We start from the raw sequence: 144,179 nt of genomic DNA on the forward strand, positions 1-144,179 counted from the left end.
TGTTTCTTTAGAAGTTTCTTTACAGTGACTGTATACCATGGACCGTCCCTCCCATTATGAACAGTTTTACTGGGTATATACTAATGAGTGCATAGTCAACTATTCTCTTAAACTTGAGCCATAGTTCCTCTACATGTTCCTATACTGTACTGAAAGTTCCAAGTTCCTGATTGAGATATGACTCTATTACTTTTTTTATCTAGTGTAATGAACATATATATCTTTCAACTGTTTTACTTGTCCTTTATACTTTGGTAATCATTGTTGCCAAAACCGCCACATGGTCACTGATACCAGTTTCAGTATGGACATCATCAGGGAGGTCAGGTCTATTTGTTACCATTACATCTAATATATTTCCATAATGAGTGGGGTTCTGGACTATCTGTGCTAGTAGTTTTCACAGAAGACCTTTTGTAATATTTCACAGGATGTCTTGTCACACCTGCCACTAACAGAACAGCAATTTTACCAACTGATTGCTGGATGGCTGACATCTCCGTCGATGATCATAGTGTATTTAAAAACAAAGATGATGTGACTTACCATACGAAAGCGCTGGTGTCTGTGTATGTGTGGATGGATGTGTGTGTGTGTGTGTGTGTGTGTGTGTGTGTGTGTGTGTGTGTGTGTGTGTGTGTGTGTGTGTGCAAGCGTATACCTGTCCTTTTTTCCCCCTAAGGTAAGTCTTTCCGCTCCCGGGATTGGAATGACTCCTTACCCTCTCCCTTAAAACCCACATCCTTCCGTCTTTCCCTCTCCTTCCCTCTTTCCTGATGAGGCAACAGTTTGTTGCGAAAGCTTGAATTTTGTGTGTATGTATGTGTCTGTTTGTGTTTCTATCGACCTGCCAGCGCTTTCGTATGGTAAGTCACATCATCTTTGTTTTTAAATATATTTTTCCCGCGTGGAATGTTTCCCTATTATATTCAGATGATCATAGTGTGACGTATGCACAAGTGAACTGAGGTTTTCTCTAAGGTTCTCAATTGCTTCAGGAGATGAGTCTGATGGGAAATAAAAGGATCCAATTATGCCTACCCCTGATACTGAACCTTGCCCAAAAAAACATGCACATTCAATTTCTGAGTGGATTTGAGTTTCTTGTCTACTGTGACAAATACACAACACCACCTCCATTTCCCATTATACTATCCTTTCAATTTACATTTAAAGTTTTCCCAAAAAATCACACTGCTATCAATGTCAGGTTTCAACCAGCTTCTGTACCTAGGATTCTGTAAGTTTCACCACTTTCCAGTAGTGCTTCAGACTCCAGCACTTTTTTGTGAATGCTTCAGCAGTTAACTATAAGGAGTTTCACCACTTTCCAGTAGTGCTTCAGACTCCAGCACTTTTTTGTGAATGCTTCAGCAGTTAACTATAAGGGACATTCAAATGAAACCCTGTCACTAGTGTAAAGTTGCGGCAATGATTTTATTAACTCAAAAATGTAGTTATACACAGTACATATACTCAAAAATAGTCGCCAAAACTGTTGACACATTTATCCCATTGCGACTCGAGCCAGTCAATTCAAGCTTTCAAGAGGCTAGTACACTGCTGTCGGCTCCGGGCCTGGACTCAGTCACACCCTTTGTCATCTGTTGTGAATCGATGTCTGCGAATAGCTTGTTTTAGAGGTCCAAACACATGGAAGTCACATGGTGAAAGGTCGGGACTGTACGGCGGATGTTCCAGCGTTTCCCATCAAAACTACTTTAATGTCGTCTTCACCGCATTGGCGTGTGTGGGCAGGCGTTATCATGCAGGAGGATAACGCCGCTGGACAACATGCCTCAACATTTTGACTCAATGGCTCACCTAAGGTTCTGTACAGTGGCTCGATAATGCTAGGCATGAATTCGAATCACTCCTCATTTTTCCTGCTTAATCGCCTGCATGTTCAATAGTGGACGATAACTTGTGTGACCACCTTCTCTTCAGCGGGAAATCACACTGGCACTATGCAACATCAAACGGTGTGTGTGCATCCGTCTCTCTACCAATAGTGGTGCCACCATTCCCCCAGTTATGTAGTGCCACCTTAAATGTAAGGCAAAGGTAGACAGACTGATCAGGTTTCATTTGAATGAACCTCATACTATGATTTTAATACTCTTGCCTGTATGGGGCATTCTTTTGGATCTTACACTTATACTTTTGGGTCTCCTACAGCTGTCATTATCTGGACTCGACTGGATGGAAAGTCGACTAATCTAAAATACCCTTGTGTGCACCCCACATACAGTCAGCTGCAGGGGTAGCAGCCTCTAATGTGTAATGCACACCTGACCCACTTTGGGAAAACCTACAGTGCTCAACACTAAGGCACATGTCCACTATGTCACTGCCTACCTTGTCACAGAATCTTTGAAGTATATGATTCAGTCCTTCCACGGGGGTATGATCAGTTCCAGGGACAATGTTGCAAATTGTGAGCTTCGTTAAAGCTCTGTGTGAAAGACTGGTCTTCTCAACCTTCTCTGCCACTCACTGGAATGATCCAAATCCACATATGACCTCGGACACAACAGGCATTGTTTGTTCCAATGTGCACCACAATCTGCAGTTGTTTGCACCCTGTTCCCTCAATGGCTGCCAGAATAGCCTCTTTTAACATGTTGAATGACGCCTCCAGGCATACGCATTGAGTGCATCTGGTGTTCCTTCCTGTCCTTGCTACTGTTTGCCTAAGGGATACCATTGTTCGCCATACATTTGGGCTGCCAATGATTACTAGAACCCTACCCTTTTACATTCCCTCCTCTTGACACAGGACAAAACAGGTTTTCCAACACGTTAAGTGAGTCCCACTGGCTATGTTTCACTTTTAGTGGAAGACAACACCACAAACTTGTTGGTTAGGGGTACTGGTATAAAGCCCGATTCCTCCCTTGTCCCTGTCTAACCTGGACAGGACATCTTGATATACCATTGATACGCCACTCACAGTCAAGTGGACGAGTAATGACAGATCCTGTACTTCTTGCAGAAGAGACAGGATTCACAGGAGAGAGGTAACTTTGCTACCTAAGGTACCAGAACATGACTTTTGGTATTTCTTCTAACACATCAATACACAGCAGATTCCAATCATTTGACAGTAGAGTGGGTGATTTACAGCTGCTTATGAATCTCAACTAACTGATTCCATGTTCAAGAACAGCACTGACCTACCACCATCTTACTGTGGGCAGTGTGCAGTAAAGTTTACTCAAAATGTGAGTTTGCAATCCACTTCAGATGTTCTAATTTTCATTCTTGCTCTTGTTTTTCCTTCAGAAATTATACAATAGTGGATCTTACATTGAAAAATTGTTTCAGGCATACCCTTTGATGTAACCAACATACTCCACAGTAACATATAATGTCTCACTCCACAGTAACGTATAATGTCTCCATACTCTTCATTCAATTCCATCAAAAACTGCTGCAACTGATGGTATAGTGCATACAACTTCAGAAAATTTACTATTTCTGCCACTAATTTTATTAAATGCTCCATGCCTGCAAATTTAGCACTAACTACTTCTGGATGTACAAAACAATGAATCCCATACAAATCATCTGTTGATCATTGTAATTTTTTGCTCTTTCATCATCAACTAAATGTTTAATTTATTTCTGTATGGTGTTATAGTGCCGACCAATAGCAAAATTGTGGCACCCATCAACTATGCAAGAGCATAATAGATATAGAGAAGTGTCATCATTATATGTTACTGTGGAGTATGTTGGTTAAGTCAAAGGGTATGCCCGAAACAATTTTTCAAAGTAAGATCCACTATTGTATAATTTCTGAAGGAAAAACAAGAGCAAGAATGAAAATTAGAGCATCTGAAATTTGCCATAAGAGTGAGATATTGTCTGAACTATTGAGACATAATATGACTTCAACATTTATTTTACTTGCCTTGAGTTGATATAAATGTTGTTGATTGAAGCGTTCCTGTTTGGCAATTTCCAGCTGTATTTCCATAAGATGGTCCATTCCAACATCCTTTCTTGATCGTCTGAGTGTGTCTGTTAAAAGCATATGTGATCTTAATCAAAATGTTATAGAATAAAAAATATATTATATGTGTTTTCACTGTAATGTTATCACTTCCATTTCTCCTCATATTCAGAAACACAACTTGAAATTTAAAAGTATGAAATATGCTGTATGAGATAGTGATGATAAACAAAAGTTGTGAGAGGTTATGAGGAGTATACATTGTAAATGAGAACATGGTGAAAAGTTCTTAGTCTGGCATAGACATTTATTTTATTTCAATTTTTGTAATGACTTTTCAAGCTATTTGTGCTGATTTCTTTCAGTCCTGAAGTCCTATAAAAATTGATTACAAGTAAATAACTGAACCACTGAATCTTGAGTAATAACAAGACTTCTGTTATAAGTATTTTTAAGTGTAGAAAACCAAGAAAGACTATTTCATGTTAAGAAAGAAATTAGGCAGTACTGCTGATTATTGTCACTGCTATCTGACTATTATGCTAAATAATCTACGGGGAAAAAAAGAAAAAGGTTCATCACAAAAGGAACAGATGCTAATAGTACTGCTTTCAAATGACACCTATTCCAACTACAAAATAAGGAGGACTTGAAAGAAGTACTGCATAGATAGGCATAGATTAGATTAGATTAATACTTGTTCCATAGATCATGAATACGACACTTCGTAATGATGTGAAATGTGTCAGGTTAATAAAAGATGTCTGTACAAGATATTACATTACACAAAATATTGCATGACACTAATGTTTAAGTTGGTTTTTTTTCCCCTCCCTTAATTTATATCTAAAAATTCAGCCAATGAGTAGAAGGAGTTGTCATCTAGAAATTCTTTTAATTTATTTTTAAATGTTGGTTGGCTATGTCAGGCTTTTGATGCTGTTTGGTATTACTTATTAAAAAAACATGACAAAGATAAAGAACAGTACAAAGGAAGTTCAGTTTTGTTGTTGCCTATATATGATAATACGATATTTTTTTTCAATTGAATATACATTTTTTAAACAAAAAGAACATCATGGTCATCTTCTCAGTTGTGACAATGCTCTGGTTTACAAGACAGTAGCATAAAATGTAACAGCTACTTGCTAAATATCTAACTTGAGGAAGAAACAGTAGAATAAGAGAAAAATAAACAGTCTTATATGGAAGTGAAATATGAACCATGGAAAAAATGTTGAATAAACTGGAAGCCTGTGGAAAAAGTTGTTCCTTGCCATATAGCGGAGATGCTCGCCATATAGCGGAGATGCTGAGTCGCACACAGGCACAACAAAAAGACTGTCACAGTATAAGCTTTTGTTCAACAAGGCCTTTTTTGAAAACACACACACACACACACACACACACACACACACACACACAGAAATGCAACTCACATGCGTGACTGCAGCCTCAGGCTATTGAAGCCACACTCATGTGGCATATGTGTGGCTTCAGCTACGAGAGGCTGCAGTCATGTGTGTGTCTGTTGTCTACTTTTGACAAAGGCTGTGTTGGCCAAAAGCTTATACTGTGACAGTCTTTTTGATGTTCCTATCTGCGACTCAGTATCTCCGCATGATGAGTAGCAACTTTCCTTTTCATAATAGTGGAGTTACAAAAGATGTACAAACTTATGTTTGCAGGCAAAATAGAAAATGAAGAGATATTGGAAAGGAAAGGTCAGGAAAGAAGTGTGTTTGGAAATGCCTCACTGTATTAACGGAAAAGTTAGGAGAATGGGGAACATACGCAAAGAGCATTCAAAATTAGTGAATTTGGCAGTAAGAGGGCCACTAATGAAACAGAATTATAAGGTATAAAATTATGAGACAGATTTGTGGCCAGGAGGTGAAATTTTTTGTACTGCCCATAGAGACCCATAACAGTATGTAAAACTATCCTAGAAATATTTTTTTATTATTTAAAACTTATTGTTCAGAACAGCACATACATGAACATCAATGGATTAGCACAAGACAGGAGGAACTGGAATAGGGGATCAAACAAGCTGAAGAACTAACGAATAAAACAAAACCACACTGCAGTATATTACCCACCACTTCAAAGACATACCTTGGGTCTCATCTGGTTCAGGAATCTTATGGCAACCATCTTCATCAGATCCATCAACACAGTCAACATTGCCATCACAGACCCATTCCTTAGGCAGGCAATGGCCAGAACCACAACGAAATGCATCACCACAATCTTTCTGCAAGGCAAGTCACAAGCAAAAATGTTTAGACTTTTGTTATTGTAGCCTTACCTTAACTGTAACTGCAGTTGTGATTCAACAGACTGACAATGTTACTTATCTAAGATTTGATGTGAAGATTACTACAGAAATTGAGGAAGCGTTTCTGATCAAATGTCTCTTCAGAAACTATGAGAAACATTCAATTATACTGTTAACATTTTTAAATTCCATATGCTTACTTATAGATATGATAGTGGAAAGTCCTTGATGAACTATGGATAATGGAGAGAGCTAAGGTAATTCATAGAATAGTTGAGACACTGAGTTGTTGGCAGTCACTTTACAAATACAGACATATAACCATGCACATGGCGATATTGTCCCAGCTGCCAGGAACTGCCTACACTCTTTCCAATGTTAAGTTACATAATATTCACAGTGTTACTCAAGAAAAAATTAACTGATCACTTGATAGTGTAGAATGCTGATAATTAATGTCAACAATAAGCTTTACACTAAAAACTGGTTATTTTATTTTGGGTTAAATATTCTTCAACTGTTGGGAAAGAAACGTATCTCAGAACCAAATTTTAATGTGAAGTCTAGCAATAGTTATTCCATAAAATTATTAATTATTCAATACTCAAGAGAGATACAATGTTGATTACCCTCAAGAGGCAGCCTTCAACTTCATCACTGCCATCTGGGCAATGGGCTTCCATGTCACAGAGAAGGTTCCAGTCAACACAGGAACCATCATGACAATGAAATTCATCGTCTTTGCAGTCATACAGTTCTCTAGTTTTGTTTGCACCTACTGTGCTGTTTACTTCTGGTGGTATGTGGATGCCATTTCCAGTGTTATCTTGTGTATCCACTGGTTTCACATCTGTGGTTGAAACCTCTGTCTCTGATGATGCAGTACTTTCCTGTGAACAGAAATGAACAAGTTGTTAAAAGTCTCCATAAAGTTCATCAGATGCATAGGTTCAATCCAAAGTATGACACTATCATGCCTACATCACTAACAACTTATGTAAGTGCAGTGACATACACATGCTAGTGGAATATTCTAAACTATGAACCCACGACCCTGCTTCTATTGCATTGTTACCACTATTCTGATAGCTTGAAATAACTGCAAGTCTTCTTCCATTCATCACTGCTTTGTCAAGTGTTCCCTCAGGTTGCTGTAATCTGGTCCCAGATTCTCTTCTTCAATAATAAAAAGTAGTTGTTCTGGAAAGACCTTTCTCATCCCTTGTTGTTCTCATGATGCTTGGAGTACAAATGATTACTTCTTGTATACGATTATCTCTTTGATAATGTCACTTTGGATTAAACCTATCCCCTCATCAAGTTCTACAAGTGGAGTGCCAAATATTTCGTATACAAAGTCATATATAGGCCAGGTAGCTGGGAATATTGCACTTTCAACCTGACAAACAGGTCACTTTATGTGAGCAGCCAACTATATCACATTCACAGAAGAAAGCATAGGAGCAATTACCTTTTTGATCTGCAATTGTAATGTAATACAACAAGATTCAGAGGAAAACATGGCCCTTCCCATATTATTTCTTACCATAGCTCATTCAGAAGAAGTCCACAAATAAAGTAATTCACTTATAATGTCTCTACTTCTTATTTTAGTGATTTAGAAGGGAAACTTAATGCGCAGACCCTATTTCTTGCCATAATGTTGCAACAAATACTACAGCTATCAAATCTTTGTAATTACCATAGCTTATGTGAGCTATACAAGGTGCATCAGAACAGTTTGATGCATGGTCTCAGAAAATAAATGAAACAAGATTTACAAGCAAAATACCTTTACGGGCCTTCAAAGTAATAACAATTAGCTACAACACCCTCTTAACACTAGTTGTGCAGTTGTTGGAAACTGTCAGCATGGCACTGCTTGAAGCAAGGTGGTCACATGTTTTGGATATCTGCATCATTACAGTTGAGACTTGGTGCCATCAATATTATCTGGAGACCAAGTGACAGTCAATGGTTTGGTGTTCCTCACCTCCTAAAAGAAAAAAAGAAACCTGCTGACAAAATTTAAGATTAAGATGATGTTGATTGCCTTTTTTTGACAGCAATTGCTTGACTCATCACAAATTTCTACCCGAGGAAGACGATGAACAACATGTCACTGACTGTCACTTGATCTCCTGATCGGATTGGTAACACCAGGTCTCATCCCCTGTAATGACACATATATCCAACAGTGCATGACCATGGTGCTTTGAGAGAGTTCATAAAAAGCACTTGCTGACAGTTTCCAACAGATTTACAACCAATGTCAGAAGTGTGTTGTAGATAATGGTGATTACTTTGAAGGTCAGTAAAGGTATTCTGTTTGTTAACTCATGAACTTTTCAGATCATCTTGTACAATAGACATTAACATGTTGTTGAGTATTTACCGCTTGTTTCAAACATTGGGTTTGCAGTTCTAGGCACATGGGCTTCGCTTACCTATTCTTTGTACATAATTAACATCATTTGCAGACAAGCAATAATGATGGTAATTTCCCAATGCTTTCATCGTGAGTTAATTTACATCCTTATGGGAAATATTACAATCGAAAATGTGTACTGCCATTCACATACAAAATGTTCAATGAGATAAAAGATGGGAAATTAGTACAGCATAATCAAATTTTCTGTCAGATTTACAAAGACTAAACTGATGTGATACAGAATATTTTCAATCTATTTACTGCTATAAATCACACTCTCCCCAAAAAAGTTAGGAAACAGTATTAAAATTTTATGAGACGGCGGAACCAGTTTCAATGTATGGGTCAGAGAATTGGACTACAATTGCCAGCCAACTGAAGAGGACTGACGCAATAGAGGTGAAGCTCCAGCAACCTTTTGCCAGTTACAAACTCATGGACCGGAAAAAGGAATAGTGAAAATGGAAATGAACTGAAAAAGCATACTCCAGAAAATATACCTCACGGGAAAATGTTGAGTGTCCTAAGAAGAGAGGGAAAGATTAGTTGTAGCCTACTTAAAACTGGAGCAAGTAATGATACCTAAACCAAACCTCACTATTTTGTGGATGATGACGAAGACAATGATATTTATTACAGAAATTAATAAGGGCAAGGCTTCTGGTCCAGATTGTATACCAGTCCAGTTCGTCTCAGAGTATGCTGATATAGTAACTCCATATTTAGCAATTATATACAACTGCTCAATCACAGAAAGATACATACCTAAAGACTGGAAAATTGCTCAAGTCACACCAATACCCAAAAAGGAAGTAGGAGTAATCCGTTGAAGCACAGACCCATATCACTAATGTCGACTAGCAGTCTGGTTTTGGAAAATATACTGTATTCGAACATTATGAAGTACCTCAAAAAAAAATGATTTATTGACACATAATCAGCATGGATTCAGAAAATATCGTTCTTGCAAAACACAACTAGCTCTTTATACTCGTGAAGTATTAACAGTATAGGAGACAGTCTTCGTAGCCATCTTAGAAAGTTTGCAGATGATACTGTCATTCACTGTCTTGTAAAGTCATCAGATGACTAAAACAAATTGCAAAATGATTTAGATAAGATATCTGTATGGTGCAAAAAGTGGCAATTGATGCTGAATAAAGAAAAGTGTGAAGTTATTCACATGAGTACTAAAAGAAACCCACTAAATTTCGATTATGCGTTAAGTCATAAAATCTGAAGGTTGTAAATTCAACTGAATACTTAGGCATTACAATTACAAATAACCTAAATTGGAATGATCACATAGATAATGTTGTGGGTAGAGCAAACCAAAGACTGTGATTCATTGGCAGAACACTTAGAAGGTGCAACAGGTCTGCTAAAGAGACCGCTTACACCACACTTGTCCACACTATTCTGGAGTACTGCTGTGTGGTGTGGGATCCGCATCTGGTGGGACTGACAGATGACACTGAAAAAGTACGAAGAAGGGCGGCTCGTTTTGTATTATTGTGAAATAGGGGAGATAGTGCCACAGACATGATACGTGAATTGGAGTGGCAATCATTAAAACAAAGGTGTTTCTCGTTGCGACGGAATCTTCTCATGAAATATCAATCACCAGTTTTCTCCTCCAATTGTGAAAACATTCTGTTGACACCCACCTACATAAGGAGAAATGATCATGATGATAAAATATGAGAAATCAGGGCTCACACAGGAAACTTTAAGTGTTCGTTTTTCCCGTGCGCCATTCGAGAGTGGAACGGTAGAGAGACAGCTTGAAGGTGGTTCATTGAACCCTCTGCCAGGCACTTTATTTTAAATAGCAGAGTAATCATGTAGATGTAGATGCAGATGTAGAATTCCAGTCTTTACTGAGGAATCAGAAACTGAATGAAATGAAGAAAAGCAGAAGGACTGAGATTTAATGTGGTATTGATCATGATATCATTAAAGATAAATGTATGGTATTACTTATATTTCTCTTTTAGAATATCGCTTTTACAGTTGCAGGACTACACTTTCCTGAAAGCTGGCAAACAAATAACAAAGCTTTAAAATGGAATTAGAAATAAATTTCACGTTACTTAATATCAACACAAATAATGTGGATATAACTTAATTTGCACTAGAAAGACATAAGACCTCTCCCCAGTTCAGTAAATAAGGATTCAGCAGAGCGGACAGAGTGCACTTACCGCCGAAGAATCATAGGAAGGGCAAGGCCCCTTCTCATCGCTGCCCCCAAGACAGTTGACGACACCATCACAGACACGGCTACGTGACAGGCAGGTTCCATCAGGACACACAAACTCCTCTGCTGTGCAGTTCATCTGTACAACACATGCACCCTCCACCACATGCAACTACCAATGCCTTCACACACATAACTAGTCAAGCGCATGAATTCCCAACTTGATTGTATCACAAATATAAAGAAATCTATTTTAATTTTTGAAATAATGTCAATATTCTTGGCCAAAATTATTGTACTACTCAGCACTTTTGACATGTAAACAACATATAAAGTTGTATCATGTTGATTGTTCTATGAGCTGCTTGAATTTTATTGCTGTCTACAGTGACTCATTCTACATCTTCAAAGTTCTGCTTGATGGATGTCTATAAAGCACAATGAATACGTTAATGAACCTTTACAGGTAGTGTGATTCTCGTAATTATTAGTCTTTCTTTCTGTACATACATACTGTTATCCTTTGTAGATTAAGAGTTTTGTCTTTAGTGAACTATTCAGTTGAGATAATTGTAATGAATGTGTGTAAAGTGTGGTGCTGTCTTGTGCTTGTGTTGCTGAGGACAGTGAGACAGAAGCAAGAGGGAGAAAACTGGTGCTGGAACAAAGCTTACACCTCTCAAACTACATCAGGGAAGCTGCTGAACTTAATGTCTTGATCCAAAGGAAGGATAGTCACCAATATTGTCACAATTTCTCGTTTATGAGAGACTAGAAAGATGATTTAACACAGAAACTAAGTGTGCATTCTGGCCATCAGGAACCTCACACTACACACTCTTCTCCCTTGGCCATCAAAATTCTTGGAACAACAGGTTTTTTTCCAACTATGATTTGAATTAACTAACCCAGTCTAAGTGGTACTCTGCCAATATTCATTAGTTACCTTGAGTATATGGCCTGCCGTCATCCTGTTACCTGTTGATTGCACATTCGTATAAAAAACTTCTAAGAATCTGATATATGGAACATTTACAGCATCCTGTTGATGCTCCTTAAGAAATGAAGAAGATGTGCTTACTACTCACAAACTCTAAACATTGATACTATGATTGAAACAGAATATCTGAATGGAATCAGAAGTAATGATGGCTCAGAGACAACCAGAGACCATTTCAACACATACCGAAACTCATTTCTTTAGGTAAACAAACTCCAGTGAGCTTCAATTGATCCTCAAATAAATATGCTCAAGTTGTTCATATACTGAACATCAATTGTTACAAAGGTGTGCACATCTACTGCCTCTAATCAAATGGTCTGCATCTCTACTGTCTCTATGGGGTAGGCTTACATTAGAGTTTAATGAAAATTACTCCGGGTCCATCTCATCAGAGGATTTCTTTCGAAAGCAAGCAAAATTTTCATTCTCTTTTGTGGGTATGTCTCTATGACTCAATTCTGCTGCTATTTTGTGAGTGGGTTCCTTTACATGCAAATTATTTGTATCCAGCTAGAAATTTCCTTACTATAATTTTCATACATCACATACATTTTCCATATATGATGCTATGGACTAGCTGCACCATAATCCCAGTACATATTCAATAAGAGGTCAAGTGTGCTGCCTGTTTTCAGCAGTGTAACTACATAAATCAGTGTAACTTACTAACACCTTACTATAATTAAATATATGTGAAATTTATTAAAAGGGCATTATAGCTCAGATGTAAGATCTGGAATCTTAAAATAGCACACACAGCCTAATACTGTTATTCATCCAATTATGTTTGTACTTCTGAGAATATTATTCAAATATGTCTTGGAAATCTAGTGTTGGCTAAAACATAACATTCTTTTTATTCATTTACAGAGTTTAAACATCTTCTAATGTACTGTATATTGCAGGCTCCATGAAAGGCTATAAGAAAATTCATTGAATCCAAATGAATTTTAATGAAAGGGGGTTGTGAAGGGGAGGGGGGAATAATTCTTTGATTATTAAAAAAAAATCCTATGCAAGTAGTAACTGCTTAATTTTCACTGCAAATATTAGCATATGAAGTTGAAAAATTTCACAAGTTCTATTAAACTGAACCCCAACAGGCTTTGCAATGAGATGTCATACGAGGTGCCTCATGAAAGACACCCTCGATGGGTCCGTGGGTCACGCAGCACAGCCACCGGCTGCTGCCACCGCATCCACCGGCCACCACCGTGCCTGACTCTTGGACACTTATCTGCTGGTAGTCAGCTGTGCACGTGCTTCCCTTTGTTAAGCATAAATAACATTGCCATCTTATTAACTTAAGTTTACCTTTATTTACAGTAGATGTTCAAAATGATGCCCCTCTGTGCTAAGAGCAGCCTGACATCTCCTGAACACATTAGCAAATAAGCAACGAATTTTGGCTGCCAAAATCTGGGAAATGACAAGCCAAACCCCTTGATGAAGGGGCATTGAAATCTCATGACGTTTCGGGAAGTGTCATACTACCCATCTTCTGGCGAAGTATATAGTTCACTTTGGCAGAAGATGGGTAGTACAACACTTCCCAAAACATTGCGAGATATCAACACTACCACCTGGCTGGAGACCTGAGAAACCTTCAATAGTTTATGCTTGGAAAGCCTACAGTCACATATAAGCCAAACCCCATCTTCCATCTCTTAAGAGTGTGTGGGGATTGGTTGCATACACCTTGTCTTTTAACATTCCCCAAGGACAAAAATCACACGGATTTAGATCTGGAGAACGAGGAGGCAAGTCAACTATCCTATCATCAAAAACACTTCGTATTGCTGTCATAAAAGCATTGGCGATGTGTGGTCTTGCATTATCCTGCATGAAATAACCGTATATCTTTTTGTTAGGTGTTAGCTCTAAAATGAAAAGGATGCAGTATATTGTTCACATACATGTCAGAATTTGTTACTTTGTGGAAAAAGATTGGTCCAGTATAACTGCACACCACACTCCTGTTTTCACATCGTGCAGAGGTTGTTGAGGTAATTCATGAGGATTTTCAGAGCTCTAACATTAATTTTTCTGAGAATTTGCAGACCCTGACAAATGCAGCCATGCTTCATTTAAAAAAAATTATCTAAATCAACCCCCCTCCCGTGCATGGACTGTAACAGCCAACAGCCTGTTGCAATAATGACGTCAAGCAACAGTATCTGAGTTTTTCAGTTGATGCACTACTGTTATTTTGTATGGTTTTAATTTCAGTCTGTGCACAGCTCTGTGAGCAGCTGCTCTTGGCACACCAGGCTGAAGTGCCAAATGGTGCAGAGATTTTCTCGAACTTTTTTCTGAGGCCTCCCCTATCCCGTCTAATTTATTTCTCGTTAAAACACTAGGTTCTGTAGGCCTTTCTTTGTGTAATACAGATCCAGTTTCTCAAAATTTCTTCACTAATCTGTGTATCAGCAAATCACTGGGACCACGTACGCTGGGAAATTTTCGTATGAATTCAAGCCGACATTCAACATACGATTCTGTTTTTGCATAGTTCGACACAAGAAACACTCACTGATCATTCTGTAAACCATACAACATACCAATGGAAACCTGACAGGAAGCTTAAAACAAAACACCTGAACACCCAGTCACATAGTATGGAAGACACATGCACAGTGTTTCTGTCTGAGGATTGAGCACAGTGACATACAGGCAGGGAAAGCCACAGACTGGGCAAAGTTGCAATAATGATGTCTAGCAATAATATTTGAAATGATTAAACTTGACAAAAAAACTCTAAAGAAAACTCCAGTGCACTTAGTTGCACAGTGTAGGGGGCACGTGCAAAGTATTGGTGTCCGAGAACTACGCACTGACAACTGGCAGACACAGCAGCAACAGCAGCAAACATGTCGCATGACTCACAGACCCCTCCCAGGCCTCTTTCTGAGACATCCTGTATTAACAATATTATCTTGACACACTTACAACCTAGGCAGTGGGGTACACAATTTTGTGTGTAAGTTAGTTGAGCTAAGGCCTTTTATTCATTTCTTTGTAGGAATTTTTCAAGCAGTGAATCAAATGATGAAAAAAGCAAATCTGAAGAATGTTGTAACATGGAGAAGTTGAGCTCCTTCAACGAGAGTTTTGATGAACAACTATACTTTGCTAGTTCAACAACACCAATAATAAAAAATACAAGGGTAATCCCAAAAGTAAGGTCTCCTATTTTTTTATAACTACATAGACCTGTTTATTTCTACAATGGTTTACATCAGTTTACAGCTTGAACATTTAGCTAGTTTTCGTAATCACCATTCTTGTCGATGCATTTTTGTAGATGCTGTGGCAGTCTTTGTATGCCCATGTCATACCAGCTTGGTGCCATGCTGTCCAGAAAGTTATGAACCTCTTCTTTCACCTCGTCGTCAGAGCTGAATCGCTTTCTGGCCAAATGTTCTTTTAACCTAGGGAACAGGTGATAGTCAATGAGCGCCAAGTCAGGACTATAGGATGGATGGGTGATTATGTTGCACTGAAACAGTTGCAGGAGAGCAACGGTTTGCCGAGCGATGTGTGGTCAAACGCTGTCATGGAGAATGTGTATGCCCTTGCTTGACATTCCTCTTCTCCAGTTCTGAATCGCCCGTTTGAGTTTTTTCAGAGGCTCACAGTACCTGTCAGCGTTAATTGTGGTCCCAGCTATTCAGCTCCAATGACGAAGTGAAAGAAGAGGTTAATAACTTTCTGAACAGCATGGCAGTGAGCTGGTATGACATGGGCACACAAAAACTGCAACAGTGTCTACGAAAATGCATCGACAGAAACGGTGATTATGTTGAAAAATAGCTAAATGTTCAAGCTGTAAACTGATGTAAACCATTGTAGAAATAAACAGATCTATGTACAGACCTTACTTTTGGGATTACCCTCATATAATCTAAACTTTAAGACCTTTGCCTACAAAAAATTTAGTTCCAGATTCAGATCTTTCTGTTGCCCACAATTTTCATATGCCAAAAATTTCCATCACAGAAAATGTCTACATCCACCAGCTCCAGATTCAGGTCTTTCTGTTGCCCACAATTTTCATATCCCAAAAATTTCCATCACAGAAGATGTCTACATCCACATCATACTCCACAAGCCATGTAATGGTCAGGGCAGGTGGTACTTTTGGTACCACTAACTGATCCCCCTTCTCTATTCTGCTCACAAATGGTATATGGGAAGAATAATTGTCAGTAAGCCTCTGTATTAGCTCTAATTTCTTGAATTTTCTCATTGTGATCATTACACTACATGTTATGTAGGAGGAAGTAATATGATGTCTGATTCTTTCTGCGAAGTGCTCTCTCGAAATTTCAATAGTAAACTGCTCTGTGATGCACAACACCTCTCTTGTAGCATCTGCCAATGGAGTTAGTTGAACATCGCTGTAATGCTCTTGAACAGACTACATGATCTTGTGATGAAATTAGTGACTTTTAGTTGGATCTACTCTATCTCTTCTGTCAGTCCTATTTGGTAAGGATCCCTAATTGATGAACAGTACTCAAGAGCTTGTAAAACACTTCTTTTGTGAGTGAGTTACATTTCCTTAAGATTCTTTCTACAATTCTTAGCCTGGCATCTGCTTTTCCTACAATTTGTTTAATATGATCATTCCACTTAAGGTCACTCTGGATACCTGGATAGTTACTCCTAGATTTCTTATGGTATGTACTGTTTCTGCCCACCCCCTCCCCCAACCCCCCTCCATGAACCATGGACCTTTCCATTGGTGGGGTGGCTTGTGTGCCTCAGCAATACAGATAGCTGTACCCTAGGTACAACCACAGCGTAGGGGTATCTGTTGAAAGGTCAGACAAACATGTGGTTACTGAAGAGGGGCAGCAGCTTTATCATTAGTTGCAGGGCAACTGTCTAGATGATTGACTGATCTGGCTTTTTAACATCAACCAAAACGGCCATGCTTTGCTGGTACTGCGAATGGCAGAAAGCAAGGGGAAACTACAGCCACAATTTTTCCCGAGGACATGCAGTGCTACTGTATGGTTAAATGATGATGGCGTCCTCTTGCGTTAAACATTTCAGAGGTAAAATAGTCCCCCATTCCAATCTTCAGGCAGGGACTACTCAGGAGGATGTTGTCATCAGGAGAGATAAGACTGGCATTCTACAGATCGGATCGTAGAATGTTAAGATCCCTTCATTGGGGCGGGAAGGTTAGAAAATTTAAAAAGGGAAATGGATAGGTTGAAGTTAGATATAATGAGAATTAGTGAAGTTTGGTGGCAGTAGGAACAGAACTTCTGGTCAGGTGAATACAGGGTTATAAATACAAGATTACAATTATTGGACTGTATGAAATAAAATCATCGTAGCTTCTCAATGGTTTGCGTTAGGACGTTCAACCTGCATGGTTGGGCACGGGGCATAATGGGAATTAGTATGGTCATGCATACGGGCCTTGTAGTTGTTGGCCATTTGCTCATGAAAATGTCACGGTACAGGTGCCTGAGCATATAGCACTTGTGAAGGCCTATTACTCAAGCAATAGCAGCCCAACTACGGCTCAAAGGAAGTTTCAACCGAGATCAAGCTGAAGACAACTGGTCCAAGTGTGCTAACAACCAAGAATTTGATTTGCAAGTTTGAGAGAGTGGGTAGTGTTCATGCTGACAGTGTTGGCGATGTCAGTCATCAAAAAAGGGTGAAAACACCTGAAAACATTGAGAAGACAAAGCACTGTGTTTCAAACCAGCCCCACGAAGTCGATCACATGAGCTGCACAACAGGTGGGGATCAACCAGGAGACATTGTGACAAATTGTTGTTGAAGACCTGTATCTCTTCCTATACAAAAGACAGACCTATCAGCCATCAAGCCTCAGGGCCATGGAACAGTAGCTGTATTTCACCAACACTATCGTCCACAGAATTGGCAAAAAGAACTTTGATGGCAATATGGTTTGGTTAAGCAATGAAGCCTACTTTCATTTGGATGGGTTTGTCAATAAGTAAAACTGGCGCATCTGGGGTACTGAGAAGCCACATTTTGTGATCAAAAAGTCTCTTCAATCCTATCAGAGGACTGTGTAGCATGCAATGTCCAGTCACGGAATAATCTGTGTGATATTCCTTGATGCCACGGTGGCTACCAAATGGTACATTAAAGTTTTGGAAGATGATTTCATCCCCCTTATCGAAAGAGACACTGATTTTGACAAGATGTGGTTCATGCAAGACAGAGCTCAAGCCCATCAAAGCAGGAGAGCATTTGATGTCCTGGAGGAGTGCTTTGGGGACCGCATTCTGGCTCTGGAGTATCCAGAGTCCACTGGCATGGGCTCTGATTGACCACCATATTCTCTGGATCTGAAAACATGTGACTCCTTTTTGTAGGGCTATATTAAAGACAAGGTGTACAGCAATAACTCCAAAACTCAGCTGATAACAACCATTGAAGAGGTCATTGACAGCATCGATTTTCTGACACTGCAGTGGGTCATGCAGAATTTCACTATTTGTCTGCACCACGTCATCACCAATGATGGCAGGCGTATCAAACATGTCATAGCCTAAAACTGATTATCTGTAGTGATGTTAACATGTTGAATAAAGCATGTGCATGCCATAGTTTATAACTAATTTACGTTTTTTTTATATATAGTCATCCTGTAGGCTTACTGCAGGAGTAGGTTTAATAATGAGGAAGAAGCTACTATGAATAGTTTAGTGAATGTACTATTGTAGCCAAGATAAACATGAAGCTTTTGCTTACCACAGCAGTACAAGTTTACAGGCCAACTAGCTCTGCAGATGATGAAGAGATTGAAGAAATGTGTGATGAGATAAAAGAGATTATTCAGATAGATAAAGGAGATGAAAATTAAATTGTTATGGGGTCTGGAATTCGACAATAGGAAAAGGAAGAGGAGGAAAAATAGAAGGTGAATATGGCCTGGGGGAAAGGAATGAAAGTGGAAGCTGCCTGGTAGAATTTTGCACAGAGCATAATTTAATCATCATTAACACTTGGTTTAAGAATCATAAAATAAAGTTGTACATGCGGAAGAGACCTGGAGACACCAGAAGGTTTCAGATTGATTACATAATGGTTAGACAGAGATTTAGGAACCAGATTTTAAATTGTAAGACATTTCCAAGTGTTGATGTGGACTCTGACCACAATTTATTGGTTATGAATTGTTAATTAAAACTGAATAAACTGGAAAAAGGTAGGACGTTGAGGAGATGGGACTTGGATACGCTGAAAGAACCAGAGGTTCTTGAGAGTTTCAGAGGGAGTGTTAGTCAACGGTTGACTAGAACAGGGGAGAGGAATACAGTAGAAGACATATGGGTAGCTTTAAGAGATGAAATAGTGAAGGGGATCAAATAGGTACAAAGACCATGCCTAGTGGAAATCTCTGGATAATACAGGTGATACTGAATTTAATTTACGAAAGGAGGAAATTTAAAAATGCAGCAAATGAAGCAGGCAAAAAGGAATACAAATGTTTAAGAAATGAGAGGTGCAAAATTGTTAAGCACGAATGGTTAGAGGACAAATGTAACAATTCAGAAGCATATTTCACTAGGGGAAAAGACAGATACCACCTACAGGAAAATTAGAGAGGCTTTTGGGGAAAGGAGAGGCAGCTGTATGAATATCAGCAGCTAAGACGGTCAACCAGCCCTAAGCAAAGAAGGGAAAGCTGAAAGGTGGAAGGAATATACAGAGTACCTATACAAGGGAGATGAAATTGAAGGCAATATTATAGAAAGGGAAGTTGATGTAGGGAAGATGAGACGGGAGATACGATACTGCGAGTAGAATTTGACAAAGCCCTGAAAGCTCTTAAGTTGAACTACTGATAGCCTTGGGAAAGCCTACTACAACAAAACTCTTTCATCTGGTGTGCAAGATGTATGAGACAGGTGAAATACCCTCAGACTTCACGGAGGATGTAGTAATTCCAACTACAAAGAAAGTTGTTACTGACAAGTGTGAAAATTACTGCTATCAGTTTAATATGTCATTGTTGCAAAATACTAAAACAAATTCTTTACAGAAGAATGGAAAAACTGATAGAATCCAGCCTCGGGGAAGATAAGTTTGGATTCCAGAGAAATGTAGAAACACATGAGGCAATACTGATGCTACAACTTATGATAGAAGATAGTTTAAGGAAAACCAACTTATGAGGGCTATTCAGAAAGTAGGGAACGTTTCCATCTGACGCCGCTAGGCGCACTCCGATCGCATATATTTTGGTATGTACGTGGTCAGCAGCTCAGTTGGCATCCATCCGTAACAGCGGGGACATCTCTATGCCTCTGGCTGTTTCGATATTCGAATTTGAAATGTGCGCTGCAATCGAAAATCCCGCCAGTTGTGAGATGCAGTCTGTGATATGGTTTTTGTTGGCAAAAAACCTAAAACCCATAGAAATTTATCGTGAACTGTGCGAAGTGTACAGGAACAATGCAATGAGTGAATTTTCTGTCTGGAAATGGTGCATTCGGTTTAAAAATGGCCAAACCAACGTTCATGATGAAGAGAAGAGTGGACGCCCGACCACGGTCACTGACAATCTTGTCACTAAAGTTGATGAAACGATTCGCGAAAACCATCGCTTCACAATAATGTTGATTTTGCTTTCTTTTCCACAAGTTTCATTGATTTCTTTGTTTGGAATAGTCACTCAAAACTTGGGCTACCACAAATTTTGTGCACAATGAGTGCCCAAAATGCTTACAGAGCTCCATAAAGAACAGCGAGTGGGAGCAAAGTTGACATGTGATTCATTACTGGATTGAATCATAACCAGTGACGAGACTTGGGTGAAACACGTCAATTGTGGGACAAAATTACAGTGCATGGAGTGGGGGCACACCATGTCCCCCCCAAAAACCAAGAAAATGTTTGCAAACCTTGTCAGCAAGGAAGTTGATGGCAACAGTATTTTGGGATAGGTAAGGTGTGTTTCATATTGATTTTCTCGCTCGTGGAGCAACCATAAATTCTGCCCGATAATGTCAAACTTTGCACAGCCTTAGAAGAGCAGTTCAAAACAAACACCGAGGAAATCTGACATCCAAAATTTTGTTTTTGCACAATGCCTGACCTCACACTGGAAATGGCACTTAAGAACTCCTTAATTCATTCAAATGGGAAATTTTCCCTCATCTGCCCTACAGCCCCAATCTTGCACCAAATGACTTCCACCTGTTTCCCAAGATGAAAAACTGGCTTGCAACGCAGCGCTTTGATGACGATGCAGAACTCCAGGCGGGCGTGACTCACAGGCTGAAGTCTCAGGCAGCAGAATTTTACGATGAATGTCTTTCAAAGCTTGTCCACCGTTATGCCTCAGTGTGATTGGTGACTATGTAGGAAAGTACTTTTTTGTACTTAGTTTTTTTTAAATGCCAAAACGGCCCCTATGCCAAAACGTTCCCTATGCCAAAACATTCCCTATGCCAAAACGTTCCCTACTTTCTGAATAGCCCTCGTATATTTACAGCATTTGCAGACTTATGAGAAATCTTTTGACAATGCTGGCTGACTCTTGAAAAATCAGGGGTATAATACAGGGAATGTCAGGGAATACAGAAACCAGACAGCAGTTATAAGACTTGAGGGCGCATAAAAGGGAGGCAGAGGTTGAAAAAGGGAGTGAGGCAGGGTTATAGCCTATCCCTGATGTTATTCAGTATGTACACTGAACAACAGTAAAAGAAAGCAAAGAAAAATTTGGAATAGGAATATAAGTTCAGGGAGAAGAAATAAAAACGTTAGGTTTGCCAGTGACATTGAAATTCTGTCAGAGACAGCAAAGGACTTTGAAGAACAGTTGAATCGATTGGGCAGTGTCTTGAAAGGAGCATACAAAATGAACATCAACAAGGATGATGGAATGTAGTGGAATTAAATTATGTGCTGCTAAGGGAATCATATTAGGAAATGAGACACTTAAAGCAGTTGCAGAGTTTCACTATGTGGGCAGCAAAATAACTGATGATGGGCAAAGTAGAGAGGATATAAAATGTAGACTGGTAATGGCAAGAAAGGCTTTTCTGAAGAAGAGAAACTTGTTAACATAAAATATAGATTTACATGTTAGGCAGTTTATTCTGATGGTATTTGGAGTGTAACCATGTATGGAAGTGAAACATGGACTATAAACGGTTTAAATAAAAATATAATAGAAGCTTTTGAAATGTGATGCTACAGAAGAATGCTGAAGATTAAATGTGTCAATCACATAACTAATGAGAAAGTACTAAATAGAACTGGTGAGACAAGAAATTAAGTGGCACAACTTAACCAAAAGAAGGGATTCGTTGACAGGACACATTATGAGACATCAAGAGATCACCAATTTGGTACTGGAGGGAAGTGTCGGGGGTAAAAATCATAGAGCAAGACCAAGAGATGAATACAGTAAACAGATTCAGAAAGATGTAGGTTGCAGTAGTTATTTTGAGTTGAAGAGGCTCACACAGGATAGAGCAGCACGGAAAGCTGCAGCAAAAGAATCTTCGGACTGAAGGCTACAACAACAGCAACAGTGTCTAGCAATTTGTCATCAATAGTGTAGTTGTGCAATAGTGGATTTGTTTTCCAAATTATGCACAGTGTTACATTTATTTACGTTGAGGGTCAACTGCCAGAGCCTGCAGTTATCTGAAAGTCATTCCGCAAATCAGTACTGTCTTCTGGTGTTGCTACTTTCTTATAGAGAACCATATCATCTGTAAACAGTCTTAAAGAGCTTCCAACACTTTCTACTAGATTATTTATATACATTGTAAACAGAAATAATCCCATCGTGCTTCTGTGGGGTACTCCAGACAGTACCTTTACAGCTGTTGATTTGGTTTCATTAACAGCAATGTGTTGAGTACTGTGAATAAGAAAATCTCAGTGAGCCCGTACTTTCTTTCCCTAAATGCCAGTATGGTATGGTGTTAAATATCATCCTGAAGTCAAGAACATTGATGACATCAAACTGAGCACCACTCTCTACAATGCTATGGATCTCAAGGACAAACAGAGCAAGCTGAGTATTGCAAGATGTCTGTTTGTGGAAACCATGTAGATTTTTATACGGGAGATTTATTACTCTCCAAAAACACCACAATACATGAGCACAAAATGTGTTCCATAATTCTACAACAGATTGGCACCAATGATGTAGGGCTATAATTATGTGCATCTGTCCTATGACCCTTCTTGAAAATGGCAATGACATGCACTTTGCTCCAGCAATCTACGATATACTGTTGATAGTAGGGGAGCAAGTTCTTTTGCATGATCTGTGTAGAATCTTATAGGTATCTCATGTGGTTCTAATGCCTTTCCAATATTAAGCAGTTGTAGTTGCTTTTCTAATCTGTGATCAGTTACCTTAGTATTTACCATTTCAACGTTCATACAATGATAGAAAGAAGGGATCATGTTACAATCTTCCGTGGCGAAACAATTTCAGAAGACTGAATTCAATATTTCAGCCTTCTCTCTGTCATCTTCCATTACAGTGCCATTATGGTCACTGAGTGAATGAACAGAGAATTTTTAACTCTTTACTAATTTTATGTAAGACCAAAACCTCTATATTTTACTAATTGTTCTCTCTATGAAGAGTTACGGCATGGTGGCTGACAGGAGTAGCTGTTTTTATTTATTTATTTATTGATGAAAGTCAATGGAAGGCGCATGGCTTCAGGCAAATATTCATGTGCCTATGGTCACTAACAACCCTAGGTTTCAATACCGTGTGTAAAGAGTATTTTCACAGAACATATCAACAAATTTAAACAATTTCAAATTAAATTACATATGAGGTTTCTGTGACCTCTAACTGTGTCTTACGGCTGCAACTGTTTATGAGTATATAGCTACTTGAAACACACTGCCATCTGCTATGCATGGTTGGCTAGGTTGGCTGTGCTGCAAAAGCTGTCATTACCGATTGAGGCTATTCGACTTCTAACAAGACAGCCACTCCCGTCACCCACATAACTCTTCTTAAGAGTGAACAGTTGGTAGAATATTTTCTGTAATAGACATTTTTGGCCTATGAACATTGTGAACAAGAGAAAGAATTTAATCTGAATTTAAAGCACTTGTAGGCAAAGGCCTTCCAGTTTAGCTAATATGTTTTATTACTTATTAGTATTGTTTAACTAGCAAAGTGTAGCTGTTCATGAAAACTCACACTGAAGGAGCAACAATTAACACTATATATAGAATATTTCATTGCAGTAACAATCCCCAGACTCCTTAATACATTATCTCTACCATCTTTCCTTCTGGAGTGCTGTTCCTCTATGGTTGCAAGGGAACCTCTGTGTGGTATGGAGAAGGAGGAGATAGATACATACAACATCCTTAAAAAAATATTCCCTACATCCTCTGAACACAGAATAGCTGATGATAATACGCCAGACCTCATTCTGATTTATTTTAAAAAGTAAATTTTGGTCTTGCTGTGGTAGCTATTCTATGCATATTAAGGATATATATTCTTATTCTTGAATGAATTCTTATTCAGTTAAATGTAATTCACCTCTATCAGCTTTACAAGTAATTTTGAGTACAATAGTACGTATTCTGAGCAGTATTTCATTCATAGTGTTTAAGTAGTATGTATTTCTCACAATAAGGCTTCAAGTGTTCAAATTATTGTTGTATATATAAGACATGGGTCTATTTGGAATCATTTGGTCAAGTTCCATCATCTGACATCCAAAACAGATTAACAGTATTGATTAGATGACCTGCTATGAATTTCACTCATGATGGGAGGAAAACGAAATCAATGCACATTCACTATATTCAAAGGCAAACCCACAGTCACTAGAGTTGAAGAGTTTGTTACTACTGAGTGTCTAATGACAGTAAAACTCCTGCACACATCTCAATTCCATGCTTCATGCACAAAAATATTTATGACAATACAAAAATTGTTAAGAATTCCTCCAAAATACTGAAAACAATATACACAATAAATCTGAGGACAAACAATAAATTGCCATGCAACATGCACTCAGTTGTAAATCAGCTTTTAGTAAAACAATATCCATAAATTCTTAAAATCAGTCATGTTTAGACTTTTCATCATCATATATTTTCATATTCTATAAAGCCCATGCAAAGCAAGGAAGATGTAGATGGCATAACTTATAACCTGCTGCAGAAAGAAAAATATGCCTAAATGACAGATTCAGCTAAATTACAGCCATATCAAATCTTCACATCCGTTTTGCATTGCATTTGTATGGCATCATATGAATTTCTAAGGCATCAACACCAGTGACAGTAAGCATGTACTAAGGCAGTTCCAACTGACTTAATTCTTGCTAATTTTCAATAACATCTGAAACTACTACTACTACTACTACTACTACTACTATTACTGCTATAATTACATCACAGTAAGTGGTACTCACATCAACTGGTGGTCCACATCCCATTTCATCTGAATGGTCACCACAGTTATCTTCTCCATTGCACTTCAAATCAGTACTAATACAGTTTCCATTTCCACATGGAAATAAATGTTCCCCTTCACACACAACAGCTGAAAGGTAAGTTCAGAAATATAACAATCACATTATTACTTGTATTACAAAATAGTTTATTTCAGTGTATATGCATGCACCTTTTTAGGGTTTTCTCTGGATGTTCCTAATTAATATCATTGAATGTTCCTTTAAGTATGTATAACTATTTAATTACATTTATCAGTAAACTGGGTTGCAGAATAAAATATATAGAAATTGTAGTCTGAATATCAGATAATGCATACAAATAAGTATGCCAGAAATGCACACGATTTTGGCTCAATGGCTAGGATAGACTGAAATCACCTGTACTGTAACAAGGAAGAAATGTTGGGGACAAGGAATTACTTAGAAAATATCTGATCACTTACATCAGCATCTTCATCTAAAAAGTTGAACAGAATATAATTCTGAAGCATTTTTATAAAATCTGTCCAACTTTTTAGCCTTTTATCAGGAAAAATGACACTTCATAATGAAAGAATTGCCTCAAAAATATAGAGAAATCTCATTATGAGATTTTTTATTATTTTTGTAACTGGTCACACACTTACCCAGTTTCAGAGTGCAAATTATTTGATTTCAGTGAAGGAAGAAGTGCAAAAACAGCCTGTTGTCATGATGAATAAATATGATGGACATACAGCAAAAGAAGGAAACCATATTCATGTGTTTATTATATTAAAATCAATTTTTAGTGCACTCACCAAAATCATTGCTATGTAAAGCTTTAGCTTTTACAGAAATCTGTTATTCCACGCACGATATGCCCTTTCTTTTTTTATATATATATTCATACGAATGCCATAGCAATACTCACGACAATTGTACTCATCACTGCCATCTGCACAGTCCTCTATCTTGTCACATCTTTGGTGTGTCTCAATGCACTGATCCCCACTTTTACATGGGATTGAATTCTCAGGACATGTTATATTTCTTTCACCAAAATGCTCAACTCCTTCTGTAAAAGAATTAGTATGAGATGATAAAAATAAGAAGGTAGTAAATTTGATCAGGACATCAATTTACATTGAAACTTTACTTCCAAAGACATTCATGTATTTTTTAACTGCACCACAATAAAGGAATTATCATAATTGTACAAGACTTATTATAAATACAGTATAAATTAGCATGCCTTTTATGAGCAGTGCCCTCTGAGCAGCTGTGTGATGAATGTAGTGAGCTAGCAAGGAAACAAGTAGTGACCATTCTGACTTAGTCCTAATCAGTTCAAACTGTAACATTTGTCACTTTTCAGCATTAAAAAACTGTATATAACAAGCAGCACTGACCTGCACCAGGGTGTATATCTTCAGTGAGACATTAGCTGTTCTTATGGAACATAGTTTTATGCATACAAAGTGTGCAATGAATGAACAGAGAAAACTACATTACTAAAAATTGGACTATGGATAACACATGGTACTACAGGGTGGCAAATGTCTCTTGTGCATGACAGTGTCACACTGTGTAACTTCTGCTGCAGTGTTGCTGAGGTTATGGCATTGTCTGCATAAGTGGATGCCAAGTTCTGAAAATAGCTGGACACATCTAATGTTCAGCCATGTATTAATGACTAAGATTATTAGCTCAAATCAAACAATGGAAAAATCCACAATGGAATGTAACAATAATATGAGAAGGAAAGTTGCTACTCACCACATAGTGGAGATTCTGAGTGTCAGATAGGCACAACAAAAAGATCTCACAATGAAAGCTTTTGGCCATTGAGGCCTTCGTCAACAATAGACTCTCTCTCTCTCTCTCTCTCTCACACACACACACACACACACACACACACACACACACAAATGCAACCAGTCGTGTGAGTGAGTTGCGTTTGCATGAGTGTGTCCGTATGTGAGTCTATTCTTAATGAACGGCTTAACGGCTGAAAGCTTTAATTGTGAGTCTTTCTGTTGTGCCTATCTGTGACTCAGAATCTCTACTACATGGTGAGTAGCAACTTTCCTTCTCATAATAAGCTTATTAGCTGAAATTCATTACAATAAATAAAAACAGCTCAACAATGGCCTGTTTTCATTGTATGTTCAGTAACGTGTCAACTGAAACATCAAATTACTGAAACCATGCCATGTGACATTTATCAGTAAACTGGGTTGCAGAATAAAATATATAGAAATTGTAGTCTGAATATCAGATATTTTGCATGTGATATTTTGGCGGAGTATACGTCTACCATTAGGTGGATTTAAGTAAATTAAGAAGGCACAGCTATGCTGTATGTACGACTTTTTGGTTAATCTGTGGCTCTGCCTTTCAGTGGGCACAGGCTGCTTTTCCAGTTGTATTTGTATTGTATTATCACAGGCACTTCCTACAAACTAAACTATGTAAAGGTGTCAAAAAAGTCATGTATACAATACATCTGTTTCTCTTAACTAAGATAAATTTACCTAACTATGGCAATGTAATCCTTCAAGATACACCATGGAAAATATGATGCAAGTGACTGGTAACAGTGATTTGTTGTTTTAACTCATATTCACAACAGTCACAGTCAAGCCTAACTTAATCTGTTCAAATTTAAAATTATGGAAGATAGATAATACTATGCAGAAAGTGAGAGAGTAGCATGTAATGTCAAGATTTATGACTGGTATACATCAGGATGTCAAATCAAACATCGTTCAGCCATCTAATTTCCGAACTTATTTTATTTGGCTACCAGTTTCAGCAATTTACTATGGCCATTTTCAGGCCCCTGACTGAAGTGTAGGAAGATTCCACCTTGGTTCTGGTCAAAATAGGGACCAGCATTCAAATACTGGTAACTGTATGGTTCTGCTTGTTATAGCGATCACTTCAACCATCACATCAGGTTTATTGGTGCCATACAAACTGCAAAAATTGTTTTGCACCAGCCCTATGACTTACATAGTAATTTTTTTTTTTTTTTCTTTTTGATCGGTGACTTCTTTTTCAATATGCTTTTGACCACAGGAAGTCAGCTGTGTAATGGAGGTGACACTGAACCTGCATTTTCAGCCCAGTTCAGTAGAGTGCACTGTGTCTCGAATCACAAACAGGACAGTTTGGCTTCTGTTCATTGTTCAATCAAAATGTTTCAGAGGGACATTTAAAACTTTAAGACTTTGTGCACATTATCACATGGGAGGTTGCTAGCCGAATTGGTTTTTATCACAGCAACATCATTTGAACGTGCAACTGCCACTGTGAGGTACAAAATATTGAAGATCTGCCTTCTACAACACAGTTGATGACTGCCATCTACAAATTATGACTCACAGATACTCTGAGAAAAATGTAACAGAACTGTGAGCTGCCTCTCTGGAGGCAACTAGGAGGGCTGCATCAACCAGATAATACACATCACTGAGGATTTCAAGGTGGGACAAAGGAACACCTGGAATGAAACCTTGATCAATGGCATTGAGTTCTCTTCACCAACGGATGCAGGATTTGTCTGACACATGTAAGTGCCAGGTGTCAATGCTTGTTTGAGGCACACAGTCCCATGGGTTCAGCAAAGATATGTGTCAGTCACCTTTTTTGATAAAATCATGGACTTATGTTGGAAACCTCTCATCACTATTGTGGATAATTTGATGACTGTGCAGTACCAGTATCAGGACATGACTCACAGCCATGTAACATGGTGTAAGAACATTTGTTATAAAAAGATCCCAACCAACTGGGACCGGAAACACATATCAAACCTTGGCAAAAACAGTTGGTGTCAAATCGGGTTGGAATCACTACTGTCAGTGAATGCAGGTCCACCTCAACCAGTTTAAAAGTTAACGTTGTGAACTGAAATGCTTGCAATAGATAATTAGAGTTGGGTCCTTCATAGGGTTGCCATGTGTCTGGCTTAGCCAGACACATTCAGCTTTTTATGCTCATGTCTGGCTAAATATATATCAGGCCAGACTGTCTCACTTTTGATAGGGTTTTTGTTGATGCAGTAGAGAATGCACAACTAAGGCCCATTCCAAGCTAATGACATTAGTGTGAGAAGTATAAGGAGGAATTACAAGATTCAAGGATGTATAGATATTCCAACCAATGCTGTTCTTATGTCTGTGTCCCATGTTTTTCTTCATAGGCTGAACAAATCCAATACAACATTTTACAACAACACTATGCACAGAGCAAGTGACGCAACATAAAATGAGCCAGTTAGCTGATGCCAACCCACCCAAACTTCTTTATAAATCAAATTAGAATGATCAAATCACTTTGTTTTCCATACTATAAGAACTAACAATAGTTTATTTTGATCAATGAAGAACTTTTAGTTTCTTTTGACACAAGATTATCTTATGAAGAAGACTGAATGGTTAATAAGACTGAGCACTTACTTGCTATCATAACTGCCAAATTATAATGCTGCTTGTTGACATTTTTTTCTTTCTTCCAGTTTAAGCATGTTGGGTTGGTCTCACAAAGAACTTACTATACTTGATTTAAAAAGACTGAAAATATCCATCTGACTCGATTCCTATTTAAAATAAGAAGTTTGGCTTTTAGGGCAAAATGTCCGGCTAAATATCACACCATTTCTAAATTTGGACTTGCAACACTAGTCTCTCATGAAAGCCAATTGCCCACAGAACCACATAAAGCTGCACGACTTCAACTGGCCAAACAACACAGACACTGTATAGTAACTGACTAATACATTTTCATCTTTTTTCAAATGATGCAAAAGATCAAGCCCACCGACAGCCCAATGAAAGGTTCAACATGCATAGTTTAGGCAGGAGGTGATTCTATGAATGTTTTGGGGGCATTTCTGCACTACGATTTGGACAAACTCATTCAGATTACCGCAATCTTGAACCATGAGTTTATTTATACATTCTTGATGACCAAGTGTTGACCTTCCTTCTGCATCTTCATGATGAGTAAGCAGTGCACACTGTCATCTTCCAAGCTGGGAGTAGCCATGTTTCCAGGGCAGAATGCATACCTTCCTAGTTTAACACTCTGACATCCTGTCAAACCTCAACTGGCCGACTAAATCATCCAGTCTCAATCTCACAGAAAATTTCTATGTCTGTTTGAAACAGCAAGTGAAATGTAGCACTTACCATCACAAGGATTGGTAGCTCTATTGGATCTAACCATCAATAAGTGGCTTCACCTGGGTAAGGCATACCCAAAGAAATGTACAGATTCTCTTCCTCGCCAAACTGAGGCCATTATCAAGGTCAGAGGCAGTGTTACATGATATTAGGGCGATGTTTCCTAGGGGGTGGGGGTGGAGGGATGTTTGATTAACTTTTTGTTTGCTTACAAGAAATGACATCTTACCCTGTTAAGTTGTCAGGAGTAAATAAAGATTATTATTATTATTATTAAAACCAATGTATGTTACCAAAACTGGGTTGGACAGACTGTTATTGAGAAGAAATTTGAGAAGTGAGTGGGCACATACTGTGGGGCTATAGAAAGAGTGTTGAATGTGTCATATGGACATAAAAAAGAAGGACAGTACAGTGCACTGGAGCTTTACAATGATAGCTCACTGTGTACCACCAAGAAGTCAGGAGTAACTATAAAGATGCTTTCATCCTTTAACAGGATGTACACATGGAAAAGAAAAAAAATTCCCAGATTTTCTGGTTAAAAATATACTTCTTCCCAGGTGAAAGTACATTTTATATGTGTTAAGTGACAATATACTTTCCCTCAGAGCTTTAAAACTTATCAATCCTTTGAATGGTAAAGGTTTCATACATATTGGCACTTTAGGAAATGAAAACCTGCAAAAATCAATGCAGTTTGAAAAGATCTTTGATGCTCAGCAGCATGTACACTGCACATTTTTTTATTATGAAAGTATAAATATGAATTCCACCAAAAGCTTACAAAGCACTGAAATTGAGATTTCACTGTGTGATGCCCTTTTCTGAGTCAATCATTGCTCATGTCACATAATCTTGCCAGCCAATGACAACAAATATTCAGAGCATAGGACACAAGATGTGCCCAGCCAATAGCAACATCACTGTTAAGTAGCACGAACACACAAATAGGAAAAGTTAATGGTTTAAATCAATATACATACAGTATAGCTACAAAAAAAGCTAAGCTTTCACATATAATTTTTTTTTTATATACATACTACCCTTTAAGATCTATCAAACACAAACATACACACAAAATTCTAGCTCTCGCAACCAATGGCTGCTTCGTCAGGAAAGAGGGAAGGAGAGGGAAAAATGAAAGGATGTGGGTTTTAAGGGAGAGGGTAAGGAGTCATTCCAATCCCGGGAGTGGAAAGACTTACCTTAGGGGGAAAAAAGGACGGGTATACACTCGCACACACACACATATCCATCCACACATATACAGACACAAGCAGACATATTCAAAGGCTGCTTGTGTCTGTATATGTGTGGATGGATATGTGTGTGTGTGTGTGCGAGTGTATACCCGTCCTTTTTTCCCCCTAAGGTAAGTCTTTCCGCTCCCAGGATTGGAATGACTCCTTACCCTCTCCCTTAAAACCGACATCCTTTCGTCTTTCCCTCTCCTTCCCTCTTTCCTGACGAAGCAGCCGTTGGTTGTGAGAGCTAGAATTTTGTGTGTATGTTTGTGTGTCTATCGACCTGCCAGCACTTTCGTTTGGTAAGTCACATCATCTTTGTTTTTAGATATATTTTTCCCTGTTTCCATCTATTACATTCACAACATTAGACTAATTGAGACTTATTGGTTTTGTCACTCTAAATTTAAATCATGCTATTCCTATAACTTACCACAGGCATATTCATCTGTTGTGTCATCACAGTCTGCATTTCCATCACAGCGTAAACTGGCACTGTAACACTGTGAACCATCAAGGCACATCAGTGAACCTGGTGGGCAAGTTCCAGCAGAAGGAGTGTGTACTGCCATTGTTGACACATGAGCTGTAAATCAAATGAAGCACTGAGGAACTATTGTTTGTTAAATAAGAGTCATGACCCTCAGATCAATATCATTATTCCTGAATTAAAACTTTCGTCGTTCTACACACTCCTTTCCTCTAATCTGTACCACTTCTTAAACAATAGAATGTCTCTATTAGTTGTTATCAGATCGTTCTACACACTCCTTTTCTCTAATCTGTACCACTTCTTAAACAATATTTGTCTCTATTAGTTGTTACACTCTAAGTAAAGTAAACTTGAGATTGGCATATTGCAGTGGAAGATCCTGCACTGCTGGTGCACAGCCAGCCTCACTTGACAAGACTCTGCATCTACAGTACCTGCAAAATATGCAGAAAGAACTACGACTGGCTGGCAGCTAGTCCATATCACATGACTCACTGGAATGTCAATCACAAAATTTATTTTAATGGAAGCATATCCACAACTGTTGAAATTGGCATTACTTTATTACTATATCTTCGTCGTTTACCAGCCATGGCTGGACAGACTGCATCACAAACGCAATGTTTATCAACTAACATTTATACAACAGCATATACAAAATTTATATTACAAATAAAAGAAAATATTTATGCAGTGCACAAAAACACATAGAACATAGAGAAAATGAAATATAACTAAACAGGAATGTAAAACTTCATAACAGCAAATGAAAATACCATAAAGCAAAATGTTTACAAGACCATGTAGATCACACACATAAAGTTTCATTTTGGCAAAATACACTCCTGGAAATTGAAATAAGAACACCGTGAATTCATTGTCCCAGGAAGGGGAAACTTTATTGACACATTCCTGGGGTCAGATACATCACATGATCACACTGACAGAACCACAGGCACATAGACACAGGCAACAGAGCATGCACAATGTCGGCACTAGTACAGTGTATATCCACCTTTCGCAGCAATGCAGGCTGCTATTCTCCCATGGAGACGATCGTAGAGATGCTGGATGTAGTCCTGTGGAACGGCTTGCCATGCCATTTCCACCTGGCGCCTCAGTTGGACCAGCGTTCGTGCTGGACGTGCAGACCGCGCGAGACGACGCTTCATCCAGTCCCAAACATGCTCAATGGGGGACAGATCCGGAGATCTTGCTGGCCAGGGTAGTTGACTTACACCTTCTAGAGCACGTTGGGTGGCACGGGATACATGCGGACGTGCATTGTCCTGTTGGAACAGCAAGTACCCTTGCCGGTCTAGGAATGGTAGAACGATGGGTTCGATGACAGTTTGGATGTACCGTGCACTATTCAGTGTCCCCTCGACGATCACCAGTGGTGTACGGCCAGTGTAGGAGATCGCTCCCCACACCATGATGCCAGGTGTTGGCCCTGTGTGCCTCGTCCTGATTGTGGCGCTCACCTGCACGGCGCCAAACACGCATATGACCATCATTGGCACCAAGGCAGAAGCGACTCTCATCGCTGAAGACGACACGTCTCCATTCGTCCCTCCATTCACGCCTGTCGCGACACCACTGGAGGCGGGCTGCATGTTGTTGGGGCGTGAGCGGAAGACGGCCTAACGGTGTGCGGGACCGTAGCCCAGCTTCATGGAGACGGTTGCGAATGGTCCTCGCTGATACCCCAGGAGCAACAGTGTCCCTAATTTGCTGGGAAGTGGCGGTGCGGTCCCCTACGGCACTGCATAGGATCCTACGGTCTTGGCGTGCATCCGTGCGTCGCTGCGGTCCGGTCCCAGGTCGACGGGCACGTGCACCTTCCGCCGACCACTGGCGACAACATCGATGTACTGTGGAGACCTCACGCCCCACGTGTTGAGCAATTCGGCGGTACGTCCACCCGGCCTCCCGCATGCCCACTATACGCCCTCGCTCAAAGTCCGTCAACTGCACATACGGTTCACGTCCACGCTGTCGCGGCATGCTACCAGTGTTAAAGACTGCGATGGAGTTCCATATGCCACGGCAAACTGGCTGACACTGACGGCGGCGGTGCACAAATGCTGCGCAGCTAGCGCCATTCGACGGCCAACACCGCGGTTCCTGGTGTGTCCGCTGTGCCGTGCGTGTGATCATTGCTTGTACAGCCCTCTCGCAGTGTCCGGAGCAAGTATGGTGGGTCTGACACACCGGTGTCAATGTGTTCTTTTTTCCATTTCCAGGAGTGTATGTACTTCAAGTAAAACACAAAATTAAATGCGCATTTAACTGAGAACATAAAAAGAAGATTAAATTTAGGCAAAATTATATATAAAACATAACAATATTTATTATTTTGTCCATTCACTAGAACCACTGTTGAAAAACTCTTCCAAGGAATATAGTGGATGTTGTTTCAAGCCCTGAGCAATTTTTTTCCGAAATAATTCAGGTGGCAGGCTTTTCACTTCTGGAGGTAGTTGATTGTGCATTTCTAGGGTGACTGTTGGAAAGCTGTCTTGTGTACTTGATAGGCGACACCTTGGCACTTCAATGTTCCTCTTACAGCGAGTGTCATGATTATGTATTTCTTGTCTTATGCTAAAATTCCTTTGATTTTCTTTTATATAAATGAGGCAGAAAAACACATACTGGCTAAAAACAGTCATTATGCCTAGCCTGGTGAAAATAGGCTTACAGTGGTCCAGTCTTTTGCTAGAGGATATGATCCTGATGGCTTTTTTTTTGTAATAGCAACACATCTTTGCTCCCTGAGGAGTGTCCCCACAACAACAGTCCATAGCTAATGTGGCTGTGGAAGAGTGCATGGTAGACTATTGTGAGAAACTGGTCAGTTATTACCCTCTTCAGCTTCCTCAGGAGGTATATGACACGAGAAAGTTTGGTGCATACATATGCTGTGTGATCATTCATGGAGAGTTTGCTGTCAATCTTGAAGCCCAGTAGTCTGACAGTCTCCATGTTTTCTTGGTCTTCAATGTTGGTTAGACTGCATATCAAATGTTGGGTTTTTTCTTCATTGATCTTCATTTTGTTTATTATGAACCATTCTTTTATTTCTTCAAACATCAAATTTGATGCACCAAGAGCTTCGGCGGCTGTATGTCCTTTGGAAATAAGGGTAATGTCATCTGCAAACTGCAAAATTTGACTATTACAGCTCATATCATTGACATATATGAGGAATAAGAGAGGTCCTAAGACTGATCTTTGGGGCACTTCATGTTCCAGTTTTTGTTCAAGAGAAGTTGCTCCGTGCACTGATACTACCTGCTTTTGGTTTTCCAAATAAGATTGTAGTGTTGATAGAACAATACCTCCAACACCATAGCATCTTAACTTGGCTATTAGTGATGTGTGTGAGATGCAGTCAAAGGCTTTCCTGAGGTCACAGAGTGTCATTGCCACACTCTCCCTCTCTCTCTTCAAAACTCTGTCGAATCATTTTTAATAAGTCCAGTGTGGCTGTCACTGTTGATCTCCCTTTGTGGAAATCGTGCTGTGTGTTTTGGAATAAGTTGTTTTCCTCAAAGTAATTCAGTACCTGGCAGTGCATCACAGACTCAGTAACTTTGGCTAGTACTGGTACCACTGAGATTGGTCTGAAGCTGGACACCTCTCATGGATCCCCCTTCTTATATATTGGTACTGTGCGCGCCAGTTTAAGGAAGTCTGGGAAGACACCAGAAGACAGACATTTGTTTATTGCTCTGGCTAGTGGCTGAGCTAATTCTGCAATAATTTTCTTTAGCAGTGTGCAGGACATGCCACAGATGTCTACACTTCCTGAGTGTTTGTAGGAGTTCACAATTTTTATCATGTCTTCGGGGTGTACTTCATTCCTGTTTTGAATACCACAACTGTCTGCATTTCTTATGTTTGCAGTTGGATCTAGGTCAGAGTGTGGAATTTCACTCACTGTCTTTTCCACTATTCTGACAAAATATTCATTGAAGTCATCAGGGCTACATGACTTTAAGCAGGAGGTAGTTTTCTTTCTGTTCTCATTTACAAGATTCCAGGCAGCTTTACAAGGATTTTGGGCCTCTTTAATGTATGTATCATTATACTTCTTTTTTGCTTCCTCTACTGCCTTCCTATATACACATAGATTTGTTTGTAAGCAAGTTTGATAAGCATACCTCAAAACAGTAGTATAAGGCTCTCACTGGCAGTGATGCCTTAGTAAGTAGCCAGTATATTTGAAGCTCAGTTTTGTCGTTTATTTTTGGAACAATCATGAATGTATATATAAAGCCAACTCCAATCAAATGATTTCATTTTAAATAATTCATAATGAGATTCTAGATCCTATGCATCCATATACAGGGACTATGATTCTTGCAGAATCTACATGCATTCTTTGACATGAAGGTAAAGGTTGATTCTCATGTAATATCTTTTGGTTTGGGATTCATGCAACAGCACACTGAGAATGTAGGTACACTGATATCACAGAGCTGCTATTAACATAATTACTTTCTGCACAGTTTACGGCAATATATGCACCAGTGTAGATTGGGCTGCACCAAATTTTCTTGCTGTAGTCATACTAGAATAGCCTTTCCCAAGCAGAGCTACAAATACAGCAAGAGAAATTACAGAATTTGGTTCGTACTCAGTTAGCTCAACAGTTGTCATCCATTATTCTTGAATGGAACCTGTGGCATCTTACTTGTGCTGGCATGAGCATTGCTGTTAATTTCAGTGGTATTCATCACCTAATCTGTGGGATCTCTTCATCATTACAGTTCACAGGTAGATGCCGTGTTTCTTGACTTCCGCAAGGCGTTCGATACAGTTCCCCACAGTCGTTTAATGAACAAAGTAAGAGCATATGGACTATCAGACCAATTGTGTGATTGGATTGAGGAGTTCCTAGATAACAGGACGCAGCATGTCATTCTCAATGGAAAGAAGTCTTCCGAAGTAAGAGTGATTTCAGGTGTGCCGCAGGGGAGTGTCATAGGACCGTTGCTATTCACAATATACATAAATGATCTTGTGGATGACATCGGAAGTTCACTGAGGCTTTGCGGATGATGCTGTGGTGTATCGAGAGGTTGTAACAATGGAAAATTGTACTGAAATGCAGGAGGATCTGCAGCGAATTGACGCATGGTGCAGGGAATGGCAATTGAATCTCAATGTAGACAAGTGTAATGTGCTGCGAATACACAGAAAGATAGATCCTTTATCATTTAGCTACAAAATAGCAGGTCAGCAACTGGAAGCAGTTAATACCATAAATTATCTGGGAGTACGCATTAGGAGTGATTTAAAATGGAATGATCATATAATGTTGATCGTCGGTAAAGCAGATGCCAGACTGAGATTCATTGGAAGAATCCTAAGGAAATGCAATCCGAAAACAAAGGAAGTAGGTTACAGTACGCTTGTTCGCCACTGCTTGAATACTGCTCAGCAGTGTGGGATCCGTACCAGATAGGGTTGATAGAAGATATAGAGAAGATCCAACGGAGAGCAGCGCACTTCGTTACAGGATCATTTAGTAATGGCGAAAGCGTTACGGAGATGATAGATAAACTCCAGTGGAAGACTCTGCAGGAGAGACGCTCAGTAGCTCGGTACGGGCTTTTGTCAAAGTTTCGAGAACATACTTTCACCGAAGAGTCAAGCAGTATATTGCTCCCTCCTACGTATATCTCGCGAAGAGACCATGAGGATAAAATCAGAGAGATTAGAGCCCACACAGAGGCATACCGACAATCCTTCTTTCCACGAACAATACGAGAATGGAATAGAAGGGAGAACCGATAGAGGTACTCAAGGTACCCTCCGCCACACATCGTCAGGTGGCTTGCGGAGTATGGATGTAGATGTAGATGTTTATGTACCACCTACCCAAAAAATTAGATTTTGTGAAACATTTCTCTCTTCTCTTTCTTTTCTTTCAGATTTAACTGATTAGAAAATCCACCAGTATCATGGTTTGGAAGAAAGAAAACAAATAAAAAAAACTAAATAATATGACTTCCTAGCAGTGGCAGCATTGATTTAATTGGTTTATTGTAGTCAGATGAGACTGATTGATTCACATACTGTGACAGTACTTAATATTATGCTTTGAATGCAACATTCTAACCTGGTACACCAGTTTTTAATTTTGTTAAAAATAGATAAAAGAACTACATGAAAGATTCCAGAATGAAACTTCTTAAATTATACACAGAATATATAAATAAATATAAAAATGAAATCCATACACCAGATGACAGTCGAATTTCTGCCTCCCACAGGCATGTAAGCATGCCTCATACATTGATTTTAAGCCCCAATTATATACCAACTTCCCAAACTATACAGAGGCTTCCCCATATTTCCAGCTTGAGTAACACCCATGAAATGAACCTGTACACACCTATAAATTCTCAGGTATGTGAGAGATATTTTAGAGCAGCAAACTATCTACTTGAATAAAATAAAACAAAACAGTTAAAAACCTTATAAATAAAAAAGTTTGCTATTTTAAGACAGATGCAAATTTACTTGATACATTCTAGCTTGATGCACAGATCTTAAGGTATCTGTAATTGAATTTTGGAGGTGAGGCATTCAAATAACTGTCCAGATTTAGATTTTCTGTGTTTTTCCTTAGTCCTTGGTAGTTGAAGTGAAAATGACGTCGCTGATTTCCTTCCACATCCTTGTTCTTTCCAAGCTTGTGATCTATCTCTAATAGCTTCACTGCCCAATGGAATGCAAAATTTAATTTTCCTTGCTTCTGACTCATAATATGAGCAACTTTTTCTCATTTCAGTCTTATCTAAACATTTTCCTAAACTTTCTTTTCTCACTCTACAAGAAAGTTTCTTGGTTTTTTCACTACCAGTAACTCAAATGTTTTATTTTAAAAGTTAAGAATGGTGACATATGTCATCCAGTTTTACTTAATTGCTCTACAGTGGTTTCCTTTCACAAAAGAGGCACTGAGCAGTAGATGATAACATACAAGAGCTGGAAAACTAGTCTACAGATGCAGTTCTCCTTGAGAGCTAACAAATACTGATATAACACAAACACACACAGCACAGCAATCACATATACCAACAGTTGGCATTTGTATCAGACACATCTGTGTGCTTGTTACCTGTGAATAAAGACTCTGTTTAGAAGCACTTTTCTGTGTGTATCCTCTGCACTTTTTCTCTTCTATTTGTTAAGTAGCAATCTAGCTTCATTATATGTATCCAGGAATTTACTGCCAATACTTATTTGTGTATGTGGTTCTTAAAAATTTTTTTTATTAAAGCCTTTAAACAAACAATATTACAAATTGCAGGACTTGGGAATTATTTCTTGGATGAAACAATATTGAAACTGCACTAATATACAACAAAAACTACAGGCTACTCACCAATTAGTAGTAAGATGGAAGACAAGTATCGTGCTGAGGACACCATATCTGCCATTGTTGTTAACCTGAAAGAAATAAGAGGTTATATACTTATGGTAAAGGGAAAAGGTTATACTTCAACATTATGCTGCTATTAGTTCATACCATGAATACTATCTATCAATGCTTCATTAAGAATATTCATAACACAGAAATAAACTTAAATAATTCAGAGGATATATTTTTACCAACAAATATGGGAATATGATATTAAGCAAAAGCTTTATGCTATAATAAGACCAATAAACAAACAAATTGCTAATTCGGCTATAACAGTGTTATAAATTCAGTGTTTTTTGCCTTCAGTAAATACTGAAACAGTAACATGGGAGTAAATATATTCCAGCTTTCAGGACTACTATATTTTTTTCAGAATTACTTAGTTGACTCTTGAATGGAAAACTGTATTTGACAAGGCAAATGAGAGTATACTGTCAGATTCTGAGACGTTTTCCATTCTGGTGTCTGTTGCAGCTTTGCTGTGGTTTTTGATCAAAAAATGACTGGAATGTTTGTCAGGGCTTGTAACGAGCTATATTATCCTCAAAGAATTATTTAATGCTCGTTACCATATAATTTTACAAATTCAAAAACCTACATGTTGCTATAGCAACCAATATCTTATCTCCTGGTAGAGCTTATTATCCCTACCAAAGGGCTGTTACCAAATTATTTTTGAAGTGTGGCACAGATTCTCTATACAAATTGTTTTATTATGCTGCACAGACACAAACAAAAGACTTGATCTCTCTTCTACTCGTACTGTTAAGAACAACTGTCATCAAACCAAAGATTGATTCGAAACACAGTGCTTAAGTAGGCATGAGCCTGATGCAGGTGGTATGCTGATGCTTTTCTCTGACCCCTGAACTGACTGACCCAGCCACTTATTGGGTGACATAGTGATGAACTTTGATTCCTGATTCACGGTACAACTCACCATTTTTCACTGATAACAGTTACTACAGATGAATTGGATATGAATATGCTCTGCTCTCCTACTATCTAAATTTTGCGCAAACAATTATTTTTATTTCCGAGTTCGCAATTCATCATCATGTGAATCCTTTAATAAAGTGAATGACTTGCCTTCATTTCTTTGGAGATTCTGACAAATGCCAAATGTCACGAAAAAATCTGGCAATGCCTTTTAAATGGCTCATATCCGCAAGTACGCACGGAAAAAAAAAAGATCGCTGCCTCTGCAAACGCAAAGTAAACAAACATATTTTCCACAGGCGGTAGCACCACTTAGATCTTCCAGGCTGGTTCAGCGAAACGGATCACCTTCAGGATTTCGATTTTGCTCCTGAGTTAGTGTTAACTCTACTGCTACTCAAAAACCTGTGGGTTAACACTACACTAAAGGCCTATTTTTTCAGCGATACAGTTGACGAGAAAGAAAGAACTTCACCAGAGTGAAACACCTACAAAGTAAACGGTGCAAAATTTCATTCTAACAATCAAAAAGTGTATTTGGATGCTACTGAGTAAAGCAAGGTTTTGGTAAAAACAACGAGATAAATCAGAAGTCGTCGATATCTGAAATGGCGGGAATTTTCTTGCGGTGTGTTTGCAATCAACAATTGTACAACCCAAACGTTCAGAACGAAAATGCAGAGAAGTCAATCAAACAAATAAGCATCGTTTAGTATGCGGACAACAAACTGACATTCGGAGTGCAAATGAAATATGTGTGGACTTCAGTTCAATAGGAAAACCCAGTAAATCAAATTTCTAGTGAATTTGCTAGACATTATTGAAAAGTAAATACCCGAAAAGCTCTGTTACTAATGACAGTACGATAAATTAACTACGCGAAATACGCTGACTCAATAAAATACAAAGCTCTGGTACTCACCTGCGGAGGGGTCAGACGGTAAGTTCTGCAGAACGTGTGCGCGGTTGCCCGCTGCTATATAGCATCCCCTTGCTGATGAAGCATCACGCCACTCTCCTGCTCCGGCGCTCCCTTCTTTCCCCTGCCACCAGTCTGCCGAGAGAGGAAGAACGCATTTCACCCCGTTTCTGGCCATGCAAATAAAAAAAATTATCATTGTTATTTTAACGCGTTTTTGATTAAATGGTCAAATAACTTATAATTATTATTGTAAATTGTTATTACCGTCGCATTCTGGTTTTTCAACTTTGTTTTTATAAGCCTGATGCACTTATGCAAAGGTAATAATTTTTAATCTAGAGGCGGTGTATATGTTACCGGCCAAACCCGATTTTAGGATGAACTAGTTTCGCCTAGGTCAAACTCGTTCATCCTGTTACCGATAGGATAAAACAGGTTAGCCTAGGTCGAATCGGTTTATCCTCGTTAGAATTTACGTGCTTTAGGGTAAACCGGCAGTTCCTAGCCTGAACCAATTTTGCCTAGTCGGAACGCATGTCGCTGTATGTACGAATGGGGAACCCCCAATCATCTCTAGCTCGCGCCTCTCAGCCGCTCTTCGCTCTCACAGTTCTTTGTTTTGAACGGAATTTTGCATCGACGAGTGCGTGTGCTAGGTTGCTGGTTGCGTTTAAAAGATTTTATTATAATCCTAGAATAATTATTGTGAGGCGTTTCATCATGGATGAGCCTTCGTGTAGTAGACAAACCAATCTAAAACTGTGGAGAGAAAAGTTTCTGGAGGAAATTTTGCAGAGTGAAAACAAAAAGTGTTCTCATTATACTGTGTTATCAGTAGACGAATATAAACATTATTACAAGCTCGCGCCGCGCACTAACAGTGAGTCTGCCCAGTTCTTAAGAGATAGATTACTCATTGGCTGTTTTGAAATGAAAATAATTATACCTTTGAGGTTTATGTACAACGAGTTTGGAGTATTTTCAAAGCACTGGAGGTAGTATATCAGTGGTGTGTACTTTTGAATGAAGACTACGTTCTTCGTGATTCTAATTTATTAAAATACATAGCACAATTTATAAAATTACAAAAGGTTTTTTTAAATTTATATAATATGTTTCAGTTTGGTACGCTGTACATCATAACAACCTTGCAACATAATACTACCGACGGAGATCATTTCCTTTGCTTTACTAACAAACTTCCATTAAAATAGTTTGTTGATAGTACTCTCTCACCAACAGAGCAGTACTACCATTACCAAACGACGTAGGCAGCTAAGCGAAGCTGACTATCACAACATTCCCCAACATTGACACCTTTTCATTTGGATTAAGGCATGTTATAATATACAGTAGTTCATGTAGCACTGTCCTGTTTTACGTTACTTTCAATAATTTTAAGCGTATCATTGCAGTATATTTATCTACAATGTTTGAACGAATTACTCTGAAAATTTCTTGCGTGCTTCAATGTTTTAACACTTTCAAATACACCAGTCTGCTACCAAATCACTAAAGATGTTAGGTTTCGTTGCCAAATCACTAAAAATGTTAGGTTTCATTAAGTGTTTAGCATGTCCGATCAGTCAACACACTGTTGAACAAATATATTCCGACGTAAACATTAAAAGTGTTCGAGAGAATACGTCGCCGAATATCCTGCAAATATACTTCCTAATGCCTCGTCCTAAACAAAACGTATGCGGTGTAGGTTCAAGAAACTACTTCACATTCGTGAAATACTGCGATGCATTCAGGCTTAGGAAGTGTTTCGTCGCATTGCCCCTGAGTTACATGTCTTCGAAAAGAGAAATGTTGACATTTCCGCAATATGGGCCGACGCGAACTATCGGTATTCATATTTACTGAAGACGGAACACTTTTCTGAAACGTAGTAATTAATGTGAGATCTGCTTGACTGCAAGTGATTTCATTTCAAGACACAATGAACAAGACACAGTGACCATGACGCGGTTGTGGCAACAATGATTAGAAAGCACAAAGGACAACTAAACAAGTGGAAAGATACATATGTTCAGTAAACTAGACAAAAAATCAGTAATGTCACATCTCAGTGAGGAACTTTAAACTATCAGCACAGGTCATGAGCAAGTAGAAGAGCTCTGGCTCGAGTTTAAAAGAATAGTTGACCACGAAGTGGATAGATATGTACCCAGTACAACAGTTTGTAATGGGAGAGAACCTCCAAGGTATACAGTCACTGTAAAGAAATTGCTACAGAAACAGAGATTGCTGCATAATAGGTGTAAAACAAAGCCTAGGGCTATGGATAGAGAGATGTTGAATGAAACGCGAGTGGCTCTCAAGAGAGCAATGCGTGATGCCTTCAACGACTACGTTAGCAGATTATTATCGTCGTGGCACCAAATGAATATCCAGTCCCTAGCGAATGAGACAGGAACTCAAATTCAGGGTTGCAAAGCAAAGACTGAAATGCTTAACTCCGTTTTCAAATGTTCGTTTACAAAGGAAAACTCAGGAGAATTGCGCTAATTTAATTCTCATACCATGAACAAAGCTCCAGGCCCCGATGGAATCTCGTCAGATATTATACTGAATTTGCGGATGAGTTAGCTTCTCTTCTAACTATAATCTATCGTACATCCCTCGAACAAAAAACCGCACCTAGTTCTTGGAAAAAGGCACAGGTCACACTCGTCTACAAGAAGGATAGTAGAAGTGATCCACAAAACTCCCATCCAATGTCCTTGACATGGATTTGTTGTAGAATATTAGAACATATTCGGAGCTAAAATATAATGAGATATGTTGAACAGAATGACCTTCTCAGTGCCAACCAGCATGGATTTCGAAAACATCGATCATGTGAAAGCCAATTCGCACTTTTCTCACATGACGTACTGAAAGCTTTGGATCAAGGCAACCAGGTAGATGCAGTGTTTCTTGATTTCCGAAAAGCATTTGACTCAGTACTGCGTCTACGCTTACTGTCGAAAGTACGGTCATATGGTGGTATCAAGAGAAGTTTGTGACTGGATTGAGAAATTTTTGGTAGGGAGGACACAGCATGTTATCTTGGATGGCGAGTCATCGGCAGATGTAGACGTAACTTTGGATGTGTTCCAGGGAAGTGCGTTGGGACCCTTGCTGTTCATGTTGAATATTAATAACCTTGCAGACATTATTAATAGTAAAGTCAGACCTTTTGCAGATGATGCTGTTATCTATTATGAAGTACTATCTGAGTGAAGCTGCATAAATATTCAGTCACATCTTGATAAATTTCAACATGGTGCAGAGATTGGCAACTTGCTCTAAATGTTCAGAAATGTAAAATTTTGCACTTCAAAAAACGAAAAAACGTATCTATGACTATAATATCAATGAGTCGCTGCTGGAATCGGCGAACTCATTCAATTGCCTGTGTGTATCACTCTGTAGGGACATGAAATGAAATGACCACATACTTTCAGTCGTGGATAAAGCTGGTGGTAGCAAAATGGTTCAAATGGCTCTGAGCACTATGGGGCTTAACTTCTGAGGTCATCAGTCCCCTAGAACTTAGAACTACTTAAACCTAACTAACCTAAGGACATCACACACATCCATGCCCGAGGCAGGATTCGAACCTGCGACCGTAGCGGTCGCGCGGTTCCAGACTGTAGCGCCTAGAACCGCTCGGCCACATCGGCCGGCCTGGTGGTAGACTTCGGTTTATTGGCAGAATACTGGGGAAGCGTAATAAGTCCACAAAAGAGATTGCTTACCGATCATTCGTGAGACCATCCTAGAATACTGCTCAAGTGTGTGCGATCCTTACCAGATAGGACTAACAGGGGATATTGAACGTATACAAAGAACGGCAGTATGAATGGTCACAGATTTGTTTAATCCATGGGAGAGTGCCTTAGAAATACTGAAGGAACTGAACTGGCAGACTCTTGAAGACAGACGTAAACTATCCCGAGAAAGTCTATTAATAAAGTCTCAAGAACCGGATTTAAATGATTACTAAAGGGATATGGATATACTACAACCCCCTCAGACAGGGATCGTAAGGATAAGATTATAACAATTACTGCGAGCACAGAGGCATTCAAACTATCATTCTTCCAGTGCTCCATATCTGAATGGAACAATGGGACGTACACTCTGCCATGCACTTCACGGTGATTTGCAGAGTATAGATGTAAATAAAAATGCAGATAAATTTTGTTTATATCAGATTGGCGCATAAGTTCATAGAGTTGTTGTTTTGCATGTTAGTATTTCAGTTGCCATGGGTTTATTTATCGATTGTTATTGTTATGTTTAGTTCACTGGTGCTACTTGAGTTTACATACTGTCATTGGGAGACAGCGAGTGATTTGTGGACACTAAAAAAATGGAGTGCCAAGTGGAGAAATCGGAACACTTCCAGAATATTCTTCTGTTTGAGTTCAATAGAGGGGTGACGCCAGCGGAGACAGCCAGAAACATTTGGGTCGTGAATAGGGATAAAGCCATTCTTTTTGACATTAGTGAGTCTTCACGTTCAGGAAAATTTTCGGGGTTTGATGAAGACCGTTTAAACGCATTAATCCAAAGTGATCTAGGTCAGTGTATTCGAGAAGTTGCAAATGTGATGGAATATGATCATTCTACTATGGTGCGACGTTTGAATGCTGTGGGTAAGGTTCAAAAATCGGATGTATAGGTATCGGATGCTCTAACCCAAAATTACAAAAATCAGCAGATGTGCATCTCTGCTTGCTCGTCATCAGTCGACTCGTGAATAACACCGACCAGTCGCATGCTGTATCGTTACGGTGACGAGGAGTGGTGTCTTGATGCTAACATAAGGGAAAGAAAAGAACAGTTGAGACCAAACAAAGCAGCAACTCTCAGGGCAAAGACCTGCGCACATCCACAAAAGCTAATGTTATGCATCTGGTGCAACAGTGACGGTGTGTTGTACTAGAAACTACTTCTCCGAGGTGTAATCATCACTGCTGACATTTGTTGTCAACAACTGAGACGTCTTGCAGACGCTGTCCAAAGACAAAGACCATGGAGACTGCGTGAGATAATGCTACTCCACCATAACGCCCGCCCTCATTCCGCTAGACAGACAAAAACCACTATACAGGAGCTGGATTGGGAAGTCATTCCACGCCCACCTTATTTACCTGATCTTGGGCCCTCGAATTTTTACCTTTTCCGCTCTCTATCGAAAGTCTTCCAGGAACTTCCTTTCTGGATGAAAATGCGCTCCGAACACCGCTCCAGTCGCAAATCGAAAAATTACCCCAGCATTAGCAAACTGTTGTTAATACTGAAGGAGAATATATTATTCATGTCTAAAGTCTCTGTTATGTGTATCTGTTGTGTTTATTAGGCTTATTTTACTTATCTAAGGAACTAGTAACAGTCATTAGTTTGAGTCCCCGTTACAATGAACCACTTAGCATCAGTTGAAATAAGAACAACACAGAAGCTTGATCAACATATGAACTTAGATTTTTAACGTTTGTATCAGATATAGAGTATGTATATCTATGGAGTAAGCAGGAACGTTTGTATCAGATATAGAGTATGTATATCTATGGAGTAAGCAGTGTCTACTGTGCACATTCGGGAGGACGATGGTTCAATCCCGCGTCCGGCCGTCCTGATTTGGGTTTTCCGTGATTTCCCTAAATCGGTCCTGGCAAATGCCGGGATGGTTCCTTTCAAAGGGCACGGACGACTTCCTTCCACGTCCTTCCCTAATCCGATGAGACCGATGACCTCGCTGTTTGGTCTCTTCCCCCAAACAACCCCCAACTCTACTGTGCATGTGTCAACATTAAACCAGGCTAGTCACGTGATTTTGGCGTGTTACTGCTTGTTTAGAATTCATGGTAATGCCAAAACTTGAATATCACACGTATTTGCGTTGGTTTATCTATATTTCAGTTTTAGTAACAGCTATGGTGCAGTATTGTCATTGTTACAGATGTAGAGAGAAGTTTGTGAAAGGAGGACCAGTTACTTGTCATAGGTATGTAAATGTCATATTGATATGAGACATTTCATATGTTGGAAAATATCGAGACACAGTATTATAAAATCTTGTATTGTAGAGATAATTTCCACGATTTTATGGCCATGTGTTTTTGAGTAAACTGCCAGTCAGTGTATACAGATTGGTGCTATGTTCATATGTAGATAATATTTGTATATGGCAGTTTGATTAATTTCCTCAAATTTATGCCGGTTCTCAGACCCTTGTGTGTATCTATTTCTGTATTTCTGCATGAGATAGCTTCCTATACTGTGTTACTGCAATGTAATTAATTAGAACAGATTCGACAATATGAATCAATGCAATAGTTAACCTAAAAAAAAAAATTGGCTGTCACCTTTTTCATTACTCCAAAATTGGATCATTGAGCTTGTATTTTTTTATTCTATTGTTCGTAATGTATGGCTTTACCTACGAGATGGTGAAAAAATGTTATAGATATTTTACTTGTATATAAAAAGAAGGCATTCTGAGACATCAAGGAATCACGAGTTTAGTACTGGAGGGAATTGTGTGTGTAAGGAGCGGGGGATAAAAATCGCAGAAGGAGACCAAGAGGTGAATACAATAAGCAGATTCAGAAGGATACAAGTCAGTATACTAAAACTACCTGCCACGGTTGACGTCTATTAGATCCATTCATACTTTCGTTTAGCAACGTGTTGCTTATCACGTGGATGATATAGTGTTCCAAAAGTTCAAGTACACAGTAATTGTTAGTGCTAACTGCAGATCTCAACGGGAGCGATACGTAAGCGGTAGCAGTATCTTCCCAGAGTCATCATTTAAGCCCGTTTCTTGAAACTTAATAAGTAGGCTTTCTCGGGATATTCGTGTCTATTTTCAACTGTCTGCCAATTCAATTTCTTCAGCATCTCTGTGACTTGCCCACGGATCAAACAAACCTGTGACCGTTCGTACTTCCCTCCCCTCTACATGTTCAATGTCCCCTGTTAATCCTACTTGGTTCGAGTTCCGCATACTTCATCAATATTCTGAGATGGGTCATACGAGTGATTTGTAAGCAACCTCCTTTGCCGTCTGATTGCATTTCCTTCGTATTCTACCAATAAATCGAACTCCATCACCTGCTTTACATGCGAATGAGTCTACGTGATCGTTTCATTTCAAGTTCCTACAAAGTGTCAAAACCAGGTATTTGTAGGAGCTGAACGGTTCCAACTGTTACACCCTGTTACTGTAGTTTTAGTGGAGAAGTCTAAGATTTTAAAATTTCCTCCTTTTATATTTTTGAATTGCCAGTCTTTACAGCACTTGGAAATCTTATCAAGGTCTCACTGAATATTTACGCAGCTTTTTTCAGACTACAGATAACTGCATCATCTGCGAAAAGTCTGAGGTTACTATCAACATTGTCTGCAAGGACATTAACATAAAACATGAACAACAAGGACCCCAACACTATACCGTGGGGTACACCGTAGGTTATTTCTACGTCTGTCAGTGACTCTCCAATCAATATAATTTGCTGCATCCTCCCTACCAAAAAATCCTCAGTCCAGTCACAAATTTCGTGTGATACCTCATACATTCGTACTTTTGATAATAAGTGTAGGTGTAGTACTGAGCCAAATGCTTTTCGGTAAACGAGAAGCACTGAATCTACATGATTGCCTCAATCCAAGGCATTCAGTATGTCGTGTGAGACAAGTGCGAGTTGTGTTTTACATGAGCGGTGTTTTCAGAATCCTTGCTGGTTGACACGGAGGAGATCATATTCAAGATACCTATTTACGTTTGAGCTTAGAATATGTTCTAATACGCTACAACAAATCGACGTCAAACATATTGGGTCATAGTTTTGTGGCTCACCTCTGCTATCCTTCTTGTAGACGATTGTGGCCTGTGCTTTCTTCTAACTACTGGGCGCAGTTTTTGTCTGAGGAATCTAGATGCACGAGAAATGTAGGAACACACAAGGCAATACTGATCCAACGACTTCTCTTAGAGGATAGCTTATGGAAAGGCAAATTTAAGTTTGTAGCATTTGTAGACTTAGAGAAGGATTTTGATAATGTTGATTGGAATCCTCTATTTGAAATTCTGAAGGTAGCAGAGATAAGATACAGAGAGTGGAAGGGTATTTACAACTTTTATAGAAACCAGACGGCAGTTATGAGAGTCGATGGGCATGGAAAGGAAGCTGTGGTTGGAAAGAGAGTGAGACCAGTTTGTAGTCTACCCCCGATGTTATTTAATCTATGCACTGAGCAAGCAGTAAGGGGAAATAAAGAAAAATTTAGAATAGGAATTAAAATCTAGGGAGAATAAATAAAAACTTTAAATTTGCCGATGAGATTGTAATTCTGTCAGAGACAGCAAAAGGCTTGAAAGAGCAGTTGAACGGGAGGGACAATATCTTAAATCAACAAAATTAAAACAAGGATAATGGAATATAGTCGAAATAAATCAGGTCATGCTGAGGGAATTAGATTAGGAAACGCGACACTTAAAGTAGTAGATGAGTTTTGCTACGTGGGCAGCAAAACAGCAGATAATGGGCGAAGCAGAGAGGATATAAAATGTAGATTGGCAATGGCAAGAAAAGCGTTTCTGAAGAAGAGAAATTTGTTACCGATATAAGTGTCAGAAAGTCTTTTCTGAATATGTATGGTGTGTAGCCATGTATGAAACTGGAACATTGACGATAATCAGTTTAGACAAGGCGAGAAAAGAAGCTTCTGAAATGTGGTGCTACAGAAGAATGCTGAAGATTAGATGGGTAGATCAGGTAACAAGTGAGGAGTACTGAATAGAACTTAAAAGAAATTTGTCGCACAATCTCACTAGGAGAATGGATCGGTTAGGAGGTCACATTCTGAGACATGAAGGGATCACCAATTTAGTAGTGGAGGGAATTGTGCGTGTAAGGAGCGGGGATAAAAATCGCAGAGGGAGAACAAGAGGTGAATACAATAAGCAGATTCAGAAGGATATAAGTTGCAGTAGAGATGAAGAGGCTTGCACAGGATAGAATAGCATGGAGAGCTGCATCAAACCAGTCTTTGGACTGAAGATCACTGTGACAACAGGTAAATAATAGTTAAAAGAGCGCTAATTCAGCTCCAAATTCAGTATAGAATCTGATATGGATTCCATCGGGCCATGGAGCTTTGTCAGGTTTTATAATTTCAACTGTTTCTCTACGCCACTGACACTATTATTTCACTCATCTTATCAATGGTACGGTGATTCAATTGGGGCAATATTGTTGGATTTTCGTTAGTAAAGGAGCATTTTAAAATTGAGTTCAGCTTTTCTGCCATTCAATGGAAGAATCACCATCACCAGTATCACATGTCCTCACTCTATGAGAAACTGCGGATAGGTTTGGAATGTAACCCAGGACACTGGCGCGAAGACTTGTGACCAGGAACTTTACGTCACCACCTGGCCTCCACTTGCCTACCAAATACCGGAAGTGTTAATGTCGCACACCATAAGAATTCGAACCGTCTTGCCTCCGAGTCGTGCGCCACCTCACGGGCGTGTGTTAGCGACCTCGGCTACGAAGGCGGGTGTAAAAGCAAGTATATCATTCCATTTCGAAAAGACTCGACCGATACAGGAGTTAACATCATTAAAATGGAACAAAATTACGTGTCCGTTTATGCACTATAATATGTCAAAAACCTCGTTTCGATATCTTGTATCGTTAACGGAATGAAAGGGATGTTTCGTCTTACGTTCTCTTCTCGTATAGGAGTTAAAAGTTGCGTCGAGTCATTAGTGGGCGACTTTTTACCAGAGTCAATGGTATCGTTAGGAGTGCCTCCGGGGAAGTGTGAGAGGACCGCTCTCTTTCTGTATATACATAAATGATCTGACGAATAGCGTGAGCAGCAAGCTGCGACGGTTTCTTGATGATGCTGCAGTATATGGGAAAGTACCGCCGTTTAGGGATTGTAGAACGATGCAGGATGACTTAGACATAATTTCTTTTTGGTGTGATGAAAGGGAGCTTGCTCTGGATGTAGAAAGATACAAGTTAATGCAGATGAGTAGGAAAAAATGTTCGAATACAATAATAATGGTGTGCTTCTCGTATATCTAGGCGTAACGTTGGAACGCGATATGAAATGGAACGAGCACGTAAGGACAGTAGCAGGGAAGGCGAATGGCCGACTTCGGTTTATTCGGAGAGTTTGGGGAAAATGTAGTGTGCCTCGTCTACAAAGGAGACCGGGTATAGGACACTAGTGCTGCTAGTTTGTTACCGCTAGAGTCGATCGAAACGCGAGTGTTAAGGAAATACCTCTGGAAATCTCTGGAGGGAAGATGGCATTCTTTTCGAGAATCACTATCGAAGAAATTTAGAGAAACGGCATTTCCAGTTGACCACATAGCGTTTCTACTGCCGCCAACGTACATTTCGCGTAAGGACCGCGAAGATAAGATACATGTAATTAGGGCTCGTTCGGAGGCATATAGACGTACATTTTTCCCTCGCTCCATTTGCGAGTGGAAAAGGAAACACGGTTAGTAGTGGCACGTGATACCCTCTGCCATTAACTACACGGCGGCTCGCGAGTATGTGTGCAGATGTAGATGTAGTATTACACTCCCTGATGAAGATAATTTGCAATTATGAAGAAGTATTTTTTGCGAATCACTCTCTTTACAACTGTTTCACAACCCTTCGATGTCTCATCCAGAGTCTTATGTTCGGTATCCGGTATTCGCAATAGTAGGAGATACTCGGGGCCTGGATGGCAGACGCAGACGCGTCAGCACGCAGCAGCCAGACGGTTTCGCCTTCTGCTGGTGCAGGTCTTCAGGTGGCGCTGCGGAAACCAGAGGAGCGCTCGCTGCCACGGCCGGTGTCTGCGCTGCGCGTGCGTAGTGATGTAATCTCAGCGAGACGTCGCCACCTCGTGAGACAGACAACTGACAGCTCCACCCCCGTCGCTTCGCAGCTGACGGTAAAACCCGGCCGCACGGCCGTACTGCCAAACCCAGAGGATATTTCATTCTCCCACACGCGTCAAATGAAAACCCTAGAATTCGTTAATTTTGACACTATGCACAGGCAATGTATCACGTGCTACATGTCGAGACATACGTCCGTGGCTTGTAGAAAACAAATCGATGCTTAATAACAGTAAGACCCAGATATACACAGTTCAACTAAAATTGACACTTTGATTACACAGAATGGGCATGTTGTTTGTGAGTCCGAATAATTCAAATTTCATGGTGTTCAGATAGAGTAAACTGACGTGAAAAGCTCACGTTCACGACCTTATTAAAATATTAATGATACAGTATTTACCGTTTTGCGGGGAAAACTTGTGTTAACGTGCCACAGCAATGCCTCTGCGACGTGCATGGCGTCGTCGCTGGCGGCGCAGCGTACCTGTGTATCGCATTTTGAAGGCGATTGATATTGACTTGGCTGGACAGTTTAATAAACAGCAATTGATTGGAGGTTCAAATGTTTTTCGTGGACTTCATCTGAACTTCACCTGTGATGTACAAGCAGCGTTTGGAGGTAGCACCTGGCTTACACTTGCTGTTGTATGGGGCAACCAAGCAGATTATGGTGGCCTTGAAGCATTTCCTGATGCTAATATATTGGCTTGGAAGACATGGAGTATAGCTGAGACTACAGGTCTCTTGCCTAAACAGCCTAATGGTACTCTTCTTCCAAGCATGGCATTTGTTTTGACTACGAGATAATATATACCATGTATCTTTACGAGGTAGTGTTAGAAATAGCGTAACTGAGTTAATGTCTGATTATTTCGCCCTACAAGAACTCGTTTTACTTCCGGATTATGTGAATATGGAGAATATGATTCAACCTAGTCACTAAATTATATCACACACTGTAGGATTAACTATACATCTGTTCACTTATCCCTGTAATCACCATCAAGCAACTTATTACTCGTAAAAGTGTAGTAACGTGATTCTAAGTACGATGTAAACATAACTTGCGCGGTTTGAGAAGCTGGGACCAATAGCGAACAATCAGCTTTAATTTTATTGGTCGATGCCCAGAAAATAATGACGGTGCCGCGATTTACGCGCGCGACCATAACAAACGGTACGTATGCCAACCCACTTTGAAAATAATAGTGCACATGCGTTTATAACACTTCCCTCAGAAAGGCAAACAAACAATATCCAGCTACAGCAACATTAATTTGAAAGAAAGAGGTAGTTTAAGTAAAAGAAAAATACTTATCATTAATGGTGGATCAACAAAGCTACACTGAAAATTAACAGTTCATTTTAAGTAAGTTTATTTACGTAGCAGTGATTAAGAAAAGGAAAAGAAAGAAAAGAGTTTCGTAATGAAACAAACAATTTACAGTATGAACTGGCAGTCTTTAAGTGGGAAGAGCACACATCAACGCAGCTTATCTGTTCACTGTTGGAGAGGCGCGGCGGCGTGTTGAGATGACGGCTGCAGATGAAATTATTATAGCAAGTCCGTTTGTCGTCACTGTCTCGGCAAGTTTATGCATCTCAAGTCAACAACGCCCGACTCGCCATATTGTCGCTAACACACACACACTATCTAACTTTCCCTCATTGTATATCGCTGCTCAAATGAGCTTTCGAATTCGCTCTCTATGCTTTAATGTCTACGATTTACATAGCAGTCCTTCACATCACAGATAATGTTACAAATGCAGATACAATAAACAAAAAAATTTGGTCTTTCCATGTGCAAACAATAAGAAACCATACTTATCCATTTGAGAAAAGAAAATAAATTGCAGTTGCGTCTTAGCATTATTACCAAACACAGCTATGCTACACCATCTTTCCTACTGTTCCTAGAACATGGATCTCCTCTCTTACGTCACTGCTCCTCCTACGATCATCTAATTTGTATTCTGTCAAAGCTCTTAGAAGTATCATTTCTGCCCCTTCAATTCTCTGTAGTAGTTTAGTCGTTAAAGTCCATGCTTCGAATCCATGTAGCAGTAAAGGTACATTAATAGTATTATAGAATTAAAGTACTGTCTCTTTCCTGGTTTTGTTAGTGTTCTCTTAATCGTACCTAACACGGGTAAGTAAGAACCCTTGTAGTTTCTTTTCAGGATCATTATCACAAGCATAAGAGATGTGGACTTATACCAGTATGTTATTCTCGATTATTATTTTAACACTACGGTGTTCTTTTCTTCAAAAGAACGTAACTTCAGTTTGATTTGTGGACGTGGTTAAATTATGTTGTTTTGCCATTATATGTAAGGGTCAAACAGTTCCTTGCAGATTGTATAAAATGGTCATCTGCAAAAAGGAGTGAGTTAAATACTGTATATCTTGGTTGGTTAGCAATTTTCGACTCTCTTTTGCCATTTATTGGCAATGTCATTTGTATGTGTTTTAAACAATGTGAGCAATAAAGGACACCGTTGTTAGACTTCGTGCGTGATTCTTCTCATTCCTGTACTAATGGTTGGGCCGACATGTATTTTGCTATTGTTATCAGCGTACAGACTCTGAACTGACCTCATTAAGTGCAGAAGAATGTACGTCCAATCTCCTTGGAAGTCGTGGAAGATGCAATAGGAACCACGAGAAAGAGAAAGTGTCCAGGAGAAGACAAAATAAATTTGGATCTTATTAAATAGGTCCATGAAAAGCTTAAGATCAGTCTTCTAAATTTTATAGATCTGTGCTGGAAGAATGGCTACGTTCCGGAAAATTGACAGAGCTCATCCCCAAACCCCCAGATGTCAGACAGTCAGATAGCTACCGAACGTTGTATAGCGATAGTGTATCAATGAACACTCCGATGTAGTTAGTGCTATGTGCTGCCGTTCAGGAAAACGTGCGTAAACGGTGAGTGAAGTAACACCTGACCTACGGACTACAGCAAACGTATAACTGTAAGCGTTTGTCGTATAGAGTTCCCGTGGGGGAGCCGGTAGAGGGATAGTTAGTCGTACCAAGAGTCTCGGGTCTCGAGCACTGATCGTGCCAGTTTTGGTACTGTTGGACATGTAAAATTCGTATGTGGGACAACATGTTCCTGAAACATAAAACAGTGTTCGGAGTTCATAGCAAAGTTCTACTGGCAGTTCGCTTTCGCTTCGTTTATTTAAAAGTAGCAAACCTATAGAGCACTTCTGCAGTTTCACAGAATAACCGTAAACAATCGGAACGGAAGAACAAAGAAACAATTGCATCACATGCGCGAAAATATTAATAGCAATAATAATAATTATTCTTATTATTATACTACAAATGTTCTCTACAGGTCTGCTGCATCCAAATAAACGAAGCGAAAGCGGACAGCCAGTGGAGCATAGCTATAAACTCCGAACAGTCATTTTACCTGACAGAAACATGTCCCTCATAGTGGACATGTCATTTGGTTTTTTGTAAGTTATCGATGTGCACGTCAGAGAGAGAGAGAGAGAGAAAGTTATGTTGCTGATAAACAATCTTTGGTCTTGTCGTAGCACAGTCTTCGCCTCTGCACAGTCTGATACATTTTTAGTTGAAGTGTGATAGTTGATGGACATATTCAGTTATGCTGTGTTGACTTAAGTGATTGTATCTGTTAGAAGAAAGATTTATTGTAGAGGACAGCAACGATGAATATGATGTTTATATTGGAAGGCGAGAAAGATATAAATTTTGAATAATGTTATTACTTTTGAAGAGAATGTAGTAAGACTGCAGCACTGCGCAGCTAGTAACGATTATTGTCAGCTAATTAACTTGCTTAGAGCTGATAGTAAAACCACCCAGCTTCCCTGAGTCATGCAATAAGATCTCAACTGATTAAGCTGTTCGGTTTTTACAGAAACTCTCTGTTAAAATTGTACTCTTTTCAAATCATTGTTCACGTTGTATTGTTCAGACTAATGTAAAGTGTGAAGATCACTCGAATCTTTTCTCTGTCCTTTTGAATACATTCCTTTCGTTCTAAAATCGTTGTCTTGGAATATCATTTCATAGGAATAGTTATTCTCCCCAACCCACTGTTTAAGGAAGGTTTATCCTTATGCATTACCACCATGTGGTGCGGAACAGTCTGAATATTTATTCAGAACTACAAACTTAGCTTAGCCGCTGTCTGCTTGCTGTTGGCTGTTGTGCTTTCGATAAATCTACGACAGTGTTGTCAAGACGCGAAGTAAGTGGAAATTTCGATTAGGGCCAGATAATAGTTTTACTTCAGTTGCACATTTAATATAAAGACAAGTTATATTCAGACCAGTTACAGTTCAATTCAAGTTAGGTACTCTTTAGTCAAAAGTTAGCATACGAGCAAGAGGGATAACAGTTTGTGGGCATACAGTTTTGGTAATACGTAGACTTTCTATAGAGTGGGAGCTAAATTTGGGCTAAATTTCATACTGAAACTTATAGTGGAGAGCTTACAATATAACAGTTTCAAGTGTACTACAGTATACAAACTGTGACGACCAGGGACCCCTGCTACGACAAAGAAACGTTCCATCGACTGCCTCGCCTCACGGGAGCTCCACACGAGAGACTCACAGTTTTGGTTTTCCTTCGCTCCGTAGGTCAGATGTTACTTGTTACTTACCGTTTGAGCACGCTTCTCCTGGACGACAACACATAGTACAAACTACATCGGAGCTTTTGTTGATACTCCGTCAATATACATTTGCTAGCGATCTAAGTGACTGACGGCTGGAGGTGTGGGTGTCAGTAGTCTTACAGCTTTTAGGTGCTCAGTGTTTTTTTGATTTTTTTGAGGATCGTAAATGATGCCATTCCATTGACTGGAGCTTCTTTTCTGGAAACTCAGTTCTCGTCACCAGTAACACTGTGGCTCAAAACCACCTCGCCCCCTTTGTTGTACCAAGTGAGAAAAATCAGTACTTCTCTCAATCTTTGTTTTTTGTGTTCATCTGTCAAAAGGGAGGGGTCCCCCTGGCCCTGGCCCAAATCACCGCTAGCAACGTAATAAAGAACTGACCGGGAAATCTGAGGAAAGTACTGTCTCAGTTCAAAAATAGTGAAACGTTTTTGTTTTACTTATCGTTAATCCCATCTAGGAAGGTGGTCCGCAGTTCTCATTATTGGGAAATGTAATTTATTTAACTTTGCAGCTCGATGCCCGTCCTTTCAGCGCAGTCACCAGTTGCCTGGGGGATATAAGTCGTGTACGCCACCTGTCAGTGAATTGTGTAAACATTGTTCTGTGTGTGATCGCATTTCAACTGTTCGTGTACCGCATTTTCTGGGGCGGAAAGTGAGGACCAGCACAACGTTTGCCCTTAGTGAGCGTGGGAAACGGTGTGAAAACCATCAGTCAGGCGGTCGTTAGCCCTCCGCGCGTGGATTCGACGTGGGCCTGGCTTAACTTCCTGTCTTGCAAATAGTGACAGTCTACCTTGTTGAATTTTTTCCTCACCAAGGGACCCGTGCGAAACTTTCGCACTTTTATAGTTTTAAATAATAACAGTATTTGGAATAAGAGATGCAGGCTGACTTCGCTGCCGAATGATGCGGGCGTAAGCCGTAAATGCATGAAATTTTGGAAGATTTCCACTATAAGGCTTCACAAAATTCCTTTGAATTGTTACTGAAAAGTTTTAAAAGCATCTCGATACTTAATAAGTAAACCATTTGCGGAAAAGAGTACGCCAAGCTACTAGTAATTTCAGCTAACACTCATGTATTATACATAAGCAGAGCCGATGTCTTGATATTTAATGATCTTTAAACACTTAATTGCATAAAATAACAGGTATTTTGAGAGAATATTGACCGAAAACTTTTTTTTGAGGTAGTAATCATTCACAATAACAACCTAACCTAACCATATTTCTAACAAAGAAGAATTATTATGAACTCATTTTCCAACTGGACGCATCCTGTGGTGATTCTTTAGTAACAAAATCACAAAATCCAAAGCTAAAACCGCTAAATATGTTTAAAATAACAAATTATAGGTGTAAATAAACCACAGCTAACCGAACGACAGGGCCATACCGAAATTCAAAACCTCTCGGTACAATTGTCGAAGAATCAGCGGGAGGACCCTTCGGTAACAGGTCTCAGAAGCTTACTGAATAGGAAACTCGGATAAAGAACCGAAAATGACATTACTACCGAGACTAACCTACTGCACCAGGGTGTGAATGATATAGAATAGGGCCCCAGGGACTGTCAATAGGGCCACATAACCTACAATTTTAACTCGACAAACATTTTCAATTACAGTAAAGCACGTTAGGCTGTAGTAACAATAGGCAAACCACAATTCAAGACGAAACGGGCAGATATGTTGTCGTTTCGGAACGTAATTGGTTAAGAAAGACAACTTGTACATTCGGCATAAATAATGGACTGCCACAGTGGTCATCTACGACAAAGCTGTATATAAATTATCCATTTAATAAGCACCTTAAAACAAATAAAATGGCATTTGCAACAACATAATATGAAAAGGGAGTCTTACTCCTGATTAAAAAGTTAGCTTCGTCAAATATTGGTATATAGCTGGACATTCATGATGCCTGTTTGTCTATGATAGTTAAAAGTCTCTTTCATGTTAAAATTTCCCACAAATAGTACGTTTCAGCGCAAAATCGTATGCAATGTCAGAAGGCGGTTAAAAAAACCTTTCTAACGATACCTCATTCAACCCTATACGATTAGTATAGGTTGAGAAAAAGGAGTGTTGACTTAAGAAATAATGTACACGATCCTTGATTTGAGTTGGTCAGTGAAAACTGAAGGTCGACCTGCTCATTCTTCATCACGAATATTCGTTTGTGCGCCATTAAGCATGATGCACCATTTTCTGACTGAAGCTTCATTCATTACACTTTCATTGATTTGGATTGGCTGTCTGTAAATTTCGATCAACGTCTGCATCTATAATTAGCGAGCTGCCTTAGGATGTGTGGCCGAGGTGATTCACATACTAATGTCATTTCTCCTTGTTTTGTTCCAGTCCGTGTGGGCTCGACTCTCTCGTTTTTTCGCGAGATATACGTAGAAGGAAGCAATATATTGGTTGACTCTTCTAGGTACCTACTCTCTAGGAACTTTTAACAGTAGACCACACCTTGATCCAGAATGCCTCTCTTCCAGCATCCGCCACTGCAGTTGGCTGAGAATCTCTGTGACGCTTTCGCACTTGCTAAATGAACCGGTAACTGAACGTGCTGCTCTTCTTTGTATCATCTCTATTTCCTCTATCAGTCCTATCTGGTACGGATCCCATATTGACGTGCAATATTCAAATATTGGGCGAACGATTGTTTAGTAAGCTACTTCCTGTGTTGATAGACTACATGTCCTGAAATTCTTCCAGTTAATCTCTTTCTGGCATCTGCCTTACTCGCGATTAATTTTATGTGGTCATCCCATTTCAGATCGCTCCTGTTTATTTAATGGGAGTAATTGCTTCCAGAGATTGCTCTCCAGCAGTGTAACCTACATCTACATCATACTCCACAAGCCACCTAATGGAGTGTGGCGGAGAGTACTTCGTTACCACTTACTGGTCTCACCAACCCTGCTCCGCTCGCGAATGACGCGCGGGAAGAACGATTGTCGGTAAATCTCTTAGATGGTTCTAATTTCTCGAATTCTCTCGTCGTGGTCATTTCGCGAAATGTATGTGGAAGGAAGTAATATGTTGTCCGAATCTTCCCAAAAAGTGCTCTCTCGAAATTTCAATAGTAAACCTCTCCGTGATGCACAACACATCTCTTGTATCGTGTGCCAATGGAGTTTGTAGTGTGTCTCTGTAACGCTCTCGCGCCGACAAGACGATTCCTTGACGAAACGTACAGCTCTTCGTTGGATCTTCTCTGTCCCTCTGTCTGTCCTACCTGGCAACGATCCCTTATTGATGAACAGTACACAAATATCGCTGGAATAAGCGGTTTGCATGCCACTTCTTTCGTGGATCGGTTACAGTTCCTTAAGATCCTTCCGATGAATCTCAGTCTGGCATTTGCTTGTCCTACTGGATAGTTACTCATAGATAGCTTTTCGGTAGATATTGTTTCCAGCAGTTTCTCATCAATAGTGTAATTGTACAGTAGTCACACGATAAATGGTCTTTCTATGTTTGCGCGATAAGTTCCTTTTGGTTATATGAAACAAACATGTACAGATACAGAAAAATATTTATTGTACAAAAATCTACAACCGTTTAACTATTTTTCTACATACTTCCGAAATCATGTAGGCAGTTGTCATAGTGTGGCACAAGTTTTTGTATGCCTTCTTCATAGAAGGTTGCCACCTGTGTATTCAAACATGTGGGAACATGTTCTTTCAGCTCGTCATCATCGTTGAAGTGTTGACCACCAAGGACACATTTTAGGTGTAAGAAGATATTTAAGTCGCTAGGAGCCAGGTCCGGGCTGTATGGAGGATGATCAAATGCGTCCCAGTGAAATTCCCGTAAGAGTTGTTTGGTCACTTTCGCCGTGTGAGGTCGCGCATTATTGTAGGAAAAAACACCTTTTGACGGTAATCCTCGGCGCTTGTTCTGTATTGCGAGGCGCAATTTCTTAATGGTCTTGCAGTAACCATGTGCATTGATTGTTTGCCCTCATGGTAAGAAATCAATCAGCAAAATGCCTTTTCTGTCCCAAAAAACGGTACATTTGGGCGAGGTGACAAGATTTGCTTAGGCTTAACCTTCGTTGAGGTTCAAAATGGCTCCGAGTACTATGGGACTTAACATCTGAGGTCATCAGTCCCCTAGAACTTAGAATTACTCAAACCTAACTAACCTAAGGACATCACACACATCCACACATCCATGCCCGAGGCAGGATTCGAACCTGCGTCCGCAGCGGTCGCGCGATTCCCGACTGAAGCGCCTAGAACCGCTCGGCCACACCGGCGGGCCCCTTCGTTGGGGATGAAGTGTGCCTCCATTCCATTGATTGCCGTTTTGTTTCAGGGGTGTTGTACGATACCCAAGTTTCATCCCCCGTGATTATCCGAGAAAGAAAACTATCGCCTTCTTCATTGTAACGTGTCAAAAACTGAAGTGCACTGCCCATCCGTTGTTTTTTGTGTTTTTCAGTAAGAATTTTGGGTACCCAACGTGAGCAACAATTTCATGAATTAGTGATCGTGAGACTAGCGAAACTTCCATAGCAAGGGCACTAAGTATAAACTTATGGTTGTGCTTAATCTTCTCTTCAATTGTGTGAACCAGTTCATCAGTAACCACAGACGGGCGTCCACTTCAGTCATTATCTTGCACTTGATCACGTCTTTCATTGAACAGTCTGACCCATCTTCTAACCATTGAATCACTAGCAGCATTTTGTCCGTAAACCTCGCAGTTTTGCCGATGAATTTCCTTTGGTTTAACTTTCAATGCATTTAGAAAACGAATCGCAGATCTGATTTCACACGCGGCCGCATTTTCAATTATGGCTGACATTATAAAGAAGCACTACAAAGCACAAGTCGGCAGCAGCGATCTGAAAATTGCGTACAAGTCTTCTCCTTGAGTCAGAGTAACTGCCACGCATGCTCGGAACTGCGATCGTAGCGCTGCCGCGGATAGATACAGAAACGGAACTTACTTTTTCGACGACGCTCGTATTTGTTCATGTTGAGTGTCAATTGACACTGCCTGCACAAAGCGTCGGTCCTCTGTACGTCTTCCTCCATTTCACTACAATTTTCTAGCGCTGCGATTCCTCTGTAAACAGCAGCATCTTCCGCGAAGAGCCTCATGGAACTTCCGACGCTAAGTCCTAGGTCGTTTAAATATACTGTATTATGCAAAATAACTGTCCTGTAACACACCCTTGGGGCACGCCCGAAGTTTCTTTTACGTCTTAAGACTTTTCTCCGTTCAGAATGACATGCTGTGTTCTGTTTGTTGGAAACTCTTTAGTCCAGTTATACCGATGCCTCTTCTTTAATCTTCTTCTTGTTTCTTGTTTATCCCGGCTACTTGAGATCTCTTGTGAAGAGACACGATACAACACGTTCAGTAGTGGCGTGGGACAATCAATAAAGTTACAAAACAGTTAGTAATTTAACTTTTGAAATCGCTGGTTTATTGGCATTTCTGGAAACAAAATCACTCTCATACTCTCATGCGGTCAGCAAATTTCGTGTAACAGTTTGTATGAGTAATGGGACTTATTACGTCGCAAATCTTTCTAATGGATTCATTAATCTGCATTACAGTGTTGCTAAGCAATATGATCAACGAGGTGATAGGTGTCTCAATTAAAACAGAAGCTCGATATTTTGAATAAACTTTCGGTTCATTTTTGTCCAAATCAGCACTTGTCTCAAAATTAATTTTCAACTTCGTGCATTAAGTCCAAGCGCGTTTGCAACTATTGTACGCGATTCAGTGGACAGCTCGATCACGCACTAGCGTGTAACGTATTTCAAATCGAACGCGCAGGTTTAAGTTTATACTAATGGGCTAAACGACTCTTTTGTAATAACGTGATGTGTCTATCTCACGTAAAGTCTAAATGAAACTGGATTTGTCTCCATTCGGGTCAAAATCACAAAAATAAAATTCACCGCGCAGGTTAGCGAACTGTACACGCGCACTTTTTTTAGCACGCTAAGTGATAACTCGTCTCAGAGTAAAAGCTGCACATAAATTCACACTTTTTCATGCACAGAAAATTCAAAACACCTTCATATTGAGCAGATAAATTATGGTCTGCAATTACTAATCAACATTTCCCATTCTGGAACAGTACGACCGCTACGGTCGGAGGTTCGAATCCTGCTTCGGGCATGGATGTGTGTGATGTCCTTAGGTTAGTTAGGTTTAAGTACTTCTAAGTTCTAGGGGACTGATGACCTCAGATTTTAAGTCCCATAGTGCTCAGAGCCATTGGAACCATTTCCCATTCTGAATAAGAATGTGAAGAATTCTGAATAAACTTCAAGAACTTGTATTTCCTAATCAATAAAATTTTATCGAATGATAGAAACTATTACTTTGCTAAAACGGATTCAGATTACAGTCAACTCGTGTCCAGACGATGACGTCACGAATCGATACTTGCTTGGAATGAACGAAATACCAGTACTGAAAAATACTGTCCGTTGAGTAATTTACTTTTATAACAAATTTGGTACCCATTGCATCGCTACACAGTCACACGCACGTATTTCACTATCCAGCAGTGCGGAAGTCTGTCGCATGCCTTTCTGATGTCAAGGAACACAGCATCTACCAGGGCGCCTGCCTGTACGGCTTTCTGGGTTTCGTGGACGAACAGAGTGAGCTGTGTTCCACACGATCGTTGTTTTCGAAACCCATGTTGGTTGCTACAGAGGAGAATTTCGGTCTCCAGAAATGTAATAATACGCAAGCATAAAACATGTTTCAAGACTCAACAGACCGTCAGAGATAAAGACCTACACTTTTGTACGTCTGTTCGACTACCCTTCTCGAAAACCGAAATGACCTGTCTTTTTCTTCCAATCATTAGGAACGCTTCACTCCTCCAGAGACCTACGGTACACTCCTGCAAGGAGAGGGGGCAAGTTATTCCGTATACTCTATATGGAATCGTATTAGTATCCCGTCAAACCTAATGGCCCTTCCTCTGTTGAGCGATTTCAGTTTCTTTTCTGTTCCGCAGTCATTTTATTTCGATATCTGTCATTTTGTCTTTCGTGCGATAATTTAAAGGAGGAACTGTCGTACGATACTCCTTTGTGTAACAACACTGGAAAAAGACTTTTACTATTTCGACCTTTTCTGTGGCATTCTCTGTTTCACGTCATTATGGTCATAGTCAGTCTGGATAAATGGCTTTGATCCGTCAACTGATTTAATGTAAGACCACAACTTCTTAGGATTTTCTGTCAAGTTGATAGATAGAGCTGCTCAGATCATTAATGTCGACATGCAGCAGAATTCTGGAACATATATTGTGTCCGAAAATTATGAATTACCTCGAAGAGAACGGTCTATTGATACACAGTCAACACAGATTTAGAAAACATTGTTCTTGTGAAACAAACTAGCTCTTTATTCACACGAAGTGTTGAGTGCTATTGACAAGGGATTTCAAATTGTATTCGTATTTTTATATTTCCAGAAGGCTTTTGACACTGTACCTCAAAAGCGGCTTGTAATAAAATTGCGTTTCTTATGGGACTGGATTCGTGATTTCCTGTCAGAGATGTCAGAGTTCGTAGTAATTGATCGAGTAAAACGGCAGAGATTCCTGGCTTTCCCCAAGATAGTGTTATAGGCCCTCTGCTGTTCCTTATCTATACAACCGATTTAGGAGACAAACTGAGCAGCCGTCTTGAGTTGTTTGCAGATGATGCTGTCGTTTACCATCTAGTAAAGTAATCAGAAGATCAAAACAAATTGCAAAACGATTTAAAAAAGATATATGTATGTTCCGAAAATTGGCAATTGACCATAAATAATGAAAAGTGTGAGGTCACCCACATGAGTGTTAAAAGAAATCCATTAAACTTCGGCTACACGATAAATCAGTCAAATCTAAAGGCCGTAAAGTCAGCTAAATACCTAGGAATTACTATTGCGAACAATTTAAATTGGAAGGAACACACAGAAAATTTTGTCACGAGGGCGAACCAAAGACTGCGATTTATTGGCAGAACACTTAGAAGATGCAACAGATCTACTAAAGAGACTGCCTACACTATGGTTGTCCGTCCTCTTTTGGAATACTGCTGCGCGGTGTGGGATCCTTGTAAGCTAGCATTAACGGAGAACATCGAGAAAGTGCAAAGAAGAACAGCACGTTTTGTGTTATCGATAAATAAGGGAGAGAGTGTCACGGGCATGATACAAGATTTGGTATGGACATCACTAAAACAAAGGCGTTTCTCATTGCGGCGGCATCTTCTCACGAAATTTCAGTCACCAACTTTCTCCTCCGAAACCGAATATATTTTGTGGACGCCGGGCACACAGTGAGAAACAATCATCACAATAAAATAAGGGAAATCAGAACTCGCACGGAAAGATATGGGTGTTGGTTTTTTCCGTATGCTGTTCGGGAGTGGAATAATAAAGAATTATTGTGAAGGTGGTTCGATTAACCGCCTGCCAGGCACTTAAGCGTGATTTTTCAGAGTATCCATGCAGATGTAGATGTATTTTCATATTCATTGAACATTTCACGCATAGTCCTTCTTAGACTAATTTTGGTTTTGTTAAGTTTTTGTTTGTCTGTGAGGCATTGACTACGTTCAGATTTGCAATGAAGCTCTCTTCGCTTTTGTAACAGGTTCCTAACATGGTTTTCTATTCGCGGTGAGTCTTTTCCATGCTTCACAGTTTTGTTTGGGACATACTTGTCTTGACCTCTGTCCATTGAGGTTCAACGTTGTCAGTGCTGAGATGAAATTTTCGAGTTGAACTATCAGCTAATCTGAAATCTGTCTCTTGCTGATCTTGCTAAACAGAAAGATCTTCCCGCCTGTATTTATATACTTATTTACAGCCGTACACTGATTCTGTAATGACATTTGATCACTGATTCCCTGTGCTATAGTAACTGAGTCGAAAAATCCTGGTCTGCTTGTCAGCAGCCTGAGATATTATCTTTACAGTCTCTGATCAACTGCTCATGGTAATTTTCGGATTAAGCGCTTAAAACAGTTTCACATGATTCTCTGACCCTACTATTCGCCCCAATGACTTGAGTCTCGCAGTCTATAGTGGTAGGTTGAAATCTCAGCCGAAAACTATAACATGATCAGGAAATTTACGCTTAAATATTCTCGACGTTTGCCCTCAAAAGATTCCGCCACTACTTCTGCTGATGGAGGAGGTCTACAAAAGCATCCAATGACCATGTTTGGTCTATCTTTAACGTTTAACTTCTGTATCTGTACTAATCTTACTAGATATTATCATATTTTTTTTAATTTTATATAAACACGCCTCCACCATTAGCGTTCGACCTGTGTTTGTGATAAACATTCCTGTCAGAGTTTAGAATTTCACTGCTCCTAACCTCTAGTTTCAGCCAGGTTTCTGTCCCTAGTATCATGTGGTCTTTGTTGCGTTTATAAGCGAGATAAGTTGTGTGACATTTTTAGATGAGATTGCAGTTAATACTAAATTAATATATTCTGTCACCTATGTGTTAGGTCGAATGCAACTCCGTCTTATTTCTCTATCCTAAAAAACCTACATGTCCACGCCAAACGTACTCCGCTACCCCAGTAATGGCCTCCAGTATGTAGTGTATATCTGATCCGTTGAGGGGGGGATCCTATATTTCTCCAACCGACAGCGGAGGCCGAGAAATCCGCATCCAAGATCGTCACAGAATAATCTGCGCCACCTCTGGTTTAAGCTGACTTTTTTGCACTCAGTATTACACTACGAACCAAACACTTGACGTGATCGTCATTTTGTCATACACTTACACAATTAACAGTAAACGAACGTTGCTGCTCGCTGTTGGCAGCAAACTGGCGCAAATAGCTAGGAAGGCCTTTGACCCGTCGGCGGGAATGGGAGAGAATTGCACGCCTCGTACGATCTAAACGTTTTTTACTTTTAGGAAGGCCCTTGTATTTCAAACGAAATGGACGCAAAAGAATTTACAGCTTATCCAAGTCGGATTATTGGCTTTTGGAAATCGCATAAAAATGCGTCTCAAAAGACAACAAAATTTATGTTGAACATTTGTTGGAGAAAGAAATACGGTAATCTGTATTATTAAAGGGCTAATCCGGTTCATGATTCATGTCGCTCAACCTCAGTTAGGCGTTGCCTATCTAACAGCTTCCAAGAGCAACAAAAATTTTATTTTCATTTTCTCTTACAATTACTGACCGAATTACGACATTTAAAATGCTGCGATGTTCTACTTATTAACAGGTATAGTTCCATTTTAAAGGTTTAACACGTAAGTGAAGCATTACAATCAGAATGTGTGTATATTTCTTGGGGAAGTGTAACTCACGGCGCGCAGATACACGGACTATATTCACTCAGCATTTGAAAGTGGGAGCACATAGTGACTTACAACAGACTTGACAAATAATAAACCTTTACGAAACTTTTTCCCGCTGACACCGTCCACAAAACCATGAAAGAAAAAAAAAAATATCGCTTAGTACACTTTCGATGTTCATGCAGTAAAACTGTCGCATCGGGCATGACGTTGCAATTTATTACTTGTTTAGTAAAAACTCTATTCGCAACACACTTTGCAGATAGTATCCACATAAACCACTGAATGTATCTGAAAAATTATATCACTGTAAGACACATAGTTCATGAGATATAGCATCATAAACATTGAGATACGTGAAATACTGGCATTTGCTTATGACGAAGCACTTATTACCCAGTTCATACTCGTCCAATATTTGATAATGAAAGCTCTTAGTGACTTCCAACAGAAATCGAGGCTTCACTGGTTAACACTAAGTATTGGACAGTTTACATCAGTTACCAGAAGCGGTGTTGCACAACCGTGTACGAAATTCGGTTACTGGACCCATGTAAAGGTGGTGACAGCAATGTCCAGTGTGAATGAACCTTACGTTTCAAATATGTAGTATTGAATTATTTCATTTAGGGGCAGCGTAACAGGCCATCAGCATCTTCAAGCCAAATTCAGGGCTAAGTCATGTGATAGAGGACTTAGGGTCTTTATGTAAGGACTTTACAAAAGAGGACCATGTAATGATAGTGTGTGGGGCGGGAAACAGTTTGGAGGTGGATGGGGCATATGACATAGGTGGTGACATGGACAAGACAGCTTCCCTGACTCATGGCACCAACGTACTCTTTGTTGAGCTGTTCTGGCGCCATGATCGACCACACCTTGATGGAGCTGTGAGGTGAATCAATGTGGGGTTAGGGATGGTTCTGAGGACAGCTAACTTTGCTCATGTTTCTCTGGTGCCCATCGGGACTATCAATAGATTAGTTTTCACTAGGCATTGCCTACATGTAAACAGGACTGGGAAGGGAAGATTGGTACAGCTGATTCATGGATCTGGGGCCACATATGGTCAAATACCTGTTGTCATGGATGGGAAAAGTAGTAATTTTTTAGGGTAAATCCAGACAGCAGGTTCCCCTGCCAAAAGAGTATTTCCAGCAGTTTAAAAAATACTGAAACAATCACTCACAAGACAGATTTTAACACTTCAAAAATCACACATACCAGATGTTACAAAGAAAAACAAACCAATGGAAAGAGTAACATGGGGCATTTCACAGACTTAACAATCCTCCATCAAAACATGCATTCAATAAAAAATAAAATACAAATATTAGAGGTTGAGATCGAATCTTTGTACTGCACCGTAGTTTGTGTTACTGACCACTGGTGGAGAGACACAGAAATCCAACATGTGGTATTATCATTGTATGAAAGGGCAAACTCTTACTGCAGAACTGCTTCAAGGGGTGGAAGATCATGCATTTATATCAGAAATGGAACACAGTTCAAATCAAGACATGATCTCAGTACAGTAAGTGAAGACAAACACTTTGAAATATCAGCTGTTGAATTAACAGGGCCTGATACCACCAAGAAACTAATTATTTTGTGTGTGTATAGATCTCCCAGTGGTAGAGTTGACACTTTTTTCAATAAATTAACAGAAGTTCTAGATGAAGTCTCAAGTACAAAGGTCAACATAATTCTGTGTGGGGACATTAACATCAACACTAATATCATAAATGAATCCAGCAGCACCTTCATTAACATCCTTCAAAGTTTTGGCATGTCCCTATTGGTAAATAGTGCAACAAGGGTTACTACAATGACTGCGTCAGTAATTGACCATGTGGCTACAAATATGGACAGGGAAAAATGTGATGTAGCTGTAAAATATCTCGGACTATCAGACCATCTCTGTCAAACAACAACAGTAAAATCAGGCATCGAATCATTCCCTAAACTACAAACCTACAAACGACGTCTATCAGAAACAAAAATAAAAGATTTTTCAAAAGAACTAGCTAAACAAAGCTAGGATGAAGTGTATAAGGAAACCAATGTGAATACAAAATTCTCTAAATTCTCCACACTGTAAACTGAACTTTGAAAAGACATTTCCAAAAATATGCACGTCTGTATCAATATCTCACAAAAACAGATGGATAACAGCAGGTATTAAGAAGTTCTCCCAAACACTTGACCACCTCAGTACCATGAAAAACACTCGCAATGATCCAGAATTCTTAAATTTCTATCATAGATACAAAAATATCTATAGGATGGAGCTAATTGCTGCAAGACTTAATAACAAAATAACAAATAATGCAGAGAATAAAAACAAAGCAGTATGGGATATTATAAAGATGGAAATGGGGAGATGCAAACAAACGCAGAATAACATACTGATAAGGGAGGGGGATAGGGTAATAAATGATCCACAACGCTTAGCAAACTACGTAAATGAGCATTTTTCAAGTATTGCAGAGAACAAACAATCATGTTGGGAGAACACCCGCAATTGGGCATTATACCAGAGGTTGAAAATACCGCTTCAGTTGTAGATTTCTTTATTTTCACACGACCGGTTTCGGACTGTTATAAGCCCATCTTCAGGGATGGTAGCTGTGCTGCGGTCCCCGAGCGCCGCGTGTACCAGGAGCGGTGTGCTGCCTGTGAGAGCAGAACTGATAAGGCACAAAGAGTAGAAATAACACATACTTCAAATAGATCTAAACATTTAGTAAAACACTTATCAGAACCAGAATACACTAATATAGGGGTTCTGCAAGGTAGCATATTAGGACCAATACTATCCTGATTTACATCAATGACTTTTCCAGTAGTGTTATTCACGGTGAAAAAATTCTCTTTGCTGATGACAGCAATATTATAGTTACTGAGAAAACAAGCGAACTCCTTGCAGAGAAAGCAAATGAAACTCTCAAGGAAGTTTATGATTGGTCAATAAGCAATAAAATGACATTGGGCATAAAGAAAACTAATGCCACGAATTTCAGTTTGAAGAGGAAAAATGACAATGTTCATTTGAATGCAGATGGCACCTTTATAGACTGTGTAACAAATCCAAAATTTCTAGGAATGAATACTGATTCTCAGCTGAAGTGGCGTGAACACACAAAGGTACTTGCAACCAGAATGTCATCAGCTTGTTATGCCCTTATAATCCTATCATCAGTGTGTAACATGCAGTGTCTTTTAGTTACATATTATTCATATGTACACTCAATTCTTAGCTATGGCATTCTTTTTTGGGCAACAAACGCACTAAATATGAACACAGTTTTCACACTTCAGGAAAGAACCATAAGAATAATAACCAAAAATACTAGTTGAGATCATTGTAAAGATCCGTTCAAAACACTGGGGACTTTAACTGCTCCATGTGAAAATATTTACCAGTCAGTTGTACACATCAAAAATAACATTGGTAATTACTGTACAAGCAGCTCTGTCCATGTTCATGCAAGAAGAGCTAGACTCAACCCACATTTACCAAGAAAAAATAAACATAAAACTCAAAACAGCATTTTCTACCAAGGAATAAAATTATAAAATAAATTACCAAAAGAGATTAAAGAAATTGCAAAAACACACTTATTTAAAAAGGCAGCTAAAAAGTACCTGTTACACAATACGTTTTATGGCCCAGAGATCACCAGTGTGTGTGTATGTGTTTGTGTGTGTATTGAGTGAAGTGTTATGAAACAATGTGTGTGTAGTGTGTGCAGTGACTGATAGTGAGATATGAGTGAACAGTGTGGCATTACGTTATTTAATAAGTTATTTGTAAAAAAATATTGTATACCAGGAGTAAATCTAATGGTTGTCTCTAACTAGAAGTCTGTAAATGTATGTGTATACGGATTAGCTTATTTTAAATTGATCTAAGCATGTAAATACTTTGACATGTCCTATATCCTTGTAAAAAGAGATCTACAGATGAATAAAGCTGCTACTACTACTACTACTACTACTACTACTACTCATTACAGTACACAATCTAATAAATCTACCCTTGGGATGTGGTTCCTTATTCCAGATGCTGACATATCCTAGACAAAGCCCTTTTATCAAAGCCATTTGGTCAAATCTATGACACTGTATAGTAGGGAACACCGACGCTAAAAAAGAATGGAGGTGGCATTACGTCACAAACCTGAGGCCGACGTCCGCCATCTTACCTAGCGCAAAACATTTGAGTTACCGCTTTCACACTCCCATAGTTCACGGTGGTGACCCTTCCCCGTGATGTCACTCTGCGTCGTATTACCAGAACAATTCAAGAACAGATAAACGTTCGAAATTGCCTTCTGACACAATGTTAATTATGTAAGCAATCCATATTTTAGTATTTAAAACATATGTTGCGCGCACACGACAGAAATAATGAACAAGAAGCACTCGTAAACAATAGTCTGTTAATGTTTGGATTACTTGAAATAACGGCAGGCCCCGCCCACTCTGGCTTCAAAACAACGTTCAGCGTAAGTCTGTAGTGCCACTTCCCTTCTTTTTTTTTTTTTTTTACTTCCATGGTAGGGAAGCGTTTATCAAAGACAACTTTTAGTGAAGAACTTTGATAGAAGTTAGAGCTATGGAGAAAGTTACCGTTGTAAACACGTAGTTTTGCTTGCTTTAGTGCCTTTAACCTACATAATGACGTCAAGTATATTTTGTGCTTGCCTACCACCAAGGCGATCATTTTAAAGTATTAAGAATACAAAATTCTTTATAACACAAAGCATGCTAATTACAGAAATCACTAGAATCTTACAAAGAAATAGCTGAAGAAATCAGCTGCATTCGAAGTGTCTGCACTGTTGATGATGTAAGGACGAAATTAAATCTGCTAAGGACTCTGTGGAAATGTGGAAAGTGAAGTGTTGTCAGTAAAGTGTACATAAGTGAAATACATGTATTTATTTTTGTTGTAAATAATCTAACCTGGGCTTCATCAATTCGTCCTTAAGTAGTTTATTTATTGTTTCAACTGTTTCTGGAATAACACATAAAATGATACATTGCGGGATTGGAGTAGTATATTGCGAGCTGGAATAGCTTTCGGCAGTTGCTAAAAATCTTAACCAAACCATGTGATGATCTTAGCAGAAATGGTGTCCATCACTTAAATAATTTTACACTACAGCACTTACGTATTTTTCATGCTTAGTGCGACGTGTTTCGAGCATTTACTCTCATTGTCGAGGGCAAATGTTTATGTAGGTTTCGGGAAATCGGACAAAAGAAACTGTTCGATTTTACGACTGCAGTAAATCATAAAAAGACAACAGCAAGGCAAGGGAGGCAAAACACCACGCATACAAACATCACATAAAATACCTATGTATATATTTGCTCTTGATAATGAGAATAAATTCTCCAAACGCATGAAAAATACGTAACTGCTGCAGTGGTTCATTATTTGAATCATGACTGACACAGCTGCAGGCTTACCAAAAACTTCTATTGTGATGAATGATATCAACAAACGATGTTTTTAAAGGAATATCTAGTTTGTAAATATGAGGGACCACTTTCATAAGAACAAATTGCTGTGTTTATCACCCACTCTCAAATAATTTTAATAGTTCTTTATGCCCTCGCTCTGTAGTTAACGATGCAAGTTCTGGTGAACAACTCCAGTTCTAGCTCTCCAAGGTTTCAGATACAATCGTTTCCATTTCTCTTTCTTTTCGAGCAATGCGCTTGGCACCAACATTACGATGTTGTACAGACGATTAACTTTTCGGCATCAGTACACGAGCAACTGTGACGAAAAATTTTACCACGGTGTAATAGCTCCAACGAAGTAGTTCCGTCAAAGAAATTTGACAAAATGTTTGACAAAAATCTTTGTGAAAGATCTTTTACAGCGTAATACGGCACTAATCGGCTCGCAGCTCGCGACGGTCATTCACAAAGCTGCAGCCCTACCTACAGGAGAGAAGAAATGAGGCGAGTCGCGTGTCACTTGTTCGCGTGGCCGGTGGTTTCCTGTTTCAGCAACGCACACGCGCATTTCGCCGATTTGTGCCTTTCTCGGGTTTCGCGGCGGGCAGCGTGGGAAACGAGCGAGGCTTCCCGCGATTTCAGCACGGCGTGAAGGAAGCGAGCCGATCGTACGAGCTGTCCGCGTGCCCGCGTCAGCCACCCGCCGGAAGCGGCTCAACGGCCGCCAAGCGATCACACCACTCCGCGTTGGGAACCGCTGGCGACAGCAATATTCCACCTCGAGTCTTTTGTCCGCGCAACACGGTCTGCGTTCTTCCATTCTTGAGCGAGATGAAACGCGCTGTACGGCGATGGAATGAGTACAAATGTTTGTTTGCGTGCTGGTATACAGATCTGCTCTAGGAATTATCGAGAATGTAAACATTGTTTACAATAGCTGCTGCCGTGTGTGTGATCGCTGACATTCACTATTGTCGTGAAATTCGACGTAAAGGTGGCCAAAATGGGTGACTTGGCCTCTCAGACCTATTGACCACTGACTTTTTAAGTGTAGGAGACAATGTGGTAGCTAAGCAAAGAAATAGTGGAAAGCCACCTTTAAGTACCGCAACTTGTTCTTTTCTAATTAATTGTTCCAACGCTTGCCATAAGTGATACGGAGAAACCACAGAAAATCTAAATATGGATGGCCAGAGGCGGATTTTACTCTAGTCCTCTTCAATGCGAAACTAATTAACCAGCTTCCTTTACGTTGATTACCACCACAATAGCGAGTGTCATTGGTCTCACCTTTGGCTGGAGCCAGTTATTATATACTCGATAATTCCTTGATCAGATCTGTATACAAGAAAATTTCACACTCGGTGTTTGGCTGGAAGGTAACAATATTTCATCATCATAACGTCCTATCCCATGGATACATCCCAGACCCCTCAACAGTGTATAACGAAGTGAAAAAGAGGGGATGATTCCTTCAGCGATATAGAAAACCTGAGAAAACATACAAGGAGTGGACAAAAATATGGACACACCAAAAACGCAACACCACGCCTAATAGGGTGCAGGAAACCAGTTGACATTCAAAACAGGTTCCAGTCGTGCCAGAATGAATAAATACTGGTCCTGTATGGTTTTCAACGAAATCTGATAGAATTCTTCCTCCAAAATACTGGCAAATTGAAGGTAACGATAATGGGGGTGGAAAGCGATAGCGCACCTTCTCTCCAAAGTAGACCGCAAAGGCTCAATGGTATTGAGATCTGGTGACTGTGGTGACAGAGAAGATGCGACAATTCATCCTCGCGCTCACGATGCGAGCTGTTTGGACAGGATTTTGTCGTCTCGGAACACAGCATCACCATTGGGGAACAAACATTGTACCACGGGATGGGCCTGATTAGCCAAAATGGTCACATAATCCTTGGCAGCAGTACGACCTTGCGGAATAACAATGAGGTCCACGGAGTACTACGATATGACTGCCCAAATTATCACTGAAGATCCACCACGTTTTACTCTTGGGACGTAAACTCGGCTACAAGTTGGAAATTGTTTGAAAGTAAAGTCATCCGACCAAATGACTTTCTTCTATTGCTCCATAGTCCAGCTGTTATGCCTTCGGCACCACATTTTGCTGTTGCGAGCATTTACATCGCTGATTAGTGGATTTGCTATTCCAGTTCGTCCTGTAGATTCCTGCTTACGGAGTTCCCTTCGTGTTGATTTGGAGCTGACAGGGTTCACGAGTGCGACATTCAGTTCTGCAGCGACTTTTGCAGCTGGCATCCTCTTGTTTCTCATCAGAACCCTCTTCAATGACCGTCTGTCACGATTAGTCAACGCAAACTTCCGACCACGTTGTGACTTAGCGGATGACGTTTTCCACTTTCCCTATATGCGGTACAAATCTTGGATATGCTACCTCTTGAAACACCAAAAATTTCGGCTACCTCGGTTACGGAAGCACTCACCACATGGGCACCAACAATGTGCACACGTTTGCGTTCACTTAGCTCGGTCATAATGCACTCACAGCTATACAAAACACTCTTCTGACCGAGACTGACAGTTGAAACATATTAAGGACATTGTACAGGTGCAGCCTGTAGGCCTGGCTGTAATCTGCTTTATGTTCAAGCATTGCATTTCTCGCAGTGTTCAAAAATTTTTGTCGAATCCCTGTAAATATAGATGGCCCGGCGCGGATTTTCATTAGTTTTGCGTGATATTGTGATGCCGTTTGCGATCCAGAGGTTTAGGTGCATTTAATCTTCTTCCACCGGTTAGTTCCTTAGGAAAACAGTTCTCAGCATAGCCCGTGACAATGTTACAGAATACATTTTATTTTTCACTATCGCCAGGTGTTTTTTATACAATCTTACAGAAATATTTTTCGAGCTTTTCTTGAATTGCTCCATTTTTTCCTTTTATGACCTTTGTAGTTTTCCAATTATTTTAATTTATGTCTTCCATTCTGATGTTGAATGTTGGCAGTTGGCTGTGACGAATGGTGATGCTGGAATCCAGGCTGACGGCTTAGCTGACGCCAGGAATGTTTGCTTCAAAATGGGGCTGTGACCCTAAAATTTGTAACAAATAACGATCCGCCAATAAAACCATACTTCAAAACTCATTGTTAAAAAACAACAGTCTCAAACAAGATATAGCAATCGCTGTAGTTCGATTGACATCAATGTCTAAAATTATTCTTCAAAAGCAATGGACAAGATAACGAGAAATACCACTATTTGGATTTGATGGAAAGTGTCTTAAGCTAGTTAGTTAATTATTTTCATGTTGGTGAATCGTTTACACGATTAATCGTAATGTTGTGGAACGAGTCATTTTACGTTCACATTTCACATTCAGATGGAAATACAGCTACATTCTGATCATCTACAATTTTTTCGTACTATTGCTAAGTTAATAATTCCTGCCCATTTGCTTTTGCAACTTACAAAATCAGGTATTCTTCTACTGAATAGAAGGAATTGTCAAGGAAAAACTTTTTCAATGTGTCAGACATTTTACACCGCAGGGTAAGTGATCAAAAATTTTTGTGGCAGCATTATGCACCACTTTCTATACTTGAGATAACGTTTATGTGAAGTAATGAATGTCATGTTTCCTTCTGGTACTGTAATGATTTACATCATTGCTCCTTTTCAGACTCAGTGGACAGCACTCGGACTGTATTACACAGTGACGTCCAAGTGCAAGATCTGTATACGGCGCGTACCACAATTAGTAGCAAAAACTGATACTCGGGAGATTATAAATCGAAAAATGGCATGGAGTGGGGGAGGGGTAAATGATAATACGCTTCCAGAATGAGATTTTCACCCTGCGGCGGAGTGTACGCTGATATGAAACTTCCTGGCTGATTAAAACTGTATGCCGGACCGAAACTCGAATTCGGGACTTTTGCCTTTCGCGGGCAAGTGCTCTACCGTTTGATAAGTCGCTTGTGTGGAAAAGTGTTACTGAAGCGGCGCTGGGTAGAATTATGCTGGCGATTGTTTTGAGCGATTCAGGGAAACATCGCAAAACCTGATTCTGGATTACCAGACGAGCATAGGAAGCCCGCTCCTCCTCTACGGGATACCAGAGTCTCAGTCACTGCGAGCAGCAAGAAACTGCATTACTACTCACGAATCATATTTTTTTAGTTTTCCATAGTTCTTATTTATTTATTTAGCGTGTGGCATAGCAAATCATATATGTTCATGTAACTAAAATACAAAGAACGCAGTGGAACCTCGTTTACATGGCCCTAGGTTGGTCGGTCGGTTGGTTGATTGAGTCATGAGAGGGAACCAAACAATGAAGTCATCTGTCCCATCGGATTAGGGAAAGATGAGGAAGAAAGTCGGCCGTGACATTTTGTAGGAATCATCCCGGCATTTGCCTGAAGCGATTTAGGGAAATCACAGAAAACTTAAATTCGGATGGCCGGACGCGTGTTTGAACCGTCGTCCTTCCGAATGCGAGTCCAGTGTGCTAACCAATGCGCCACTTCGCTCGGTGTGGCCCTCCTTAACTCATATTGTTATTCGTTTTAGTGAAGTAACTGCATAGTATTTGATACTCTGGAAGTAATAGCGACAACAAGCGACAGTGACAATCACTTAATTTAAATTTAAATTCAGCGACGCGCCCTATACGGGTCCTGTCATGCTGCCAGTTAACAAATTGACATTGTGCTATAAGCCAATGTGTGTTGCCCTAGTTTGTTGCGAGTGTAAAATGACATCAGAAAGAAACAAGGTGGCCGTGTCCAAGGGCAAAAAAATTAAGTGTACTACGGCCAGTTATTTGCGAGTGCACTGACGCAGTTTGCACGCGAATAAAGAAACTGGTAGCAATGTCGAACCGTCGGCGTTCGTAGAAGCACTTGCAAACATTCCAGGATGCTCAGACACAGGTGTTAATTTTATGTTCATAAATAGTTAACGATAGATGTTCATGATGAAAATGACGGCATGATTTCTGATGACGAAACAATCGCCGTTTGTTCGACTGCAGGCAATGACGATAATGATGATGCGTTAGATGACGAAGATGACGTTCGATCTGAAGACGTTATAACGCTTACAGAGGCAACAAAATGATGGTTCATTTGAAACGCAATGCACGGACTGTTTTGGCTGAAACAATGCTGGTGAAGCGCCTGTGAAATCGTGCTGCACATAAACGAAATACGAATGTTTCAAAATAAATTTACTGATTACTTCAGTTTTTTTTCCATATCCGGTCAGAATATGTGAAAATAATGTACAATTATTGTGTTTACTTGAAAATACATGTAGCGTGTGTGTTTATGGCAATCAACCAAATTTCCGGATTATCTCCTCGATATTCCGGATGATCTATGGCGCCAACTATTCCGGATAAACGAGGTACCATTGTGGTTACAAAATAAGGTTTGAAAGTCCATACCTGTGTACAAAACGATAGGGTATAAACCAGAAGCACCGCAAACAGTCACACTTATCATGTTTTCCATCGCATCACGGGCTGCAATGAAGAAATCAAATGCCTGCCATAATGGGCATTCTGATGTAATGTGGTAGATGGTTTTCCTGTAGATATTGATGAATCTACATTTTCCAATCGGTATGACGAGTACGCAGCTACATAATGTACAAGGTCCACAAACCACTGCGCAGTACAAGCCGAAGCAATGTTATTTTCTGTCATGTTCTATTCGAGTACTGAGTGAGTGAAAAGTAGCTATATGCCCTAGTTAGTTAAATGTTCCGTAGATAATTTGAACGAGTCTTTTATTGACATTATATGGAACGAGTCAGTTTACATGATACGTGTACATGATAGTGTTAACATTAATGAAATACTGTTATTTAATCCTGATGCAACTACACTTAAAAACTAGTATTTCTTTGTTTTGCACGGGCTTCCAGTTTTTAAACAGAAATTCATCCATGGAATAGATATAGTTGTTCAGGCGAAATACTTTTAGGTTAGATTTAAAACTTGCTTTGCTAAATGTTAGACATTTTATGTTCTTGGGCAAGTGGCCAAACATTTTTTTGCTGCATATTGATCTCCTTTTCGAATTACTAGCGTGGTAGGTACGGGCATCATTATTCTTCTTAACCTGTGATGGATTATTTATGACTAATTTCATTAGAAAATATATGTACTCTGACGGTGCAGTTAAATGTCTAACGCCTTGAAGAGATAACCACATGTCGACAGCGTGTGAGCATCACATATTATGCGTACTGCTCGCTTCAGGGCAATCAATATTTTCTTTAAGTGGTGAGCTACCCCGGAAAATTATTCCGTAAAACATTATTGAGTTGAAATGTAGAAAATATTTCAGGAGGTGTATTCGTTTGTTTCCAAGACTAGCAATTGTACGAAGAGCAAAAGTAACAGAATTTACACGTCTGAGAAACTCAGTATTATGCTCCTCCCCATTCACGTTTTCGTCAGTACGTATATCCAAACATTTGTAGCGTTCTATCCTATTTACTGACTACTATTCATGTGCTACGTCAGTGGATGGTATGATTCTATTGGTTGCACAGTATTAAATATAGCGTGTTTTCTCAAAATTTAGAGCGAGTCCTGTGTCTGAGAACAATTATTCTTTGAAAAACGCCGTTAACGATACCTTCTGTTGCTTTCTCTCAAATGGGATTTATTATATCACTAATACCGTCTCCAAAAAGTACCAGTTCTGCTTGTTGACTGTTAAGTAGAAGAACATTCACATATATAAGAGTGGACACAAAATCGAAGGTTGTGGGACTCTCTTTATGGCTTTCTCCCAGTCTCTAAAATTTTCTGCACTTTCAACATTGTTTGAATTGTTCAGCACATATTTTTGCATTCTGTTTGTTAAGTATGACACAAACCAGTTGTTTATAAGCCATCATGTCCATAAAACATTAGTCTTTCTAAGAGCGCAACATTATCTACATAATCAAACGCATCGGAAACATCATTGAAAATGCCAACTGGTGATATTTTATTCTTTAAAGCTTGTAATATTTGGTGAATGAATGTATAAATAGTATTCTCGATGGAGCAATCCTTCTGGAATCCAAACTGTGATATGCTAAATATATTTCTCTTGCCTTATTCTCAGAATACCAGCTAGAGATATAAGGTGGTGGCGGTAAATGATCGCACAGTATTCTGCAATTGCTGGTTCTCTACTTTTACCTAAGAGGGTTTCGTGGGAGTTACAACGTCCTTCTTCCAAGGATTCTTATTTAACCCTTAAGTGGATAGTGTTGCATATCTTTAACATGGATTGTAAAATCGTTTTGTGCAGCTGTAGCACGAATTTAGTTAACTAACCAACTTCGCATAGATACAATGTTCTTAGAGAGTATCTCTTATAGTAAGCATGCAGCAGATGGCTGCACTATAGTTCTCTGGTAACCTCCTTGGAAAAGCGCGGAGGAAGTCGTCGACTGTGAATTTTGATTAGTTTGACAGTGTGTTTGCCCTATAAAGGAGGAAGGAGAAAATCACAAAAACTAAATAAAATATGTAAAACTACATTAAACAAGAAAAACTGTGCAAATCATCAAACTTTGGGTAGGAAGTTTATGTATTAGGTTGGAGCATAAGTTCATAGCGTTTTTGTTTTGCATGTTGGTATTCCGTTTGCCGTGGGTTTATTTATCGATTGTCATTTTCTGTTTATAGTTCACTGTGGCTACACAGTTCGTCATTTACATGTTTGTATTACATATTGTCATTCTGTCATCTGGAGATAGTGAGTGGAGCTGTGGAACGATAGAAAATGGAGTGGCAAGTGGAGAAATTGGAACATTTGCGACATATTCTTCTGTTTGAGTACAATAGAGGGGTGACAACCACAGAGGCAGCCGGGCAGCCGGAATCATTTGCGCCGTATATGGGGATAATGCCATCGGACAGAGCACTGCAAGAAAATGGTTTTCTAGTTTTAAGGAGAGTAGTTTTGACATTAGTGACTCTTCACGTTCAGGAAGATCTTCGGAATTTGATCAATAACTTTTAAATGCATTAATCCGCAATAATCCATGTCAGTGTATTAGAAAATTTGCAGATGTGATAAACTGTGATCATTCCACCATCGTGCGACATTTGCATGTAATGGGGAGTGTTCAAAAATCGGGGGTATGGTACCACATGCCTAAAGCAAAAATTACAAAAATCTGTCGGTGGCCATATCTGCATCTCTGCTTGCTCGCTACCAATTGGCTCGTGAACAACACCCACCATTCCTGTCCTGTATCGTTACTGGGGACCAGAAATAGTATCCTTATGCTAATGTAAGGAAAAGAAAGGACTGGTTGAGCCAAACAAAGCAGCAACTCCCCGCTCAAAGACCTGCGCACATCAACGAAGGATAATGCTGTGCATCTGGAGGAACAGCGACGATGTGCTGTACTGTGAGTCACTGCTGACATTTATAGTCAGTAAGCGAGACGTCTTGCATACGCAGTCCAAGAACAACGACCAGGAAGACTGCGAGAAGTTATACTACTCCGCTCTAACGCCCGCCCGCGTTCTACTAGACTGCAAAAAGCACTATAAAAGATTTGGGATGGGAAATAATCCTGTACACACTTTAATTACCTAATCTTGCGCACTCAGATTTTCGCCTTTTCCGCTCTCCATCCAACAACCATCAAGGAACTTCCTTTCCGGATGAAAACACGCTGCGAATACGGCACGACGAGTTCGCCCGAAAACTACATGATTTCTTCAGTCACGGAATGGAAAAGTTACCCCAATGTTGGCGATTGTTGTAAACAGTGAAGCAAAACATGTTATTGGTGTTTGGAAGCTCTGTTATGTGTACATGATGTGTTTATTAAAGTTTAACAAAACGCAACGAACTTATGCAGCAATCTGTATTTCATGTTGGATGTTATTTTTTAGGATGATGCAGTTGCTATGGTAGTCAATTATTTTTATTCAATATGGAGTTTTAGCTAATTGGTTGATTATTCAAACACAGTGGCTTTTTTTATATTCTGGAAGTGGTGACGAGCTCAGTACTTGGACGGTTGTAGTGATCACGATCCTACAGTAAACCCTAATGAATGACATGGTTACTTCAGTTCTGAAAATAATATTTCAGCGGAAGATAAACAGAAATTGACAGTTATCAACTTTTTCTGCAAGTGCCTCACAAAGGATTGAGAGTAAACATGATCCACGGTATGTTCCTCCACTAAGTGATCACCATAACAGCAAAACCATTGTCTATGTTCTCAAGAGCCGGCCGGTGTGGCCGTGCGGTTCTAGGCGCTTCAGTCTGGAACCACGTGACCACTACGGTCGCAGGTTCGAATCCTGCCTCGGGCATGGATGTGTGTGATGTCCTTAGGTTAGTTAGGTCATCAGTCCCCTAGAACTAAGAACTACTTAAAGTTCTAAGTTCTAGGGGACTGATGACCACAGATGTTAAGTCCCATAGTGCTCAGAGCCATTTAAAACATTTTTTTGTGTTCCCAAGCAATCACACATTAATGGTGAACCTAAAAGTGACAAAGCAACTAAAAACCTAATCAGTATACATGGAAAATAAAGAAACTCTCCTTCACTCAGGAGGAAAATAAGTTTAAAGGAAACTTAAATTGTTTTCATGAAATAAAACTATTTCATTTTCAGTATGTTTTACATTTACTTGATCTTTAAATAATAAATTCTTGGATGTTTTATACGGAAGAGCTGCTGAAGAAAAACCTTCCGAACAAACCTTGAATAAGACACAGTAACGTAGGAACATATGGACAAAAGGGAGGGCGGTAGACCAAGCGATATGATTAGCAGCAAGTACAGGCAAGAAAGAAAAAGTGTCCCAGTGGTATTGTCGCTTCACAGGATGTACGAAATGGTTATACCGATCACTGTCCAAAACGGAATGTGAAAGAAATCGGTACAAGTATCCTGGACGTCAAGGGAATACATTCGTTTCTTGCACAAAATGTGACGCATACCTTTATTTCAATAAAGACAAGAATTGCTACACCAGCGGACAGAAGATATTTCGTAGTGCTCTTACTGAAGGAAGAAGATTGATCGAAATTCACACACGATGTTACCATAGCAGCTTGCGTTAATTTATATATTCATGAAAATGTCAGAATGATGACAGAGTTTGTATGTGAGTTGATTTTAAAAATATCTTAGAAACCAAAACAAGAGAACTGATGTTTTCCATGTTGTATTGTGTGTCTTACTAATTGCCAATCGTATGTTTGCAACACAATTGTAGAAAATGTTTTTGGAAAACTAACAGCTCAGATATTTTTCTTATTTTCCCTTCTTAAAGAATACTTAAAGAGTTCAACATTGATTTCTTAAGAAAAAATTAAAAAATCATGCATTTAAAGGATAAATTCCCCGAACATATCAGTTACACTTTAGCATGGGCCACACCGATCTGGATGTGTTCGATGTCTATTGTGGGGGTGGCTTGATAGGGACTCGGCACTCCAGAACAGTATCATAGAATTGGTCGCACTAGCGTCTTGTATGCGATTTCTTTTACAGATGCAACGCACTTTCTTAGCACCCTTCCAACAAATCAGAATCTTCTATTTCCCTTGCCTAATAATGGTTTTGCATCACAGTACCATGTCATGTCGGTTCTTGCTATTGCCCTTAAATACCTATACTATGTGACATTCTCAAGGAATTCACTATATATGATGCAATCAGATACCATTAGTGTCTTTCAGTTAGTAACTGTCATTACCAGACACATCTTGCCGTGGTTTGTTCTTATCCTGATCTGGCTGGTGCATAACTTTTGGTGCATAACGAAGTACGGCCGGCTGGAGTGGTCGTGCGGTTCTAGGCGCTAGTCAGGAACCGAGCGACCGCTATGGTCGCAGGTTCGAATCCTGCCTCGGGCATGGATGTGTGTGATGTCGTTAGGTTAGTTAGGTTTAATTAGTTCTAAGTTCTAGGCGACTGATGACCTCAGAAGTTAAGTCGCATAGTGCTCAGAGCCAGACATAACGAAGTCCGGGTTTTTGTATGATAGGGGAAAGGCACATATAGCCAAAGACTCTTATTAATGTTTATGCGTCTTTTCGGTGATATTAAAATTGACGGTAAGTAGTTTCTATGGTGAAATGAAGTATCTTACGAGACGTTAAAAAAAGTGACGAAAAAAGACTGTCGCAATTCAAAGGAATTGCCCCTTGACGTCCATCCGTGTTAAACTGTGAAATTACGACTCAAACCAGACAAGAGCGATTAGGACTCACATGTGAGGGTTCCGTACAATCTTCACAACGTATATAGACAGTAATTATAATAATTTAGTGTGGTTCATTGGTGACGTGCATGTCTCTAACCTACCCATGTCCGTCCCGGTAGCTGAGTGGTCAGCGCGCTAGAATGTTACTCCTAAGGGCGCGGGTTCGATTCCCGGTTGGGTCGGAGATTTTCTCCGCTCACGGACGGGGTGTTGCGTTGTCCTAATCGTCATCAATTGATCCCCATCGACGCGCAAGTCGCTGAAGTGGCGTCAACTCGAAAGACCTGCACCTGGCGAACGGTATACCCGCCGGGAGGCCCTAGACACGAGGCACGACATTTATTTACCTGCCCGTTACCCCACCGGGGAAAGGGGACTTACTGTTTCACGTAGAATCCAAAGCACGTGTTATTTATGGCGAATCGTCACATTGTTGAGAGGTAAGGGCTAGCTTAAAACGGACAGAGAAAGATCCCACAGAGACTGGAACCCGCCATCTGCCGGATTCCAGGCAGGCGTTTTACCGCCTTTCTTCCTTTCATTGTTTCGTTGGTGTTGTCGTCATCTGGTTTGGGCGGACGGGATATGACACCCCTTCAAGTTCGTCGCTGAATACTTCACTCAGTTTTATTATTACAGAGGGCAGCCAGCCCTCTGAGCGAACTCGCTGAGCCACCGTGCAGACTCCTCTAGGCCAACAGGCGCAACTTGTACGAAGATTGCTCATCTACAAGTTTTTATGAGTGAGTTACAGAGTATCAAAATACATGACATACATGGCTGTATCTTTTGATTGCATTGACTTAGAAGCTTAAATTTTTACACCTTGACACACGAATTTCAGCTTGGTAACTCCACGCGTTTCTGAGAAAAAGGGTCTTAACTGCGGAGAGACAGACGGACAACAAAATAAATGACAGTTGCGTTTTCACCGACTGAGGTACAGAACCCCGTTAAGTGTCGTAAAAGCCTTATTCCCCTTCATTTATTTGTTTATTCGGAAAAGAGTGAGAAGATTCGAATTTATAAATACAATTTTTGGTTAGAAAATTACTGGAAACCTGTCAACATAGTCGGACAAAGACTGCTAAATGTTCAAATGCCTGTGAATTCCTAAGGGACCAAACTTCTGTGGTCATCGGTCCCTAGACGTACACACTACTTAAACTAACTTATGCTAAGAACAACACACACACCCGTGCCCGAGGGAGGACTCTAACCTCCGTCGAGAGGGGCCGCGCGATCCGTGAAATGGCGCCTCTAACCGCGCGCCCGCACCGCGGGACGAAGATTGCTCGTTGTAAATGCACACAGTCACATTCATAAACGCGTGTGCACATGCCCTCGTGCTCGCGCGCAGAAATAGGTAGAGTAGTTTCAACCCCTACTTACAAGCAAGGTGTTCGTGAGGTTTTCCTTGGTTATCACGCTAATGCTGGAATTAGAAATCCGTTCTGACGCACTTCCAGCCTACTGGGACATTTAGCTCAGAAGAAAAGAGTCGTGTAACAGCCCGCCCTTCTTTCACGAGTAAGGAGTGGGGGAAAAAAAATCTTACCGAAAACTCGGCTTTTGGATAATTATAGGGAACTGCAGGAAGACCTGAATGAGATCGACGCAGTTGGCATATGACCCTCAACATAAACAGTATTTCGTATAAATAAATAGAAATCCATGTTATTGTCTCATTTCATAATTGCCGCACAATCACCTGACTCTGTCTTCTCCAGGAGATGTATGGGAGTAGGCATACGGAACGATTTAAAGTGGAACGATCATTTAAAATCAATAGTAGGAAAGGCAGATGCCAGCGTGAGATTCAGTGGGTGAATCCATGAAGGAGATAGCTTACAAAACTCGTTCGACCGTTACTTGAGTACTGCTCGGAACTCCGGGATCCATAGCAAATACGATTGGTAGAGGAGCAGATGTAGTTGACGGAGGAAGTAGAGAAAATCCGAAGAATAACAGCGTTTTTCGTCACAGATTCATTTAGTAAGCACAAAAGCGTCACGGAGATACTCAGCCAACTCGAGTGACAGAGGCTTCAAGAGTGACGTTCTGCACGACAGTGTGGATTACTGTCAAAATTCCGAGAGCGTACGTTCCTGGAAGGGTTAACCAATAGATTGCTTCCTTCTATGTATATCTCGCAAGAAGATCGTGAAGGTAATATCGGATTAGATTAGATTAGATTAGTACTTGTCCCATAGATCATGAATACATCACTTCGTAATGATGTGGAACGTGTCAGGTTAACAAAAGGTGTCTATACAAGATATTACATTACACAAAATATTACATGACACTCAATATTTTTAATTTTTTTGTGGGGCTTGGGGAAATTACCCACTTACTATATCCAAAAATTCATCTAATGAGTAGGAGTTGCCATTAAGAAATTCTTTTAATTTGCTTTTAAATGCTATATGGCTATCTGTCAGACTTTTCATGCTATTAGGTAAGTGATCAAAGACTTTTGTGGCAGCATAATTTACCCCTATCTGAGCCAAAGTTAGATTTAACCTGGAGTAGTGAAGATCGCCCTTTCTCCTAGTGTTGTAGCCATGTACACTGCTATTACTTTTGAATTCGTTCGGATTGTTAATAACAAATTTCATAAGTGAATATATATATTGTAAGGATACAGTGAAGATCTCTAGCTCTTTAAATAAGTGTCTGCAGGATGATCTTGGATGAGCTCCAGCAATTATTCTGATTACACGCTTTTGTGCAATGAATACTCTTCAAAGGTTGACTGCCAATAATCGTTCTTTCCACGGACTATTCGCGACTGGAAAAGAAGTGAGAGTGTTTCGCAAAGTACCCTCACCAAACATCACAGATGTATATATATAGATAAAGCGATATAGCGAGGACCCGTTGTTGAATAAAATTTGGTGAAGCCTCTGAGAAAGACAGGTCCGATTTGGGAACGTTTTGGCCTCGGGCATCGCGCTGTCGCGTAGTGGCAGAGATCGGTGTCCTCCTCTGTCCTCGCTGAGACTCTCCAGCCGGCGCAGCTCCGAGGCGACCGGAAGCGGCGGCAGACGGACACCGCCGCGTCTCAGCTGACGCAGACTCTGGAGGCCCAGGAGGCGTCCTCGGTAATCGCGTCGCACTTCCCGGAACCTTCCAGCAGACGGCAGCCACCGAAGAAGGTCGACTTCGTTGTCACTCCTCGCGGCTGATCTCTCCAACTGCTGTCTCCTGACTGCGCACGACTTTCGCCTGGAGTCTGGAACACTCGCGCAGCTGCGCCTCCAACCCACTGTCAGTGAATGTGTCTGTACTATTCTACGAGTTTTTGAGCTGCACTGGGCATTGTCTCAATTCATATTCATTTTTTTTACGAGAGTTGTTCAATAAAAAATAATCACCGTGTTTTTTATAAACATATCCTTACTCATCATCGTAAGTTTGCTCGTAATTCTCAAAATGGTCTCCTTTGGATGTGACGCACTTGTCCCAAAGTTTCTGCCAGTCTACAAAGACATGCTGGAAAGCGTTTTTTGATAGGTGTTTCAGAATCGCCTCGCAGCCGTCACTACTATTTCTGATGGTGGAAAATGCCTCCCTCGATTATGCTTCTTCACGTTAGGGCATAGGAAATGTCACATGGGTCTAACCCCGGACAATAGCGAGGGTAAGGGATGCATTTCACACTGAGTTTTGCACGATATTCAGTAACAACATTTTGACAGGCATGTCGTATTTTCCAGTTAATGATGTGTGTGCAGGTATTATATGCTTAATAACCATTCCATGAATATAAAAAAATGAGATAACTGGAACTTGCCCGGTGTTAACAACCGCTTTTGCTATTCAGGGGGTTGGTAATGAAGGAAATTTCCACACTCAGCTCTTTCTGTTTCCTCTCAAGATCAAAATGACGTAATCAAGTTTCATTAGCAAAGAAACTCCGGATCTTCCTCAAACATCAACTTTATCGTGTGTCACCTCCATTACTGCGGAAGGCGATACGGAACGTGTCTCACAGGCGGGAGCCAGGAGTGCCAACAATAAAACTAATGCGGCGCGTTTATCACACATTAAGGCAACATAATATCATAAACTTAAATGCTAGCGCGAGAAATTACGACTGTAAAAAATTACGATCATTCTTTGTTGAACAGCCCTCGTAGAAAGTGATGTCATCAGGACGTAAAATTGCAGCTGTATTTATTTTTGAAGGCCGGACAATATCCAGACGGGAAATGAGTTATATGTACTGAAATGAAATGAATGTATCGATAGAGATGAAATCTATGAAGATGCGATGACGTGAAATACACTGACGGAAATGAAAATGCTATACCACGAAGCACCACTCTGATTTTTATCAAAATATGTTGGAGCTGTTCATCATATAAAGGGTATTAAATGATTAAATTTTAATTTCACGTCCATCACGAATATCAGCATGAGGTTTAATCCCTAAAGGTGCGAATACGCTTTGGTATTCGTTGTGCATTGGAAACAGATACCTTCTGAATGTCAGCCTGAGGAATTTCTTGCCATGCCCGAAACTCATGCTGTGTCAGTTCATAAAGCTGACTGGCTGGAGACTGGTATGAAAGCATCACCTTTTCATTGCATCCCAGATATGCTCTGTGAGTGACAAAACAGGAGCATGTGCAGGCCAGTCAAATAGCCTTTTGTTCCTCAAGGTGATTGTGGAGTGAACTGCAGTGTGCGACCTTCCATTATGCTGCTGCAGTAAGCCATTTGGTAGTCTGATCCTGAAGGATGTAACAATAGAGTTTACCATACTTACCAATTACGGGGAAACATTCAGCCTCCCTTCATATCCAATACACCACTGCACCATTATTCTAGGAATTGGAGAAGTATGGGTCTGCTTCCTGTGACCTTCGACGAGGTCGAAAACTGACACGTTGCGGTCGATCTGACCACCACAAACAGAAGCGAGATTGATCGCTGAACACCAGGGAGTGCCATTCAATGTTCCTGTTGGCTCTGGGTCCACACGATCCGAGTTTTTGTTGTATATGGTACTCAGTGGGTCCAGTGTGGCTGTAATTGTCACATGGCAGCGAAATTTGGGAGATATGCTAGTGCTTAACGTGAAACTGATTTACATTGAAAAAAGTTCAAATTTTGGCCACCAGGTGTGAATCTGGCGCTGTACAGCATCTCGTTGACGTCTCTGGTGCTCACATTGAACAAATTGTCGAAGTGGCCTTTCTCACTTGTTTGTACTTTCTCACTTGTTTGACCTTTTCCGTCTACGTCCCGTTCCTAATCAGTTACATATGGAAACATTCCTATATATTTTTCTTGTAGTCACAGCGCCAGATTTACACCTGGTGGCCAAAATTGGAACTAATTGTTTCCAGCGTAAATCTGTCCCTCGTTAAAGCATTAGTATGTCTACCAAGTTTCGCTACCATACGATAATTACATCCCACAATGGACCTCTCTGAATAGCTGCACTTTAATTATAACCATTCGGTATCAAGTCTGCGGTAAACACCACTCATGGCAACTCAAGATCTCAACCCCGAATTCAGTAATCTGATCCTGATAGTTAGTGGTGACACTGTGCCTGTAACCGCTGCCTGGATTTTGTCCGTTGCCATCCGGCTTTTCGTCAGAGTCAGTCGAAGTGTACTACAATCTCGTCGTGGCGTAGTCCTTCTGGAAGAAGCTGTTACTGCTCTTCTTGCCACGTTGTTGTCCATCTCGTCACGACTCGTCCCACACTTATTGCACTACAGCCAGCTGTCTGTGCGATATGTCGGTATAATGCTCCCATGTGGCCCATACCAAAGATTCGACCTTACTCTAAGTCCCCAGATGGTGGTAAGGGATATCCTATCACACCAAAAGGTGCAGAACATATACAGGATTTCAAAATGGCGACCAATGCTCGTAAACTTTTCCGTGGCGCCGAGATGTAAACACGGTTTATAGAATCTCGGAAATTCAAATAAATAAGCTGTTGGGACCACCGCAGGAAAATGGAGCTCTGGCTGGGGAGAAACTAATATCTACCGTGGTAACCTCAGCGTCAGTGTAATAATAAATTATAGGAAAGCAAAAAAAAAAAAAAAAAAACGGTTCAAGTGGCTCTAAGCACTATGGGACTTAACATCTGAGGTCATCAGTCTCCTATACTTCGAACTACTTAAACCTAACTAACCTAAGGACATCACACACATCCATGCCCGAGGCAGGATTCGAACCTGCGACCGTAGCAGCAGCGCGGTTCCAGACTGAAGTGCCTACGACCGCAGCGGCAGGCTAGGAAAGCAACAGGCAGGAACAAGATATAGCTAAAAATCAGGAAAAATAACAAAATGTGGAATCGACAAATAGAATTGAGCCTTATAGCTACAGTAGACAGAGCAAAGACAAAAACCTAATCAGGGCCGGATCTAAGGCGAGCGGGGGGGGGGGGGGGGGGGCAATGGGGGCAGTTGCCCCGGGCGGCAGAAGTGGGGGGAGGCAAATTTTGGAGTTTTTTTTATATATATAGGAAGAAATTCCTAGGAAGCTCATACTATTGTGGCGATCTAGTAAACAGTTCTTTGGAATGAAATGTTCAGATTAAGATGCAATAGATACAATACTAGTGCCTTTTTGAGTTCTATTACAAGTCTACGTTATTACAATACCAATTTATTGAAAAAGCGTCCCATAATCAAATCCTGGCTGCGTCTATGAAGTGCGATAGTTATGTGAGAAACCACTGTTGTTGCGCTGCAGCCTTATCGCATCAGACGTCACGCAGTTGGCGGCATAATCAGAATACTGTCTCAGTGTATTAAGCTATCTGCTCTAAAGGTCCATTCAAAATATTAATACCATTATTAACTTAAACTTTTTGCTTGAACGTAAATATTTGAATAACAATGGGCATCAAGTAAGTTAAATTAAATTATTTAATTGTATTTGCAGCAATACAAAATTTTGGCTTTGTATTCCTTAAACCAGCGAGTATCAGCCGACAATCGGTTAAGATGTCATCACCGGCTGACAGGGAATAGTTTCACACTAAAGCTCTCAGACATGATGTGCTCGCGACCTACCTTCTCCCGTCGCCATTTATTGTTGTGGCGCGATGGCGTTACATGGCGTATCATTGTCTTCTGTTGTATTGGTCGCTATTGTTCTTCTGTTGTGTATTTAAATTTGTTTAATAACTTGTATAATAATGAATGGTCGAAAACGGAGTAGTGGGGCGACATATAGAAAAATAGCAGAAGAGAAGAAGAGAAAAATAAGTGAAGTGTTATCTCAGACACGAAAATTGGATTCCTTTTTCACAAAGCCTGCTGTCAGTAAAGAAAACAAAACATCAGGTAAGATTATATAATATAAATTGAATTTAGGGTATTTTGTGAAATGGACAATTTTGTGAAAGAGACTTTTCTAAAAACAAGCATACCAGTTGCAAAGTTGTAACTTAATCCCAATCAAAGGTCTTCAAGTTATCGCTAACGTCTCCAAACTGGAAAATCGTCTTGCACTTAGAAATAAAAATGGCCGCCATTCAGTAACAGTGCAAGATAACTTTTTATAAGCTGTTGTGAACTTCTCAATTATAGGGTAATCACATAAAAAAGTCAAAATATTTAAAAATGGTCAAGCAATTCTAACTGGACCACTTAATATGGATTGACTCAGGGATCAATCCCTTATAGTTACTGCAACTTACCACAGCACAGAAGGACGTAAATAAATTACTCAAAGACAGTAAATCTCTCAAGTTCAGTAAGGATTATATATTTTTTGGTTTCAGGTGAAACCGAAGATGGCCTGAGTACGAAGGTAACAGATGACACTATGAAGGAATGTGAAACACTACTTCCTGGAACATCAGATAGTGTTCAGCAAAAGATGAAACTTCTGAGATTCAGTTTGATTTTAACGATCCTGGTACATGGACGAAGAGGTTTTCTGATTTTGAAGGATGTAACATTATAAAAATGAGAGCAGAAAACGGACGTGATCCTGATATCAGTAAGAGCTATAGGGAAGGTCGCATTTTAAGTAAAGATTGGTTTCTAAAGCAGTTAAAAATGGTACAAAAGGCTAGGTTATAGTGAGAGCAAAGGCTAGGTTATAGTGAGAGCAAAAACACTTTATACTGTACTCCCTGCAGATTATCTTGTCACCTAGGCTCAGATCTGAGTCAACATCATTCTTAGCTAAAGAGGAAGGGATTGTTAATTCGAAAAAGCTTAGTGAAAATTTGCCTGACCATGAAAATTCACCAAACCATAAATTTTGTTTTTGCTCTTGGAAGGCTCTAGAGTTTTCTCTCGGAAGCGGAGGCATTGACAGAGAGCTGCAAGGCCAGGTAAAAAAAGAGGACTTTCACTGGAGAGCAGTGTTGCACTGTGTTATTGATGCTGTCATTTTTCTAGCAAAGCAAGGAAGTCCGTTTGAAGGAACAAAAGAAGTTGGTGATTTTGGTGATCCACAGAGTGGGAAATTTCTGAATACCATTGATCTTATATGACACTATTGTGTCCCCATTCGTCTGCGTATTGAACGCCACAAGAAAGGGCAGATTTTTCCAAACATATACAAGATGAGTTCCTTGACTTGATTGCCGACAAAATAAGGCAAGACACAATGAAAGATATTTTAGATGCTACATACTTTTCATTGATGTTTGACTGCACTCCAGATATCAGCCACAATGAGCAGATGACTCAAGTAGTTCGCCATGTCAAGGTAAATGACTCAGAGCTTGTGGAAAGTTTTGTTGACATTTTATAGTTACAGACAATACAGGAGAAGGTCTTAGTCAAGAAATACTGAAAAAATAGGACAAGATGGGTTGAACAATAAATATTGCAGGGGTCAGTTTTTGACAATGGGGCAAACGTGCCTGGAAAGTAGAAAGGGGTCCAGTCAAGAATACTTGAGAAGAATAACCTGGCCTATTTCGTACCACGTGCTGCTGATCTTTAAATTTAGTAGGAGCTCATGCAGCCAACACATCTGCTGAAGCCCAAACGTTTTTTGGAACTGTCCACCGTTTGTATCTATTCTCTGTGGGTTCCACATCAAGATGGGAAATCTTACAAAAACATGTACCCACAACATTAAAACCCATAGCAATACTAGGTGGTCTGCAAGAGAAGAGGCAGCTGAAGCAGTTTGCAAGCATTTACATAAAGTTATAAAGGCTCTGAAAGAAACTGAAACTTATAAATTCTCAAGACCAGAAACAAAAACAGAGGCAAGGTCTATTTTGAAAAGTATGAGAAAACTCAAATTTATTGCCTTAACTTGTTTCTGATATGTAATATTGAAAAAAATAGATCATGTTAATTAGTTTCTGCAAAGAGAAGACCTTACAATTGATAAAGCTGTTCGAAACATTCAAGGCCTTTTGAACTTTCTGAAAACTTCCAAAGACTCTTGTACCTCGGAAGCTATTTCTGAGGCCAAAGTGCTAGCAGAAGATAATGAGGTATCAATGGTATTCTCATAAAAAAGGATCAGGAGAAAGAAAAAAATGACCGATGAGCTTTGCGAGGATGAAGTATCGAAACATTCACAGGAAGATTTTTTCCGGATGTTCGTATTAGAAGTAATTGGCAGAGTGATACCGGAGCTGAGTACCTGGCTTACTGCACTGGAGAACATTAGTGCAAAATTTAGTTTTCTTTGTGGTGTCCAAATTCAAGAAATGGAAGTAGAGGACTTAAAGGCCAAAGCAGCGGAACTGTCTGATAACTACGCAGAAGATCTAAACAAGGAAGAATTTATTTTTGAAATTGAAAGTTTCAAACACCATGCCCTGGTAATAGAGAGAGACTTGCAAAACGCCACTGCACCATTCACATGAAGTTTGATTTATAAGAATAAATTGGCAGAGGGTTATCCCAACATTACTACAGCCTTAAGAATATTTCTTACCATACCAGTTTCTGTTTCCTCTGGAGAAAGAATTTTCAGCAAGCTAAAACTAATTAAAAATAATTTGAGGAGCATGACTGCTCAACAAAGTTTAACAAGTCTCAGTATAATCTCCTTAAAGCACAAACGAGCTGCTTCCATAGACTGTGATGATAATGAAATTAAATGTCGTGTGACGAGGGCCTCCTGTCGGGTAGACCGTTCGCCTGGTGCAAGTCTTTCGATTTGACGCCACTTCGGCGACTTGCGCGTCGAACTATGATGATAACATAAACGTTTTTGCAGCCAAAAATGCACGGAAAGCGAAGTTTCAAAATGTTCAAATGTGTGTGAAATCTTATGGGACTTACTGCTAAGCTTGCACACTACTTAACCTAAATTATTCTAAGGACAAACACACACCACCATATCCTGCGAAGTTTCAAATTGGTTATTGTATGAGATATATTCTTGTTTATTTTAAAATTGTTTGTTTGTTTTCTTTGACCTTAATTCATTTAATAAAATAAGTTAATGTTGTCAGATACTGACATTTATTTCGAAATATATTACCCAAATTACCCAAAAAAAATTTTGATTTTTGTGAGTGGGGCTGAAAGAAGGGGCAGTAAATTTAAGCTCGCCCCCTTCATAAAACTCCTGGATCCGGCCCTGTACCTGACGCACTACTTTCTGGGTGGGAAGGCGTGCCGGTCCCCGGCACGAAACCGCCCAGCGGGTTAGTGTCGAGGTCCGGCATGCCGGCCAGCCTGTGGATGGTTTTTAAGGCGGTTTTCCATCTGCCTCGGTGAATGCGGGCCGGTTCCCCTTATTCCTCCTCAGTTACACTATGTCGGTGATTGCTGTGGAAACACTTTTTCCAAGTACGCGTGCACCAAAATTACTCCACCACGCATTGGGGCTACACTCGTCGGGTGTCAGACGTTCCTGCGGGGGTCCACTGGGGGCCGAACCACCCAATAACCCTGGGTTGAGTGAGGGGTGGCGGTGGGATGTAGTGGACTGTTGTAGCCTGTTGTGGGCTTGTGAACCACTGACGCTACGGCGGGGACGAAGCCTCTCCGTCGTTTCTAGGTCCCCAGTTCCATACAATACAATACAATGAGAAATCATGGAAAAATGAGAAAACAAAACCGTGGAATCGAGAACTTAAATTGAGCTATGTAGGGACATAGCTAAAGTGGACAGAGCGATACCAAAAAATAAATTACTCGCAGTACGCTGGGCACTTAGGTTCCTGCCTATCCACACCCTCCAAAACTGTGACATATTGGAAATAAACAGAATAGTTTACACCAGCTACTAAGACAAGCTCAGACAACATTTAATAAGAGGCCACTTATATCCATGGAGGTATAATATTACATTATTATGGCACCATGCTTACATTCTTAGCATCGTAAACTCATGACGTCGCACACGACGTTGTGGCTCAAATCCGAGAATTGAAAATGCACAGTAGAATTGACTGATAATAAGCTGCAGGTGCACACCACGTGGGAATTATGTGTTGTGCGCTCCATCTGAAACTTTGCGATAACATTAGACACAATCAATAGTTGTCATTACACATCATTCTTCATCTGCAGGGATGGCTTTATTCTGTGATGAAAATAAGTTTACATACGGATGAATTTTTATCGGGTCATGCCACAGGCGTGGAAATACTGCAGTAGGAGTTTGGTGGTCTTCGTACACGGTGTTCATGGTGTAATACTTCCCATTTCTGTCATTGCGATATGAGAGAAAACCTGTCAGATACGCTGAAACTACACCGTAATCAATACAGAAAGAACTAAATTTTGTGCCACACCTGCACTCGAAGAAATATTTCCTGCATATTGCGAACGACCACCTTAACCATCAAACAATATGACCGCAGCCTCCGGCTTCACTCAAGACTTTCATTGCCACTGATGTTCTAACCTGTCATCTCCAAACACTGCTACCTACCACAGGTTCTCCCAGGGTGTAGGTAAAACTGGGGTTAACTGGCCATTCTAAAGGGAATTGAATTTTTACCAAAACATGGTTATAGATAGAAGGTTGCCACTTACCCATTTTTAATCTAGGTAACATCAAGAATCACATATGATATTTTTAAGTGAAAAACGAAATAACATATAAGAACTGTATCTAGGGAGTAAAGTGGCCATTGCCATCGCGACAGCATCCATGTTTGTTTCTCTGATATCCAAACATATTTTTAGGCATCTTGATGCCCTATCTGCCTACTATATGAAACAATAACAAGCGGCTGGAACAAACCATTTTCAACCAGGTTTTTGTATTAGGTCAAATAGAACAAACACAGTTTAAATAATAAAAATTAATGAATTCAAAATCTTCACAGATCATAGAATGACAGATAATAAAATATGGAACATGCTGGCCACTCTAGTAGAGCGATCTCGTTATCCTGAAGGAAGTCATTCACAAGATGTGTATGATGGAGGCGCGAATTGTCGTCCTTGAAGACGAATGCCTCACCAGTATGCTGCCGATATGGTTGCACTATCGGACGGACGATGGCATTCACGTATCGCGCAGCCGTTATGGCGCCTTCCATGACCATCAGCGGCGTACGTCGGCCCACATAATGCCACCCGAAAACGTCAGGGGACCTCCATCTTGCTGCACACGCTGGACAGTGTGTCTAAGGCATTCAGCCTGAAGATGGGTTACCTCCAAACACGTCTCCGACGATTGTCTGGTTGAAGGCATATGCGACACTCATCGGTGAAGAGAACGTGGTGCCATTCCCGAGCGGTCCATTCGGCATGTTGTTGGGCCCATCTGTACCATGCTGCATGGTGTTGGGGTTGCAAAGATGGACCTCGCCATAGACATCGGGAGTGAAGTTGCGCATCATGCAGCCTATTGCGCACAGCTTGAGTCGTAACACGACGTCCTGTGGCTGCACGAAAAGCACTATTCAACGTGGTGGCGTTGCTGTCAGGATTCCTCCGAGCAATAATCCGTAGTTAGTGGTCATCCACTGCAGTTGTAGCCCTTGGGCGGCCTGAGCGAGGCTTGTCAGCGACAGTTCCTGTCTCTCTGTGTCTCCTCCATGTCCAAAACAACGTCGCTTTGGTTCACTACGAGACGCCTGGACACTTCCCTTGTTGAGAGCCCTTCCTTGCACTAAGTAACAATGCGGACGTGATCGAACCGCGGTATTGGCCGTCTAGGCGTGGTTGAAATATAAACAACACGAGCTGTGTACCTCCTTCCTGGTGGAATGACTAGAACTGATCGGCTATCGGACCCCCTCCGTCTAATAGGCACTGTTCATGCATGGTTATTTACATCTTTTGGCGGGTTTAGTGAAATCTCTGAACAGTCAAGGGACTGTGTCTGTGATACACTATGCAGTCAACGTCTATCTTCAGGAGTTCTGGGAATCGGGGGGATGCAAAACATTTTTTGATGTGTGTAGTTACCTCTGAATCGAGCACAACTTGACATTCATGGACGGGCGAAATGCGCTGTTGTTTTTCTTCGAAATAGCTTATTGCATGTGTGTGAAATACAGATCAGTTTCAAAGAACAGATTGCATCGTTTGCATACAAGAAAATATCGACCTTTTGTGAAAATGGTTTGCGAACGACGACTTCAAGAAAGAAACCTTATCTGCACAAAATTGCATAGGGAAAAACGTATGCAGTGGGCTGTAGCGTACAGTGAGTGAATGCAGAAAGACTGGTCTAGAATAATTTGGAAGATCAGCAACTTCGGAAGTCGACTAGGCGAAGACTTGTTGCCTGAGTGAATCACGGCTACTATGAAGCATCCCATCAGTGTCACGATGTGGGGCTACATGGTGAGACATGACAGTCGGCTTTTTCAACTGTTCCACGGCGACATCAACGTAGAAGAGTATCTGCATCAGCGTCTACATGTTCTTCTTCTTCTTCAATAGCGCTACAGCCCTTGGTGAGCCTTGGCTTCTTCAACAATCTTCTTCCACACTTCTCGGTTACTTGCTGCTCTTTTCCACCCCCGGACTCCCATACTAGTGATATCCATTATTATCTCGTCGATCCATCTTCTCCTAGGTCTACATCTACATAAATATAGATACTCCGCAAGCCACTGTATAGTGCGTGGTGGAGGGTACCCTGTACCACTACTAGTCATTTCCTTCCCTGTTCCATTCGCAAATGGAGCGAGGGAAAAACGCCTGCTATATGCTTCCATATACGCCCCAATTTTTCAAATTACATCTTTGTGGTCATTACATATTGTTTGAACCTACCGGTAACAAACCTAGCAGCCCACCTCTGAATTGCTTTGATGTCCTCCCTCAATCCGACCTGGTACGGATCCCAAACACTCGAGCAGAGTATTGGAGCACAGCCTGTTCTATGCCACTCTGCATTATTGCCAGATATATCCGAGATGGCGGCGATGACGTCATCCAAGATGGCGGCATGCAGACTTGGTAACAGCACATGATGTCATAGAAGATGGCGGCCATGACGTCAGCTGATGACACAAGTACCATTATCCAAGATGGCTGCTTTTGGCGAGAAAGTGCCACGCCCCCTCCCCTTCCCCATAAAAATGGCAGTTCAAATTCCAACAAGATAATGTATCCCACCTAAGAAAATCGCGGGAACATAGGTCAATTGTGCTACCTCCACTAACCTAAGTCATCTGATCGCCACTTCTTCCTAGTAACCGGCGCCAAGCTTGAATTTTGGTAGTAAAGAAAGGTCAAATCACGTATCTCTACTAAGCTAAGAAAATGGCACGAAAGAAAGGTTACCTTCACTAACCTCAGACACCTGACCACCGCCTCCTAAGGATTCGTGGGAAAAGTCCTTGACCAAATATTTATTTAAACAATTTCATGCAGTACAGCCATACACTGTGTTCACCACAAGGTCCAGACTCCAACTGACTTAGTACACAGTGCCACTGCCAGAGGGCGCTCTCATCTGTGACATAAGCCAAAATGGCGGGAAGCAGTGTGTTTGCCACCAGGTCCAGACTCCAACTGATTTAATACACAGTACCACCGCCAGAGGGAGCTATCATCTGTGACATAATTCAAGATGGCGGAAAACAGTGTGTTTGCCACAATGTCTGGACTCAAACTGACCTAGTACACAGTGCCAGCACCAGAGGCCACGATGACAGGTGATGATGCCACTCCCCCCCCCCCCCTACCAGGCAGGAAATTCAAATTTTGTCAGATTTTCGCAAGTGCCTCTTCTACCTGGACTTGGCAGGAAATAATTAAAGTTCCACCACTGCATCCTCAACCAACCACCACATCCTCTTACAACCCACGTTGGTGGGCTAACGTGTACTAACATGCAATAACTTGTACTAACATGCACTAACACGTACTAATGTGACAGTGTGAGATGCACATACAGACGTCAGAGATCGTGCTGTACTAAAACTGTTACACTGTTCCTAAATAGTTCAGTACACTGATGTGCAGACACAAAATCGTAAACTGTCCAAATAATGCATAGCACACCCTACAGACCTGCTCACAAAATAATCCAACAGATGCACACAAGCACCCTCCATCACCCCCCTATCCACTAGGCAGCACAGGAGGTTAACGGCAGCCCCCATGAAGTGACGTGGCCGTCAACTGTCAAACCACACACAGAAGCCCGTTAAGGTCCCGCACGCATGAGGCAGTGGCGCCCCTTTTATACTTGATAACTGAGAAATTCCTTGCAAAGCACGTGATCAGCTAGGCGCCATTGATGACGCGACTGGACGCGTGCGCCGTCACGGCTGCGAGGTGCCACCAGACGCAGGTGAAAGTTGCCTGTATTTTCGAGTATACAGTCACTGTTATACTGACATCACAGAACTCCAAGGTGCGCTCACGCAGCCCCCACGTGTGAGACACCTCTGGGCAGCATGTGTCTTTACTGTTGATGACAGAGTAGCTACAAACCTTCGCAAATGCATCTGACAAGGTTCTCAACCTTATACTCATATCACATGACTATGTAAAAAGTAAGACCTAGTCGACCTCGCGGAAAATGTATAGTGTCCCAGAAATAGTTAACACTCGCTTTCTTGATGTCTCAGATTGTATGCACGAAAATTCTTGCCCTAACAGAACTTGTTTGCGAAAATAACGCAGAATAACGTCGAATGCAGTCTTCCTCGTGGACCTAATGTGGTGCCCACTCCATCAAGTGTTACCCTTCCTACTTTCAACACACACACACACACACAAAAAGTGGTTCAAATGGCTCTGAGCACTACTTGACTTAACAACTGAGGTCATCAGTCCCCTAGAACTTAGAACTACTTAAACCTAACTAACCCAAGGACATCACACACATCCATGCCCGAGGCAGGATTCGAACCTGCGACCATAGCAGTCGCACAGTTCCAGACTGTAGCGCCTAGAACTGCTCAGCCACAACGGCTGGCCAACACACACAAACGTTCCCTCCGCTATGTAAGGGTCCTATATCCCAAAGGATGTGAATGAATCGAACATTATGATTGGCTCTTATCCAATTTACCCGCCGAATTACTGATTCCGCTGGTATCGAAGCACCTTTTCTTTCTTTCTGCAGACGGGACTTTCAGCGGTACAATTATTTTGCACAAATCGCTAGATTGCACTCACAGTTAAAACAGCAAAGTTGTCTACAGATCATCAAATACACACGAGACTCATACGAGTACTGGAACATACTTAACAGTCTACCTACAGTTAAATATTATTACGATTGCTGCAACAGTCTGACACCGATCGAAGTACACGTAATTTCCGCTCTTGACGGTTGTGCTTCTGGGACGAATCCCAGTGTCTATAATGCATATAATTCTCCACATATAAAATCTCTCTCATACCCTCGCGGTCATCAATGTGCTGAATCTATACGTCCCTCATGATAGGACACAGAGTCATCCTCTCTACTCATGCCACAACATAAAGGATAGTACCTTTACAATGCATTTCTACTGCTTCGCGCATGTGATCATTTCATTTTAAGTCAGAACTGAATAGAAGTCGGAGAAAACCATACCCACCACCTTCTGTAACCCATGTAGAAACAGAGCGACCTGAGTTAGTGCGACAGAAGTATGTTTTGACCATTCAATGGAAATGCGCGCATTGTGGTGCATCCCCAAACTACATACAAATACTACAGATCCGTGTCCATTCAAATCCATCACCATGTACCTTCTCGATATAGTAAACATACAATTCATATCCTCCACCATAGAAAATCATCCCTTTTACATCAGAGCAGCCTCAGCAGAGCAAAGTCGCTCTCGGAACTACTCTACAAATTCGGGATCGTTTCCCCTCGGCACAAACGCGATACTGTTTCTGCTCCAAACCTGCTTCCTTGCTTGCTCGCTTTTCTACACACATCTTCAGACTCGGGGATTACAAGAACACATGTATTTTCACATGGTTCGCCATACTATTAAATCATTTACGCGGTACCTCTCGATATCAAGCACTAGGCAGCATCCTACCGATCGCTAGCACAACGTAACTCCCAAGATATACACTGGAAATTATTTCTCTACAAACTCAATAATTTAGCGAGGTGCAGCATGCTGCTGGCCGGTGTGGCCGAGCGGTTCTAGGCACTTCAGTCTGGAACCACGCGACCCCTACGGTCGCAGGTTCGAATCCTGCCTCGGGCATGGATGTGTGTGATATCCTTAGGTTAGTTAGGTTTAAGTAGTTCTAAGTTCTAGGGGACTGATGACCTCAGATGTTAAGTCCCATAGTGCTCAGAGCCATTTGAACCTTTTTTTTTTTTTTTTGCAGCGTGCTGTAAACCACTGAGTAACTAGAAACAAACTCGAATACCGATGTCGGTGATGTAACAGATTCCAAATCATCCCTATAATTAACAAGCCAACTAAGGTCTTTCCCATGTCTAGATAACAGACAAACTTGTCTTCCACATGCTAGATGCACATAACACAATCGATCTTCTCTCAACTAAATAAAGTCGCGAAATGTGCAGAAGCAGTCAACTGAACAATTTACATGGGAGGGAATAAAGGTCCAGCGCAAACGCACCTCCGTGCACAATCTTCTCAAATTTCCACTTGATCACGAAAGAGGCCCAACACATACTAGGTATTAGTTCGCTATTCGGTCGTCTAGACGATGGCAAAGTTAACTCAGATACATTCCTACACTCCAACAGGCCTCTACATTCGGACGGCTGCTGTCGTTAACGGGAAACATGAATCATTCCCACCACAGGCCATGAATACACAAAATCATTCTAGAAAACCGGTCACATATATGTTTTATCATTATACTTGCAATTAAATGTATCAATCGCCGTCTCAATTAAATGGCATTCGACAATGAGCGAAGTACTGGAAATGCACCCTGCTGAAGGCTGTGGCTCTGGAAATGGAAATATCTGTACCTTCATTACGACTAGACATAGTCATCTCCTTTACACATATTGTAACTCAAATACATACATTATAAGCCTGATGGTCAAATGCAAACATATCACACACACCCCACTACTACTAAGTATAACAATACTTGACCAATAAATGATTCCACACGATGCAAAATAATACTGACCGAAAATCAACGATGGATGGGCATGTCTCTTAGGTTTTTATTGTGAGTGCTACCACTGTGTCTTAGAAAGAGAGACGTAATCGACCAGATGTGAAAAAAAACCCTATTGCAACAACTGCTGTATGTAACAATCACAAGCGGTCTGGGTTCTACAGCTGCACGCAAGTATCCATGTTAAAAGCTATACCCACTTTACAAATCAAGGTATGACATTACCTCTGAATGAGGTGTTTTCTTTTTTTAGACAAATACCATGATGCTGATTGCAGGAATGTGTATTATCAGACCAACACATAGCCCACAATGCAACCTCGTGATAAAATTAACGCATTTTGAAAGTGATTCGGCTAAGGAATGTGGTATGTAAGCGGTATTTGCGACTCCCTCACACCGCCCCAGCTAAATAATTCTATAGTATTTGTAGCGCATTCTGTCTCGATACCATATCAGAGGTCCCGCGACATACCCACTGAGTTATAGGCGACGACTGACGGAGAAGGAACACAAACAGTAGTAGTAGATGATGTGCTTATTGACGTCATAAGAAAATGTACACGAGCTTCTCAGATCTCTAGTTTTATGCTATCCACTAGAAATGATGTCCATGATTTCGAATTAGGTCTTTCCATTCAGGGACATACCTGCATCGGATCACACCCACAAGTGAATCATATTTCTGGCACTCTCATATCTTGCATCGAGTCACATTCCTCGAAACTGTCTACTACAGTAAAATTACAACCTGGTTTTAGCCAGTCCCTATGAATCTTGCAGCTGAGCCCATTTCTACAGCTTCGCGCATGTGAGCATTTCATTTTAAGTCAGAACTGAATAGAAGTCGGAGAAAACCATACCCACCACCTTCTGTAACCCATGTAGAAACAGAGCAACCCGAGTTAGAGCGACAGGAGCATGTTTTGACCATTCAATGGAAATGCGCGCATTGTGGTGCATCCCCAAACTACATACAAGTACCTCAGATCCGTGTCCATTCAAATCCATCACCCCAACAAGCCACTAACTTCATCCAATATAGAACTCACCTATGCACCATTGTTCACACGATGACGCATAGCTGCAGTGCTACTCCAGCGCGGAGAGGGAGATATCGCAGTGCTTCCCCAGATAGGGCAGCATGCAGTCATCCAAGCATTCCTAACGGTATACCCAGTCCCTCACCGAATTTACACCTCGAACTGCTGCTGCTACTATCGCCTGTGTGGCATGATCCTATTAAACATACAGGCACTGCAGAGGCCACTTTAAAGTTTGATCGCCTAATCTCTAGGCGAATGATCGTATTGAAACATCCCCTTAGAAAAATTTATTAATTACGTTATTTGATTTTCAAACAGCTGAGCAAAACTGAACGTACTCACACATTTCTCTCTTTACGTATTCTGATCAACACTAAACTGACACACAATATTTTTATTTAGCGCAACACAATCTGACTTTCAATAATCCCTACCAAAGAATGGCCCTGACTAACAATAAACTATACCTTTCATGAATCACTTACCTCACAAAAATCTTCGTCACTCGAACTACTGCAATACAGCGAGTGCCAATACTGCCAGCTAAATAAAAGATTCTAATTACTGAAAGCACTAACTACTGATAGGCATAGTTAGCAAATGCAAGATTTTGGTAGAGAACAAACAATGTATTTATCTTAATAGTATTCAAAAGTCATAATATATATGAGAGCGGACGATCTAGACGTGTGTCCGTCAGAAAAACGAAATATATAGCGGACGATCTAGACGTGTGTCCGTCAAAAAAACGAAATATATATATATATATATATATATATATATATATATATATATATATATATATATATATATATATATCGTTTTTCTGACGGACACACGTCTAGATCGTCCGCTCTCAAAACTCTGTCATCTCCCTTCCCACATCCACCACTGCTGGCAGCTCACCTCCAACTGCACAACGCTACATGCTGTTCACATCCAACTGCCCAACACTACAATAGCAAATATTCCAACAATGTAAATCAGCCACAGACTGCACACAGCACTGTCAGTGATTTTCATACAGAGCGCTACGTGGTGATACCAACATAAAAACCTAAACAGCCTACTTACAGTATCCAACAGACTATACTAAATCGCATGAGACACTCCCTCTAGTCCTGCTTAGTTGTTTGAAACACTGTTTTCTAACACGCTTTTGTACAATGCCAAACACTTCGTTTTTCTGCCACAACTTCGAGGCCTGTGCCTGGTTCTAAACTGACATGAAGAAGTTTTGATCCACGGCATTTCGCAGGAAACTAGACGTTGCACGGTGTAAATCATGTTCTTATGGCTGATAGCATAACACGCCACACATCGGCTGATATTAAATAAAAGATATTTACAACATAAGGTAACCGGAAGAGTTTTACGGCGTTGGTGTAATGAGCTCTACATTTAGAGTCATCTCTCACATTGATGGAATAGTTGATGGCTCTGCGTTCCCTTACGACTGATTCCTCATATTGCACTCACGTGTGTGATCTGTGTTTCGGTGCTATGCTCAACTCAAACAAGCGATATCAGTCAATCATTATGCCAGTGCATGGATGGGATGGAAAAGACACCATCGATGTACTCTAATAATAAGCATCACAGTTGATAGCATGAACAATTTTAGTAATTTTACAGTAACTTCAGCATATGCCAAAGATGTGACAGCATGTTTCCCCAATTTCAGTATCATAGCTAAACCACCCCTTATCCACTCTGTGAGTATCATTGTGAACATGGATAGATGATGTGCAGTACGTCCATTCCGAGTCTTCATCCATCTCGAGATGAGCCCATGTCGAGGAGCTTAGCACTTCTTATCGATTTATAGTAACAGATTTGAAAGTGCCATGATGTAATAGCAGACAGTTAAGAAGAACAAGAAACGAATGATTTTTATGCACAATGGAGCTCCAGATGGATGGAGTTCGACGAATTTTTACATAAATCAACGAAGCTATCAACTCTTAAGTATTATTCTAGTGTCTAGGATCGGTACTTGGAAGGTATTGGCAAGAGGCTACAACGTTCTGCACTTAAAACGGGCTATAATGGTAGATCACCTGCGTCTCTAACCTATCAGTCATATGGAATGTAACGTTGTTAATATTTCATTGTGAGAAACATATTTCAAGCGCATGACATTCATCCTTCTTCCCGGTTTCTCTACAATAAACTATGTTATCGAACCGTAAAATGAAAAATCACTACTTCTGTGAAACACTGGCTCTGCGTGATATGAGCACAATATAGCTTTCTGGATATGTATAGTGTCCACTGTTCACATCCGATCACGATTAAGAAATTATATGATGTCTGTATCAGGCCTATGATCGTTAGTAGTGGAGGATACCTCCTACAAGGAAATAGGTAAACGCATAGCAGCAGTGTCCGACATGTGAAAATTACAAATTATCCCATCACTAACACTGTAAATAGCACATCTGTTGGGCAAATGCGTACACAGGGATTACAGAACCTCACAAACACCTATAGCTAACTATGTTATGACGCTGAAGTCTCGATTTTACACCCTAGATGCGACAGGGGGAATGGAGTACATCTCATAAATCAGAGTTTGTTTAGAGGAATGTGTCAAATTTCATCACACATGAGATGGAAGTCCTCTGATGACTGACAAATTTACTGTTAACGATCGCATGTAGACAGTGCTTTAAACCACATATAGAACACGTCGCTGTATACGTCTAGAATGCAGGCTATGTCATGCGGCTGATGCATCCAGACGAAACACTGGAAAAATTGACCTGCAGCAATTTCTCCAACTCTAGAATGCATCAGTCAATCATTAAATCACACCTCATTACAGCTCCATCTCAATCGATCACCCCATCCACTCTCTGTTATCCTTTAGCTCAGATGAAAGTAGGTTTAGAGGTGAATGGTTCTCTGTCCTCGCATTATCAATGGCGTCTAGCTGATCACGTATTTTGCAAGGAATTTCTCAGGTGTCAAGTATGAAAGGGGCGCCATTGCCTAATGGGTGTGGGACCATAACGGGCTTCAGTGCGTGGTTTGACAGCTGACGGCCGTGTCACTTCATGGGGGCTGTCATTAACGTCCTGTGCTACCTGGTGGACAGGGTCTGTTGGATTATTTTGCAAGCGGGTCTGTAGGCTGTGCTATGTGTTATTTGGACAGTTTACGATTTCATGTCTCCACATCAGTGTACTGAATTATTTAGGAGCAGTGGAACAGTTTTTGTATAGATGATCTGTGACATCCGTATGCGCATCACACACACACGTCACAAGCAGTGGAAAGCACGATCTGTAAGTCAGTATGGGTGCCAGACACACATCATGAGCAGTGGAACAGCATGACCTGTGATGTCGGTATCCACACATCAGAATTGTCCCATTAGAATGACAATAGAGAGAAAGCAGTCGAACAGATGAGAGGGATGACAGGGTGCTCTGGTGGTGGTGCTGTGCACTAGGTGAGTTGGGCTGTGGACCTCGTGGCGAACACACTGGATGGTGCTAGTAGCTCAAATTGTTTAAATAAAGACTGGTGCATGATTTCGACAGTTGATGATTAGCAAGCATATTTGCAGAGTCTTCTAGTGGTTTGCATGTCTGTAGGCTGTGTGACGTGACTCCAAGCATGTCAGAGCGTGTGTTTTGTCTCAGTGTAATAAACATACTCCATCGCTAAATAAATTGTTCCAAAATATATAAAGTACACTCCTTCCTCTCTCCACCAGCCAAGTGCAGGCTGAGTCCTTCTCCCATGAATCCCTAGGAGGAGGTGATGGCCAGGTGACTTAGGTTAGTGGAGGTGTCCTTTCTTTTGCGCCATTTTCTTAGGATAGCAGAGGTAGCCCAATTGACCTATCTTCCTGCCAAAATTCAAACTTGGCGCCAGTTCCTAGGATGAGGTCGTGGTCGTGTGACTTAGGTTAGTGGAGGTGTCCTTTCTTTCCCACCATTTTGTTAACTTAGTAGAGATACACAAATTGACCTTTCTTTACCACCAAAATTCAAACTTAGCTCCAGTTCCTAGGAAGAGGTGGGGTCGGATGGGTTAGGTTAGTTGGGGTAGCCAAAGTGACATATTTTCCCTCGATTTTCTTAGGTTAGTAGAGATAACCATGGTGTAATGCATTATCCTGTTGGAATTCGAACTTCTCGCCGTTTTTGGGGGAAGGGAAGGGGAGGGGGATTAGGTTAGTGGAGGTAGCCCAATTGACCTATGTTCCCGCCAAAATTAAAACTTCCCACCAGGGCGATGTGGCACTTGCATCATCAACTGTCGTCACGGCCGCCATTTTGGATGACATCATGCGCTGTGCACATTAATACGTGTTAGTGCACGTTAGTACACATAAGTGCATGTTAGTACACATTACTTCACTTTAACCCGCCAACATGGGTTGGTAAGGGGATGTGGTGGTCAGTTGAAGATCGTGGTGGAGACTAACTATTTCCTTCCAAGTCCAGGTGGGCGTGGCACATGCGAAAATCTGACAAAGTTTGAATTTCCTACCTGGTAGGGAGCATGGCATCATCACCTGACTTCATGGCCGCCATCTTGGACGACAGCACCATCTGGTGGTGTTGCTATATACTAGGTCAGTTTGACTCCGGACCTCGTGGTGAACACACTTTTTCCCGCCATCTTGGATTACATCACAGATGAGAGCGCCCTCTGGCTGTGGTACTGTGTACTAAGTCAGCTGGAGTCCGGACCTCGTGGTGAACCCACTGGATGGCCGTACTGCATGAAACTGTTTAAATAAAGGCACTAGTCGAGTCCTTTTCCCACAAAGGTGGCGGTCAGGTGACTTTCTTTGATGCCATTTTCTTAGGTTAGTATAGATACGCGAATTGCTCTTTCTTTACCGCCAAAATCCAAACTTGGCGCCTGTTACTAGGAAGAAGTGTTAATCTGATGACTTAGGTTAGTGGAGGTAGCCCAATTGAGCTATCTTCCTGCGATTTTCTTAGGTGTGATGCATTATCCTGTTGGAATTTGAACTTCCTACCATTTTTCTCAGGGAGCCGCCTCTTGGTTAATGGTACTTGCGTCATCAGCTGACATCATGGCCACAATCTTGGATGACGTCATGCGCTGTTGCCAAGTCTGCACACTGCCGTCTTGGATGATGTCATCACCGCCATCTTAGATATATCTGGGAACAGTGCATAGTGTGCTAGAACATGCTTTGCTCCAATACTGAGCAGTACTCACTAATAGCTCACACCAGCGTCCTATATATGGTCTCCCTTGCAGATGAACCACTCTTTCCTAAAATTCTCCCAATAAACCAAAGTCGACGATTCGCCATCAAAATATGTCTGAATTCCTGAGGGATCAAACTGCAGAGGTCATCAGTCCCTAAACTTACACACTACTTAAACTAATTTGTGCTGAGAACAACACACACACCCATGTCCGAGGGAGAATTCGAACCTCCGGCGGGAGGGGCCGCGCAGTCCGTGACAGGTCGCCTCAAACAGCGAGGCCAATCAGCGCGGCCGTTCCCCTCCCCTACCACAGTACTCAAATGCTCGTACCATCTCATATCGCTATGCAATGTGTAAGTAGGCTGTTTATGTTTTCTTATTGGCAACTTTACGTAGCGCTCTGTATGAAAATCACTGGCTGTGCTGTGTGCAGTCTGTGGCTGGGTGGCATTGTTGTAATATTCGCTATTGTAGTGTTGGGCTGTCGACTGTTAACAGCGCGTAGCGTTGCACAGTTGGAGGTGAACCGCCAGCAGTGGTGGATGTGGGGAGAGAAATGGCGGAGTTTTGAAATTTGTAAGACTGGATGTCATGAACTGCTATATATATTATAACTATTAAGGTAAGTACAATGTTTGTTCTGTATCAAAATCTTTCATTTGCTAACTATGCCTATCTGTAGTTAGTGCTTTCAGTAGTTAGAATCTCTTATTTAGATGGGCAGTAGTGGCGCTCGCTGTATTGCAGTAGTTCGAGTAACGAAGATTTTTGTGAGGTAAGTGATTTGTGAAAGGTATAGGTTAATGTTAGTCAGGGCCATTCTTTTGTAGGGATTATTGAAAGTCAGATTGCGTTGCGCTAAAAACATTGTGTGTCAGTTTAAGGACAGTCATGTATAATTGTTCTAAGGGGACGTTTCATATGTCGACCCTTAGCCTAGGATACCTCACTGGAATCTTCTGATTTTTGCTTGTAGTTTGTGCAATTAGTGCCGGCCGTGGTGGCCGTGCGGTTCTAGGCGCTCCAGTCCAGAGCCGCGCTGCTGCTATGGTCACAGGTTCGAATCCTGCCTCGGGCATGGGTGTGTGTGATGTCCTTAGGTTAGTTAGGTTTAAGTAGTTCTAAGTTCTAGGGGACTGACGACCACAGCAGTTGAGTCCCATAGTGCTCAGAGCCATTTGAACCATTTTTTGTGCAATTAGTGCAGCCTCTGTTTATCGCCAGCACGTAGTTGTAGAGAGAATTTTCTTTGTAGTTGTAGTTTTTCATTCTTGTACAGTAAAACAGTTGTGGCATGCATGTAGATTTGCACCAAGTATTTCACAGCTGCGCTTGCGATTAACTAGATATTATTTTCAGTGCTATGTTAATGTGTTTTCTTATTTTTGCTCTTCAAATTATGCTTTTCTGTGTTGTCGTGCGAAATATTGTGACAATAATGGCGTGTGAAAAACGTAATACTAGGCTCCAAAGTAAACTGAGAAATGACGGTGAAGACGAAAGCAGTGTGTTAGCACCACCGTGTAATGAATTAACTAATGTTCAAAGTAGTAATTTGGTAATTGTGCATAGGGAATTGGAGCGGGCTGCAAATAATGGTGTAGGCAGTGAAACAATTAGTGAACAGGGAAGCATTATCGATCGATCGGTCGGCAACAGCTTGCCTCAGGAATCCGAAATGACAGGACACAATCCAACAAATACTGTAGATTCAGGTTCTCTCAAATAAGTCAAGACACATTGTCTGCTTTTCAAAATGTGAATGTTGCCGGTCCAAATTCATTGTCGAATAGCACACAGGAAAAAGGTTTAGACACTAGTGCATTGTTATTACAATTAATGCAACAAATGGGACAAAAGCTTCAAAAGTTAGACACAATGGAACATAATCTTCAAAAGTTAGACACAATGGAACAACACCAGGGACAAACACAGCAACAGTTAGACACAATGGAACAAAATCTTCGAAAGTTAGACACAATGGAACAAAATCAGAGACAAACACAGCAAAAGCTTCAAAAGTTAGACACAATGGAACAAAATCTTCGGAAGTTAGACACCACGCTTGAACAAACACGTGAAGATTTAACTACTGAGTTACATTACATTGAATCGGAATGTCAAAAAGTCTGTAATGAAGTAAAAACACAAATTTGTGAGCATTTTCAACCTATTTTTTCGCGGCATGAAAATGCATTACAGAATCACGAAGCAGCCATAAAAGAACTGCAAACTATTGTTCATGAAAATCATGAGCCCTTGCAAGCTAAAATTGACTCAGTTGCATCTACCGATTCCGTTACGCAACTTGCAAAAACTCAGGAAAACTTAAAAGACACAGTAGATACTCTGAAAATTGGTTCACAAAGACACATGGAGGAAATTAGTTCATTATCAGAGAAAGTAGTTGAACTTTCGGATCAGCTAAATAATTTATCTACGAAGGTAGATCATAATCTGAATGACACAAAACCGCTAGTCTTTAATGACACAGAAGAGTGCGAACAAATTGGGAAATTCAAACAAAATCAGAATCAAATTAATACGCAACACCAAAGAGAAATCCAGGAAGTACAAGATCAGCTGACACAGGTAATACAAGAATTACGTATTTCAGAGGACACTCGCGCCCCAATACGGAAAGAGGGACATAGAAATACGGAACAGCCACAAAATAATAACACAGCGCATTTCGGAAATTATGAAAGAAATTGGCAAGGTGCACCGAATTTTGAAATGGAACCGCCGAAACGACGTAACAGTGACCGATATGCGACTCGCCGACATGATGATTTTGACTATAAGCTGTTCATTACTACACGCAAATTCAAAAGATTTAAGAATTCTGGCAACGACATTCATCCACAAGCGTGGCCCCATCAATTCTCTCATTGTTTTCCTCCCAACTGGTCATTAGAACACAGATTAGAATTTATGTGTGGCTATTTAGAGAATGAACCAGCTGTAAGAATGCGATCGGTCATTCACGATTGTCACAGTGAAGGAGAATTTTACCATGCCTTCCTCTCAGCATATTGGTCTCAAGCTACACAAGACCGAGTAAAACATAGCATCATAATGATGAAACATTTCGAACAATCTGAATTTTCCAGTCTTGTGAAATATTTTGAAGACATGTTGCACAAGAATCAGTACCTGTCAAACCCATACAGCCCCTCAGATCTCATCCGCATTTGCTTAATCAAATTACCTGAACATTTACGACATATTATTTTGGCACGACGTTGCAAAGATGACATTGAAGCTTTTCAGGGACTGTTAAAAGAACTGGAAATTGACATTGACAATCGCGGAACGTGAAAACAGGAGCACAACAATTACAGGTCACATCTGCCACAATTCCGCGATGACAGAAATAATACACGACAAGGCTATTCTTACAACGTAAATCGTGACCAAAACAGACACCACCCATATGACAACTGTTGGCAGAGTAGTAGTAATTACAGGGAAAGATCACCTCTCCGCGGTAATGACTATCACAGAGACAATCAGAGAAACAGACAATATGGGAACCAAAATAATTATTATCAAGGGAGACAGAATAACTTTAGACGCAACGGTCCAGCGCGCAGTTACGATTCAGGGAGAAATTCTCCACCATGTGACCGACGAGAAAGAAACTGTGGAATCTACCGATATGACGACAGACGATACGATCGTAACGACAGACCTGAATTGCATCAGAACCGGCGGGATTCTAACAGGGCAGGGTCCTCTCGACAAGATGAATTTGTAGAAGTTAGGTCTCCTAATCCTAATGGCGACGCGCGCCAACAATGAGACAGACAATGACTTGCACCACAGGCAGCCACGTGCGCCGGCTGGCTCAGAGAAAAATAACATAGACGCTAACCTTGAGACAAATTTTAGCATTCTTTAACGACGTATACCACATGATAATTGCGTTGAAGTTGAAACTCTGCGTACTAGGAAGAGTAAAGGTATACAGCACATTTCACATGTAAAACCGTTTATTGAGAGATAATCTGCTTTTTAACTTTGTCTTTTCCATAAAACTTTTCACTTAACATTACTAGTACGCATTGTCAGACTTAGAATCTGTTAACATGCAACAATGTTTGAAGTTAAATATCCAGTCAAGAACCTGGGCAATTTATTTAGACAGTATTTACAAATGCATTGATATAGTGAACAGACGACACAGGGTTGTTATTTGTACTTTCCTGCTTGTTAGTTGCACTATTACGTAATGACTATCAGGCTTACATACTTAGAACTTATACTGCTATGAGATTTTAATGCAACATTTTGGTTTTCTTGAAAATACATTCTGGATTTAAAGTACTTTCAGGGAGATACCAGATGACACAGTGATTAGTTTATGTGGCAGCTACACGATTTTATCACGACGCTACTAATGAGTGACAATATACAATGTTGCTTTTGCAGTGTTTCTGTTTTATATCTGCACAGTTTTTCTGTATTATTCTGGAAAGTAATACATGTTTTAGTAGTAACTTTTGTGGTATAGCTACAATGAGACTGCCTTTTCTGTAGCACAACAATACGTTACAGCACAGTACTTTCATCATCACGGCAATAAGTGTAATAACTAAGATATCCATACGCAAAGCATTTCACTTTCGTGTATGATGAGGTAAGTACATTGACTTCAGCAGAACTTTGCTTACAGATGATGATAACTACGACACTTCCAGAGAATTATCTTACAGCAAGACGCTCATTTAGCGCTACAGGACACGCATTTGAGAGATTAATTTTGTACTTGAGCCATTTAGTTTTCAAGATTTTTGAATTACAAAGAAAGTTTTCCATGATACATTTCATTCCATTGCTGTGATCTGTAACATCTAAGGGTATAATTACATTAATCCTCAGGGGGGTATACGCTTACTTTGTGTACCATGTGTGTGGCAAGCACAAGGAGCCCTAGCTAATATGGTATTTGCTTATACAACTTTACACATCGGTGCCATATTTCTCCAACACAGAATTACACAGCTACCTGATTATTTAACAGAGATACAAACATTTTTTTACTACGTCAGTGACAGGTGTTTATGGAATTACACAGTTGGATAACTTCACACTTATGAAACTGTATTTTGTATGTACTTTGTAAACTCTTCGTATTTTTTCATAACCATTGTGATACTATGAGAGCTTTGAATGATGTATTTGGTATGGGATCATGATTTTAAAAAGTACGTTTGAGGTAGATGACACTATTGAAATGAGCAGAGAATTTTTTTTTAGATTTTGAAATTATTGGAGGAAGCTACGACGATTTTGAAAATTGACTGAGATGTTATGATATTATTAAGACAATGATGTGTATTATGCTGTTGAGGTATGTTTATGATCAATAAGATGATGCTACCGTAAATGAGGAATTTGATTATGCTACATATTTATTTTGATGAAATATGTATATGTGTAATAAGGTAAGGAATAATGAGTAGTGGTTAGGGACTCTGACTTGTGAAAAAGGATGTTGGAAACCAAGAATCGTACTTTAAGAGTTATGAAAAGAGTGTAAATGCGTGAATGTATCATAATGCCGTCGAAAATTTTTTGAACACTGTTATATTCATAGTATTTTGTTTCTACACATTTGCAACGCAAATTCTCGACCTGTGAAATTTTTTATATGAGACTACCACTGTAGTGGAAACTGCTGTCGTAAATATTTCAGTGAGAAAGGTAAGTGACCTTGACGTAATGCGTTTTGGGCGCCCAGCTGACTAGCCATCTGACAAAAGAAAGCCATTAGGTGCAAAAAAAAAAAAAAAAAAAATAGAGGCCATTATCCTCGCTATTGACATTTCTTTGTCGAAAGCATCGCAAATACGACGCACTCAAACTTGAAAACATATGATTACACTGTGGAGCCTTTAATTTATGATATTTACTAAAATGCCTAATGAAATGATGAGAAACATTTTATATCTATTGTCTTTGTAGTTGAGAGATTGCTCATTTTTGCCGGCCGCGGCGATTGGTGTGGCCGAGCGGTTTTAGGCGCTCAGTCCGGAACTGCGCGACTGCTATGGTCGCAGGTTCGAATCCTGCCTCGGGCATGGATGTGTATGATGTCCTTAGGTTAGTTAGGTTTAGGTAGTTCTAAGTTTTAGGGGACTAATGACCACAGATGTTAAGTCCCATAGTGCTCAGAGCCATTTGAAACATTTTTTTTTTTATTTTGTTTGATATCTAGTTTCTAGCTGCACTGCAGCATTGGTTAAAATAAAATTTTATAGATGTACTAATATAAATATTTTATGCCTACAGATCCAGTAAATAATAATTTTGATGTACTTAAAAAAAACGAAGGAGCACAAAAAGACATTTCCCTTCACAGGAATTGCATACGGAAATTTCTTTTCAACTACTTGGTAATTTGTTTGGTAGAATAACTTCTTGTGGTGCACCACTTTAATTACATAGACATTAAGATGTGAATATACATTTCCCTTGTCTGCATTGTTGTCTTTAGTGTAATATTTTTTTCTGCTTGAGCTATGTCATGTTTAGATATAAGTAATTGCATTTGCTGCTGCTGTTTGCCAGGCATAGTGCTACTAAATTTCACTTTACATTACTCTGTTAAGCAAGTTTTACTACTGATTTATTTTTCTTGTTGCTACACTTTGGTTCATATTAGTTGTAATTTTGCATTTTTATCTGTTAATTTAGATTTACTGCTGTTTGCTTTGCAAATTGGCATTGTTTGTCATTGCTGTTTGTGTTAATTTGTTATGTGCTGCTGCATTGCCTCGTCCCTTGGTATATATGAGCTCAGTAGATTTAAGTTACCTTAAGAGGGGGTAGACTATATAAGAAACTAACTATGATGAATTGGAAGAAATGCATTGAGAAGCTATAAGAAAATGGTTTGGCCAAGAAGTAGTGTACAGTGGAGAAAAACTATTTTTGAAAGAGGATGTGAACAGAATACAGAAAGCAGTCTTAGATAGGACTTTTTGGGAATAATGATGAACGAAGGGAGATTTCCATGCAAAATACTGCAGTAAAACAAACCCTGTCCTTTCCTTGTGTTATCCCACTATGTGTTTGTGTATCCTTGGGTATTTGTGTTCTTCCTGTCTTTATGTGTTTAGCTGATGAGAGCTATGTTGTAGAATTTTTCTAATACTATATTATTCACTTTGTAAAGATGTTTAGACATCATTTATTCTGTTTTGTTGCTCATATGTGAAGGTGATGTTTCAAAAGTTATTCTGATCTTTATGTATGTACTTATCTCAATATTTTTGTAACACTGATGTATATGTTTATTTCTGTTCTTTTGTAAAGCCTGTTTTACTACAAATGTTATCTGTATTGTTATGTTCTTTAATGATGTATTTTGTACCTTTGTTATTGTATTCTTATGTTATCAAATTGTAATTGACACCAGTTCATCAAATTAAGTAACTTGTAAGTTACGTTTCACTGCACACGTTTCTGTTGGTCATAGTATATCGACAATATATTAGAAGTAGGGACTGATAGTGTTTGCACGTGTGTTAATAATTCAGCAAGGGACTGGATAACAGCATTGCTGGTTCTAAGGACAATTCCAAAAACTTTGTGAGTGCACAAGTGGTGGTTATGGACTTGCTATATTGTCCGCAAGACTCTTCGATGGTGATTGTGCACCTGCACAGTCGCAGCATATGGCTGCTGACCATCTCTACAAGGATGATGATGATCCATCACTACCATTATCTCTACAGGGACTATAGTGGGTCTGTATCTTTGATGGCCCACCAATACCGTAATCTCTACCAGGACTACAGTGGGTCAACTCTGTGATGACCTACCTACCAATATTCTTCAAAACTTCGACTGACTCTGCTGTGGGTTTGCTCTGTTGTCGCCCATTACCTGTCTGCATGTCGAGAGTCAGCACTGTCTTTCCGTTGGAAGGACAACACTATTTCTTCAAGATTGCATGGAAATCCTCTACTTCGGTGTGCATTTTCTTTTACTGCTCAGACTTTGAGAAAAACACTGCAATTTTACTGTGATGAATGATCAGGACTGTCTTTATGGACTGTGAGAAAATTTTAGCTTTTGACCAACGTTGTATCAATAAGTGTGTGCATTTGATATCTTTGTTATTTTAATTATGAAAAGTTATATCAAATCATTATTGGCCACTGCCCAAAACAATTTGTAAAATTTTTTTGTGGGAAGCATGGGGGCTATATAAGTAGGCCGTTTATGTTTTCTTATTGGCAACTTTACGTAGCGCTCTGTATGAAAATCACTGGCTGTGCTGTGTGCATTCTGTGGCTGGGTGGCATTGTTGTAATATTCGCTATTGTAGTGTTGGGCTGTCGGCTGTTAACAGCGCGTAGCGTTGCACAGTTGGAGGTGAGCCGCCAGCAGTGGTGGATGTAGGGAGAGAAATAGCGGAGTTTTGAAATTTGTAAGACTGGATGTCATGAACTGCTATATATATATTATGACTATTAAGGTAAATACAATGTTTGTTCTGTATCAAAATCTTTCATTTGCTAACTATGCCTATCTGTAGTTAGTGCCTTCAGTAGTTAGAATCTCTTATTTAGCTGGCAGTAGTGGTGCTCGCTGTATTGCAGTAGTTCGAGTAACGAAGATTTTTGTAAGGTAAGTGATTTGTGAAAGGTATAGGTTAATGTTAGTCAAGGCCATTCTTTTGTAGGGATTATTGAAAGTCAGATTGCGTTGCGCTAAAAATATTGTGTGTCAGTTTAAGGACAGTCATGTATATTGTTCAAAGGAGACGTTTCAAATGTTACGCTCAAATATTTAAACGACCTGTTTTTTTGCCAAGGTGGCTTAGTGGCTAACGCCCTGCCTAGTAAGTAGGAGACACGGGTTCGATTTCCGGCCTTGGTACAAATTTTCATTCGTCGCTTCCGTCTGTATACATAAAATCATATCTGTATGAGACCAGTAAGGTCTCTGAAGGTGTGTCGTTTCATTTGTATGTAATCGACTTGACTGTGTCAAGCAGGGCACTAGTAATACTGTATCCAGAAGAAGTTTTAGAAGTCTCCAGTTCCCACAAGGAGTCGTAGTGTTGAAATTGCTGCCTTCTGTCCACGATTTTTTTCAGGCTTGCATCTTTCAGCAAGACAGTGCGCCGTATCACAGTCCTAGACACCATAAGAAATGGTTCGCTGACCATAGCATTAGTGTGCTGTCTTGGCCTGGCAACAATCCCGACCTCAACCCAACTGCGAAGTTCTGGTCAAGACTGAAAATTGTGGTTTCACGACGGAATTCCAGTAACAAGAGAGGGCCATTGTCAATTCGTGGTTCAGAGTGACCACACAAAAGACCTCCGACAATTGGTAGTGTCGATGCCGCACAGAATCGAGGCAATAATTAAATAAAAAGGGTACGTCAGTAAATACTGAGAGACATAACAGTAACTTTCGTACCACATAATTTGTAACTCTTTGAAATTATGGGATGTGATTATTTTCCTTAATTTTTAATTAAATTTAATTTATTTTTATAATCTAACTAAAATTTTCAAGTACTGGGCATTAGGGCATGTTCCCTGAAAATTTCTGATAAATAATAACGTATGTTTCAACTAAAATACCGTCCTGGATTCAATATTCAGTGAATCTCTACAAAATATCCATAATCAATGCCACTTCTGCAAGTTGGAGGATAATACGATTTAAGTTCTCGCGTTTGGTGATTACTTCAGTAAAAACTTCCGGGCTGAGAGCCATGATCGACGTATAAGACTATTTACTAACGTTTCGTCCCACTCTGCGGAGGATGTCTTCAGACAAAAATTGGCAATTGCATCGAAAACTCGAAGGACAGCGGTTTTATAGGCGCATTGTGAGGTGAACAGAGGTCACCACCATTCGTCAAGTGGTGTCAAATGAATAGTTATCTCTTATAGATGGTGTCATTCTCGATTAAATGTAATCGATAAATAGAAAATTTATTTTATTTTATTTAACGACATTTTCCTTTTTACATGTAATGTATTCGCAGTTGCAAATACGGACCATCGTCAGCTGTATAATGGAATGACGACAATGAAAATCTGTGCCACAGGGACTTGAACCCGGATTTCCCCCTCTATACGAACTGTCTGCCGCCTTAATCGCTTTGGCTATCCGTGTACGACTCACTGCCACGCCCAAACTTCCATATGTCGCAGTTCGTGCGTCACAACCTGCACTCGTACACATTACGCAATTCCCGCACAGGCAAAGGACATATTAATTGAAAGTCGCTGTCCTAGTATCGCCGGATCGTGGAATTTTATTTCATGGTCTCCACACTGCCAGGCTTGATCCCCTAAGGTCGGCTTGCAAGGTGCCGGGGCAAGCAGTGTATTTAACACTTAATTCTTCTAGAATCTCCATATGTAAATGATGCTCTAAGCCCCCCCTATTCTAACTCCGACTTTTGCTGTTGCACATGGATTAAAAAATATACGCGAACTGACTGTAATCAACCCTGCAAGTGGAGTAGAAAAGAGTTTGGCACCTGCAATAATTTAATTTGATAAATAAGTTAAATAAAGGAAGGTTTCATTAACGTAGTGAGAAATGATGGGTTGCTCTACCGATTAACAGAATGAAAGTTCTGTCCAAAATAACAATATGATTTATTAAGACTAAACACAAAATAATAAACAAAAACACATGAAACATTTATAATACATCAAATTGGCTCAAATTGGATACTCAAACAAACGCTATGAAGGTGAAGTTGTCCCTAAACTAGATTGTGAGGTTTAAGTCGAAGTGGTATGTGGAGCCAATTCCTTGCCACTCAAATCTTAAGAGAGACACACAGCTAACCCAACATTAATTGCTGCTACTCAAGACAGAACAAAGTTAGAAAAAGACGAACAGGCGCGCTCTGCTGAGCTCTGATTATCACCTAGGAAAATCCCTATCTGCCGGTGCTGCGGACATACATTACCAAACTGTCTTCTTAACTGCCAGAACACGATCTGGCGTACCGGAGGCGATGGCTGGTTGCTTCGACGTCCTCGACCGAAAGGCGAGAGCCGACTACTTAGAGCACCCGTACAGGTCGAACACACAACATTCCCGCCCCCACGACAGTGGCCGTGGTTAAACGTTCCAATCAGCAACTCGAAAACCGGCGGAAAATTCCACTCTATTGCCGGAACACTACCATTCCACCAATGGAGATTCTTGGCGCCAATTTCTTCGCTGATTTTGCTACGTCACGGAGCTATGCCCTGAGCAAGCCAATCACAGTTACTATTTTGCAGAAAGCGCGGGAATTTTCCCGCCACAACTGCCTGGGTACACAAGTCATTCCCACACCTCACTGGTAGCCCACCAGAAAGTGTTTTCGCTAAGTTTCTGCGAAGTAACGGAACCTCTAGCCCAGCCGCTACTTCAGACCCCTCCGGGCGTGACTTTTGACAATGTCGGCGTCTGGAAAGCATTCACTCGACTCCCTCACACTCGTCGGCTTAACCCTCTCGAGATCCGCAGAGCCCGCCTGTCACCGGACCACCTGGGTGACGAGAGACGCTGTGTGGGAAGTCCGCGTATGAAGGAATAGCAACTTTTCACCACATGCAATTAGAGACGATAATCGTAAGATAGAAATATGAGAGGGGGCTCATGCCACCTCTCAGGCTAAGCGAGTGTTCCTTTATGATAAATAGTCTGACACGTTGACCACGTTTGATACGTTGACCCGAAAGTTTTAATACAAACATGTGGGATGGTGGGGGGGGGGTCAGTACGTTTATTGGTTCCTCCTGGAACGTGATGTTTCTTGGGTCTTACAGAGTAAGCCTCTCGGAGCTGTGCTGTACTTTTTTTTGCAGCGTCTCCCATTTTAGTTCCCTCAGCATCTCTGTTATGCTCTCACGCTGACTATATAAGCCCGTGCGCTTTTTCTGCCAGTCCTCTCTGTGCCTTTTGTTAGTTCAAATTTTTCCAGGGCACCGAACCGACGAACACTACCCTGTAATTTCGTCGCAAATGGGTCTCGTACGCAATGCCCTTCCTGAATGAATGATTATCCCTAGAGATTCAGCCGATAAACCTCAGTCTGGCTCACTTCCCTACGACTGGATGTGTACTTCCAAGTTAATTCATTCCGGACAAATACTCTTAGAAATTTGATGGTTGTGCGTGATTCCGACGACTGAGCGCGGATCGTGTAGCTGCACGAAGTCTGGTCTTTTCAATTATTTTTGTGGCGGATACGAGATCCACCCTGCTTTTATAATTTACGAGCCATGCGGACCATGAAAGATAATCAAATTTGGGGCAGATCTGGTAAAAATGGTTTGTTCTGCGAAATTGAGACAGGATCTGCGAACACAATTTTAAATTGGATTAATATCGTTTGAATAACAAATAATAAAATTTTTATATACCTTTTTGTTTATTCTTTCCAAGGCTCACACAATAATGTTTGAGTGTGCGATGACTAAAACACTTCAGAACTTAGTCTTTATTGTTTAATTCTACCTATGCCTGGCATTCATTGAATCCATCTTTTTCGTTCTAAGTAGATATGCTATACTAAGCAGACACATTTTCATGTACAATATTAAAGACAGACAATGATTTATTGCGCATTAAACTTTTACCCATGCATATACTACTATATGTCACATACCACAAACACATTACCTTGCCTAATATCGTGTAGCACAACCGTTGGAATTCAAAACATGTCGTAACGGACAAATATATGTACTATATGGTTTTCAATGGAATCTTATGCCCTTCTTCCATCAAAGTAAGTTCAGTTATCGATGATGGAAATGGACAGCGATCGCGCACACGTCTCTCTAGACCACAAAGGCTCAATAAAACAGAGATATACTGATTAAATGTGATTTGAGACTTTCTCGGCGTATTCCATTCGTGAAATCTTCTCGGGTGATCAGCCGAATAAAGGCGTCGTCTTCTCGCAACGTTTCGAAGGGTTTCGTACCCATCATCTTCAAGCGAAGTGTCGAGATGCTGCTGCTGCTTACATCTGTTACTTTCCCCTCTTTGGGGAAGTGTGTGTGGGGGAGTTTGTAGCCTTTGGGCTTTTACTCCCCTGTGAACGTGTGTGTGTGATTTTTCTATAGTTTTTTGGTGTCTGTGACTTGTGATGTTTGTTGTGAGTGAGTCTAGTACTTGCCTGAGGTAGGCGAGAAGATTGGTGTTATATGGGAAGGAACTGGATTAGGGATTGGGTATTGGGATTTTCTCTTCGACTTAATCGTCGAAGATCGTCATAGGGCGCTTATGCTTATCGCGGGACATGTCGTACCGACCTAGGGAGTGGATGAGCGCGTTTCCGGATCTGGAAGAACCCTCATAGAAGGCCCTTGCCAGATCCTGGAACCGCTCTCTCAGGAGTGGGATTTCGGCTGCGGCGTGCAAGTCGTCTGTGGGGAATCCAAGAGGTAGGCGCAGTGCCCTTCTGAGGGCGCGGTTCTGCAGCCTCTGGAGTTTGTCCAGGTGCTGCTTCGCCGCGTATCCCCAGACGGGGCACGCATACTCCATTACTGGCCGGATCAGGGCCTGGTAAACATTTACAGCTACTGGGCAGGGAAGGGAGCTGTTTGTGTTCAGGATAGGGTATAGGATGGACATTCTGGCGCAGACCTTCCTGTGGACCTCGTCTATGTGGGGTTTCCACATAAGACGAGAGTCCAAGGTTACGCGAAGGTACTTGGCGGTTCTGCGCCAGGGGAGTTGGATTCCATTTAGGTGAAGGTGGAGGGGGGGACGTTGAGGAGGTTCGCGCCTTCCGAGCCTGCGGGTAATCAGCATTGCCTGCGTCTTCTCGGAGTTGATCGTGATGCGCCAGCGACGGGCCCAAGTTTCCGTGTCATCTAAAACCTTTTGTAGCCTACGGATGACCAGGTCCTTGTTCGCGTTTCTCGTGTAGAAGGCTGTATCGTCAGCGTACTGCGCTGTGTGCACCAGGGGGGCCGTTGGAGTGTCCGCAGTGTACAAACTGTACAATACGGGCCCCAGGACCGATCCCTGCGGCACCCCGGCACGAATACGCCTTCTGGTGGAGGTGGCTGTTTCTACTTTGACGGAGAAAGTCCTATTCGTGAGATAGCTCTTAATGAGCTGAACTATGCTCCCGGGAAACCCTTGTGTGTACAACTTGTAGAGTAGCCCTCTATGCCATACTGAATCAAAGGCTTTGTCTACATCTAGTAGCACTATCCCGCAGTAGCCTCTGTGGTTGAAGCCCTCTGTGGCTGCTTCAACCATTCTCATGACCTGTTGTGGGGCAGAGTGGTTCTGCCGGAACCCAATTGGAAATCCGGCAGAATTTGCTCTCTGGTAATATGTTCTTGTATGGGTCTTAGAAGGAGGCGCTCATAGATCTTGCTGAGAGTTGGCAAGAGGCTAATCGGCCTGTAGTGCTGCGGGAATAGAGGGTCTTTCCCTGGTTTGTGTATCGCGACCACTTCCGCATGTTTCCAGCAAGCTGGGAATACACGGGAACGAGTAATCTCGTTGAGGACGTTCGCGAGGTGTGTGATCGCTGTGGGTGGGAGTTTTTTGACTAACTGGTTTGTGACACTGTCGTGCCCTGGCGCCTTTTTTGTAGGGAGGGACCTGATTACTCTTGCCACGTCCTCGGGGGCAAAAAGTATGGGTTCGTCCTCTGGGTCCTCCTCGGCATTGAGGAAGACGGCCAGTTGACGACTGACTACCTCTTCATGCTCTTCATCCTGGGGTTCTGCCGCTTGGAACTGCTTCTCGAAGGAGTCGGCGAGGGCGTTGGCCTTTCCAGCATGGCTGTAGACCAGTCCCCGCTCGCCATGCAGGACACACCTTCCTCTTTGAGGGTATGAAGAAGCTGTGTGACGCTAAAGGATTTTGGGATTCAGTTTTCAAAGAGGCTGTAGAAATTCGGTTGAACAGCAACCTGATCAATCGAGACACTGGTTTCCAACTTAGTACAGCTTGGAATCCCGCAATAACTAAAATTAGAAGAGAACGCTCCGGCACGAAGACGGTAGCGGCCACAGACGTATTAGGAACCGGCAGGGACTCGACGCCCGGTCCGCGCCGCGAACCCTCCACCACTGGCGCGGCGGCCGATTCCGCAGGTACCTGATTGGTCGGCGCCCGGAATCAGTCACTGGTCCAGGAGCCTTTATAGGACCACGCAACACAGCATCTCGACACTTCGCTTGAAGATAATGGGTACGAAACCCTTCGAAACGTTGCGAGAAGACGACGCCTTTACTCGGCTGATCACCCGAGAAGATTTCACGAAGAGATATACTGACTGTGGTGGCCAGGGGGGATGGGACAGTTCATCATCCTGCTCACGAAACCAGTCTCGGACCACGAGAACTGTGTGAACACTGCATCACCAATAAGGGCCGGACCAGATAAGCCAAAATCGTCAATCAATGCTTGGCGATAATGCTACTTTGTAGAGTAGCCATGCAGCTCGTGGGATACCACGATACGGTTGCCCAAATCGTCACAGAATCCTCGCCACGTTTCACTCTTGACAGCAAGCAGTCAGCATCGTAGGCTCGAGACGGCGTATGTCAGACGTAAACTCGACCAGAATTTGGAAACTGTAACAAGACTTATTCGACCAAATGAAAGTCTTCTGTTCCTCCATAGTCCAGGTGTCATTCCTTCAGTACCACGTTTTCCTGTTACAGGCCTTTGCATTACATATGCGAGTTTTGGTATTCCAGCTTGCCCTCCAGTTCCCTGCTTATGGATCTTCATTCTTGTTGTTTTGATGCTGACATTCAGTTCTGCAGTGACTTCTGCAGCTGTCGTCCTCTTATTTTTCGTCAAAATCCTCTTCAACGATCGTCTGTCACCATCACTCTACACACACTTTCTTCCAGTTGTGACTTAGTGGATGAAGTTTTCCCGCTTTCCCTGCATGCGGTGTAAATCCTCGATATGGTTCTTCTTGAAGCACCAAACACTTTGGTCTCCTTTGTTACGAAAACACCGACCATACGAGCACGAACAATTCGGTCACGTTCCCGAGTAACCCATCTCACAGCTACACAGAACACTATTCTGACCGCGGCTGATACTTGCAACATACTGAGACCACTGCACTGTGGCCGTTCGTGTTCAATACAACAGCGCAGCCTGCAAGCTTGGCTAGCATCTTGTAAGAAACCTTTTCCATAAATTATTTTTTTCTGTGTAAAATTTTGTGTATGTTTGGGCAAGGGAAGATATAATTGATACATCGTTTGAGGTCCAAAGAGTCATATGGCAATATTTATATTATCTGTGCAAATAAACGAGGGCGCAGCCTTCACTTTTTTCTTCGATGGCGGCTAGGAGATGCTTGGTTGTTCGCTTTTGTGTTTTACCATCCCGATCTTGCATTGTAAGCATCGTTGTCTGCAGCTCTGAATAATTTCTAATATGTTAAGCTAATGAATAATTTCTAATATGTTAAGCTAATTTTCATTCAAAATGTGCTCGAATACTTTATTACAGAACCAGGCCATTATTTATGTTAACAAGCACTGCACTCGTTGTTCCATTTTTCAACTGTTTCTTATCAGATAGACGCAACACTTCGACGCGGCATCGGTACGCCATTGACGTGACTTTGTTACTAATTTTTAATATATTTTTCTCTTATCGTACAACCTAAACCTCCTGTTATTGAGAGAAGTCCAAGAATTTTTACTAATCACACAGCATAGAATGGATATGAGGTCGCGACGTGTAACATGCATTTTCAAAAATTCCATTGGCTCACATCTTTAATTGCGCTGCTCCCAACGCTAGTCTGGGACAATTAAAGCGTGCATTCTGAAACTGCTTCAGAATTCGTTTAGTGAACGAAGGTGGAACCCGACACACAATCTGCATTTATGTTCAACCGTGCATTTCTCGCGCACTTTTGTTCAATCTATGTATTTACAAAGAGACTCCGTATGATGATATCTTGGTTAGTATTCGAAGATCCGGGACTGTGTCGATCACTTTTCGGAATATCTGTTCACCTGCATCTATTGTTTGCAAGATGTCGTGTATGAACAAATCAAGCTATCTTTCGCAAGAGTATTTAATATGTGCACTTCTTTCAATGGTAACTTCCGATAACCACTTTGTGCATTTTTTTTTTTTTTTTTTGCACAATGTGATTGGATTTCTTGTATATTGCGAAATAATAATGGATAAATAATTATGACTTTTATTATCGTGAAGAAGGAGAAATTGTACGAATGACGTTAGCATAATGTAGTAATGGATACTACCGCTAACAATGTTTTTGTATGCAGTGCAGTCTGCAGCCGTTGTCGATTGCCTGTTCTGCACAAGCTCTGAACCTGCACAGCAGCGTCTCACGGGTCAACGGCTGATCGTCCCGCATCGCGTACGAAACTCAGCAGAATGCGCCCGGAAGGACGCCTGACGTCGTGCCGTTCACTGAAGCGTTGGTTGAGGCTAAGCAGTGTCTGCCCAGCACTGATGACAGCACCGCTGCCGGCGACCATTCAGCCACAGGGGGCGACGACCGCAAAATGCACTTTTCTTGCAGACTGACACTTGCACTTTTATTACTTTAAGCCGAATTTTATTTACATATGTGTGTTGCCAACAACTGAGAACAATGTGTATTCTATTTGATTTTAGTAAAATTGAGTTTGGTGAAATTGGGTTTTCTGAGCACGTCTTACATCACTGCTTTATTAGGTCGCTAAAATCAGCGCATCATTTGTTGTTAAAAATTATATTGATAGGCGTTTCAGGAGTAGCTCATCATCGGAACGTCTACAAAATGAAATGTGTAAAAAATATCATAATACGTAGTATTTTGCCACATAATTATATTCTGGATATCGATGTTCAACTGTCGTTTAAAAAGTAACTATCAATACGCGCCAGCAGGTGGCATAGCTCTGTGCTTGTAATGGCCCTAGAAGAGCTCGTAAAAAGTTACTGTGACTGCCCCAATATGCCCCCCCCCTCCCTCTATCCACCCTCTATCCTCTACCCACCAGCCCTCAGATGAGTCACATCCTTTATGGGTGTAATTCTGTTTATACCTTTACGACAATTGCTTTTTAATTTTCCTTACATCTGTTGGCTCCTATTATCTATCCATTTTTCCTAACTATTTATGTTAATAACCAGTCCGCATGCTTCTTAGGTACGCTTAAACGCCGCTACAACGATAGCACTATGCCACTTCGTGACATTTACTGGTAGTTAGTTTTTGAAATGGCAGCCCACCAATGTCGAGAAAGTAATTATGTGACAACACTATATATTGAGGCATTTTATATAATATGTGAACTTAAATATTTTTACCCTTAATGTTATGCATACGTTCTGCTTGTACTTTCACGGCAATTATGATTTTTTTTTATTTGGTGGGATGTTCCGATGATAGGCTACCACTGAAATGCGACAGCAAATATAATTTTTGATAACAAACGATCTGTTGATTTTAGCTCTCTAACAAAACAGCGATATAAAACGTTCTCATAGTTTACACAACGACACCAGGGTTCCTGCGGGACTTTACACTGAGGCGAAAAAATTGTTGGTATGCCTCCCAATGTCCTGTCACACTTCCTCATGCCACGCGTGTGGCAGGAACTCGACGTAGCACGGACTCAAATCGTTGGAAGTACCCTGCAGGATTATCCAGCCATGCTGCCTGCCTCTAATGCCCTCCAAAATTGCGAAGGTGTTGCCAGTGCACGATTTCGTGCACGAACTGATCTCTCGATTACGTCCCCTATACGTTCGATGTGACTCACGTCGGGCGCTCGAACCAATCGCGAACAATTGTGGCCCGATGACATAGCACACTGTCATCCATAAAAATTACATTCTTGCTTGGGAACATGAAGTCCATCGTCTCCAAGTAACCGAACATAACCGATTCTAATCAATGATTGGTTCAGTTGGACCAGAGGACCCAGTCCATCCCATGTAATGACAGCCCACCATTGCGGAGTCACCACCAGCTTGCACAGTGCGTTGTTGACAATCTGGGTCCATGGCTTCGTGGAGTGTGCACACAACTCGACACCTACCATCAGCTCTTACCAACTGTAATCGGGACTCATCTGACCAGGCCACGGTTTTCCAGTTGTCTAGAGTGTCCAACCGATATCGTCGCGAGCCCAGGAGAGGCGGAGCACGCGACGTACTGCGGTTAGCAAAGGCGTCGGTTGTCTACTGCCATAGCCCGTTAACGCCAAATCTCGCCGCACTATCCTAACGGATGCGTTCGTCGTATATCTCAGATTGATGCTCCAGTTATTTCACGCAGTGTTGCTTGTCTGTTTCAACTGACATTTCTAAGCAAACGCCGCTGACCTCGGTCGTTAAGTGAAGCCGTCGGCCACTGCGTTGACTATGGTGAGAGGTAAGGCCTGAAATTTGGCAGTCTAGGCACATTCTTGACATTGTGGATCTCGGAATACTGAATTCCCTAACGCTTTCCGAAATGGAATGTACCATGTGTCTAACTCCACCTACCATTCCGCATTCAGAGTCTGTTAATTCCTGTCGTGCAGCCATAATCGCGTCGGAAATTCTTCACACGAATCACCCGAGTACAAATCACAGCTCTGCCAACGCACTGCCCTTTTATACTTAATGTACGCGATACTTGGCAGTTATAAAGACAAGTCCTTCAGAGTCTCTCAAGGAGTGAGACAGGGTTGTGTCCTATACCTACAACTGTACAACATCTATGCAGAACATGTCACTAGGAATGCTCTTGATGGTTGGACCAAAAGCATCTCAGTTGGTGGGTGAACTATCAACAACCTCCGTTTTGCTGATGACACTGTGTTTTTAGTCAACAGCTAAGATGAACTTGCCGAGCTACTAACAAGAATAAAGGACATTACTGTAGCATGTGGATTAGACATCAACCTCAGCAAGTCCAAACTCATGATAATTGATCGAGAAGAACAGATCGAGTTCACAGGTCGATTAAAGGAACTGGAAGTCGTGCATTCCTTCATCTATCTTGGGTCAACCATCTGCAGCACCGCAAGATGAGATAAGAAGACGGGTCACGCTATGGCTATGGCTATGAAGATGCTCACCAAGATCTGACAGAGCAGAGCAATAACAAATAGCACAAAGATCCGGCTAGATGAAACACTCGTGTTTTCTCTCTTCTTTTATGGTTGCGGAACATGGGCACTCAAGGCCAGAGACAAACAGCGCATTGATGCGTTTGAACTTTGGAACTGGCTTAGGATGCTACGCATAAAATGGACAGAAAGAAGAACAAATGAATCCGTTATTGAAGTTACAGTTCAGTTTGTATTAGGTTCTATTTAGTCAAAGGTGAGCACACAAGTTTAAGTTGGATGACGGTTTGTGGGGACACAGTTTTTGATAATACGTAGATTTTATAGAGTGGGAGATAAAGTTGGGCTAAATTCCATACAGAAACAAAATATAGTGGGGAGGTTACAAAATATAGTGGGGAGGCTGCAAAATATAAGTAACTGAAGATGAGTAGGAAAAACAATCCTGTCAAGTTCGAATATATCATTAGTAGTAAACTGCTTGGTAGGTATGGGCATAAAGTACCGATATATGAAAATGTCGATATTTCTTCATAACATTATCAGTACCTATCGCCAGGATTTACTTCATCGATATTTCAGTTAATCGACGTTATATATTGAGTGTCGGAAGTGACCTTCTTTGTTGTCTACATCTACATTTACATTTATACTCCGCAAGCCACCCAACGGTGTGTGGCGGAGGGCACTTTACGTGCCACTGTCATTACCTCCCTTTTCTGTTCCAGTCACGTATGGTTCGCGGGAAGAACGACTGTCTGAAAGCCTCCGTGCGCGCTCGAATCTCTCTAATTTTACATTCGTGACCTCCTCGGGAAGTATAAGTAGGGGGAAGCAATATATTCGATACCTCATCCAGAAACGAACCCTCTCGAAACCTGGACAGCAAGCTACACCGCGATGCAGAGCGCCTCTCTTGCAGAGTCTGCCACTTGAGTTTGCTAAACATCTCCGTAACGCTATCACGGTTACCAAATAACCCTGTGACGAAACGCGCCGCTCTTCTATGGATCTTCTCTATCTCCTCCGTCAACCCGATCTGGTACGGATCCCACACTGATGAGCAATACTCAAGTATAGGTCGAACGAGTGTTTTGTAAGCCACCTCCTTTGTTGATGGACTACATTTTCTAAGGATTCTCCCAATGAATCTCAACCTGGTACCCGCCTTACCAACAATTAATTTTATATGATCATTCCACTTCAAATCGTTCCGCACGCATACTCCCAGATATTTTACATAAGTAACAGCTACCAGTATTTGTTCCGCTATCATATAATCACACAATAAAGGATCCTTCTTTCTATGTATTCGCAATACATTACATTTATCTATGTTAAGGGTCAGTTGCCACTCCCTGCACCAAGTGCCTATCCGCTGCAGATCTTCCTGCATTTCGCTACAATTTTCTAATGCTGCAACTTCTCTCTGTACTACAGCATTATCCGCGAAAAGCCGCATGGAACTTCCGACACTATCTACTAGGTCATTTATATATATTGTGAAAAGCAATGGTCCCATAACACTCTCCTGTGGCACGCCAGAGGTTACCTTAACGTCTGTAGACGTCTCTCCATTGATAACAACATGTTGTGTTCTGTTTGCTAAAAACTCTTCAATCCAGCCACACAGCTGGTCTGATATTCCGTAGGCTCTTACTTTGTTTATCAGGCGACAGTGCGGAACTGTATCGAAGGCCTTCCGGAAGTCAAGGAAAATAGCATCTACCTGGGAGCCTGTCTCTTCTTGACTCACAGGTACTATAGTTTTCATCGGCAGATCTCTTTCCCCTTCTAGCTACCCAATGTTTACAATCTAGCAGTAAATATCTTACAATGGGGTTAATTTAATTTCGTATTCAGTACTAAAAATGAGCACCAGATTTGGACATGATTGTATCTGCACTGCATACTCATGAATGCTTGTTACTTGTGTGTTTCATTTCTACAACTACAAATGATAGGCATGAGGTGCGAAATGAACACGTTTGCTGACAGCTGTGTATGAGAATGGTGGAAATTACCACTCCCTGCTCCCAACTATGAGGTAGAATGTGAACTCTCCTTACCCTCCGAGTGTCTGAACCGAGAAGACAGACGCACGGTAAAAGTAACGTAGACTTAGCCCTAAAGTCACACACATTACTTCATTGGTATTTAATGGAATATGAATTCTTGTTGTCTGAAATATTTATGGCAAGTGAATATGTCATTTGCAGAACACGTATCAGAAGTGTTTCACTACCGAGACTTCTCACGCATAGGGATGGGCCAAAAATATTTCAAAATACCGGAATTACTGTCTCGACATTATCAATGTCTTTTAGAAATATCGATACTATATATATCGATGCTTTTTAAAATTTGCAAGTCCCTACTGCTTGACACAGTCAGGTCGATAAAATATCTGGTTGTAAGTTGCAAAGCGACATGGAATGGAACGAGCACGTGACGATGGTAGTAGGGAAGGCTAACGGTCGACTTCGGTTTGATGGGATAATTTTAGGAAAGTGTGCTTCTTCTGTAAAGAAGACTGCGTGAAAGAGCGCTAGAGGGATCCATTATTTAGTACTGTTCGCGTGTTTGGTTCCCCCACCAGGCTCGATTAAAGATATACATTGAAGCAATTCAGAGGCGGGCTCCTAGATTAGTTACCGGTAGGTTCGAACAACACGGAAGTATTACTGAGATGCTTCGGGAACTCAAATGGAAATTCCTGGAGAGAAGGTGACGTTATTTTCGTGAAACGCCACTGAGAAAATTTGGAAACTGGCATTTGAAGGCGGCTGAAGAACGAGTCTACTGTCTCCAACGTACATTTCGAATAAGGACCACGAAGATAAGAAAAATACGGGCTCGTACGGGAGCATAAGTCTCTCTCTCGCTCTGTTTGCGAATGGGACAGGAAAGAAAATGACTAGTAGCGGTATAAGGTACTCACCGCCCCGCACAATACTGTTTCTTGCCGAATATGTATGAGGATGTAGATGTATCTAGCAGGAGGGACATATAACAAGGTAACAAGGGAAGTTACCCATTTGTAACGGAGAAATGGAATAATAGTGATTTTAAAGTACGCTGATGTGTTTGTTCTACGACCCATCAACATCATTTACACGCAAAGTTTCTCGTTTGCACAGAAGCGGTGTTTGAAGGTTAATGAATCTAAACACCTTAGAGGCACAAGTCGTTGAACTAACAATACCGTGTTACAGACAATTATGATCAACAAATTCGCAACTATCATACATGAGATATTATTTGGCAAAAAGCTGAAAATATACTTGGAAAATTTTTGTTTACACTTGGAGTACTTACAGAGTCATATTTCCCAAAACAGAGGGTACCCCATCAGCTAGACCCTGCCTGATTTTACCACGGGAAATTGAGAAAGTATTTCCATAAAGAATTATTGGGAAAGCAAGAATGAACTTCTCTTCCTACATTTAATAACGATAATTGCACTTCAAATATAAATACTTTACGTAAAGTGAAAATATTGTGATGTTAGGAATTATTATTCTGAGATCAGGATATATTTTACTGCTACGAAAAATTGTCTGGTTGGATATTAAGCATTTTTCTTTCTTACTCGAAATAAACTGAAAATTCTTTTAATTCTGAACTATTACTTCGTCAGCCTCAAGCCAAAGTTAATGCAAGCTTCTGTTAGTGTGGTTTTATGTAAATATAAAATTTCAACAATCAGAGATAATCGTGCTGTGTTAGCTGAAAATCGGACTCTGCAAATAACTTTAAAATGCAAGTCGTTCAGAATGCGCAGCGCGAGAAATGATAGAAAACTAATTTTAAGCTACTTTTGGGAATTAGATTAAAATACCACACGAGCTTCCAGGCGTACAGAGCACTGGCCACATTTGCGTAAATGGTAAGAAGAGGAAAAGATTTTCGTTTCACAGCAAGAACAAATTTTTAAAATTCGACACTGATGATTATTATTTAACAGTAATTCGACTTACATGAATAGGCAACAAGCCTCTATACATCGAACTGCATACACAGCCACGAACGCAAGATAAGACCTAAGCAACAAGATCAAAAAGACAAGCGATAAGAAAAAACTAACATGGCACCTTTCCTTTGTACTATCAGTTCATGCACTCTTTATACGTCAACGAGAAATCTAAAGTTTCAATACACTATTTGTGATAAATATTCTTTGTTAAGCATACGTCACTGTAATTACTTTTACTACTAATTAGAGGCGTCACAGCCATGAGAAATGATACATTTGCGATTTGACGAGCCAGCCACGCTGATAACACATGAAAAATTACTCGCTAATATTTTAGGGAACAGGTCGGATATTATACAGAACGAAAAAGCGTACCACACTCGTCTCGTTGTCAGCTAAAATAAGAGGTGAGATCTACTGCTAAATGAGCCACAATCATCTTATCAAAGTAGCCACTACCATCTTATTCAACTTGCCACTACCACTTTGTCTAAATATTAAATAACTAAAATGTGGCGCACTGTAATCAGCAGGCACAAGCATTACACATTAGAGGCACCTGTCGCTGAAGCAAGAAGTCATGCATCGCATGACTGTGCTTGTACGAGCATGAATTACAAGGACCTCTAGTATCTCAAAAGTGAGGTGATAGCATATACGGGGACTGCACATTGAACCACATGATTATCCCATTCCATTTTTACTCTTACCATGAAATTTGCAATCTTGGATTGATTAAAAAAACCTTTAGAAATTAAAAACATAGGAGAAAAGCACACCGATACACAAATAATGGCGGTAAGGGAAAAGTATATTAGGACGCGAACGGAAGTACGCAGACAACAATTCATCCTTTTCTCCGTTCCCGAACGGAAACAGAGGAAGCGCAAATGAAAGAACGAAGTAACCCCCCCCCCCCCCCAATCCTACCCCGGTCCCATAATGTTAAATGTACAGTGACCCGCCGTGTGTTTATATTTGTAAGCCAAGGAGAATAGGGAATGTGAATAGCGTATACACTTCACTGTCCATATGATAACATTTTTGACATAGGAATGCGTAATAAACACCTAGCGAGATTCAAATCGTTGTCAGTTGGATCAAAGGTTGTGCTCAAGGCATTCATCAAAGTCATTTTTGGACTGAAAAATGTGGCTGTCAGATGATCAAATACGTAATAAGTACATTCAGTCAATCGAAATGTTAAGAGTATCTCATTAATTTTTGTGTCAGTTGGCCAATAATTTTTCATGAGAGCTAACTAACAAAGAGAGCTACATAAAAGCATTATATCAGATTTCTTACATCAGCGTAAAGATGCAGAAGAGATTACCTCTGGAACATGGCAATATTAGAATAGAGCTTAAATTTTACATATCATGAGGTAAACTGCGATATACAGGGTGAAAAAAATTCGCACACTCGGACTGCGCAGCGCGATTTCTCACATGCTAGCAATACGGAAATGTCTTTCATAAAATTTCGTCCTTCCCATATGTCCGACAGTAAACTGATGTTCAAGATTGACAATGTGGCAGCACTGTAATCACGTGTACTGTAACTACCTGCGTCAGCTCGCCGCAGTACTGCTATGGAGTTGGTGCAGTGGATAGCGTTTCCGGTTAGCAGGCAAGAAAGTGGTCGAGGGTTCGTTTCTGCGTCGAGGTGCATTTGTTTTTATTTGCTAAATGTAGTCCGTGTAGTACGGTATCTGGTCTCTTAATCATCATACAGCGATTTAGTGGGTATTCTACAAAATATTTGCACTTAATACTACGAACACAGAAATGGAAATACAATAGTTTTGACTGGTCAACTTTTAAAGAAGCCTTTTGCACGTCATGGACGCGCCTTGTTTCATACAGCTGCATCTACTAGACTGTCTTGTGACAGCCAGAGCGAGAGCACCAGCAGCAGCGAGTACTGTTTGTATAAAGCGTTTATTTTGCATTTTGTTTACGACCTTCCACTAAGGAAGGGATTCTATTTGTGTTTATCTGCTCTGCATAGTAACTAACAGTTCTTGATAAAACTTTACGTAGTTTTCGTGTTAGATTTCTTAGTGTTTTCTTGATCGTTTAGAACAGAAAGCGCCCTAAAACCGTCTTTTGTTTGTTTCGCGGCCGTTAGCCACTAGTCACTTGAATCAGCAGTTGTCTTGTGACAGCCAGAGCGAGAGCACCAGCAGCAGCGAGTACTGTTTGTATAAAGCGTTTATTTTGCATTTTGTTTACGACCTTCCACTAAGGAAGGGATTCTATTTGTGTTTATCTGCTCTGCATAGTAACTAACAGTTCTTGATAAAACTTTACGTAGTTTTCGTGTTAGATTTCTTAGTGTTTTCTTGATCGTTTAGAACAGAAAGCGCCCTAAAACCGTCTTTTGTTTGTTTCGCGGCCGTTAGCCACTAGTCACTTGAATCAGCAGTTGTCTTGTGACAGCCAGAGCGAGAGCACCAGCAGCAGCGAGTACTGTTTGTATAAAGCGTTTTTCTACTTATTTGCTGCGCTTAGCTTTTAAATAGTTTTTCTGGGAAAACCTAGCGTAGTTTTCGCGTCTCGTATTTCAGTGAGTGTTTCTTGATTATCAGAGTAGCTCATCAGAAGATTATCTTGGGAATTTGTCACCGTATAGAGTAGGGTAAACATAGTCATGTGTAGGGACTGTGGTTGTTGTGAGCGGACGCAAGGAGAATTGGCCACTCTTCGGGGGCAGGTGGAGGCTTTGTCTGTTAGGCTCATCGAGCTCGAGGCGCAGGCGTCGGCTCGTAGTGGCGTTGGGGCAACTGTGGTGAGACCTATGCCTACTTCGGTGGCCTTGGAATCACATGGAACCCCTGATGTCGCTGCGTCTTCCGGCAGTGAGCATCTTACCGGTCAGCCATCACTCCAGGGTGAATGGCGGACAGTGGTGGGCTCGCGCGTGCCTGGCCGAAAGGCGAAGGTGGGATCTGGCCGCGTGGCAGCTGCCTTACCCCTTTCCAACAGGTACGGGGTGCTTCCTAGTGGTGATGACATCGTTTCCGAGCCACCACAGGATGCCTCGCCTGTTGGGCCAGTGGCCGATTCTCCGGCAAGGTCCCGACAGTCACAGAGGGCGGGCCTATTAGTTATAGGGAGCTCCAACGTTAGGCGGGTTATGGAGCCCCTTAGGAAAATAGCGGGTAGGTCGGGGAAGAATGCCAGTGTGCACTCGGTGTGCTTGCCGGGGGGTCTGGTCCGTAATGTGGAGGAGGCCCTTCCGGCAGCTATTGAACGCACTGGGTGTGACCGGCTGCAGATAGTAGCACATGTCGGAACGAATGACGCCTGCCGCTTGGGTTCTGAGGCCATCCTTGGTTCCTTCCGGCGGCTGGCTGATTTGGTGAAGACAACCAGCATCGCACGCGGAGTGCAAGCTGAGCTTAATATCTGCAGCATAGTGCCCAGAGTCGATCGCGGTCCTCTGGTTTGGAGCCGTGTGGAGGGTCTAAACCAGAGGCTCAGACGACTCTGCGACTATAATGGTTGCAAATTCATCGACCTCCGTTATTGGGTGGAGAACTGTAGGGCCCCCCTAGACAGGTCAGGCGTGCACTACACACCGGAAGCAGCTACTAGGGTAGCAGAGTACGTGTGGCGTGCACACGGGGGTTTTTTAGGTTAGAGGGACCCCCCCCTTGGGCGAAACGATAAAATACCTGACGGCTTACCAGAGAGGACATTATCATCGTTGATAAAGAACGTCCGTCCTCAGAGACCAAAAACAGGAAAAGTTAACGTAATATTGGTAAACTGCAGGAGTATCCAGGGCAAGGTTCCTGAATTAGTATCTCTTATTGAAGGAAATAATGCGCATATAGTATTAGGAACGGAAAGTTGGTTAAAACCGGAAGTGAACAGTAACGAAATCCTAGACACAGAATGGAATATATACCGCAAGGATAGGATAAACGCCAATGGTGGAGGAGTATTTATAGCAGTAAAGAATTCAATAATATCCAGTGAAGTTATTAGCGAATGCGAATGTGAAATAATCTGGGTTAAGTTAAGTATCAAAGGTGGGTCAGATATGATAGTCGGATGCTTCTATAGACCACCTGCATCAGCAACCGTAGTAGTTGAGCGCCTCAGAGAGAACCTGCAGAACGTCGTGAAGAAGTTTCGTGATCATACTATTGTAATAGGGGGAGACTTCAATCTACCAGGTATAGAATGGGATAGTCACACAATCAGAACTGGAGCCAGGGACAGAGACTCTTGTGACATTATCCTGACTGCCTTGTCCGAGAATTACTTCGAGCAGATAGTTAGAGAACCAACTCGTGAAGCTAACGTTTTAGACCTCATAGCAACAAATAGACCGGAACTTTTCGACTCCGTGAATGTAGAAGAGGGTATCAGTGATCATAAGTCAGTGGTTGCATCAATGACTACAAGTGTAATAAGAAATGCCAAGAAAGGAAGGAAAATATATTTGCTTAACAAGAGTGATAGGGCACAAATCGCAGAATATCTGAGTGACCACCATCAAACGTTCATTTCTGAGGAAGAGGATGTGGAACAAAAATGGAAAAAATTCAGAAACATCGTCCAGTACGCCTTAGATAAGTTCGTACCGACTAAGGTCCAAAGCGAGGGGAAAGATCCACCGTGGTATAACAATCATGTACGAAAGGTACTACGGAAACAAAGAAAGCTTCATCATAGGTTTAAGAGTAGTCGAATCATAGATGATAAGGAAAAGCTGAACGAAGCGAAAAAGAGCGTAAAGAGAGCAATGAGAGAAGCATTCAACGAATTCGAACATAAAACATTGGCAAACAATCTAAACAAGAACCCTAAAAAGTTTTGGTCATATGTAAAATCGGTAAGCGGATCTAAATCCCCTATTCAGTCACTCGTTGACCACGATGGCACCGAAACAGAGGACGACCGAAGAAAGGCAGAAATACTGAATTCAGTGTTCCGAAACTGTTTCACTGCGGAAAATCGTAACACGGTCCCTGACTTCAGCCGTCGCACGGACGCCAAAATGGAAAATATTGAAATAAACGATATCGGAATTGAAAAACAACTGCTATCACTTAGTAGCGGAAAAGCATCCGGACCAGACGAGATACCCTTAAGATTCTACAGTGATTATGCTAAAGAACTTGCCCCCTTTCTATCAGCAATTTATCGTAGATCGCTGGAAGAACGTAAAGTACCTAGCGACTGGAAGAAAGCGCAGGTCGTTCCCATTTTCAAGAAGGGTCATAAATCAGATGCGAATAATTATAGGCCTATTTCGCTTACGTCAATCTGTTGTAGAATAATGGAACATGTTTTGTGTTCTCGTATTATGACGTTCTTAGATAATACAAATCTCCTTCATCATAACCAACATGGATTCCGCAAACAGAGATCATGTGAAACTCAGCTCGCCCTATTTGCCCAAGAAATTCACAGTGCCGTAGACACTGGCGAGCAGATTGATGCCGTATTCCTGGACTTCAGGAAGGCATTTGATACGGTTCCGCACTTACGTTTAGTGAAAAAAATACGAGCTTACGGAATATCGGACCAGGTTTGTGATTGGATTCAGGATTTCCTAGAAGAAAGAACACAACATGTCATTCTTAACGGTTCAAAATCTGCAGATGTAGAGGTAATTTCGGGAGTACCGCAGGGAAGCGTGATAGGACCTTTATTGTTTACAATATACATAAATGACTTAGTTGACAACATCGGTAGCTCCGTGAGGCTATTTGCAGATGACACGGTTGTCCACAAGAAAGTAGCAACATCAGAAGACTCGTACGTACTCCAGGAGGACCTGCAGAGGATTAATGCATGGTGCGACAGCTGGCAGCTTTCCCTAAACGTAGATAAATGTAATATAATGCGCATACATAGGGGCAGAAATCCATTCCAGTACGATTATGCCATAGGTGGTAAATCATTGGAAGCGGTAACGACCGTAAAATACTTAGGAGTTACTATCCGGAGCGATCTGAAGTGGAATGATCACATAAAACAAATAGTGGGAAAAGCAGGCGCCAGGTTGAGATTCATAGGAAGAATTCTAAGAAAATGTGACTCATCGACGAAAGAAGTAGCTTACAAAACGCTTGTTCGTCCGATTCTTGAGTATTGCTCATCAGTATGGGACCCTTACCAGGTTGGATTAATAGAAGAGATAGACATGATCCAGCGAAAAGCAGCGCGATTCGTCATGGGGACATTTAGTCAGCGCGAGAGCGTTACGGAGATGCTGAACAAGCTCCAGTGGCGGACACTTCAAGAAAGGCGTTACGCAATACGGAGAGGTTTATTATCGAAATTACGAGAGAGCACATTCCGGGAAGAGATGGGCAACATATTACTACCGCCCACATATATCTCGCGTAAAGATCCGAGAAATTAGAGCAAATACGGAGACTTACAAGCAGTCGTTCTTCCCACGCACAATTCGTGAATGGAACAGGGAAGGGGGGATCAGATAGTGGTACAATAAGTACCCTCCGCCACACACCGTAAGGTGGCTCGCGGAGTATAGATGTAGATGTAGATTCCAAATCTAATTTCTGTGTCCACTCCTCCAGCTGTCCCATCGATTAGTAACAACTATTATTCTTGGCACGTTGGGGTCTATTACATTTTGTTCTGGTCTTACGTCACCAGAAGGTCCAGAAAAGTGCTTTGCACATAATCTCCAAACATGTACTATGAAAATGTCGGATACATGTGGCTCAAAAAACAGTGTCTACTACAGTATTATATGGCGGAATGAAAATGGCAAATAAAAACAAATACCCCTCGATCCAGAATCAAACCCTCGACCTCCTCCATGCTAACCCAAATCCCTGTCCACTGCAACTACACAGCACTTGTCTTACATGCTGCTGCGCGGGGTAGCTACGCGGTCTGGTGCACCTTCTCACGGTTCGCGCGGCTCTTCCCGTCGGAGGTTCGAGTCCTCCTCGGGCACGATTGTGTGTGTTGTTAGTTTAATTTAGATTAAGTAGTTTGTAAGCCTTGGGACCGATAACCTCAGCAGTTTGGTCCCATATAAACTTACCACCCTCTTATATGCTGACAGAGGTGGTTCCTTACATATGGTTACGGTGTTGCACATTGCCAATGTTTATAGTCCATTTACTGCCGGAAATATGAGTAAGACTAAATTATGAGACAGACATTTTTGTATTGCTAGTATGTGAGGAATCGCGCCGCGAAGTCAGAGTGCGCGAAGTTTTCTTCACCCTGTATAAAAAAATACTATTGGAATAAGCGTGTTATTAGGATAACCCCTCAAAATTAAAAATAAGAAAGCTTAATCAGGATCTCCTGGAAGTATCTGTGGCATAATGTTTTTCAGTTTACTAGCTTTTAAACGCAAAGGGCTTGCGAAAATGTCGTGAACTAGAAACGTAATCTGTCAGTGATCGTGAGAGCCCTCCATCCTAAATTGTGGAAGTGAAGCCAAAAGTTCCTGTAACACAATAATGAGTGATTATACGCAAATGAGAAAACATTTTCATGCAGAGGAGCTCTTTCTTGTAGTTTACCGTGCCTCCGTCAATAATGACAATAGCACTTAACGAAATTAACAACACTGCAACTCGAATTACGTATTTTATACCGTGAAAAGCCTATTCAGTATAAAAGCAAATAACTACCCCAAACATACAGTCTCACCTGTTCTAAAATTTTCGACTCGGGACAAATGTCATACAAATGTTGGTGGGGCAGAAAATAACACGGGAGAAAAGACATTTGACATCCGCAGCAGCAATCACCAGCTTTCTGTGGGTGTAAGAACCTCGATGGGTTTTGATGATGCACATGAGAGAGGAGATATGTAATCAAAAGTGGAGGAGACACATACATGAGAGAGAAAGAATGTTCTGTGCCTGCATGAGGAAGGCAGACGTCTTTAGGATGTCAGCAGTAGTAAATCTGCAGTGAGGTCAAGCATGACTCCTAAGAAGAGACAGTCGGCACAGGCCGGGAAATCTCATTTCCATAGAAGAGGGGCGTACGGTAGTCGCTGCCGAAAAGAAAACGAATGCAGCATATTCGGAAATTTATACGCTGTTGCTGGACTATTGTAGCTCATGTGTGTCGTTAAGGCCTATCGGAAGGATAAAGAAGATGCGTTGCGTAATTCTGGGCGACGACAGTGTTTAATGCTTTTACAAGTTGCGCGTGTGTGCAAATGTCGATTTCTGAGAAAATGTTCCACTTATAGGAGCACAACCATTATGACGAAAAATAGTATGGAGAAGACCAAACACCCGGTATGGCGATGAGAATGCTCAAGTGACAATATGAGACAGAGCTGGCGATGTGTAGGTATGAAGCTGCACATCGGATTCAGCTGTGGCGTAACTGACCATGAGAGACAGAAACACGGATCTCTTACAGTATGCAAAGATGCTGCTAGAGATCAGGTGAACAACGAGGCGACCAACACAGCATAAAGTGCCCGTCTCTGGCTTCTGCACCGTACCCTGCATATGTCGTGAACGTCCGCCCCTTAAGTAATGTGGCGTTAACACCAACCAAACCTGTGAGTCGGGTGGCGACAGAAAGAGTCAAAATTTCGATTTTTATTGTAACTGTTTGGATGACTTTGGAGACGTGAAATGCCCAAGTTCGTTGAGATGTTCAAAACTTATTTGTATCTCAAACGATTGACAGCTTCTTCTTCTTCTTTCAGTGAATCTGTCCTGTCAGGTATTAACTGGACGTCCTCCACATCTCTCCTTCCTGAGCACCCTCCTTCATTTGATTGTAGCTTCTTCCTCTCTTCACAACTGTTGGCATTCCAAACCTTCTTCTTCCTCTCTCTCTTATTCTTTCTACTTTTCACTCTATGATCCTCTGTAGTAGACAGTTCCTACGTAACATGTGTCCCATCCAAGACGGTTTCGTCTTATGTGTCATTCTTATGAAGATCCTCTCCTGTCCTACTCTGTTCAGCATTTCCTCACTTCTCATTCTATCGATCCATTTCACCGTCTCTGTTCTTCTCCTTGACCATATTTCAAAACTTTTTAAATATTTTTGTTCTTTCTGTCTTGATTGTCCACGTCTCAGAACCAGAAGACACCACACTCGATTAAACATTTGCCGAACCTGCTCCCGAGTGTAATAGGGACACTTCTAGCTATCAGCAAACCTTGACAGATATCTAGTCAATATTTTTTTGTAAGTAGTTTAAATGATGGGTTTACCCAGTAAAGTGGCGAGTAAGTTGCAAAAGGGAACTACAAATTCTTCGCGGAAGCTTATTTTTCTAGTACTAATAACGTTACACTGGCAATGAAAAGAAAAAATCTGGAACAGAAACAAAAAATATGAGAACAAATGAGGAGATAATGTTGGATACTACCAAAAATAACACAGATGCCACTGAGAATCACTCCTCTAAATGGAGAAGGAGGAACCAAGCTTTCCAACTTTGTTGCCATCTATAATACATTGTTTCCTTACGAAACTTCTTACTAATTTAATAATGTATTTTCATGACGTCAGTTGTTTTGTTAATGTTTACTGGCATAGAAAAAAATGTTTTTGTAGTCTTAAGTCCGAATACAGGTTTGACGGAGCTGTCCACACTACTGTATCCTGGGTGAGGCTCTTCATCTTCAAATAACTACTGCAAACCACATCCATTTGAATCTGCTTACTGCGTTTATCCCTTGGTCTATCTCTGCAACTTTTACCTCACATATTTCCTTTAAGTATCAAACAGACCATTTTTTCATGTCCCAGGCTGTGTCCTGTCAATTCATCCGTTCTTTTCGTCAAGTTATGTGATAAATTTCTTTCTCCCCAATCCGATTCTGTACCTTCCCATTAGATAATCTATGTACCAATCTAATCTGCAGTATTCTTCCGTAGCACCACATTTCACTGCTACCTTCTTGTCTGAACCGCTTATCTTCCAAGTTTCTCTTCCGTACACGAGGCTACATTCCACACAAATACCTTCAGAAAATACTTCCTAAGATTAAAATTTGTATTAAATGTTAACAAATTCCTGTTTTTCAGAAATGCTATTCGTACTACAGCCAGTCTTCATACTACATTCTCTCTACTTCGGCCACAGTCAATTGTTTTGCTGTCAAAATAGCAAAATTCATCTATTACTCCTTTTAATGTCGTACTTCACAATCCAGTTCCTTCAGTGAAACCTGATTTAGCTGGACTACATTCCGTTACCTTTGTTTTAGTTTTATTGATGCCCATCTTATAACCTCTTTTTCAAGATACTATCCATTCCATGCAACTGCTCTTGCAAGTTCTTTGCACCCTCTAACAGAATTACAATGTCATCAGCAAACATCAGAGTTTTTTTTGTCAATTTTTCCTTTCGTTTCCTCAATATGCAGAGCGTATACCTTTGGGGTAGGTTGCAACTCTGTCTTACTCCCTTTCCAACTACTGCTTCTCTTTCACGTTCTTCGATTCTTATAACTTGCGGGCTAACATCCCAAAGATGTTCGGGCTCACATGCGGTTCCTTTTCGTCGAAATGTCTTAGCTCAAACTCGACTAGCGGTTGAACCGCACATGTCGCATTATACGCCCTAAATTAGACACTTGTGACCCTTTTGTTAAATTGTCTGGTTGATGGCAAGTTTGTGAAATACAAAGTTAACATAACAAATAATAACAGTAATAATAATATCGGGAACTAAATTAACGACCCATAAATGATGTAGGCCACACAGTTGCGATTTGGTTAGAATAATGTTTATTCAGAAAGCACTAACAGCAAAAGTAGTCGCATTTAGAGTTATTGTTACACTCAAGCGCATATCCATTTGACACAGTTCGATCATTCACAATCTCATCGCGAAATACGGGTCTAATATTCCACCTCGTTATCTTCGCGAAAAGTTAAAGAGTTCACATCAGGTGCGCGGCTGCTCACCGCTCAGAAACTAAGTCCCGCGATACCACACAACGCGAAATTTTCTAAGTCGTTTCACTTCCTAGCTACCTAAAGACAGACCGTCCGCTTTCGCGTCTCCACCAGCACTGTCACTGCCCGTCGCCGGGCGCGTTTCCCGCGCGCCGAGTATCTTCGCTCAGCTGACTAGGGCAGTTCCCTTTCCTGAAGCCGTCCATCTGACTGGCCAAAAAATGGTCCAAATGGCTCTGAGCACTATGAGACTCAACTTCAGAGGTCATCAGTCCCCTAGAACTTAGAACTACTTAAACCTGACTAACCTAAGAACGTCACACACATC

Source organism: Schistocerca serialis, chromosome 8 (genome assembly GCF_023864345.2).
Source record: "Schistocerca serialis cubense isolate TAMUIC-IGC-003099 chromosome 8, iqSchSeri2.2, whole genome shotgun sequence".
Taxonomy (NCBI): domain Eukaryota; kingdom Metazoa; phylum Arthropoda; class Insecta; order Orthoptera; family Acrididae; genus Schistocerca; species Schistocerca serialis.